The sequence below is a fragment of the Apodemus sylvaticus genome, chromosome 13 (assembly GCF_947179515.1).
Source record: "Apodemus sylvaticus chromosome 13, mApoSyl1.1, whole genome shotgun sequence".
Classification (NCBI taxonomy): Eukaryota; Metazoa; Chordata; class Mammalia; order Rodentia; family Muridae; genus Apodemus; species Apodemus sylvaticus.
In genome coordinates, this window is record NC_067484.1 from 54,835,194 (window position 1) to 54,979,372 (window position 144,179).

At 41.3% G+C, this 144,179-nt stretch overlaps 1 protein-coding gene across 2 annotated transcripts; it reads left to right on the forward strand.

Moving 5' to 3' along the window:
• The first annotated feature begins 1,709 nt into the window (after positions 1-1,709).
• Dpysl3 (dihydropyrimidinase like 3) lies at positions 1,710-109,242 on the forward strand. 2 transcript variants are annotated; one of them, XM_052155488.1, is made up of 14 exons: positions 1,710-2,239; positions 72,690-72,778; positions 75,151-75,335; positions 78,392-78,556; positions 81,903-81,964; positions 82,743-82,823; positions 90,936-91,004; positions 93,647-93,767; positions 97,505-97,661; positions 98,501-98,642; positions 100,652-100,822; positions 102,215-102,394; positions 104,254-104,416; positions 105,724-109,242. In XM_052155488.1, exons 1-14 carry the CDS (start codon positions 1,862-1,864, stop codon positions 105,810-105,812), a joined length of 2,052 nt encoding a protein of 683 aa, XP_052011448.1. In that variant the 5' UTR covers positions 1,710-1,861; the 3' UTR covers positions 105,813-109,242. The 2 variants fall into 2 exon arrangements, with proteins under 2 accessions (XP_052011448.1, XP_052011449.1); XM_052155489.1 differs by lacking the exon at positions 1,710-2,239 and adding an exon at positions 43,860-44,075.
• The last annotated feature ends 34,937 nt before the right edge of the window (positions 109,243-144,179 follow it).

Below are 144,179 nucleotides of genomic sequence, written 5' to 3' on the forward strand. Positions count from 1 at the left end.
ATAGACAGGTATGGCTTACATTAACATCTGTCTTTGCTTCTAATTCAAGCCAACTTGCATTCCGGATCCTGAGACTGCCATGATCTTGCTCGAGATGGAGACTCCTTGTTGTCATAGTTCCTAGAGCTGTGTTCCACTCTGAAATTGGCAATGCAGGTGGCTTTGAAGATCACTTGTGTCCACAAAGAAGCCTACTACATACCCACGAACACTGAGTTAGCCTATACGAAAGAGTCACAGGAGCCCATAAATGACCCTCGGTGCTGTTGTCCTCTTTTATAACGGGACTCATGGAGCATCTGTTGCATACGTATACATGTGTGACACAGAACATACGCAATGACAAGCTAAACAAACCAAACATCTGCCTTTGGGGGGCTTGGAGAAGTGGAAGGAGAGTTCAGAGAGTAAAGTTAGGTATGTAGCACTTTGCAGCTAATGTTGGGCCTAGAGGGAAGGTGTCTGGCAGAGTGAAGACAGGCCCCATCTGTGTGTAGAACAGTTCTTCTAGGATTCCTGGAAGAGTAGAAAGGCACTTGCTTAGTGTCAGTTGAGTAAGCAATGCACTTCTGAGAGGAACCCTATTAAATAGGGATACGTTCCTTCTGTGTGTACAGGTGCAAAGTGAACTCTATGGCTGGTGGTTTCTGTTTCACGTAGCAAGACCTAGGTCAGAGTCTATGTGGGTAGATGTGAAGGAAAGGCTATTAGCACACATTAGCACATATTCACACTTAGATAAAGCCTCTGGGTATAGGCAACATAGAATGCATGCAAAGTCTTTGCTTGGTTTTTTTTTTTTTTTTTTTTTTTTTTTTGAGGTAAATCTAGGCTTGTGTTTCACCTAAGTATGGGATTCTTAGAGGTGACTGTTGGGAGTCACTATATGAGGTATAAGCCTGTAGTTTGTTGAATGGGCAAGATATTATCGAAAACACTTTGCAAGCTAAAAATCTAGGAATGTATTCTTTTCTGTGATTCGATGTAATTATGTCCAAGGCAAATTGAAGTTGGGTAAAAAGCAAACTCCGGGACGGCACAGATGAGTTAAGTGTGGGTTTTGGTGAGATAATTACACAATTACTTTTGAAATTGCCAGCGGAGTGAGAGGATTTCCTCTCTTCCCCCAGTGTGTGCATGCATGCATGAATATTTGTACATGTGTGTGTGTTGAAGGTTTAAATGTTGAAGGTTTAAATGCAGGAACTTGTTATGTGAAGGTGAAGGTTCATGAAGCAGATTCTGGAATCGGGTGTAATTTTGAGATTGGAGGAGGCTGTGATTAGGGCCAGGAGTTTGTGGTAAGTTTGAGTAGCTAACTTCCAGATAACAACATCTTGGGCAATTTGCTTTGTGTCCACAGAGGATCAAAAAATAAAGTGTGTGTGTGTGTGTGTGTGTGTGTGTGTGTGTAAACCAGGAGTTCAAACAGACACACAAAGTTTGTGTCCCTCTGTGTGTCCACACTTTCAGGTTAATTATTTCTAAGACATCTGAATTGCATCTAAGTATGAATCAAGTGCCCAGAGCTGGCGTGACCAGTGAGCGTGGACATGAGCACGCCACAAGTTTGGATTTGGACCTGGGACAGGAGCTGGGGCTGCTGTAGTAAGGCTGGGGGTGACTGAGCTGTTGCGGCTGGAGCGGGAGGGCGGGCGGTCCCGGGGGCGACCGGAGCCGGGCTGCGGCTCACTCGCTTGGCTGGTGGGGGACAGGCAGGAACCGGAGCTGCACTGCCGCCTCTGGCGCGAAGGCTCTGGCGCCTCCTCCCGCCCCATCACTGTGGCTCTGTGCGCGCTGCCGGCTGCCGCTCTCTCCAGCCTCTGAAGAAGAAAGCCCCTGAGCCTCTGTCGCTTGAACCATGGCTTCGGGCCGAAGGGGTTGGGACAGCTCCCACGAGGACGACCTGCCTGTGTACTTGGCCCGGCCGGGCACCACAGATCAGGTCCCACGGCAGAAGTACGGTGGCATGTTCTGCAACGTGGAGGGCGCCTTCGAGAGCAAGACCTTGGATTTCGATGCCCTGAGTGTGGGACAGCGCGGCGCCAAGACTCCCCGGAGCAGCCAGGGCAGCGGCCGCGGCGCGGGGAACCGGCCCGGAGTGGAAGGGGACGCGCGTAGGGGCCCGGGCCGGGAGGAGAGCAGGGAGCCCGCACCCGACTCGCCCAAGCCCGCTGGGGTGGAGATCCGGAGCGCCACAGGCAAAGAGGTCTTGCAAAACCTAGGTCCCAAGGACAAGGTAAGGGAGCCCGGGGTCTTCTACCCGCTGGCCCTGGCCCTAGCCCTGGCCCCCTTCTCACCCTCATCCGCCATGGCCTGGGTACAACTTTTTTACTCTTACTTTACAAGGAAATGGGCAACTGGACTGAGAAAAAGGGCATCCTCAATGGGCCCAGATTCTCACGTGTTCCCCAATTGTAGCATCTTCCTGAGTGCACTGCAAGGGTCTCAGGTCTGGGTCTTTATCCCAGTCACCCACCTGCACCCTGGCTGGTTAGTTCTAGGTGGGTGTGTCAACCCTGGTCTGGGAAGGCTTAGGGATTCCCAGACTTCCTTTACTTCTGATGAAGGAACAGCACAATTGTCTTGGTTCCCCTTGGCTGCAGATTTAAACTTAATCCAGGTCACCAGGGCAGAGGGCACACTGATGCTAAGAAAATGGGGTGACTCTGACTCTTTTGAAACTTTTGGGTGTGGGGCCACTAAACATTTGAATCTCCGTGCCTCACTTCTGTCGTAGCATGACAATTCACATCTGTGTTTATTAAGAGTATATTTGTGTACATAGCTTGGCACGAGCCTGGGTCTCAAGGCATGCAGCTGTCTCTGTAGAAAAATATTACATATTTGAAAATAGACAGGGTTATTAAAAGTGCATATTAAACTAGCACGGGCTGCCAGCCCCCCGCTGTTCTTACATGTGTCAAAGCTAATTTCTTCTGTGTGTGCGTTTTTAGAGAAACTCATTCTGTACTGAACTGCTTGAGCTTTCTACGAAAATTTATGTGTTTATCTCATAAAAAGTCAGAGGCATGATTTAGAAAATTCAGCCTCGTTGCCGATATGGGGAAGTCAAAGTTCAAATCGTAGGGCTTGAGTTGGGGAATAGTAGTAACCAGATGACCTCACCCTGGTCAAGGGAATGGTGTACAGTCCATCCCCCACGTATTATTCCTCACTAATGCCATCATGAATAATATCCTGCAGTGGAAATGGCTGCTTCACCGTGATTACGGTTAATACTCATCCTGCTTTGAGCTGGTTTTCCATTAAAATGCAATGAGGTAGTGAAAGGACAGCTTATCTCTCCCTGGCTCGATTTTTTTATAGTTTTTTTTTTTTTTCCTTTTTAAACAAACTTTCAAGTATTGTTCCTAACCAGGGAATACAAGACCTGAAGCTAGTCCTGTGTAGAGCGATCCTTTGGAAGACAATGTCGGTATGCCTCGGAATTGCCCATCTCTTTCATGATGTTCACATCTTCCTTGGAGTATGAGTCTCCTCAGGCCCGGCCCACTAGCCCTTTTAGGAAATGCTTCTGGTATATAAGAAAGGTTTTGGCAGATTTCTCAACGGAAGAAAAGCCCTCTACAGAAAGCTAATTGCTCCTCTACATGTCTAACTTTGTGACTCTTAAAATGTTCCTTTCCTGGCATAAGGGGGAAAGGAGGGAGTGGAAAAGGCCAGACACAATTGCTGTGAGTCAGTGTATTCCCCATGCTGGAACACCCCTGATGTAAGGCAGATAATATGCTTGGTTTGCAAGATTGAGGCATGGTAACTAGAGAAAGGGAAAATGGTCTTCCTTTAAACCCAGCAATTCTCTCGTTTTTGTTCCCTTTCACAAACTCTATACTTTTTGGCTCTTAATTGAAATATAATAATACGACTTAGACATCAGTAGGGTTTCTAGAGCTACATGGGTTTTTAAGTTCAGGCTTGCTGTCTGCTTCTTGCAGGCCATGTTATTATCTCTAATTTTCTTTAATCACACTGCTTTTTTTTTAAACACACACACACACACACACACACACACACACACACACACAGGGGTTCTCTAGTTCCGTACTTATGGTTATTTCCTCCTGGCTAGGGATTGTGTGTTTGTGTTTATCTCTGGGCCTGGGATGCCTGGCACATTGAAGGTGTTTAAGACATGTTTGATATTAAAATTCCTAATGTAAAACATCTGTTTTGCAAGACTGGTGCAAAATGACATCTGTACTGGTCTAGATATCTGCTGCCTACTCCTGACTACCTTGTGAAGCAAGTTCTAGACATCTTAGATTGGAAAGCTAACAAATTTGCCTACCACTATAGTATCTACAGTTTATTCTTAGAAAAAATAAGCATTTCCTTATTCAGAAACATTTAAAAGATTTCAAGTATATGGGTTTGGCTCTCATGTCTGTCAATAAATGAAATTGGATAAGGACATGGTAAGAAGCCCTAAGCCTCCCATGGCTTAACAAAACAATAGCGACCACCTTTCAGCACCTGCTAGTTGTCTGCAAGGGTCACTGGAGAAGTTCTGTTCATCATTGTCCTTCAGAGACCATTTCCACACATCAGCAAGAGGGACAGTCTAACTATCAAGTTGCACATAGACACAGGAACTTTCTTGTAGAAGTTATGAGTCGGATAGAAGCTCACTTTTCATTGGTTAAAGCAAACATGTGACTTAAGGAGAACCAGAGAAATACATGCTTACCACTATCCTGTAAGGCTGGGGATAACTTCTAAACAACTCTGGTATCTTCCAAAAACTAGGGATAGACTACTGGGGGAAAGGTCGATGCCATCTCTTTACCAAATATACAATGGAAGCCTGTAACCAAAACTCCTTGGGCTCTAGGTTTCTCATCTACAAAATGGTAATAACATTGACTACTTTGTTTATAATTAGAACTTAGCATGTATTATTATACTACTGTTCAGTGTCATTTATCTTCATATGTTTGTAGGCACTCTCTCTGTGTGTGTGCACATGTGCTCTCTCTATTTGTCTGTTTCTGTTTCTTTCTCTGCCTCTGAAGGCTTTCTCTGGGGTCCTGTTGTATAGCTCAGAGTAGGTAGGAACTCATTTTGTAGTCCTTAAACTTGTGGTGATCTTCCTGCCTCTGCCTATGGAGTGCTTGACTAGTTTAACTTTATTAGTCTCCTTGTCCACAGCTTCCTCGCCTTCCTCCCATAGGTGCTTTCCAGTGTTGTGATGTTCTTCTCAGGCTATGTATACATTTTCTTCTGAAAACACAGTGCCTTGGCTTAAGAGCTGAGTCTGGAGCTCCAGATGGGATGCAGCACAGCAAAGCACATTAGGCTGCTTAATTTTCTGGATTTACATGCAACATATGCTTGTGTTGTACAAGATTACAGCCAGTGATTAATTATCTGTGTCTCATTGTCTCCATAGTAAGCTCCTTGTTACTCAAGCTTTCAGAAACTCTCATAAACTCCTCTGTTGCTGAAATGGCCCATTTCATGATGGTTCAGGTAGATTTAAAAAAAAAAAAAGAAACAACTATAGGATCTTATTTTTCTTCCTTGTGTATTTTCCATTATCTTAGCTCCCTCCTCTGATTGATCAGTACTTTTCAAGCTGTATTTATGACACAACACTATCAGCTTTGTGCCTTCTACAGGTATGGCAGCAAGTACCCACTTTTAGGAAAGTTCTTGTATAATGTTATGTGTTTATTTTTCCAAGAAATGATTGCATATATCAGGAAGTTGAAACAGACACCAAATAATCCTGATCACATAGATGATAAGTAGAGAGAAGCAGAGCCCAAACCCTTGACTTATCTGATCAGTGCTGTTGTAGATGGTGAGCAGCATTATTATTTTAATTTCACTTAAGCATCATGCTAGTCCTGACATCTCAAGATAATACCAAGCAAGGACAGATCTTCCTTCAACACCACCAAAAACCCTGCTATCCTGGCACTGGCCCATTACTCAGGAAAGCATTGAGATGAGTCACTCAACCCATGAGCACAGTTGGTGCAAGATTTTTATTTGTCCAAGTCCATCTAAACCTATTAAGAGATTACTGAAAAAGTATGCTGATAAAAAACAGATACATTTTATCTTTGCCATACTAATTACCACACCCTTCTTAAGGGAATGAGTATATTTAGCAAATTATGAATAGGTTCATTAGCAAGTGTTTGGCAGAATAAAAATTTAAAAATCTTTCTACATTATACTGGGAATATCCAATTCTTAGTTTCAGCCATCACTACAAGCCAATTTTGTGATTCTACAGCTAGGTCCAAATGTTTATCTTAATAAGGGGCCTCAATTTTTCTCATGATAGATAGACTGCCAACGTCTTCCAAAATTGACCAACACTTGTAAAATGACACTAACTGCATAGGAAAGCAATTTTACGTAAAAAGTGTGTGTTTTAATCATTTTTTAAGCTGTTTTTTTCACCCAAAGTGTAATGTTCAATGCAACAAGAAAATTACCAAGAGGAGTAGAGTTATGACACAGAGTCTACAAGAACTAACGATACCTCAAAGGCTTTGTCATCCAGGAAAACAAAGCCATGGTATTTTGACTGCATGGGTTTGCTAGTGACTCCGTTCCAGGGATCTTGGCTCATGGCTGCTTCCCTGGTTTCCCATTTGAGCCTCTTCTGTGCAAGATGTTTCCCCTATGAAGTCAGCCACAGCTCTGGAGGTAGAAGGGAGAATTTGAACAGGATGAGATGTGAACCCTTAACTTTGTCGTTCTGCGTTTTAAGTGTTCAAATTTGGTTGGTGTGCTCTCCCTGGCCCTGTAGAAAGAATGGCTGCTGGAAATAGAAACCCAGACTTACAAAGGCCGCTTGCTGTTGGAGCCCAAGCCCAGGAGTGAAAATGATTTATATAGGAGTGCTCTAACAATGGAGGGTGGGTGTTAGCTAGGGAAAAGTGATCCTGCTATCCCAACTGACAGGAGAGGCTTGAGTCCTGTGTTCCTGAACCCAATCCTGAAGCACTCTGGTTAAGTTTGACAGTGGGTTTTCAGGAACATGCAAAATATGTCTTCTAAGTAATGCTGCAATTGGCAGAGTTCCCTCAAACTAATGCTCCCTGGAAACCTGTTTTTGCTGACTGCTCTGATAATGTCTAAGATGGTTGGACTCCTGTCTGTTAGGATTTCCATCAGCAAATCCTGTAGCTGATACTGGTTATGATTTATTTCTGCTGGGCATCACTCTGTAGATGTAGACATGCCCCCCCCCCCCCCCCCCCCCCCCCCCCCCGCCCCGTGAGATGAGACAAAACTTATCAGGAGTAGGAAGCTGACTGAGAGGAGTATGGCCTGCATCTCTACTTCTGCTTGGCTGGATTAAACTTTCTAGATTAAACTAATAGGAAAATAATGTTAAGATACATCTCTGTTCTCTATGTGTTATCCTTGTATTTTGAAAGACACTTCATCTTCATCCGATAACAATAAAAAGAGGTAGGAAGAGCAAATAAAACCAGAAGCATTGTTAGCTGTCTCAGCTTCCAGCCCCAACCACTTACTAGCTGTAGCTTTGCCAACTCTCTGAGCCATAGTTTCCTCCCTCCTAAAGTGAGAGGGCAGGTCCAGATGGTTGCTATAGTAATGGTGCACAAACTTTTCTGATTCTGAACAAGGGTCTTATTAAAATTTTTTATATGATTGATATTCTGTAGATGTGTGTGCACATATATTTATATATGCAAACAGATATATATGTGCATAATAAACACATTATATGCAAAATTCCATATTTGTAGAGTATGAGAACCTAAAAATGCAAGCAACAATGTGAACTATAGGAGTGTCAAGTGCAGCAGAGAGGACTCAATGGGTAAAGTGCTTGCTGTGCATGTATGAGAACCTGAGTTTGAAATGCAGTACCCACATCAAATCCAGGAGTGGTGGCATGTGTCTGTAACTCCAGCACTGGGACACAGAGACAAGAACAATCTTGACTTCTGTATTCTTTATATAATCACTAGTCCTATAAAATAATTGAGCATCAATTATTTTTTTAGTTTCTACATAAATGATTATGTTATTTGTGGAAAGATACTATTTCTTTCTGTGGGAATTACTTTTTTGAATAGTTTTGCCTGTAGCTTGTCTTCACAAATTAGACTTTCATGTATCCTATAACAAAATCAACATTGTACTTTGAGATTATTTGTAACTATTTACTCATTCTGCTTACATATTTTATACCCAGCTGTTTAAGGTAAAAACCAGTTTTATCATCTAACTATACTTTGGATGCAATGTAACTTACTCCTACATGCTAAGCTGTGTGCATACCTGTGATTTTGCCATGTTCCCCATTTCTTCATGGCCCATTCATGACTTTGACTCATAAGGATGTATGTGCATGTAAGATGTGGTTCCTAGACCTGAGTTCTACTTTTGAAACAATACATTGACAGCTATATACCTTCAAATGTTGAAAAGCCACATGTGGGTATAAACTGATAATATGTAATTATGTGTGCTCTGTGCTGGGTCTATATAGTTATAAAATTTTCTCCTTTCATGAAACTCCTGTTAAAGATTAGGTTGAAAGTTCCTTACTCTTGGGTAAATGATACCAATGGTTAATTTCTTGTTTTATTGTGGCACCACCTCAGTTTCTTTCTTCTCAATATGCGTACTTGTATTTCGTTATCTAATTTCATTGCCTAGGGATTCCACTATATTGATTAATATGACTGGTGAGAGGGTATATTCTCCTATATAACAAGCCTTGTTCCTGAGCTTAATAGAAAGGTTTTGCTTTTCTTCCCATTAAGTGTGATATTAGCTGTAGTTTTTTGTTTTTGTTTTTGTTTTTTGTATACAAGTCTTTATCAAATCGAGGCTATTCTTCCCCTTTTGTGATTTTCCAGGGTTTTTTTTTTTAAATCATGAATGGTACTAGATTTAGCAAATTGCTTTTCATGCATGCATCCATATAATTATGAGATTTTTTTTCTTATATATCCTGATCTAATTATGTATTACATTGACTGGCTTTCAAATGTTAAAGAAGCCTTACATATTTGATGAAAATATCACTTGATTGTGGTACATAATTATTATTTATATTTATTATTAGATTTGATTTACTAATTTTTGTTGAGGATTTTTAATTATATCTACAAAATATTAGATATTAGTTTTCTTTTTCTTTCTTTTTTTTATATAGTCTAAGTCTCTGGCTTTAGTATTACAATAATGTTGATCATAATGAATGAGTTAGGAGATGTATGTTTTTATCTTTGGTTATGCACGATTGCTATAATTTCTTCTCTGAATATTTGGAAAATGAATCAGTGGACACATGTAGTCTTTGCATTTTGGGTCTGAGGTTATTAATTATTAACACAACTTGTTTAATAGATATAGGTCTACCTTCTTAGACTTTCTATTTCTTCTGGCATGAGTTTGAAGAATATGCTTTTCAGGGAACCACTCTTTTTTACTAAACTATCAAAGCTGTTGTTCATAGTGCCTGTTTATTAATCTTTCAATACTCATGAGTTCTCTAATGATGCCTTTTGCTCTCTCTATATCATTTTACTCCTCTAGTATGGGGTCAGCAAAGCATCAGAGTTGAATGGAAACCAATACATGACACTGGCATAGGTGAATATTGAAAAGGACACACCTAGCAGTTAGTACTGGGATCAATAGGGAAACAGAATTTCATCAAATCCAGAAGGACATCATAGTATCTAAAGCAGAAGGGAAAATTACAGAGTCTCTGAGATCCAGATAAGAAGCTGAAAGCTAGAGCAAAGTTAAAGAGAAGTGTAAAAAGAGCGCACAGGTGTCACTCTGTATCCCAGCTGCCTGGAGAGCATTGTCATTGGCCTTGGTGGCTTTCCGGTGTATTTTATTGATTGAAAGCATCCACTAAGGGTAGATATTATTCAAAGAATGGTGCCAGAGACGGGGCTTAATCCAAATCCACAGGACCCAGGGTCCCACACGCTGTTATTGTAAATGATCTCTAATGAAAGCAGACGCATTTGGTTTATTTCCAAGAAACTAAAGTATTCTAATGAGAAAACATGCCATACTTGTGCTGGGTTAGAAGTGGGCTTAGGAGGGGTTCTTTTCCTCTGGGTAATATTCCCACTTCCTAGCACTTAGATTGCAATAAATAAAAGCAGTGACTGGAAAGCTGTGTGATAAATGGATATGACTTGAGAAGAAAAATGTAGTTGATGAATGACAATATATCTTATGTTTGTTAGGGATGAAGTTTTCTTCTATACACTATCCAAGAGGGAGTTATTAAGTCAATTTGTGGTACACTATAAAATCTTTTTAGTGAGACTTCATGAGAAGGAGTGGGAGTGGAGAGTTTGAATTGGGTGTGAGGGGTTTTAAATGAAGATACTGCATCCAATATACATGCTATAAGCTAATATACATGCTATATATAAGCTAATATACATGCTATAAGCTAAGACTTGTTAAATGAAAGATGTCTCTCATTTGTGTGGAAGTCTATGAACTTTCCTTATTAAAACCAGATAGTAAGTATTCAAACCTTTTATAAGCTATAATATATTTTCTCAACTATTCAATTGTGTTTAGCAAAAATATTCATAAACTATAAGTACACACATACACATCAATGATACTTTATTCACAAAAAGTGATTTATAGGTAGTTTACCAATCTGCTATATTTCTCTTGAATATAAGAAACAAGTCATAGATCTCCCCCCATGTGTGTGTGTGTGTTTTGTACACATGCACAAAGCGCAAAGCAAACCCTAACAAATTTTCAAAGAAAAGATTAGACTTCTGAGATAAACACTGCAACTGAGCAAGAAAATCTAAAACGCACTTGTTCACCTTTCAGATGCCCGAGATTGGAGTATGAAATTAAAAAATCATCTGTACCTTGAATTGAAGAGGGAAATGCAAGACATTCAGAGAATGTAGATTTATGAAGTGAAACTATATTTGTTGAGAAACAAAGACAGGAGAATGGGGGCGTTGAGGAGGACAATCAGTAGCACAGAGGAAAAGAAACAAATGAAGGAAGCCCGAGAGATTAGAAGGACAAAGCTTTGCTAGAAAAGGGAGAGGTGAGACGGCTATACATATCTGTGGCTGCACGAGGAAGAGGATTATGGGAAGAAAGTCTCTTGGAGTTGTGAACACTACCTGATATCATGAAGTGGATGGAGACAAGGGTAGGCTCACTCACACCTAAGACACATCAACTGAGTAAGTAAGTGGAGTTTGGGGAGCTGAAATACCAGATTACTCTCTGTGTGCACATGGTTCAGGTTTTATAGGGAGGGTCTCCTTGGGAGAGTGAGATAGATGCTAAGCCATTAGAAGATGTGGGCCCAGTCTTCAGCAAACTTGTCCTAGGTCAGAAATTCAGCCAGAGATGGGACTGGCTCCTGGAGATACTCAGTCCCGAATAGATGGCTCTCACTTTTCCTTTGCCTGTTCGTCAGCCCATCAGATTTTACTGAGCACCTGTGTTTGCTCCTGCGTGGGTCATTCACCAGTCCAAGAGGTTCTTCAAGAGACTTTATAGTTGATGGCACCAAGGGTAAAGCCCTTGCTCTGGTAGGCTGAGAGGCTGAATTTCAAGGCTTGTCCCTGGGCATCTCCATAAAACTGGGTGTGTTCACACCTATGACCCCAGCACTGAGGAGGAAGGTGGAGGAAGGAGGGCCACAGAGGCTTACTGGCCACCAGCAAAGCTCTGGGTGCAGTGAGAGACGTCTCAAAGTAATGTGATGACATGTGTCCAACCACACACAAGTGTGTGCATGTGCCGCACACTTCCATGTACACATACACACAGAGACAGAGAGACACAGTGAGGGAGAGACAGAGAAAGACAGAGACAGACAGACACAGAGAGACAGAGATAGAGATAAAGAGAGACAGAGCAAAATAATCATTAAAATGATTATTAAATAATAATATCATTAAATTAATTTATCTTAGAAAGCAATAAATTTATTTTAGAATGAAAAAGAACCACAAGGACTGGAGAGATCACACAGTGGTTAAGAACACTGTTTGCTCTTCTAGAGGATCCAAGTTCAATTCCCAGCATTCACCCATAGGGCCTCACAACCATCTGTGACTCTAGTTCCAGAGGATATGATGCCTTCTTCTGGCATCTTAAGGCGAATGCATGTGGCACACAGACACACATTCAGGCAAACATTAATACACATAAAATAGGGGGGGAAATCTATATGGATACAAAGAAGGACATTAAAGCTATCACAGCTACAGCAAGATATAGGGATCTAAAAATCACACGCCAGGCAGAGACGTGAGGAAGCCCAAGAGACAGAGTCTGTACACAGAGATGCCGTCTGTGGTTTGTCTCCTTATCATAGCCACATTTGAGAGCTATGAATGGGTGCTGACCATTCTTCCTCCCTAAGTAAGCATTTCCACTTTGCAGTTTGTTCTGCTAATTTGAGAAGGTAGTTAACAAAACATGCCCAATCATGGGCAGTTATAAAAGTGAGACATTCATTCGGTTATTCAAATGATATAGCTCAATCCTCTTGACACATGCCCAGAAATTCTCAGCTGTTATTTCAGGTTATGGCAGTGAGCACTGGCCCGGGGCCTGCTTCTGTCTGTATTGTGGAGCCTTGACAAAAGCCTTGAGAAATAACCCTCCCCTGTAGTGTTTATACAAAAACAATATTAGCTTGCTATTGTTGCTGTGGATAGGAACAACTTCGTGAAAACTATTCATTGTCTCCAAGGGCTTGGTTGATGTTTGATTCCAAATTTATTTCCCCTTTCAAGTCCCATCTCCTTGTTTAATCAGCAGTGATGTGGCTCCACAATAGCTGTAATATTGTCATAATTTCCATAGAAACCGTCTGCAAAGCTCCAATCAGAGACTTCCACCCTCCCTGCAGGCTGAGGTAGGAAAGCCAGATGGGTTATAAGGAAAAAGGCTCTAAGTAAGCCATAAATCACTTGGTGGGGGAAGAGATGGTGGGAGAGGGAGAGGAAATCACTTTAGGAGAAGAATTGTGTTTGGTGCAGTTGTAGCCACAGGGTGAACTCCCCCCACCCCCACACCCAGTGAAGTGGCTAATGGTGTGGGCAGCTCTCCAAGGCTAATGTCTGGAGGAGGTTACTGCTGGGCCCCTGTATTAAGGAAACTGCAGACAAAGGATTCTTCCTCTGTGGGCTACTGATCTCACAGTCCTCCAGTCAGCTACAGGAGAGAGAGCCCTAATGTTCTGGTCAGCCTGGTATGCATAAAGATAGAGTCAGGTGTGAGATCTGGCATCTGGCTGGCTGGGCCGACCTTTCACACGATTGTCTCATCACACCTGCATAGTGTCCCTGAGGGCAAGGCGTTCTTATTCCTGTTTTACAGGTGAGGAGACTAGGCGGTTCTTCTCCCTCTTCTCTAGATCTCCCTGCCCTTTTGAGTGCTTTTAGGGCCTCTTTCCCACACCCAAAGCTGCATGAGGATCACCTGTGGCTGTGTTCTTAGATGCATCTGTTTAATAGTGACTAAACTGTAATATAAATATTTGCTAACTTTTCCACACTAGCCTGGGAGGGGAAACTTTGAATGTAACATCTTGAGCACCTGACTAGCACCAAGTTATGATTGACTTAATGGCCCTCAATGCATTCCTCTGTTAAAGGAATGAATAAGAAATTGCCAGTTAATTTATTAAATGGATTGTCTTTGTAGCTGTACCTGTGAGAGTTAACGCAGTGTCTAGTGTGCTCAAGCCTTCAAGGAATATTTGAATGGAAAAGTGAATGAATCAGCCAGCTTTTTATCTGCTGTTATCAGTTTGTGACACCAAGCTTTTCTAGTTATAGACATAATGTTACCTTGGCAGGTAGGAGTTGATTGTCATGTCTGGCGGGACAATTCTGAGCACACACCTTCCTTTCCTTAGCTTGATATTCTTTGCTTTTAGAGGGGCAACCCAGTATATAACACTCAACACTCATATCTGATGATCATCCCAGCCAGATGCAGAGAACACTTGTAGGTCTGACATCCAGGAGAACAGAGAGAAATGGGTACATCACTCCCTGTGTAAGCGTGACCAAATCCTTTTGTCTTCATCTCTCCCTGTGAAAGAAGAATTAGTTGAGTTCAGCATGGGATTACTATAGATGCACACCTCTCAGTTTTAGATGGGGTCTTAGGATATTATCACAGCTGATCTCAAATTCATGGGGTTGAACTGATCCTCCCGATTATCTGAGACTAGGTACACATTCTCTTGCCCAGGTCATTCCCTCCCTTTAGAGAAGTTATCAGAGGAAGTCTATGCAATAATCTCAATGAATGTAATGAAGACCCTTTCTGCCTCCTCTTTCACATAATCTACCACTGCCCTACTCCTTGCCTTTGAGGAAGCTCACTGGGAAACATAGGCCCATAGTTTTGTCTAGTTCAGTGTGTTCTCATTTTGTCTAGCAGAACAAATTATATTTAAGTCATTGGTTTAAGGTTCAAGAGTTCTGTAGAGACTGAAATTGAGCCCTACAGCCCATTGAGCAGCCTGAACGGATGATATACACAGCCTTTTCCAACAGACAGCATCCTAGAGGAAAGGAATGACTTAGAAGCCAAGGTCCTGATGTCTCACTATTGAAGCCACAACCAACAGGTCTCCATACCATACCTTTGAGTAAGTCGTTCACTGTTCCTGCCAGTTTCTGAATCTATATATTAGGGAAGATATTACTTTGTGATTAGATTTTGTAACATTTGTGATGGTAGCTACTATTTCCTGTAATTAGTAAGTCGTTGGTGAATTATGTGGAAATGTCCTTTCATGCTTTTGCTGGTTGCATTGAAGATGAAAAGATTTGACAGTCCTTATTTCTTATGCTTTTATTTTCCATGAAATGAATCATGAGGCCTGGGGTGACATTTTCCCAGATAAAGTATTCAGTCTTAGTTCCTCTTAGTGTAAAAGTAGTGAACTCCCACCTAGCGATCTTTTTCTGTAGCAGACCTATTATGTCTGTAGACATCTATGATGGGACCCCTGTGAGACCTGGGAGTCATGTACAATCAATGCAAACCAGGGGAAGTATTGGCTAATGTTCTTTTTTCTTGAATGAGAAAGTTCTGTGTCCTTAATCATGATTTCCTGTCTTGTCAGTATCTGTGAAATAATAATGGGATAACTTTTAAGTTGTAAGTAGTAAAACAGTTCTAAGTTCTACAAAGTTCTCAACATGTATATTAACTAAGTCATTGCAACACTCTGAGGAACCGTATTTTAGAGATAGAAAAATAAGTTTCGGCAGGATTCAGTAGCTTACTAAACTTTATATGGATATTACTAAGATCAACCTATATCCATACCTAGAATACATTTCCTCTCCAAATATTGAAATTCCTGTCAAAGTAGGATATACATGTTGCCATTTTAATAAAACTACAGACACTGATTCATTTCAGCAATTGTGTATTGACCATGGTCCTTGCTCCTTATAGCAAAAATGTCTGTCTCAATTTTCATGGGAAAATCCAGATTTAATAGTGACCTTGATGGCCGCTGGCTACACAACATTGAACAGGAAGTTTCATATATCTGTGTCAGTCTGTGTTCAGTCATAAATGAGACTCATGAGCTTCAGTCAAAGGGACTTCGATACAGACGGCTGATATCACATATCAACACAGGTACAATCAGAGGAAGCAGCAGCCACCACAGCTGAGTGAGCAAAGACATAAAGCTGCCTTGCGAGGGGAGTGCTCAGGTTTCTGAGGAGGCAGCGCCACCCAGCTGCCTCTGGTCCACCTGAGTGGGTCTGAGAAAAACTAGGAGAGAATCCAAAAGCCATTGTAGGTAGAGGCTACAGCATTTATACAAGACTGATGATACCAGGACAGAGAAACCAAAGATATAGACTTTTGGCCTTCTAGTATGGAAGCTAAAATGGAAGTGACTGGTTAATGATCCTGAGTTGTACAGTGGCAAATCTGACGCAAATACAAATGATGAAAGGAGTATGGACTAAGAGCTGAGTGACAGGCACAGATCATCCAGAGTCCCTAGCTATCACTGGTCCCATATCTGTTAACAAGGGATGATGATACCTACTCTATCAGAATCTCCTAGAATTGCCTATGAAATGACCACTCCATTTCTTGAGCTAAGTTTCAAGTGCTCACTAAAGGCAGGCCTTTGAGTCACTTGTTATGCTGTTTACTTTCTGTGTGATCCACTGCCTCTGTTCATTTCCCAGTGGGACTCGGGTGTCAGTATTGCTGAGGGATTATCGTACCATCTGGAAAGCTGTCCTTTCTAAGCCCCATGTGTTGAGCAGGCTTAGGCCTCAGCATTTGCCCCAAGTCAAGATGGGAACCTTCTCTCCAGAGAGATTTAATTAGTTGCTTGTCAGAACAGTGCCGATGGATGAAATGCCTGTCTTAGATGGGATCTCTGGTTGCTCTGATGTGGGATTCTCGGTTTATGTCATTTGTCTTTCTGTTTCCTCTTCTTCTCAAAATAAAGCCCCTCGCCTTTCTTTTCTCTCATCTCCTTCTGTCCTCCTACAAAATACCCCTTATGGAGTTAGCAAGATTCATTCTCTGAGGCAACTGCCTTGAGCTCTGGAGCCCCGTGGAACACCTCCCCAGGACAGGCAGCAATGTGGGCCAAGACTGGGTATCAGACCCAGCATGAAGTATATGGATGTAAATTGTAAAGTAGGCACAGCTATTGCAGGCTTTGAGTCTCAGCTCAATATTTAGTAGCTTTTATTTTATCTTCAGGATCCTCAGTTTTGTCTTCTGTAAAATGACCATACTAGTTATACAATATAGAAAAAGAAAAGAAATTCTTCGTAACCCTGTACAGTCAGTATGCCTGTTTAAGTTCTCTAGGAAGTGACTGGAATCGTTGCTCTCACGACACATAATTTCTTCTTTATGAATTATTGATAAGTTCAGAACAAAATTTATTCAGTTATGTATATCACAAATATTTACTGCTCTCCTGCATATGCTAGATACTAGAAACAATTGATGAAGAAAAACTAACACACTTCAAACCCAACTTCATAAGAATAACAATTTGAGGAACAGGTGAAGGAAAGGCTGTCCATAAACCCAATGTGATAGACATTGTCGTGGCACTGTGCCCAATGGTACCCAGAGGCCCACTGGCAGACAGATGGAGACCCAAACCAGAACTTTGGGGATAGAGGAGGAGGGCACTGGTAATCTCATTGCCGGTGTGAGATAGCCTTGCAAACTATGGGTGTGATCTATGGTGGTAAGAATGTATGCTATGGAGAAGATAGTATGCGAGGTCCCAAGAAGAGATCAGTAAAAGATAAAATATGGTATGTTCAGGAACATGAAGGCCAAGCTAATCAAAGGGCAAAGCCAGAAACCAGCCAGAGCCATATTTTCAGAACCTTATAGAACATGTGTAGGGCCTTTTAGATGCTCTTGGTATAGCCTTCCTTCCAAAGGTACCCCCTGCTTCCCACATCACACCTCATTTATTCAGTGGCATTTGTCTGAACAATAATCAAGTGTCTCCCCTCTTCCTAAGTCACACCTGGTTTTGCTGAGAGATACAATACACCCAGACTAAACACACACACACACACACACACACACACACACACACACACACACACACACACTTTCTAGTTCCCCCTATAGATACAACAATGTGTAACTCAATAGAAATCCCAGCCAGCATTAGTGTATACTGGCTGGAGAATAGGTGAAATTAAACTGTGGATTTATGTGAAGGTTCATGAATCCCTTCCAATAGGCCAGGGAATATAAAGAAAATTTGAAACTCTGAGAGATCTAGAGACATGCTACCTTCTGCAGTGAAGAGCCTACAATAAATCATTTATTGAAAAGCACTTTTTATATAAGAGTAGTAGTGAAAAGAAATAGCTCAGAATACTAGGAGGCAAGAGATACAAGTTCTGGTTCTAAAGGCCTGATTGCCATTCTGGATAGGATATTAACTATCAAACATGACAGTCCTGTGAAAAAATAAAAGCAAGGCCTCTTCCACAGAGACACTGCGATCATTCAATAAACTACAACAGTGATAGTAGATGACATGCATTGCTTCCTGTGTACCCAGCAGTTTTAGACATTTTATAAGTATCATTTCACTTATGATACAAAATTTCAGAGTAACCTAGTAGGGCTCCTATTTATAGATGAAGAAAATGAGATGGAAATCTTAACTAACTTTTTTCTGGGTCATAAAGCTTCTAGACAGTGCATTTTAATTAGGACTGAGCTCATCACATGAAAAACATCTTGTTATAATGTAAAGTACATGGATATGCATAGAAAACTTGAGAAACCATTTACATTTACATGTTACTGTTAAAGTAAATAATATATGCTAAGTGTTGACCTTGAATTCCATGTTTGGTATTTATCTAAGATGCCATTGATTATCTCTCAAAACCTCACATGATTTGAAAATCATTATTCCTTGTTCATAATTCTTCATTTCTCTGAGTACCTTTATATCTTGCTTTTCTTTAAAGTTCTACTATGATAGTAAAGGGTTAGGTGTTTTGCTCTTTCTTCTCTGAATCCAACATGTGAGGATATAGGAAATGTCATAGGCTTATGTGATCTCTGAACCCCTCTTCCTTCTTCTTGGGAATCCTTTGACTTTATGATGGTCAGACTCTCTAATGCACAGAACTTTCCACCACTCCTGTCTCTGCCATGGGGAGACTTAATTAGTCATATTTCCATTTTAGCTTACAGATCCTTTCTTCAGATGCATATAATCATCTCTTTAATCCTTTTAAAACAAGATGCCCTTGTTTGATGTGAGAAGGTTTTGATGTGGGAGGGTCTCTGTGGGCATTGTTGCCCCTGGGCTGGTGGTCCTGGGAGCTATAAGAAAGCAGGCTAAGTGAACTATGAGGAGCAAGCAAGTCAGTAGCACTCCTCCACAGCCTCTGCATCAGCTCCATTCTCGAGGTTCCTGTGGTGTTTGAGCTCCTGCTCTGAGTTCCCTCAGTAATAAACTGTAATGTGGAAGTGTGAACAAAATCAACTTGTCCCTCCCCAGGAAATCATGTTCATCACAACAACAGAAAACATAGCTAAGGCATTCTTTGATTCTTATATATGAGGGCTACACTGTAGATATATCATGTGGGGTTGAGCAACTCTCCTTTACATATTGACCGGTTGTGGCCTATAATTGTCTCACCTTTCTGAAAAAAACAAACAAAAAGAAAGCTTCTTTGATGGTGGGTGAGAGCTATACTTATCTGTGTGCTTGGGGATCCATATTTAGTATATACTTAAAAATTATACTGGCAGTTGTAGGTGATCCCCTGGCATCTATGAGTAGTTGGCTAGTTTAGAGTTCAAGGCATAATTCTTTCCTACTGAGTGAGCCTTAATCCAATTAGATACCATCGCCACTAAGTCGTAAGTTTCCATTACACCACTGGTGATAGCTTGTGGGACTGTTCACTGTTGCCTACAGGCTTTACAGCTAGGTGGGACTGTTGCTTGCCTTGCCAGCTTTCATAAAAATTCATATACAACTTACATGTGTGGAGAGAGGCAGGGTTAGTGACATTACCACATGGAGTGATAATGTTCCCCTCAAAAGCCATTGAGTAGCTAACAAAACTCCTGTGCCAAGCAGGAGAAACCTCCCTTGGAGTAGTTGGTCAATATACGCTATTGCCTTTGTCTTTGATTGCCTTAAGAACTTGAAGGTAGGGTTATTTGGTTTTCTGGGGTTTAACTTCTTGAGTTCTTTGTATATATTGGATATTAGCCCTCTATCTGAGGTAGGGTTGGTGAAGATATTTTCCCAATTTGTTGGTTGCCGATTTGTCCTTTTGATAGTGTCCTTTGCTTTACAGAAACTTTGTGATTTTATGAGGTCCCATTTGTCAATTCTTGATCTTAGAGCATATGTTATTGGTGTTCTGTTCAGGAACTTTTCCCCTGTCCTCAAGGGTCTTCCCCAGTTTCTTTTCTATTAGCTTCAGAGTATCTGGCTTTATGTGGAGGTCCTTGATCCATTTGGAGTTGAGCTTAGTACAAGGAGATAAGGATGGATCAATTCGCATTCTTTTGCATGCTGACTTCCAGTTGAACCAGCACCATTTGTTGAAAAGGCTATCTTTTTTCCATTGGATGCCTTCAGCTCCTTTGTCGAGGATAAAGTGGCCATAAATGTGTGGGTTCATTTCTGGATCTTCAATCCTGTTCCATTGATCTGCCTGCCTGTCACTGTACCAATACCATGCAGTTTTTAACACTATTGCTCTGTAGTATTGCTTGAGGTCAGGGATACTGATTCCCTCAGAATTTCTTTTGTTGTTGAGTATAGTTTTAGCTATCCTGGGTTTTTTGTTATTCCTGATGAATTTGAGAATTGCTCTTTCTAACTCTATGAAGAACTGAGTTGGGATTTTGATGGGTATTGCATTGAATCTGTATATTGCTTTTGGCAAAAAAGCTATTTTAACTATATTAATCCTGCCGGTCCATGAACATGGGAGATTTTTCCATTTTTTGAGGTCTTCTTCCATTTCCTTCTTCAGAGTCTTGAAGTTCTTGTCATACAGATCTTTTATATGTTTGGTAAGAGTCACCCCAAGGTACTTTATACTGTTTGTGGCTATTGTGAAGGGTGTCATTTCCCTAATTTCTTTCTCAGCCTGCTTATCCTTTGAGTATAGGAAAGCTACTGATTTGTTTGTGTTGATTTTATAACCTGCCACTTTGCTGAAGTTGTTTATGGGGTACAGAGTTAAACAAAGAATTCTCACCTGAAGAACTTCGGATGGCAGAGAAACATCTTAAAAAATGCTCAACTTCATTAGTCATCAGGGAAATGCAAATCAAAACAACCCTGAGATTTCACCTTACACCAGTCAGAATGGCTAAGAGTAAAAACTCAGGAGACAGCAGGTGTTGGTGAGTATGTGGAGAAAGAGGAACACTCCTCCACTGTTGGTGGGATTGCAAATTAGTACAACCACTCTCAAAATCAGTCTGGTGGTTCCTGAGAAAACTGGGCACCTCACTTCCGTAAGATCCTGCTATACGACTCCTGGGCATATACCCAGAGGATTCCCCAGCATGTAGTAAGGATATATGCTCCACTATGTTCATAGCAGCCTTATTTATAATAGCCAGAAGCTGGAAAGAACCCAGGTATCCCTCAACAGAAGAATGGATGCAAAAAATGTGGTATATATACACAATGGAGTACTACTCAGCTATTAGAAACAACGAATTCATGAAATTCTTAGACAAATGGATGGAGCTGGAGAACATCATACTAAGTGAGGTAACCCAGTCTCAAAAGATCAATCATGGTATGCGCTCACTAATAAGTGGATATTAGCCTTGAAAACTGGATACCCAAAACATAATCCACACATCAAATGAGGTACAAAAACGGAGAAATGGCCCCTGGTTCTGGAAAGACTCAGTGTAGCAGTATAAGGCAAAACCAGAACAGGGAAGTGGGAAGGGGTGGGTGGGAGGACAGGGGGAGGGAAGGCGGCTTGTGTGACTTTCAGGGAGTGGGGGGCCAGAAAAGGGGAAATCATTTGAAATATAAATAAAAAATATATCGAATAAAAAAAAAAAGAAAAAAAAAGAACTTGAAGGTAATGTTCTGTACCTGAAGACACCACACGCCACACACCACACACCACACACAATATATAGTTTATATGCTTGGGACATACCATATATGAGATACAAGAAGAAAGCAGGAATGGTCCCTGGTTCTGGAAAGACTCAGTGAAACAGTATTTCGCAAAACCAGAACGGGGAACTGGGAAGGGGTGGGAGGGAGGACAGGGGAAGAGAAGGGGGCTTACGGGACTTTCGGGGAGTGGGGGGGGCTAGAAAAGGGGAAATCATTTGAAATGTAAATAAATTATATCGAATAAAAAAAATAACAATAAAAAAAAAAACTAGGAACTCGCAAAAAAAAAAAAAAAAAAAAAAAAAAAAAAAAAAAGACTTAGAAAAATCAAGCTGAAACTGACCTGAAAGCCACCTCCCTGAGAACTAGCTTTCAGAACCTAAAGGCATATGGAGATCGCATCCCTTTAAGGACCTCGATTGTATCCATACATTTTTTTTGTCAAGTTTTAAGGGACTTCATGCATTAATATACCTGTTAAATCTTGCAAACTCATATTAAATGGAATTTTTCCTGAAAAATCCTGATGATCCCTGGTCTTTTGTTTTGCATTGTGACAGACTACCCAGTGGTACCAGCCATTGTCCTCTCCGTTGCTAATGTTAATGCTTTACTTCAGAAATTCCTAGAGATACAAATATTGTGCGAAGTTTGTCCCATGTTATCCATTATGAAGGGACTCCCCCACAACATTCCATCAAGACCAGAGGCCAAGTTCAAAAAAAAAAAAAACTTCATTTATGACATCTTCCTAGCTTAACTCTTTTCTCCTCCCAGGGACCAAGTTTACATGGAAGCCTCTGTTTCATCTCCCTGTTTTGGTATGAACAAAAGGACCTCATCTTTCTACTCAGCTCATGGGGATTAGCATCAATTATTTTATACTCATAATAACTTGTCCTCCAGTTGAACCCTGGATAACTGAAATTCTATGTAAATTCTAACAAAACAGGTTTGTTTCTTCTTTTATCACCAGAAGATTGAGGAAATAATTACCAAATTATACAAATTATAGGGTAATTTGTGCACTTTATTTAATTTTGAATTTAAAATGTAATTTATGACCACCTATTTCTTAATCATTTCTAAGTGCAACTCCACCACTAACCTACTGCATGCTAAATAAAGCAAATAAAATCAATGTGCCTCAATTTTCTCATTTGAGAAATGACTCTGATGATACTGTTAGCTGAAGCTTGTAGACAATTGAGTGAGTTGATACATGAAAAGCACTTAGACAAGCTCCTAGATTTATGTACCAAATTATTTTTCACTATTATTACTTTTGAATAGTAATAACTTTATTACTTATAAATAGTTATCTGTAGAATAGTCATGTCTCCATTTCTGAGGAAGTGTGCATTGCTATGACTTTGTGATCATTTTTAAAACAGAAAAAAATTAACTTCTTCAGTTTTTTTTTTAAACAATAATTCCCTCTGTAAAACATTTTGAAATGTTGTCAAGAATTTAAGCCACCTTTCTCAGTGTGACAGTATGTTCAGACTTGGGATTATTTTCTTCTTTTGTTATTTTAAGATTCTAATTCATTCTTTGAGACTAGCATAAGTGTATACATTTTGATCCGATTCACTCTTACAACCATCTCTCCAATTCCTCTTAGACCCTTTCCAATGAAGTCACCCCTTAATTTCATTTCCTGTTTTATTTTAAACCCACAAAGTCTAAGAAGAGTTATTGATATCACTGGGACATTCACCAGAAAATGGGCATCCAACCAAGGGCCACATTCCTGAGGTAAAATGACACTTCCTCTCCTAGTAACCACCAACAGCCAATAGCTCGCCAGTAAAAGTATGACCTGTGTCCTATATCCAAGATGACAATTGACTAATTTGATCTGCAGGTAACCACAAGTGCCAGAGTTTCTGAGTGCCCTTGTCATGCTAATAAGACACTAATTTTACCTAGTTCTTCCCTGAATTCTGGGTTTATGAGGACTTTCTACCACTTTTTTATGATGGTTCCTGAGCCTTGCAGTAGAAGGACATATATAGGTATTCCTTTAGGAATGAGCACAATCCATAGACAATTTTTCTCTGCATTTTGAATATTGATAGGTTTTCTTTATACTTTTACTAGCTTTGAGTCTCTTTATTAACATCACTTACTACAAGTTTCTCTGGTAAGGGCTGAGATCTATGCAAATCTATAGGTATTTAGAGGCATATTGATACTATATCCACTTTGTAAAATAATAATTTTAAGTTCTCCCTTATGGCCTATGGCCTTTCTACTCATGGGTTCCTGGTCAGGGTTACAAGAGAACTAGAGTAGGCCTTAAAGTCAATTAAATGATGGTCAGTTAACCACATAACTTTCATGATGCTAGGGAATAGGATTGCTTTTATAATTTTTAGTTATACTGTTTTTTCTGCCTATAATTGCACACTTTTTATGGTGTGTGTGTGTGTGTGTGCGCGCGCGTGCATATATATATATATATATATATATATATGGGTATAGTATAGATTTTGTGTATTATAGTTCACAATTTCATTTATTTTGCTTGTATTATATTGCCTTATATAACACAATTTCCATTCAAATATATAATGTGTTTGGAACCAGTCCCCTCACACCCATCTATCATCACCTTCCTCCCTTCCCTCTTCCATTAGTTCTCTTTGCTCCCCTTCTCTTTGCTCCTATTTTCAAGTCATTTTTAACACATGGTTTCATGCATCTTGAGAGTCTAGAAAGAACAAATGAGAGGAAAGTCATAATATTTGCCTTTCCGAGACTGACTTAATTCAGATAATATGAGCATCTCCAGTTGCATCCATTTTCTTATAAATACCACAATTTCATGCATATTCATGGCCGAAAAACTCCATTGTGAATGTAAAACTATTCTTTATCCATTGCCTGGTTGATGAACACACAAGTCGGTTCCATAGTTTAGCTAATGTGAACAGTGGTGCAATAAGAACTGATGTGTGGTGTCTCTGAGTATACTTGCATGGAGTTTGAGGAGGGGGAGGGGGAGAGGGAGGGGGAGAGGAGAGAGGGGGATAACCAGAAGTGGGGGGATCTGGGTTACATGATAGTTCTTTCAGTTTTGTGGGGGAGCTTCTGAATTCATTCTCATTTGTAGCAGTCTGATTATTTTAAGGATGTTTGTCTAAATCATACAGTAGCAAACAATGTGAAGTTGTTTTGACAAATGGATAATTTTCATTACTGTTTATTATTGCATTGTGTCTAATTTCCAGAATTTAATCATCCAACTGCTTATGAACATTTCTGGTGTTTCACGATCATGAATGGACTTACCAAGGACAATTTTTCCATGCACATTTTTTTCACAAATTAAAATTTTTGGTTTCCTTGTAACAAAATACCCAAGAGTATTGTTATAATTTCAATCCAACTACCATTATAAGAGAGATTGTAATTTTCATATATGTAAATATATATAATTTCCTTTTAATTACTTAATCTATGAAAATACAGAATCTTTTGATGTTGAGATATTTTACACTTTTGGTACAAAACTCATTGCAAAATTCTGATATATTAATACCCAGAAAACTAAGGAATTTAAATGGGTGGGTTATATGATCATGTAATTTTAGCTCAATAAAGATGTTATTTTAAAAGGTTATTATAAGAGAAGACTTAATTGTACTACAAAATATATCTCATTCCTTTAGAAAATTTGCAATGTAACAAGAAATTTACCATGTAACATGTATTCTTTACAAGGCTTTATATACATCAATATATGTATCTATACATCTGTTATATGTAGTTCAGTCATCATAAACACTGTCACACTGGGTCACAGCATTTATCATTAACCATGGTGATGTTTCAGTACCAAATTACTTGAATTCAAATCTCAACTTATCACTTACTAGCTTGTCACTTAATCAATGAAGACCCCCAAGATCTTTTTCTATAAATAAGAACATTGAGATTGCTGTTCTGTGTGAGGGTTCATGAAATAATGCATATGGAGCACATAGAACACTGTAATGCCATTATCATTATTAAATCTATGAAGGTATTTTCCCTTCAGCAGTTCTTAATTGAATGGTAATAGTGCTATGAGAGAGTGAGCCATGTGTATGAATAAAAGATGACAAGTTTGCACTGCATGCATGAAAAGCAAGAGAAGCAGCTGACCCTTAGAGATCCCCACTACACAGAGATACTGTACATAGATGTATACATTTCCTCCACACAAAGTCACATGATAAGTCTGTTATTTATTCTCATCTTATAAGAGAAGAAACAATCCCAGATGAGTGAGGAAAACTCATCTGAGGAGCAAGTATTTGATGTAACTAAGATAAAAAATTAGATCTTTATGCTCTCCAGAGTTCGTGGTTTTTTCGTCTTCCATACACAAAATGGATTGATATGAGACTCATTTTAAATATTGTAATTAACATGATATGAAATTTTTAAAACTTCCTTTTCCATTTTATTTGGGAAATAGACATTAACACTTCAACCATTTTGTTTAAAGTATAATATGTAATAAAAAGAAATGTCAGCCATACATCTGGCACACACATGTAGTGGCAGCAGCACATGGAAAGTGGAGGAAAGGATCGTGAGTTCAATATTATTCTTAGTTACAAAGCAAATCTATGACTGGCTGGCACACACACACACACAGAGAGAGAGAGAGAGAGAGAGAGAGAAGAAAGAGAGAATAAGAAGGAGAGAGAGAATAAGAGAGAGAGAGATAAGAGAGAGAATAAGAGAGAGAGAGAGAGAGAGAGAGAGAGAGAGAGAGAGAGAGAGAAAGAGAATGGGGGAGATCCTAATGCAGTCATTTCGAAAGGAGCCCAAGGATTTGCAACTGTTTAGAAGTTGAATCACAATTTACAAATAGGCAAGTCTAGAGTAGGAAATTTTGATTTGTCAGTGTCCAGAAAGAAACAAAGGCATATTTTTTAGACAGTAAAACAGTATTACATGCCAAACTCAACTCAAACACAAACAGAATAAAGAGACTTCCAAATTAAGAATCAGAAAAGAGAATTAATTGCAATGATATGGCACACAACCATTTCTGAAGTTTCATCATCCCTGAGTTCATCTTTGTGTTCTTTCTTTTTCTTCTTCAAACTCTCTCATTGGAAACTGTCAGGTGTTGTAGTGGAAACGAAAGGGGGATCTGAGCAGGCAATGAACTGAGAAACACAGCAAAGGAAAGTTGTTTCCTTTGTAGTGACCCTCAAGGTTAGGCATCCCACTCCTCAGATTTATGGAAAAACTTGGCTACAAGTCTCATCTGGAAAGAAAACTCAAGGATTTGGAAGCTTATTTGGAAAATTAGACCTTTCTGATCTGGACTCATGTGGGAGGCAGAATCGCAGCAGCGCTCAGTCTCACTGGTGACTGGCATTAGGAATAAAGAGCTCTGGATGACAGCCCACTAGATTATTCTCGGAGCTCTAAGTGCCCTGCTTCATGTGCTGGCATGCCATGATTTATCTTAGTTTACTTTATTGCGAGCAATAAAAACAGGGTCTGTTTCCCATTTGGTTAAAAGGGAAAAGTCTTGGGTTATTCCAGGGGCTTCTCTCAACCATGAGAAGTGACCTTAAAATTGGCTGAGATGCTCTGTGAGAAGGACAAACTGTAATCTGCAAGTTCCAGGAGGATGCTGCAGAGACCAGCTTCAGATGTGTCTCATTTTGCATTGCTAGTAATGGTTTGGAAAGAGGCCATAGACCTATTAGTGTAATTATATCCACAGATGAAGGTGAATAAGATGGTGTGCTAGACCCCAATAGGAAGGAGACAGTGCAGAGCAAGCTAAGGAAGTAAGAAATGTTGTCAGGAAATGAACAAATGAGACCAGCCTGGAAAGCTGCAAACACACAGCTGGAGAAAGACATTATTTGAAAACCAGAGATATCTTTGTCTCTCTGTCTCTTCTTTCTTTTTTTCTTTCTTCAATTCTTTCTTTTTATCTTTTTCTTTCTTTTACTTTTATTTCTTTCTATTTTTCTTTTATTGAAAATGTTTTCTTTTCCATACAATCTACTCTGATTATGTTTCCCTTCCCTTGACTCCTCTGAGTTCCTTTCCACCTCCCCTCCTATCTGGATCCATATACCCTTTCTGTCTCTAGTCAGAAAACAAGCAAGCATCCAAAGAATAATAATTTTTAAAACGAGATTTAAAAAAAACCAAACAAATCAGAACATGACAAAACAAACAAACCAGCAAAGAAAATCAATGTCATTCTTCTTAGTAGACTCCTGCGTGGAAAACAGTAGTAAACAATCATATGAGCAAGTATTAGCACCAGACATGCCTGTAACACAGTGGAGGAAAAGAACAGTACAAGTTGGTGTTCATGTTTTGCTTTTGTTGGTTTTTTTTCAAGATATAATTTTCTAAGCATGTCCATTTCAATTAATCTCATTTGGTCATAAGTCTTGAGAGGTCAAAGGAAAATAATGAATTCTTAGTTGAAGAAATAAAAAAAAAAGAGGCTAAGTAGGATTGCTTAAAATTAAAGGTTTTGTTACCAAAACCCAGGACTAAAATTTGAATTGCTCAACTCGCCATTCTTTTCATGCTCTCTTGCCACTGCACCCCGGATCTCCACACAATGATACAGCACTGAGCTCTGCCTGGTGTTTTGTACCATTTTATTTCCTGTTAAACTGAGTTTAGAATTTCTGTGCTCTGAGTGTGGCAGGGATGAACTCTCACCTTCATCCCACCCATTTCATTGGGGTGAAGCAAGGCAACATGTCCAAGTCGACAGCCTTTGAGTTCCTGCACAAAGCACTATGCATTTATACTCATTCAAAGCTATTATTTACCAAATATCACATTGGTGAAAACATTAATATATTAGATTCTATAGTGCACATAGTGATGAGACTGATGTATAAACAGACTATTAACTCCAAAGGAGTCCAAAGAAGATGCTTATAAAAGCATATAACAACAACATACCTTACAATTGCAGTCCTGGAGGTCAACAGCAGCTCTGGAAATCACGAGGGACACTTATAGATAGTATGAAAAGCTTTTCAGAAGACATATGCTGAACATTTGCTTAAGGTTTGCTTGGTATTTCCAATGTCAAAAATGGTGATAATCATTCCAGGGAGAGGCTGTGATTTGAGCAAGTACCTGAACAAGAACAGCAGGATGTGGAAGAGGAGTTTGGAGTTCCTGTGGTTACTGGAAAACAGCACATACTTCAAGAGTGAAGGTCTAAAGCTTCAGAAATGAGTGTAGGTCATACATAGAAACTCATATGTCATACTAAGAATCTTAGATTTACCTTGAGAGAGCTGTTGTTGGGTTGAGTTAGGATGAAGCATTTATGATGAGATCTTGTATAGTGATTTCCTCTGAGTCAATTCAGCCAGTTGAGGGGAGATGTCATCCGCTGAGTTTTCCAGGAAGGAGATGCAAGAGAAAGTTCTGGAATTTATCACAGATTTGTTGGGTGTTCCAAGTTCTTTTGGAAGCAACAGGCAGTACTTGAGAGTGCTTTAAAATTGACATCAATGTTAGGAAATGAAAGAAAAAGATGAAGGCAGAATTGTATAAGGGTAGCATGGAGCCTCAGCTGGTCCTGCAGGGGATTAAGAAAAGTGGAGAGACTTGTAGTCAAAAGCTAGCCCTACATTTTCCAAGGAAGATCTGAGCACTGGACCATGAGGCTCACCAGATTGGAATTAGGACCCATATATTCATTCCCGTGAACACACTTCATAGGTAGTTACATAAATCAACCTGCAGCTCAGGGCAAAGGGATGGTCTTAATATAATATATCAGTAATGAGAGACTGTGTGACCTTTTGAGATTCATGTATCCTTTGAGGATCTAAATAAAAAGCAGAGACCTCTCTGTTCCCTAACTGGGGCTGAAATATATGCCGGTGAAATTTCTGGCTATTTGTTTTTTTCAACTTAAGATCACTCACTAATACTATACCTTGAACAACATCATGCAATGCTTTAATTATTTAAACTAATTAGTTAATTTCTGGAAGCATCCACAAGATGTCAGGACCTATCCTTCAATTTACCTACATTTTACAGCACGTATGCATCGAACCACATTGTCATTATTTTACAGAAGAGAACATATCTGGGTTACAAACACAGTTACTACAAGGCAAGGGTAGAAATGAGATTAGCAGAGTTAAAGCTCATGTCTGAGCTCCATGGTGGGAACCATGTGTCCCCATCATGATGGCTCATAAAGGCAACAAATGGCTTCTTGCCAAGAAGGGTGAAACACAAAGAGGCTCTGTCCAGGGACTTTATTGAAACCATCCCCTGGTCTCTTTCAGTGATGTAGTATGTTGCTGGGAAAGATGATTTTGGTACGGGAAAGACAGATCCAGAGTCTGGACTGTAAGGCTGAACCACAGGCTGTTAGATTAAAAGTGGCCCAGCAGTTCCCAGTAGGAGCTTACTACCTGCTTCTGGTGGTAGGTCTTCGCATTGACTACCTCAGTCATGTTTTCAGTTTTGTAGGTGGTGTAATAGAAAAGAGAAAGATTCTACATTATGCTAATTGTCTGGCGGTTTTTTCTTTTTTAAAATAAATTTTATATTTTATGAGAATACTCTTGGCTCTGTCTATGAGGCTGCTCTCTCTCTCTCTCTCTCTCTCTCTCTCTCTCTCTCTCTCTCTTTCTATCTCTCTCTCCCTCTTTCTAGGGGATGCATTTGTGGGCTACATGCATGCTTATGTGCAAATGTGTATGATGCACATGTATATGTGTACATGGAGGACATCAGATATCTTTCTCCATCTCTCCACACTTTACTTATTAAGGTAGGGTCGCTCACTAAAGCCAGAACTTAGCAGTTCAGCTAGATTGCCTTGGCCAGTGAGGTCCAGGGATTTGCTTGTCTCCACCTCTCCATCCCTCAGGTTAGATTGCTACACCCAGCTTTCTTACTAGTTACAGAACTCAGTTAACAAGTCATGGTAAAGGAGTTAAGAAGTTGACTTTCTTAAAGCAGAGTTTCTGTCTTTATCTAAGGAGGATCTTTTTATAATAGTTATAAAGTGTCACAGTTAAAAAGTGTTTATGTAGCTTGGACTTACCTTAAAAAAATATTTTCAATGGTACAAAATGTTGTCCCAAATCAGAGATGTGTAATGAGAAATTCAGCTTTATAGTAGCAAAATAATAAGTATAGATTCAACCTAATTTTTATCATAAATGTACAATTATTGGCTTTCCAATTCTCTTTCTAAACAAAGAAAAGCTGCCATTCAGTCTAGAGTGCAGGCATCACGAAATTGTGTGATGGTGTTTCATTTTAAAAGAAATATCACATCTATGTCTGTGTCTGTTTACGTATCTCTATATGTGAGTGTGTGTTCCCAGACATGCTCCAGGGTCCCTGGAGCTGGAATTACTGGTAGCTGTGACCTTCTCAGTGTGGATACTGGAACCCAAACATAGGTTCTTTGCAAAAGCAGCAAATGCTTTTAACTGCTGAGCCATTGATATAGTCCCGAATTTATTCATTTATTTGTGTGTGTGTGTAGAAGGGGTGGAACGTGTAGGAATGCAACTTAGCAACTTGAAGGAATTTGTTCCCTCCCTCCACCCTGTGTATCCTGGGGCTGGAATTCAATTTGTCAGGTTTGGTGGTAAGCAACCTTTCCTTTCAAGCCATCTCACCAGCCCTAAGCAGTGCTTTTTCAAAACTATCACCCAAGTGATTTGCAAGGCTTTTGCTTAGGAAAAGAATATAAAGTCATGAAATGAACTTTAATTTTAGTGAACACCGAGTTAAAGTTACATGGCTGTTATAAAAAAATCAGAGATGCGTAAAGAGAAATTCAGCTTGATAGCAGCAAAATAGTAAAGATTCAACTTGAAATTTATCGTAAATGTATAGACACTCATTGGCTTCCCAATTCTCTTCCTAATCCAGCAGTGGCCCTGGTTAAAACCCTCAATATGGCAGAATCTTCATCCTACGGATAGGCATCTTTTTTGTATCACTTTCCTTTATGCTGAGAGCCACCCTGGCTGCTGTGTGACTAATAGTGTCCCTCCAAAATTTATTTGTGTAATCCCTGCACTCCATGTGACAGTAGTCAAAGATGGGGCCTTAGAGGAAATTATTAAACTACGAGGGTTCTACCATAAGGCATGTGGTTAGTGCCCTGTTAAAAGAGGATGAGGGGAGCTAGTGGCCCTGCCTTTTCCACCCTTGAAGGATTATATTTATTTTGGGCATCTGGCCTTAAGAAACATGAGAAAATTCTGTTGTTCATAAATTACCCAATATAAGATATTTTGTAACAGCAGCTGTAATAAACCAAGATAATCCTCATGAAAGTCTGAAGCAAATCGATTGTTCCTACTGTCAAACAATTGCTTCTATTGTTGCCAGGCCCTGGGGGTGGTTTAGAGATCATTGTAAAGTTTCTGCAGCCATCAGATAGCAGAAATCCAGCCTAGTTACTTTTTAAAATATGTAGTAATGCTCTGTATTCCAGACACAGAGCATCCTTATCTAAGTGTGTATGTGGCTGTGAAGACAGACTCAGATTTGCCTGGCCCTAGGAAGGGCAGGGATCTATTTTCTATTCATTCACTATTATTGAGGCTTTCAAGTCTATTCTCTTAGTTATCGCTTCAGTGTCGGTTACTCTTCTGTTGTGGAAAAAAAAAAAACAAGGCAATTTATAGAACTTAAAGGTTTATTTGGCTTACTCCTTCAAGGGACAAGAGCCTGTCTTTGTGTGGAGGCACAGCAACAAGCAGGCATGGCAGGAGCAGGAGGTCTAGAGATCACATTTCAACCCCAAACACAAAGCAGAACAGCAAACTGAAACCAGGGCAAGGTTATGAGTTCTCAAAGCCCCCCATACCCTCTCCAGCAATATGGTTTTACAGCAAAGATATACCTCCTAAGCCTTCCCAAACAGCACTACCTAGGGGACCAAGAATTCAAATATCTAAGCCTAGAGGGAAATCTCTCATTCAAAGCACCATACCTCTCTGATATAACTAACATTATACATCGTCTGCTCTGTTCAGATGACGCAACAGCATATTTTTCTGGTTTTCAGCACCTGGTGTCTCATGCTTACATCAGCAATACCTACTCAGCTATTCCACCCATTTTACAGATGAGACAAGTAGGCTTATAAGACTTTTCGGGTTGTTGATCCCAATGGCAAAATGTTGAGAACAATTTAGAAATATGTCTTGGGTTTTGCCTCTTGCATCCATTTCATTAAGGAAAATGTAGTGAGTAGATCTTTAAAATTGCCAAAGTGCTCTGTTTGGGAGCCTGTGATTATTTGGTACTGGGTACCCTGAATACAGAAAAGTCTTTATGGGAATCAGAAGGTGGAGGTAGCTAACTCAGTAATGAAGTGATTGTTTATTAATATAACATGTATGCACAAGGGAGGTCTGAGTTTTCAGTCCATGTTCCCTAGAAATTTTCTCAGCATCATCTGTCTCTGGAGTAACTGTTTCCTCCCTTCTTCTCTGAAGATAGGGAGTCAGAGGCTGAGAGGGCTTTTAGTGCTAGAGCGTTTACTGTAGCTGAGTACAGGAAATGAGAGAAAAAAAAACAGAGCCTAAGTTCCTTCCTGGAGACACTGAGACACGTAAGAAATCTGGAGAGTAGAACTGGCTTGTGCTTTGCCTGGCCTGCTATTCTAAGTCTCCATTCAGGAGTGACACTCGTGGCCTTCATCTGGGAGTGCACTGTTGTGTGTGCTGAGGGTGGGGGCATCTGAATCCATTCAAGGGATTTCCATTCACTCTTTTGAATTCATTCAGTGGGAGCATGCAGCAGCTCCTGCATGTCTTATGAAATAGGCTGATAACACAAACAGCCTCTTTTGGAGATTCAGCCTTGTGATTTAGGGATCTACTCCCATGTGTAGAGTGTGGTGTCCTGGGGAGGAGGCAGCTCCATGCAGACAGCTTGCTTCTCCCCTGAGTTTAAAGGAGCATTTTGCAATAGAACAATGTGGGGCCTACAAATGGTCTGATGCCAGAAATTTAAATGACTGCACGCCAGGCAGGTGGTGTAAAGAAATGGAAGCCAGAGCTTTGTAAAAGAACCTAGCATCAGACATTCCAGCTAATTGAAGATATGCTATACCAGATGGCAGGGAGGATTGGCACATAGCGTATGGGTGCTAATTTATCAGTGAGATCAAAGTTTCCAGGTTCCTGCAATTTTTACATCCTTAAATACTACAGGAGTGGTACAAGAGAGATCTTGTCCAAGTACTTAGGAGGCTGAAACAGGAGGGTTGTTAAGTTTGGGACTCGCCTGGACTGCATAGAGAGGTCTTACACCAAAGAAAACAAAAATTTAAAATCAATAAGAAATATGCATCTGAATATGAAATGTATAAATTTTAAAATAATGTGTCATTCCTCTTAAACATCTGATGTCAATCTGCTGTGGAGCTGGTTATATTTTTCTAGGAAGCAGATTCTGAAGGCCGTATTCAAGAAGTTGATTAGGGGTCTTCCTGGAGTCACTCTCTGTTGAAGGGCAGAGGAAGGAAGGGAAGAGCGACTGGGCAGAGGGACAAGTTGAGCCTCATTGCATCTTAACTAAGAGCTTCCTCTGAAGAGACAGGCAGGCTTAAAACTGGAACAGAGTGGAGAAGCTGCCATCCCCGGCTGTGTTTCCATTAGTCAGCCTGTGGAATAGGCTGTCCTTGGTGGGTGATTCTTAAATCACTTACACATGCCACTTTTCAGAAAGGGTTAACAGCTGAGTGTGGAGAGCTGTCTCTGGTAGGATGTTTCAGTCTGAAGGATCCAGTAGGAGTGTCAGTGCCTATTATAGATAACAGGAAAGGCAAGTGCTTTATTGCATGAGCCCCTCCCCCAGCTGCCAACACTCACTTCTTCGTGTAAATTCTGAAAAAACAAAAACAAAAACAAACAAAACTACTTCAGGTTCTAGATGTCTCCTCTCTGGTGGATCTCATGGCCTCCCCTCCACAGCTGGGCTCAGACTACAATGATGCCCAGTGTTGTCTTCTACCAACCATTCCAGATCCTCCTCTCTCTTAGCTGGATCAAGTGTTTCACCTGATGTCAGGAATCGGATGCTTTGAGAAGTTAGAGCCCTGCTTGTCCTGAGTGCCATTAAAGTTGGGCAACTTCTCATCATCGTCATCACCCTGCCCCAGGGATATAGCAGAAGTCAGAAATTTCACTTCTTCCTGAAAGGGTCCTATTATGATGTTGGCTTTTTTTTTTTTTTTTTTTTTTTTTTTTTTTTTTTTTTTTACACAAAACACAGGTAGAGGTTTCAACCTATAGTTTAGTAGTACCCTTTCTCTCCCCTGTGGTAGAAATATCCTTTGGTTAAAAGACCCTAGTAAACTAGAATTGCAAAAGTAGGAAGTATCCATCTCTCACTTGGGTTCTGGGAGTGAAGGTAACCAAAACTTTCCTTCTGCTTTGGCTCTTAAAACCATTTTTGGACATCCTTACAGATCCAGTATCACTTAAGGACATTAATATCAAATGTGCATTGTTTCCAAGAAGTTGCTGCCCTATCTTTCCTATATATTATTTCAGAATAATGTAGCCCTGTGGTCCTGGACACAAACATGGCCATGTGGCCTTTCTTGCAAATCATTTGCTGTCATCCATATGCTTTGTTTTGATGTGATATTATGTGGGATTTCATGCCAGTACACAAGTCATGCCTGAGATCCTCATGTAGTGGCATCTGTGACACCCTACGAATAGGAAAGCCAAGCCCATACTAAAACCAGTTTATTTCCATAGAGATGAATCACTGTATCTTCAGTTGTATTCGACTTGCAACCAAGTGGCTCTTTGTGTGTTTGCCAGATGGTAACATACTTGGGACCCAACCAGTATTGTTTTCTGCTGCTGGCAAGGTGACCTTTGATTGCAACAGTAACTGGGTTTGTATTGATGACTGGGTGCTGGTTACATGCAGATTCTCCAGTCCTGTCACTGTGCCTACTGCAGGGATGTTACTATTCTAGCACTGATGCGACTAATGACCGTCCAGCTAATGTCAAGTGACAATCACTTTGTCTACTTTACTGTTTAGGCCCTCTTTTGAATGGATGTTCTCTGGAAGATAACAACATACAATATGTAATAGTCTTTCACTCCTGATACCCATCCAAATGGGCTTACTCATATGCTTATGTCAAAGACTGTGTCTTACATTTTGATTTTTCTCTTTCTAGGTCCCAGTCAACATATATATATACATGTGTGTATGTATACACACACACACACACACACACACACACACACACGTATATATGTATTCCCTCTATTCAGAGTAGCTGATGAGCTGCTGCACAGTCTGAATATGAGAAGGTATCTCTTCATTGTTGCCTTTTAGGCAACCCTAAATGGAGCCATTATTTGTCCATTTTCATTTTGCTCTACATGCTAAGATGACCTATATATAAAACAAACTTCACTTTCTCATTGTGAGGGCCACTAGAGCGTCCAGACAGGAAGGTGCTTAAGAACAGTAATGGATGGCATAAGAAAGTATGTCCTTTTCATTTGGCTGACTAGTGCCTTTCAGCTCTCCTAATATTACCAGTGGATATCCTACCATTGGTAACGAATTGTTGATGGGGTTAAATGGTTGTTTGATGTCTATGTTCTAATAGAACTAGTTCATGATGGGTTTCTGGCTGCATGGTCTGTTGTCTTTGCTAAAGCTTCTGTCTCTACCACTGTCTAATACCATCCAAAGATCTAAGTTTCAATTGAGGAATATTTCTCATGTACCAGGGTCAAAAGAATTTAAATTATCAGTCTCCTACTAGAATGTATATACCCTCCAAGTGGCATCTTCTACCATCCTGATACTATAGGACTCATTAGGTCTGATTCCGCAGTAGCAGGCCATGTTTGAATTGCAGGCTAGATCATGTGATGGACCCTTTTCTTATTCTAGACACACCATTCAAAGGAAAAGTGCTTTCAAATGAGTTGGTTTTAATAATTTTTAGGAATGAAATATGTGGTTTCTAAGAACCTGTGGAGGTTTACCAGGCTTTAAAAAAAAAAAAAACAAAAAACAAAAACCAAAACAAAACCTAAAAAGACAATGTTGCTCAGTGCTATCTATGATCCATCCTCTACTATGGAGGCACTGGGTGGAGAAGCTTTAAAAGCTACCATTTGCTAGAGCAATGGCTCTGAGCATGGCAATCTGCTGTAGACAAACTCCATCTTGCTGCACCCCTCCTCCCTCGTCCCTTTTCCACTCTCCTTTTACCTCCATTACTGTCTCTAGTAGAGTGCGTGGATGGCAGAGCAAGTTCACACAACAAGACAATTTCCATAAACAACCTCCTCAGATTTACCTAGCTGCCTGTCTCTGTGACTGTGTACTCCAGTGACTGTGGACGAGCTATCTGCTTCCTAGCCTAGGACGAGCCTTCCACATGAACACTAGGTGTCACCTGTGCGGTCTGTTCAACAACTTTATGAAGCTATTTTTTGTTTCTTTAGTGTCTCCTTATTGATTCTACCACTTGGATTATAAATACATTCTTTTTTGCTGAATTATCATCTGCTTGATGTGCTAGCTACTCCCATTTCCTTCTCTGCTTACCGTAAATCCTTTGAAATACTTGCATGTATTAGAGTCCTGAAAAGACTCTAGGGAGATTTTATCCAACACGACAAAAATCCTGCTCTGGAACATATAGGTATGCAGTAAATATTGCATCAACAGCTTTTTAAGGAACTCTGGTAATTAAACCTAGAGTTATGGACATTTTAGGCTGATTCTTCACAAGTAAATTAACCAAAGCAATCCTTCCATAACTTAATACCTCAGTACCTATAATGCACATACCCCTCATGTGTGCATACTCACACACGCTTACATAACACTGTAAGGTGACTAGTAAAATGCTGGAGTAATAATGTTGGAGTTGCTGTGGTCAAAGTAGGTCCTCTGGTGAAAGTCAGTGTAATCTTAAAAGTGTTTTTTCCCAGTGAGAAGATCATTTTCTATTTACCATGACTTAGCTTTCCTTTAAAAGGGAACGCATCTGTTTTCTGTGACATGCACAGTATCACACCTTCACAATGGCTTTACTCCCTCACACACACTTATTGGTTCACCTCTTTGAGCACTGTTGCTTTAAAAGACGCCTAAGGTTTTTTTTGTTTTGTTTTGTTTTGTTTTTTTAAGATTTGCTTATTTTATTTTATGTATGAATGTTCTATCTACATGTACACCTGCATACCAGAAGAGGGCAACAGATCCCATTATAGATGGTCTTTAGCCACCATGTGGTTGCTGGGGATTGAACTCAGGACCTCTGAAAGAACAGACAGTGCTCTTAACCACTGAGCCATCTCCATTACCCACTTTCTCAGCCTTTTACATGGACATTTACTGGCAATGCTCACGGACACATTTCTCACTTTCCCCTCCATTCTCATTCTTTCCACCAATTTCCAGTGCTAATTTCATCCGCTTGACTGGATGAGACATGAAGGAAAGTTTGCTTTGCTTTGCCTCACTTTGCCCACTAAGGTTCACAGGACTAAACTGACAGGATAATTGGAAAACAGACATGCACATTTATGTTTTGCACAGAGGCAATTGTGACACAATTATGCACCAGCTCTATGTGATTCAGGAACTTGTGTACCCCGATTCTACAGGAGAGGTAGAGGATAGGAACTGTAGACAATTTTTAGAGGACTCATGAATAATTTCAGTCAAACCAAATGGGTTTGGACAGAACATAATGTCTAAGGACAAAGTCTGTATGGTGCACAGAGTAGATGGTGGAAGAATATTGGGACTGAAATAGACATGTGTGTGGCAAGAACATCCAGGCATAATGACAGACTTCGGCGTTTCTTCCTAGCATAAGAGTGTCATCTTTAATTAATAAAATTTCAGTCAGGAGAATGAGGCACAATTCTCTCTCCCTTGGTAAAACCAGCTGGCCAGGCAGACAGGGAATTTTGCAAAGTTTTCCAAGTCTTCCATTAGGAAAGAAGCAAACAAAGGCCTGTGTTTGGGGATAGGATCTGAAATAGCTTGACCCATCAAAGCATTCATCATTGGGAACCAGTTTTATGAACCCCAACAGCATCCTCACCTTCACAGAATTGCTCAAGTAGAACAAAAAATTAAGTGTGATCCTAACTTATAACCCAGTCACATCTACCAGCAAGTATTGATGGTTTTAATTTAAAATGCACCCAGTATGAGACCATGTTTCTCTGCTCCTCTGTTATCTAGGTGCAAGCTAGCAGCAGCATCTCATAGTGAGTGCCTCAGCTCTGGTGACCCCCATATGTAAACTTCTCTCCAAGCTATCAAAGAACTTAAATGACTTCCTCTTCCATTCCCTGATGTCACCCATCTCCAATGTACCAGCAACCATTTTAAATACTATATAACTGTTATATTCTTATATTCTTAAATACTATATAACTGTTAAATTCTTGACCCACCTCCTTAGACTGCAAGATTCATGAAAGAAGAATTTTTTTTTTATCTGATTTGTCTCAATATTTTTATTCCTCTTACCTTGGAATCATGATTGAAATTCATTAAATTAAATATTGGTTGAATTATATGAAAAGTCATCACAATACCACTTATCATTGAGCTAGGTAACACAATCTTCAATTTAAGGAAAAGGAACTTGTCTTAGGTACGGCTCTATTGCTGTGAAAAATGCACCATGATTAAAGGCAACTATTACAAAAGACTTACAGTTTCAGAAGGTTAGCCATTGTGTTATGGTGGGGAGCATGGGGGCATGGTGCTGGAAAAATACCTAAGAGCTTTATACCTTTTCCACAGTCAGCAGGCAGAGAGAGTATCTGCAGCAGACATGGGATTTTGAAACCTCAGAGCTCATTATCAATAACACACCTCCTCCAACATGGCTGTACCTCCTAATCCTTCCCAAACAGTTCCACCAACTGTGCACCAAGCATTCAAATATATGAGTTGATGGGAGGCATTTTTATTGAAACCACCATGGAAATCAAGGTTCAAAAGGTAGAAGTGAACTGGTAAAGATCATAGAAACAAGAAATCAGCACACTGTCTTGTGGCTCAATCTCCTTGTGCTTCCAAGTCCAGGTCTTAAGCAACACAGCCTTCTGGACCACAGCCCATGCTTTTTCCTTGGAATCCAATATCAAAACTTTTAAAAATTCCTAATGAAAGCAATGTTTAATTTTTCTATTGCTGTGACAAAATGCAACAGCCAAAGCAATTTTTATAGGAAAAATGTATTTGCCCACCTCCAGTGACAGACTTCTTCCAAGAAAGCCATTCATCCCAAGCTGCTGTGAATATCACCATGAGCTGTGGATTAAGCATTTAAATGCAGGATTCTATGGGAGACATCTCATTTCAAACCATACAGCCAAACCCTTGATCTTCTCCATAAGCCTTGATATGGAACTTTTTTTTAAAGCTATAACCTCTTAATCAGTGTTCAAGGACAAGATGTATTCTATTCCGTTATTCTTCAGACTATACATCGCCTTGAATTTTGGGGTTTTACCATGTTTGTAAAATGATTCCCCACCATCTTGAATTGAATCTTGAATCAGAAAACCCTCATATAAGCCACAGATAATCAAAACTAATGCTTTAAAATCTAGATCCAAATTATTGGGACAGTTGCAGGAAAAGTTAGTCCACATGTGTAGCCCTTCTTAACGTGCATGTGTTTTAAGCTTCTTACTTTCCCAATTGTTTAGAAATTTCAGTGATCAGGGACCTGTTTGAGCCATTTAATGAGCAATGTTGGTACATTTCCTGTTCTCTGTGAGTCTCCATTCTCTTGAGGGGAAGAGAGCTATTTGTCTGCAACAGTGGCAAGGGTAACATTATTATGTCACATGCTGAACAGTACTAGGAGGGAGGATAAATCAGAGACGGGCCAGCAATGACAAGGTAGTATTATTCTGAACGAAAGTGGAAAGCAAACTCTATACATGCCAGTATTGTCATTCACCATTCTAACTGTATCATCTGGAAAAATGGCAGTCTATAGTAAGCACAAGGTAAACATTGTGTGAATTTTGGGGGTGTGTTAATGAGAGATGCCGGGAGCTCTGCCAAGAGTTGTTCCTGTAAGCTGATAGAGAGGATGATGACTTGGCAAGGAGAGAAGAATCATAGTCTGCATGGATTCAAATGCAAAAACTGACCATATTTGTTGAAAGGTGGCCATGAAGGGTTGAGGCATGACTGATGGATGAAGGCAAGGATGAAGACAAACCTTCAGTCTGAGCAAGAAGACTAGAGTAGCCATTGACTAAAGTTGGGGTGTGGCAGGTTTGGAGGCCAAAATCCAGTTTCTTTGGAACTTACACCAAGACTCTATTTCTATGTGTCCAAGTGTCTCTGTCTCACAGTTTCCTGTGATACTTAAAGCCAAATCCTGCTGTGTGTCCAAGGAAAAGCATTCTGAATCCTTCTGTGGAAAACATCACGCTAATTCCACTGCTTTCTTGGCCAGACACAGAGGCAGCCTGAATTGATGGTTGTCTTGCTTTTCATATTCTTGGAATAGCCAAGGAAGCCTTTTTTCTTCAATTCATCCCGAAGGCTTTATTTTAAGCAAAAAAGAAGATGATTGAAGGGGTAGTGTAGCAGAAGAATTGTTTGTTGTATGGTTCTGTTGAGGGCAACAGCTTGAGTCAATTAGTTGGTTATTATACATTCCTGGGCCTGGGCTGTCAAGGCAGTCTCACCCCAGGAACACACCACAGTTCCTACTGAGTTTGACTTCATACATATCATCTTGACCTCAACAGGTTTAGTCAACTCTTGTGATTAGCAAGAGTTAAAACAGCACACATACATAACACATGATCACCAAGTGGCTAAAAAAATGTGGCAGGAATCTAGTGAAAAACGTTCTGAATCTTGATACCAATATCCAAGGCAATAATTCAGATGCAAGGAAGGGAAAGAAACTCAAGAAGTGAACAAAAAGGCGAGAATGAAATAGGAAGAATAGAGAAGAAGAGGAGAAGGGAAAAGAGGGGGAGAAGAAGGAGAAGGAAGGAGGCAAGGAATAAGAATAGTAGTAGTAGTATTTGTTTAAGATTGCAAACATTCCTACCCACCTTTGCTTTCCCTATGCAAGCTTATCAAGATCTCTTACAGTAAGAGTTAAGTTTGGAATAGTAAAATCCAGAAGAGACAGAGAAAGAAACAGAGACAGAGAGACACAGCTGCATGTGTGCGTGTGCGCGTGCATGCATGCATGCATGCATGTATTCGTGCACACATACACAGACACACACACAGACACAGAAGGGGGAACAGTTTTAGAGCATGTAGTTAATTCTTTCTTCACTCTAAATATAATCCTTCTCATTTGCATGTCAGTCCCAGAATGCTTTGTGATCTCACAACTTCTGTCTAGTAGTTTTAACATCTATGTAAGAGCAAACCAAAATGTTTTGGGTGCTTCTTTGACCTAGTCTTTTCTTTCCCTATCTTTTTTTCATTTTTTTTTCTTGTGTCTTGCAAAAGAATTCAAGGTGGTGACCTTTGCTTGGCATTCCTCCTCCTGGCCAGAAATAAACTGGAAATTGTTGCAACTTTTCCTTTGAAAACTTCACTGGGTCCAATTGCCATGACTAACCGGAAGCCTTTGGATTAATTTACTAGAGAGGGAGTGTTTTAGGCGGTTAGTGTGCCCTTTGATTATGTGTCCAGGCTACCTCTTTTCTGGAGGGTGGAAACAGGGGCTATGCCGTTTAGAACCCTCTTTCTGTAGGTGCCTTTTATAACTGTTCTGTTGCAAGAAAATGTTCAATTTAATTACAAGATATTAAGAAGTGTAGTTAGAAGGCCTGCCTATAGCAATGTCAATGTCAGACCCCTAATAGATTGAATCATGCACAATGATATGCACAGAATTCCTGTTTAGTGGAGCATTTGGGCTGAGAATAGGAGAGTGGGGGTGGCAATAGGAGACTTGAGATTTTCTATTTTTTTTTGCACAGCAAGGAAAAATTTGAATATTATTTAAATTCTTTGGGATTACGTTTTTAGAAAAGTCTGTCCCACCCCATTGCTGTTTAGAACACCCCCACCCACAGTGGCCTCTCCAGTTTCTCTTGGCCTTTTCAAGTAGCTAAAGGACATTATGTGTCCCAATGCTTTAAAAGCCACCTTTCGCCCTTGTAAATTGTGTCTTTCAACAATAAACTCGGGATTTCTCGCTGCACACCTGGCTGGTTGCTCAAAGACAGCAACACTGGCAAAAGAGGTTCCACTTGCAAATCCTTGACTGTACAGCAGAATGTGCAGGCTTTCTACCTTCCCACTACTGGGGTTTTCTCTGCTTCATGCCTACAGAGCAGCATAAAGCCTTGACCTCCAAGAGTTAGACTGAGAACATTTTTAAAATACAGGCAAGGAAGCCATGACCCTCACACACACCATTTCCGGAGTGAATTTACTTTGCATTGTTAAATGCATGTTCATGGACTAGGAGCACCAGACACCGAGTCAGAATGCATACAGTCAGGTCAGATCTCCGCTCTCCAAGGAGCTGTATCTGCTGTTTACAAATATCCTAAGAGCAGCAGAGGCGCCGCCCAGTCTTTAGTTCTAACAAAGGCGGCAGCGCCACGCTCGGTCTGCTAGTGGCGGCGGACTGCCGAGCCCCAGAGGGAAGTCTGCTGCCATTTCCTTTAAAAAGCATAGTTCGGGTGATAGGAAATTGGTGTAGGGGTTGGTGGGAGGCGTAGGTGTTCAGAGGGGCTTGGCCCTAGAGGCTAGGGAACCACTGCCTTGCTTCACTGCTGGCTGCAACATCCTTGTCCGGAAAAGTCCCTCGCGCCCTCTGGTGGTCGAAGAACCGGCTGACTCCGTGGAGCTAGCAAGTAGAGGGAGGGGTGGAGTGGGGGGGGGTTTAAAAAAAAGAAAAGAAAAAGTGGGTGAGGCGGATGCAAAGAAGAAAATCAATAGGGATAAGGGAGAAGAGGGAGGAGTCTCAGATCAGCCATTCCTGCCCTACGGGGTCCCAGCTGGCACCACAAAAGAAAAAAAAATTAACAAAAAAGAAACCCCAGGCCCGGCGTGAACGCCAGTGGAGGAGGGTGCGAGTGGCAGGGGGCGGGTCGGGGCGAAGGGGGACCAGGGAGATTTACTATTGTCTCTGGCAGCAGCCGCGGGAGCCCGGGAGGGGGGCGGAGGCGAGAGGAGGCGGCGGTACCGGCCAGCGCACCATTCGCTCCACCTGATCTGGGGCGCTGTGCGCTGAGCAAGGCGCGCGCGAGCAGCAGCAGTAGCAGCAGCAGCGAGGCAGGCATCCCCTGCAGTCAGAATCGCCACCATGTCGTACCAGGGCAAGAAGAACATTCCGCGGATCACGGTGAGTCCGCCGGTGGTTCCTTGCCAGCCGCGGGCCGGGTGGCTTGGATGCCATTGGCATGCCCGGTCGGGTCCCCCGGGAAATAGGGACCCGACGCGGTCCGGGTGCTGGAGTGCGGCGGTCAGTCCAGACGGCGCAGAAGGCGCCACGCTGATGCAGCGACCCTGGGGTTTGAGGAAATCAAAACAAAGAGGAAAACCTTAAACACTGACGCGGAGAACTTCGGGTTGTTTGTCCTTTTTCACCGCCAAGCGCATGGCTCACGGGGGCTCCGCGGAACCCAGCCTCGCCGGGGGAGTGGGGTGGGTGCGGGGGTTTCTCCTGCAGTTTGAGGTGTGCTTTTTATTGGTGTATCTTTTAGGTCTGGTAGGGTATGAGAGATGACACCTTTCTCCACTAGTAGTTGGCACCGGGACCGCGCCCCTCTCCCTGCTCTGGCCTTAAGGTTTGATCCCAGTGCCTCAGAGAAGGCACTATAAGTGCCTAGACTATGAGTCCTGAGGGGATACCCTCCTTCCCCACACATAGGTTTGGGTGTGTCAGGTTCGAGGCTCAATAGCTAACGTGCAATGAAAATGATTGACTTTATTTCCACCTTAATGGTATACCTTTCTCATGCCATTCCTATTCCTCCTCCCAGAGAAAACAGTTTGCAGAGAACATTTTAGTTTGCATATGCACACGGACGCATGCGGTGTCCAACTGCCATTGTGTGCTAGGGTGAACCCTGGCCGGCTGGCTGGTGTCATGCTCTAAGTGTGCAACTAGGGTGGGGACGTGCCTCTATCGGCTTCGGAAGTGATCTCTTCAGCAGTTCCCAGCTAGGTGTTATACTGAACGAAATGTCTCCCAGCCTGAGATTCTTCCCTGATGAGTTGATTTAATGCCCGGAATAGTGGGGACATATGGCAGTCTGGGATAGCATTAAAACAAAAAAGCAACGCCAATGGCATTTGGTAGTTTAGCAGGAAGCAGTATAGTAGTATTAAGTGTGTGTGTGTGTGTGTGTGTGTGTGTGTGTTAGAGGAATGGGTGGCTACTCCATCTTTGCAAGGGGAACAAAGGAAGTGATAGCTGGCCTCTGGGAAGCTCTGCAGCTGCCCCAGGGCTGACTTCTACCTGCCACCTACTTAACTCTTAGGGGTTCTGCCTAGATTTTGTCAGGAGTCTGAGTCCCCCACTTGCCCCTCCTCCGTTTTGGAATGCCCCGTGCAACTGCAGTGAAGAACCGTCTCCATGCCCCTATGGCACTGCATTGTTAAAGGGACTTATTCCTTTTGCAGCATCTCACCTTCAGCTGGCACCTGAGCCTCACTTCACTCTGTGACAACTGCACCCCACCCCTACCAGCTGTCCACCTGATCCCAGGGAAGAAACACGCCCCAGGGAGAATAGTTGAGCTGGCTAGGGATCCTTTTGCCTAAGAGGCTTTGGGCTTAAAGGATGTACTCCTGTGTCACTACCTGAGAACATTCTCTATCCATCCTTGAGAAAACAGTAAGCGGCTTCAGCAGTGTCAGTATTTGCCTGGTGCCAGTTGTCTTTGCAGAGAGATACAGAAGGTATCACCAGAAAGAACCTAATTGGGATCTCAGCTTCGTTTTTCTATTGGTTTCTTTAATGAAATGGTTAGAACCACATCTCTCCTGCTACTGCAGCAGGAGGTCTATTGCAGGCCACTTATTTATACCTAACGTTCAATCTTACCAAATCTTCTTTTGGGGACAGGCAGAGAACCATCCCCCTCCCAATTTTTAAAGGCTTCAGTCATTCTTCTTACAGACCCAGTCTGTGACATGGCATTGAGGACCACACCCATTTTTTCCGAGGTATCATTTAAGCCACCTTTAAGGAATGATAAAGACATTTAGGTAGCATAGTCTGCCTTAAGGTACACAGACACTGTGGCTGTGCCCTGCCCTGTTCTCAGGACTGGGCTTATAAGGAGTTCTCTTTTGTCTCTGCTTGGATGCTCTCCCTCCCGTGGGGAACTTCGTTCGTTTTCAGTGTGCCTCCCATTCTTTCTCTGTGCATGGGCGTGGTGCTACACACAGCCTGTGCTGGAAGCTGGAGCCGCATCTCCCGCAGCTGGAACAGAACTGGACAGTGGGTGTGAATTTCTTCCAGCCAGGCTGTCAGGCAGTCATTGTTAGAACCAGGCAGACAACTGGGCATGGAGGGCATGCACGGCAGGAGGTGGGGCTGGTCTGAGGGGATAAGGGATCCATTTCTAGATTTTTCTCAGGCTTTGTGCTTGCATTTCTGTGAACAGGGGTTCTTTCTTAGAATAAAACATCTCTGTGTGTTTGTATGGCTATAAAAGATGATCATTTTCATACTACAAGTATTAAAATACCTTTCCCAGACACAGGTAAAAATTATAAAAATATAGACACAGCCCTACATAGATTGAAAATATGATTAAAGATAGAAATCTAACATGTGTTTCCTACTCTTGATACTGGTTCATTTTTAAAAATGCAAACCTTCTAAAACCCTAATTAAATATCCCAGTCCTTGTCCTCTTCAGTTAAGGCAGCCCCACCCAGTAGCTCAAGTGTAACTACAGGCTGCAGACTGAAGGAGGCAGTCTTCTCTGGGCCTGACCCACATGCCTGTCTAGACACTGCCTTTTGCAACCATTTTTGGTTGGGAATAGGGTTTTTGTCTTGCTTTTTGTTTTTTATTGCTTTTCTTCTCCCAACTGCTCTTGCTGTTCTTTTGAGGTGAGGACACTTCTACTTGAAAGTGTGCCTTTGTTTCCTGGGGGCAGGAGGGTCTGCTGCCTGTGGTGGATCTGGGAAGGGGCTCTCCTTGTGAGTTGTTCAGGCTTGGATCTTGTTTTACCTTGTCAGGGCAGCAAGCGAACCCTCTTTTCCACCTGCAAGCCAGCCATTGATTCTCAATGTCAGACACTAGGCATTCTGGGGTACTCAACAGATTGGGTACAACCTTCTAGCTCCACTGTCTCACACAGTGTTGGGCACATAATACCTAAGGAGTTTCTGTTGAGTATTATTTTGTCCCAAGATTGTGTACGCTGCATGCTTTTCCCATCCTGGAATCAATATAGCCTGACAGTATACTTATCCATATTAAAAAAAATAAAAAAATCTCTTCTTATCTTTTATGTTTAAATAAATATATAACATTTGGAGTGGTATCTACTGTATCAATTTTAGAGATACTTTTTTATGTTAACAGTCAGTCTTTTTCTTTCTCTGATATAAGTAAGCTCTACTTGAAACTGACTACAGGATTGGGAAAACTCCTGAAGTATGGGTACCAGTACTTCCTGTGCATTTTCTTATCTGAGCATTGACAGAAAACCACGTCATAGTTTAACAACTGGAAACCTAGGTAGACCAAGTCAGTCATTCAGAGGTATACAGTGAGAGTTAGGAAATGCTGGAAATCTGCTGAGGGCTTATCTAACTTCAAAGTCACTTGTATGCAGGTGCTGCATCCCAGAGACACATAAAAAGCCCCAGAATCCATCCTCTCCTCTCCACCTCCTCCTCCTCCTTCCTCCCTCTCCTTCCTCCCACCTCCCTCCCTCTCTCTCCTCTCTCTCCCTCTCTCTCTCTCTCTCTCTCTCTCTGACCACAAAGAAGTGGCTTTTTCTAATGACTAATGGACTTCTGTAAATAGTGTCTTGTAGCTACATCTCTGTTTTCTAGAAGTTGCATTGTTGCCTGTGTGATCTTTGGACAGTGCCGGGATACATCTCTAAGAATACCTGCTGCCAGTTTTAATATGCAGCATGGAGCCTGAGCTCTGAGCTCTTGTTAGAAAGGGCACTATTGTCGGGTTGTAAGTTCCATGGTAATTACTTTAAAAGGGTGGTGGGTGCAGTGAACTGGTGGAGTGCCTGTGGTCTTTGGGATGGGGGGGACTAAACTTGACTCTGAGTAAGGAGTCAGTTCATTCTGCCCCCCCCCCACACACACACAAATGCATGCACCTGTGCTTCAGTAGGTGTCACTTCATGGGAAGAAAGTATTAGGAGATAAAGGACTAGAGTTTCGAGACCACAGGAGGGATCCAGCCTATCCAAGTAAGGCACCTTGGAGGGAAATTCCAGAGTGAAAGACAGACCAAAACTCTTAAACACTTAGGAATGGGAAGCATTTGAGCTATCTGATTGTGGAAATGTTGATGCAGGTCATGCCTGGGGTCTCTGTTTTGTTCCTTTATGCTCTGAGCAGGTATGCCAGAGTCCTAGCCAGGCTATTCTAAATGCCTCAGGTTTAAGAAAGGCTTTGAATACAAGCTGCTATGATCAAACCAGCAAAATACTTTGGGGAATTCCGGAGAGATTTCTTAACAGAATTTGAAACTTACCTGGTTTCAACCACCAGCTTGAAACAAACAAATGGAAAAGCAAAAATAAAACCTTTCCTTTTCATTCCTCTGAGTGGTTGGAAGGTTCAGTGAACTTTGACCCCTGAATGTGGTCTATGAACACCCAGATGTGTTCAAGATAGTAAATATTTGTTTATAAGATCTCAGTTACTTTTGAGGGTGGACATTAATAAAGGAACATTTGGCAACTGTCTGGTAAAGAGATTTTTTTCCTGGGAAACTTTTTTGTTTATTTGTTTTGATTTTTCAAGTCAGGGTTTCTCTGTGTGGCCCTGGCTGTCCTGGAACTCACTCTGTAGACCCAGCTGGCCTCGAACTCAGAAATTCACCTGCCTCTGTCTCCCAAGTGCTGGGATTATAGGCATAAGCCACCAGGTCCGGCCTCCTGGGAAACTTTTAAAATATATTTTCAAACAGAAAAAAATGAAAATGGTCTTCTACAATGTTTATGGTTAAAGCCAGTTAGGTGACAGCAGTCTATAGAATTGTGCCTGTCATTCCTTTCTGACAACCAGACAAGACCCAACCCTTTTGTCAGACCCAGAAACCTCTTAAATAGATTTACAGTCTGTTTTTCAGTCCCAATCAGCTCTAATCTAGAGCCGCATGGGATCAATACCCTTTCCAGCAGGTTGTTCACAACTCAGCTTCTAGTGGATTTTTCTGTATCTTTTCTTCCAAAGTTATAGAAATCAAATTAAAGTTTAAAAAGAACAAAACCTTCTTTGTATCCTACATAACCCTTTGTTCGTTAGCTATTGACAAGTTTTATAGAACCATTTATATCTGCTTGTTACAGTTAAAGGCTGCAAAAATGTTAAGGAAAGCAGGGATGTGTCCCCAGGGTACAAGTGTGCATGTTTGATCCAGCCACTGCTCTTAACCAGAAGGGAACAAGAAGATGGGAAGCATCTTCAGCTGCTCAATGATGTTAATAGATGAGCAGAAACTGCCACCCCTACATCCAGTGATGCCCCCATTTAGTCCATGCCCAGCTTCACCTGTCCTCAATCTTCTCTCCAGTCAATGAGGAACAAGTGTCGTCAAAGACTTTGAAAAACAGAGTCTTCTGGGAAATCCCTGTTTAATGGAACCAAATTGGCACATGTCAGTGTCAACCTATGAAATAGAGTTAATGCCAAAATAAAAGCTCATCTGGTGAAATAGGATGAGTCCTTCCACCTTATTTTGAGACCCAGTCCTTTCATATATGACCTCTCTTGAGGAATGTATTTTTTGAACTAAGCAAGATGAAACTAAGCATGGTGGTGCTGTTAAAATAGTTCATTAAGTGAGTGGCCAAGCACTAACTCCTAGAATCACCAAATGCACCCTACTGGAAGCCGCACGGTTTAGTGTAGTTTTACTACAACTCTCATGCATACATTTACAAGTCACTATTGTTCATCCTAGGGAAGGGATCACAAAGATTACCTCATTTACCTGAAGTCACGTGGGTAAAAAGAAAGGTCCTGGGATTATTCTATCAAGAGGCAAGGTACCTAGGCAAGAAAGCAGTAACTCCATGGACACACAGGACTACTTCCTTCCTCCTCCTCTCTAACTCTATAGACCTGGTAGCTCACACAACAAATCTTTACTGCAGGGGTGCAAGGGGGGTTGGAGATGAGCTGGCCAAGTGCAAGAAGAACATAACTTCAGGAAGAACAGCTGAGAACCTTCTAGCATGGTTCCTTCAGCTGTCTGAGTTTCCTTCTGACTTTTGTCCAGGAGCATGGATCAGTACCGAGTGGGAAAGCCGATGCTGTTTTTTTCCTGCCTTGCTTAGCTGAGGGTCTGGGTGTCCAGGCCCATTCTCATTCTCTGCCCCTGTCCTTTTCCCAGACAGAAGAAATCAAGCTCCAATTCCCATTCAGCCAAACAGAGACACACCCAGAACTCTAAGCCAGAGGGAAGCTCTGTAATAAAAGCTACTAGGGATATCTGGAATTCAAAGGCACATTTCTCATGGTGTGTGTGTGTCATAGAAATACCAAATAATACGATCAGAAGGACAAGTGAGAATTTTGTCCCATAATGATAATACATCTTATACATCCTATGAAAGTACTTCAACTCTACACTGAGCTACTATAGCCAGAGCCTGGACTTTATTTGAACCGAGACATCCCTTAGAGAAAGGAAGAACCTCAGTTGTGGCCACAGTGCAAGAGGACCCTGGAAGGCAGTACTCTCGGGTCTGCCCTTGCTTCTCATTTACCTGAGACTTTAGGCAACCTTCGAATCTGCACTGACAAACAGATCTTTGCATTCTCTGATCTTCAAGGTCCCTGCTAATGCAAATAACCCCTGGAGCAAGCCTTTTCCTCTTCTGTTCCACATCCACATACAAGAGTTATAAGCTCTTCACTCCCATGAGGAAAGCGTGAGCAGGGGGAATTCATGAGAGATGGCATCAGCTCAGCAGGACCAGCCAACATCTGTGTTGGATAAAATGGACTCTGGTTGCTTTTCACCCTTAAGATCTTTGACTTTTTCATATTTTGGGAGGAGACGTAGATAATAGATTATAGGAGAAGGCAGGGAGTAATAATGAGGGATAGGCCCCTTTCATTAAGCAGAGCTTTAGGTCAATGAAAACAAGTATTATTAAAGTGATGTCATGATTTATTTGCGGCCACTGTAGCTTTTCCTGAAGTGAAGGCTGCTATTGATAAAGGCACAAAGGCGACAATTGCCCCCAAATCTAGACTAGGCAAACAAACAAGCAAACAGAAAACAGCTCTGAGACTGTGCTCGCGGGAGCATTTTTGGCTTCCTGTGCTGATATTTTAAATATGATGGCTGCTGTCCAATGGAGATAGCTCTCTTCTCAAAAGCCCAGTAATACCATGGACTCTGTGTGAGATTATCAGGGAGCCTCCTGCACCTTAATCTTTGATCAGCACATATAAGGTCCTCTGTTTAAGGAAAAGAAAAATCCATAAGCAATGCTAAATGAATAGATACATTTAACATTGACCCGCAGCATTAACTTTAATGGGAAGATGGCCTGAAAGAATTGCTTTTGTTCCTGAACACCAGCCTCTCTTTCACTGACAACTTTTGAGAATATTAATTCTTAACACTTCAAGATAAGGTCCCATTGTAAGAAACTGGCATCAAGTCACTGAGCCAAGAGAAATGGCCCATATTAACAGAACAAACAGGTTACTGTGGGACAGAGCCTGCTCTGGGCAAATGTGTCAGAAAACCCTCTAGCGTTTACACTTCTTTCTTCCCTGTCCATGCTCTTCAAAATCTGTGTACCCTTTCTGAGCATATTTTAGGGGTTAACTTGGATACTTGTGGTTGTAAACAGAGCCATCATTTATCTTACTGTAAACGACTTAAAGAATTCATTCAGATTGTTAACTTTTCTTTCAAATAAAGAAAATTGTCATCATGAATCTTGGAACCTGAATACAATATAAATCTTAATGGATGTCTCTGTCTGCCTTTGTACATAAACCATGAAGTCCTTAGGATTATTGGCAGCAATTAGGCCCATTGGTACATGCACACCTAATTTTGTCCTTTAGAAATACTGGCTAGGAAGCAGCTCATTTATTTTCCCACCCTTTATTAGAGTTGGACATTCAGATATAAAGTTTTTATGCTTGCTCATATGTTTTCAAAGATTTTGAGACTCTTGCCCTCCAACAATTTACATCTTTCTTTGAGCTTATACTTGGAGTTATTCTTTGCATTAGATGATTTAGTCAGTTCAAATACTACTTAACTTGGTTCACCACTATAAGCGAATGCCTAAGAAAAAGCAACTTGTTGGAAAAGAAAGGGTTTATTTTGGTTCGGAGTTGGGTTCATGGTCTCTGTTTTCAGGGGAAGGATGGTGGCAGACAGTTCTAGGGCGGGAAGAGCCTGAAACTAGGATGCCACACCTCCTTACATCCTGGCAGGACAGCAGGACAGAAAGTAGAGAGGGAGCCATGACACCCTGGAGCAGGATTTTTCATTTCCCCTGATTTATTCATTTTGGACCCTAGTCCACATGTGGTGCTGGACAGATCCAGCCTGGGCCTTCCCACCCCAGGTACACCTCTCTGAAAGCACAAGCTGAGATGAGCCTGTAGATAATTTTAAACCCAGGGAAGTTGGTAATTCAGATTAACCATCACACTTCCTTCTTTTGTTTTCAGAGTACAGTTAGTTAAAGCACATTTTAAGGAACTCATGTCAGCATGAACTATGCAGTTGCAATACATCTCTGTCTTTGTTATGACAAAATTTTCTTTAAAAGGCACCCTAAAAAGCGGTGTTTATTTTGGCTCACAGCTTGAGGGTATCCAGTCGGTCATGAAGGGGCAGCATTGCAGCAGGTGCCTCCCTGGTGGTGGGAGCAATTCCTCCCCTTCTCACATCCTAGAGAAGAGGAAGCTGAGGATGGGAGGAGACAGGACCACTTTTTAATCCCCCAAAGCTACCCAGTGACCCCACACATGAGCCTATGAAGGACATTTCAAAGCAGAATATTTTCATTATAATAGTAGTCGTTGGACCACTTTGCTCTACACAAGAAGGAAAAGCATGGGCAGTCACTGTATCCATGGGCCCAGGACACCGAAAACATTTGTATTAAGCACTACATGAATTATGATGATGTCTTCGTAATATAACCACATGCAATGGAAACATTTTGATATTTTTCTGTTGTTGAATTAGTTGTATTTCTTGACCAATAGATATGTGAAGATTATCACAGGATCACCTAATGCAGATAATATATAACAAGCACTAGTTTTCCAAGAAGATTTGGTATTTACTATGTCTTACATTAAGCTATTTCATTTAGTATCTCACTTAATCCTGAAAAGTCCTTGATTAGGTGGAGTTTCAGCAGAGATCTTTTTATTTTATTGCTGGGAAAAAAAATGTAAAGATTAACCCTTTAGTGCACATAAGTCTTAAGCAACCAAGGTCAAATTTGAGTTATATGACTCAGAACTCATTCTTAACTCTACTGTACGGCGTCACCTTACTTGCATACTGTCTTAGGCAGGGCTTGTATTCCTACACAAAACATGACCAAGAAGCAAGTTTAGGAGGAAAGGATTTATTCATCTTATTGCTTATTTTCACATTGCTGATCATCACCGAAGGAAGTCAGGACTGAAACTCAAGCAGGGCGGGAAGCAGGAGCTGATGCAGAGGCCATGGAAGGATGTTACTTACTGGCTTGCTTCCCTTGGCTTGCTCAGTTTGCTTTCTTATAAAACCCAAGATTATTATATCCCAGAGATAGCACCACCCACAATGGGCCCTTCCACCCTTGATCACTAATTGAGAAAATGCCTTACAGCTGGATCTCATGAAGGCATTTCCTCAAGGGAGGCTCCTTTCTCTGTGATAACTCCAGCTTGTGTCAAGTTGACACACAAAACCAGTCAGTACACATACTGCAGTTAGGAAAATCTCACATTTCTGGAGACACAAAATGTTGTCTCTTTTCAAGTCCATGCTATATCTTCTCTTGTTTTCCAGGAGGCATAATTGGTACCAGAAATATGAAGAGTAGATAATTGGTAACCATCCCAAGCACTGGGGCTGTTCCAGTAGTCACTGCTTTGTATCCAGAAGATTTTTGCCCTTCACACACAGAGAGCACAGTCCCAACCTGTCTTCTGTGAACAACTTGGCAGGGAGGTGGACCTTTGTCTCATCCCCAAGGCTACTTTGCAATAAAATAGAAAAAATACCAGCGAGAAGTTTTCTCCAACAATGGGAAGTTCACTTTCTCACTGAGGTTTTATAGTACACACCATTGTAGCCAAGGTTCTGGAGGTGTTTGGTTTTCTGTGACTCTGAAAGCTTCATGTAGTCAAAATATCATTGAGAGTTCAGTGTTTCTTTACAGGTGAGGAAACAAAGACTCAATTGAATCATGTTTTGTTCCCATTGTAGGTTATTGAGCATTTCAACTTAAATCTTTTTCCATTAAAAAGTAGTTGTAGAAGAATTTATGAAAAAAAAGAATTTATGAAAGGTATAAATAAAATAAAGGCAACAAGCAGAAGTGCCAATGAAATTAGCAAGAAAGAGCCACTGGGGACCTTATTAGCATGTCCCATAAGGATTTTTTAATGTGTCATTCATTAAAACAGCACCACATGTGGGTTCATGTCTCCTTTGTCTTTTCTACAATAGGTTATTAAAATTTTTCTTATTTTAAATACTTTTCCATAAAGTTATTTTTAACTTATTCAATATAGTATCCCAGTGCTTAAAGAATCCAGGTAAGAGCTGGGCAGTGCTGGCACACACCTTTAGTTCCAGCACTTGGGAGGCAGAGGCAGATTTCTGAGTTCAAGGCCAGCCTTGCTTGGTCTACAGAATGAGTTCCAGGACAACCAGGGCCACACAGAGAAACCCTGTCATGAAAAACCAAAAAAAAAAAAAAAAAAAAAAAAAAAAAAACCAAACCAAGAACAACAACAACAACAACAACAACAACAACAACAAAAAGCAGTTAAATTATTCATGTTGGGTTGTTTTTTAAGTTTTAATTGTCTTTAAGATATTTTTAGTAACTAAAACGGAAATGGCATTCATTTTAAACTCCAGGTTTATGTTTGAGATCAAATGAGAACCTACCATGTGGGGTGAAGAATAATTTGTCTACTCACTTGTCTCAAAGGTCTCAGGAAACTAGATCGGAATCTTAGTCTTGCCTGGAATCTCACTATTGCGATCTTCACAACATTGTGACTTTTTTTTTTTTTCATTAAAAAACAAAAACCCAAAACTCCTTTCTGTTTTCTTCACCCCTCCAACAAGCACATTTGTTTTCCCATCAAGTCCCTCTGCTTGCCTTTCTGTTTTCTTAAAGTGCTGATGTCTGTGGAAGTATGCAGAGTCTAGAAGCTGAGGTCACACAGCTGGAGGAAGAATTTGGCTGGCTCTGCCTTGCCCCTCTCCTCACTGCCTTAACCCAGAAGCTTGGAAGCTGGTCTTCATTTTCCATGTTCTCTAGGTTTGCATTTCTTTCCTTGATTCTTTCCAGGAAATCTACATTTGAAATTATCCCCTCTTTTCCCTCCAAGCTTATCTGAGCTCCAGATCTTCAGAAGATCACTTTTTGTTGGGGATGTTGATAATTCAGAAATGGGTTTCTGCTTTATCCAACAAGGCAGGCTTACATTATGGACTGATAGAGAGGGGAAACATCTGGCCATTTTAAAGCAATTGGATATAATGTTCTGCTTCTAGAGACTTCGTTCAGGGTTATTCCCGATGAAGATACAGTTTGTGTTTCAGTCCTTCCCTGATCCTATCATAGACCCTTTTTGCTACCAGAACTCACAGGACAGTGTGCTGTGCTTGGGTAAGGGCTAGAGGACAAACATCCTGTGATTCCAGCCCATTTGTTTATATGCTTAAAACACTTCGGGTACGAGGTAATGCTATTTGCCAGAGGTCATATAAGAAATATTTTACTTTTTTCCTTTAAGTGGCATTTCCCCTTGCTGGATTTGGGAACTTTTCTCACACTTTTTTAGGTAGGGGAGAGGAGAATGTTAGGAACTAAATGTTTCCTAACCCACATAGATCCATACATTGGCTTCCTAAGAACCAGTCCTTAATGTGTGTTTTTGTTTGGAGACAGGATCATTAAAATGAGAATCAAGTCAAAAGAAGCCATTACTAGCCAATCTCCATCCAATATGAATAAAATAATTTATACATGCACACCCCACCACCACAACCCCCCCCAACTTATGTACACAGGCAAGAGGGAGGGACATTTAAAGACCCTTGGAAGAAGGTGGTGCAGGAACCCAGCAGCCATACCTGCTGGCCCATAGACTCAGACCTGCAGGCCCTCATGAGGCCACACAGGGTGAAAGTAAAAGTCAGAGAATGAGAGAACACTTGAACTCTTATCTTGTGACAGGAATCATTATTTATAAGAAATTATATTCAGAGATGGAATGATATTCAATCCTTGTAGCATACCTGGGTATTGGAGAACTATCAGCCTTACTTCAAAGACATCAAAGACAGGGATCAGAGGCCTGTGGCTGTTGATGGAAGGAGGCCCAGATTTACCTTCTTGTCTGACCTTAAGTCTTCACTTAATACATTGTGCCCCTTTCCCGTGAAGATGCTCACCAGGATGGGAAGAACCCTGGGAGCTTTAATGTTGGGTGGAAGAAGCAAACCACCCCAGAGTCTCAGGGAACATGACGCCAATTCTGAGATTAGACAAGTTTGGCTTCTAATTTTAGAGTAAAAAAAAAAAGTGAAGTAAGGCAATATAAGTAGACAATGTGGTTGGGTTTCCCAAGAGTTTAGACTTCCAAAAAATGAGGGGATACATATCTACATGTAATAAAGAATTAGCATTCATAGTGACAGATCGGTGACCCTCAAGAAATCTGACCCTCCAAAAGAGAATGAATTACCTTTGCTAAAGCAGCAGGCCAAATCCATACAGACAAATCATGAGGAGAAACCCTAGTTTTCCATAACATAGTTTGAAATTATTTCAATTAACCTAAAGATTAATTTTACTTGTATTGAAATAATGAGATGATGAACATTGCAATTAATGAAAAGCACAAAGAAAGTAGAAAATTTGAAGTGCTCCCTCTTGTCTGTGGCTGTGGAGTCTGCAGACAGAGGCTTGCTTAGATGTGTTAAATTTACTTGATCTGCCCGTTGGCTTGAACTTAGCAAGCTTCAGCTCTTCAAGAAGATCTTTACACCAGACACTGGCTCCATCCCAGTTCAGGGCTCTCATCTTACTGAACCCCAGCCCCCCACCCCAGTGTTCTATTGTGTTCATCCCTAAATGTATCCTTCACAGCTAATCATGATGCCCCTTTAACAAATAGACAAGGCCAAGTGATGGTCTTGGTGAAATGTCTTCTGTAGGACCACAAATAAAACCCAGACCCTGGCTCTGGAGGCCACATGTGCCCCCTGCTGCCACTGGCTTCCAGCAGCTTGGCCTCCCAATCTTCTTGTCCTTGGTCATGTGTTTGCCTCTAGTTTATAGTGTCTGTATTTCCTCTTGTCTCAAAGTGAGCATAGGATTTTTTTTCTAAGACCACACTGTTCAGATCGTTCTTTACTGACAACTTCGTTTATGTTCCTTCTTGGAAAGTAATCAAAAGTAGTTCTACACTCTCACCTCCTCTGTCTCCTGTCTTCTCAATGTCCCTGGTCTCTGCTGAGATTATAACATCTGTCTGGACCCTTGTTTGCTCCTTCCCTTTTCAATCATAATAGTGGCAGACTGGTTTTTGTTTGCTATCATATCACTAGATACATTTGCAAACATCAAACAAAGGAACAGGTACATGCATGAATAAAACATCACACTGAACCTTGGCTTTAAATTAATATGCTCTCTCGGGTTAATTGGTTCAGGAGCTTCAAAGAAAAAAGATGATATATGAAGACAGATTGTGGGGCCATTTAGAGAAGAGAAACAGCCAGAGGCAGCCAAGGAGCCCAGGAAGAGCAGTGTGTGTGGGTGGGGGGAGAAACAAATTAGGATAAAGCATTCTGAAGCATCTGTATGAAAATATCATAAGGAAACACATTAGTAACGTAAAAAAAGTTAATTGTAATAAGAAAAGGCAAAAAGACTATCTTTTCAGTGATAACAGGACCATATCTACTGTATGTTTTGTGTTGTGTAAGCAAGGTCTCTTGGTCTACCCTTAGAAGTGAGATTAAGAAGGAAAGAGGAAGACTTGTTGTGGGAGGAACAGGGGAGTGCTAACAGATGTGTGTCTGAGACCATACTTGGCTATTTTTTTAGACACAATTTAATACACCGCACAGTGTTTATCTGCTGGGTATCGAGGATAGGCAGCTATAAACATAAGTCTGAAGCATTTCTGGCCAGATGTGCATCACAAGGACTTACTGCAGGGCAATTCCAAAAGGTTGCTCTCCCACATGCTAGGAAAATAGAATATTAAGTAATGACCTAGAAGACAGAGCGTAACTTCATGGCTTTGTGGGTAAGGATGAAGTCAGCTTGTCTTAAAGTGTGGAGGGCATATTCCTGTAATGTTAGCATGTACTTGGCCAATAGAAAACAATCTTGAATGCCCTGGGTTTTTACCACTTGTTCCTAGAGCCCAAGGAGTTCGTTGAAGATGAAGGAAGCTTTGTCACAAGTTTGGATTATTTTTAAGTGGGGCCTCCTTTGTATTTATTTCCAGAGTTCATTCCAGTCCAGGCCTTCTTTGTTCTCAAAGCATTTGTAATTTTCCCTGTCAATATAACTTTGGGAAGTCTGGGGCCAGTGAGTCAAAATAGCTGTTGCTTTAATAGGCCCCTTTCTAGTGAAAGCAAGACTGTGGGTGCATATAGGGTTTTGAGCTAGATAGAAGACAGTGGCTGAAAATTACTCACGACTGTAATACGCTTTGTGTGTCAAGAAAGGACCACAGAAAATATGGCCTGACCTCCCACCCTAACTTTCTTTATAAGATTTGTGATGTTTGCTCTTTGGTTGGTGGATCAGTATCTGTGAACCTTCATAGACAGACCCAGGTTAGTTGATTTTGTTGCTCTTCTTGACCCCTCCAGCTCCCCGAACTCTTCCACAAGGTTTCCCAAGCTACTCCTAATGTTTGTCTCTCCATCTGTTTCCGTTAGTGGCTTGGTGGACTCTCAGAGGAGAGTTATTCTAGATTTCTGTCTGCAAGCATAACAGCACATCACTAATAGTGTCAGAGGTTGTCTCTCTCCCAAGGGACAGGTCTCAAGTTGGGCCAGTCATTGGTTGACCCTTCCCTTAATCTCTGTTCCATCTTTATCTTGTGGGCAAATTTTGGGTTTCTGTTAGCATATCTCTAACACAAGGGATTGGACTATCTGTCAAGAAGAAAAAGCAAATATCTGCTGTTATATTCCTTACCACAAGTCATTCTACCAATAAAAGTAGAACACACACACACACACACACACACACACACACACACAAAGAATTACCCTGAGGTCTTTACTAAAAAGTAGTTATGGCATATCTCTTTACTCAGCTGATCCAAACAAAACAAAAGTGAAAAGTCAAACTGTTATTTGAGAACAGAAGAAAGGGAGGCAGGTGGACAACAAGATTGATGTGGGTTCTTGCTTTTAAAGGAACTGACATTTGTTGAAGTCTTCTGAACCCAGAATTTAAAATCTTGGTGGTCTTTTGAGGGCAGCAATCATTATCTTGAAGGTCTTTCTTCCTTTCTTTGTCAGGCTACCCTGGCACAGACCCATGGCTTGGGTTCTTAGACTGCAAAGAGGATGAGGAGCCCTTTTTTGTACTTCTGTTCGGAAGAATCATGTCTGGACTTGCAAGTTACAGCAAGTTTGAGCCCATCTCTGGTCTTTGAAACTGTGCCTTTCTCCAAGGCTGTTACTTCCAGGCCCTCTCCCTGGTGGGAGCTGGAACTCTGGGAGCTGTGCCTTCTATAAACGTGTCCACCATGGGACAGATTTAGGGAGTTGCATAAGTCAGTGGTTGCATGCTTTTAACCACAATTCCTAGGACGTCCCCACCAACTTTTAAAGTATAATCTCAGACTTGGAAAAGGATCCCTGTGGCCTCTACAAATTACTGGGCGCAATCGCCTGTCATTTGAAGGTGCCGCTCACATAGTCTAAGGCTGAAGCCTGCATTTTACTTCTGAGAATTATAGTTTGGCTGGCATTCAGATTTAGTGAAAAGGTTTCTTGTTTTTGAAAAGCACTGGGGTGAGAATTCACTAGGCTTCCTTGACACTGTAAGATCCAGTCAAAGCTAGCTGTCTGTCAGAAATGATTAAAGAGGAGAATTGCCTCTTAATGGAGTAGCAGAGACTATTCATCCACACAGCAACAGAGACAAGATATCGCCTGCTGGAGTCCCAAATCTATGGTCCCTTATTCTGAATGATCTGTCACCATTTGCTATTTTTCTATAGACTTAGGACTTTCCAGTGTGGTATTGACTTGAACCCATCCATTAATATCATCTTCCTAAATCTCAGGACCTCATTTCTGCTTCAGGTCTCTTTGTTTGACCAGTGCCTCAAAATTACTACTCAATCTTGGATCTCACTTTTGTTACCCTTTTGCCCCTCTGCATTTGTTGATGAGAATCTTGTGCTGAAAAGTGGTGAATTTTCATATATCATTCCCTCCCTCTCCTTCAGCCCTTTAGGAATCTAACTTTTCTCCATAATATGCTAGGCGTTTTTAAAATCTATGTTCTTGTGTCATCTTGAATCGACTCGCTCTTAATCCATTTCATAATTTTTCCATATAAAATTTTTTTCAGAAAATTAGAGTGCCTTATATATTTTGAAACTAAATAATGCAAGTAGTTAGAGAGCTTTTGCTATTCTTCATACTGCCTCTGCAATCCATTCTGTTACAAACATGATAGCAATCTCCCTATTCCTTCCAGATCTTCCTCCTGTCCACACAAAAACATGATATGCCAATTGTGATCTCTAATCCTGGCTGTTAACTTGATTACATCTGGAACTAATTAAATCCCAAGCATCTGGCGCACCTGTAAGGGACTTTTTCTTGATTGACTTATTCGAGGAAGGAAGACCTACTGTAAATCTGGGTCATTTGAGGTCTGAAAACCCACCCTAAATCTGGACTAATATACATGTATAGATTTAATTTTTCTGTGCATTTTGACAAGAATTGCAACCTATTTTGCTCATCCAACTGTAGTATGGTTATTTTGGATATTTTGTTTAGCTCAAAATATAGATTTAACTTGCTTTGGCATACAAAATAAATAAATGTAAAAACTAATTTGGAGCCAGAGAAATGGCTGAGGGGATAAAAGTTCTTGCTGGCATGCAAGATGACCTGAGTTTGATCTCTTAGATATATGGTGGAAGGAGAGAACCAACTCCCCAAAACTGCACACTGACCTTCACTCCATCATCATGCTGTGGAGTGTATGTCACACACTCACACTCACACTCACACACACACACACACTCTCACACACACATACACACTAAATGTAAAACAACCTTGAAGATAATGTATTGCCCAGTAATCAGTCACTTAGCATGCTAAAGGCTCTTGAGATGTTCCCAGTATTGGAAAAATAAAGCAAACAAAATCTCTCAAATTAATAAAATTGTGTTGTATTACTAGCAACTCATGCCATGGCTTTATCATAGTTATTAAGTCATGGCTCATTGTTGGATGCTCCCTGTTCTCTTGCTTCTTCCTCTGCTCCTCTTCTGCCCTGCTCCATGCCCTGCTCTATGCCCTGCTCTATGCCCTGGGCTCTCTACCCTTCATTAATCATCTTGCCTGCTTCCTCCGTCATGGTGTCAGTAGGAGACTGGAGGGAAAAGGATAGGGAAGTCAGGGTAGTTTTTCCTCCTTGATTCCTTCCTACGTGGCCTGACATGGCTGAATGTATCCAGAGAAGGAGTACAGCTCTCTACCACGCAGCCCTCAACACCCATCAGCACTTTCCAGTTCTAGGAACCTCTTCCTCCTCTGTCACCTTCAAGACTGAGTGTGAACTAGTTCTGAGTTCATACTTTTGGCAGGCCCTGGATGTGCGTGTCCAGTGTCTGACAGGTCCACACCATGTCAGACAATCCCATTATTAAGCTTTGCTTAATAACTCAAGCTCAACATTATGTTGCATTTCCTGCTCCTTCCCCGAGTACTAAGGCGACTTTTAGACTGTCCTTTTCTCCTCCTGCTGGATGCTATTTTCCCAGTTGTTTATCTCCAGCATAATCACTCTGTCAACCTAATTCTTTGTACATTTTTTTAAAGTCTGGGATTAAATTTCATATATCTTTCTAAAAAATGGTTTCTAAGAGTTTTCTATTATTCACCGACTAAACCTTGAACTCGCTGTGTTTGCCTCCCATCTCTTGCTGCTGTTTGAATATTCTTGGTATCAGGCATCCACAGCAGGTTCTCAGTTTCCTACTGGAGTATATTTCTTACACTGGATTCTCCACTGACTGCCTATGTGGCATCTGACTGTGAATTCACCTCCATCAGTTCATGGGGATGATGAAGGCACGTAAGTCAGCATTTGATTGAGGAGTCCATGAACAAAAACATACAAAATTATGACCATTTCAACATCCAACAACTTTCCAGTAGAAGTTGTAAGTCACAGTAATCAATACTGTTATAAATTAGTACTTCCTTACTCTGATCAGAATTTGTTCTGACCACACCTGTGTGTTCAAATCAGCAATTCAGGCTCATGTCAGACAAGGCCTGTGTGAGTTTATTGATCTCTGCAAAACAGAAGAAGAGATCTGTCTCTCCTCTCTCTCTCCCTCCCTCCTTTCCTCCCTCCCTCTTTTTCTCTCTCTCCCTCCCTCCCTCCCTTTTCCTCTTTCCCTTCTCCCTTTCTCTCCCCACCTCTCTCCTTCCATCCTTCTCCATTGTTGATACCATTGTTGTTAGTTGATAGCAGTCCAGTTTCTGTCTGCAGTCTTTCCCCCTGCAGAATGCACTACATTGCTCATCACTATCACAGCATCATCCCAAAGCATTTTACTACCACACAAAGCCTCAGTGTGCCACTTTTACCCACTCGTCCCCCTGCACTCCTGTCTTCCAGCACTCACTTTTACTCTTTCTAGTCTTACCCCCCCCTTTTTTTTTGGTTTTTATGCAGTATTTTTATTTGTGCTCCTGAGTTACTTTAATTATTGTCTCATTTCTCCCTATACCTGACACCTGGCTAGTGGTCATGAAAGCCTGTGTCTCAGTACTGACTTATTAAGCTTGTTTGTCCTTAGAATCAAAGCCAAGGGTATATTTTTGTGTTCCTTTTCCGGTGACATAAGCACAATGCTGACAGGACATGGATTCTGCTCTATAGCATCTCAGTCTCACTTCTTTAGAACACACACACACACATACAAACACACACATACACACACACACACACACACAGAAGGGGGAGGGAGACCATTCATCTATGGGTGGGCTTGAAATTCTCTAGAAGAACAGAAGCAGTAGAATGTGCGTATGTTATAGAAGGGGTGGTACTAGAATGCTTTTACACAATAATGGCCATCTCTACTTGGTAATGGCTCAAACCCCCAAAGCTGCTCAGTCCATAAAGCCGGATCCCTCAGCTGTTTAATCTCATGCTGAAGACCTAGAAGATTCCAAAAAAGTCTCTGCTCCTCAGTCTGCATTGGAAGAATGAAGACTCTGGGCCTCATTGCAGCTTAAGATGTATTCACCAGCAAGAAACAAAGTCCGGCAGGCAAGCAAGGCTGATTCATTTCTTGGCCATCCTCTATCTGGTTGTCCACGAAAATGGGCTTCCCTCTCTTCCCAATGAAAGAGGCCCTTTTCCTTTCAGTTAAACTTTCAGTTGATCTTTTCTGGTGATTCTCAAAGACACACTGAGATGTATCTTTCAGTTGACTCCAGACCTTGTGAAGTTGACACTCAAAATTAATCATCATAAAATCAAAGAGACTACAAAATCTAGAGCAGATGATGTGAAGTCGGTTGTCAAAGTTCTGGGTTTTCTTGGGTCCTTCCTGGAGTTCCCAGTATGCTCTGAGAGCAATGTGTTTTAGATGGTTTAGTATAGTGAAAACAGCTACTTTATTGTTGTGCTAACTCTCTGAGTTTGGCTTTTGTCCTAGTTTACATTCTCTGGCTATGGTAAACACTGTGACTCAAAGCATCTTGGGGTGGAAAGGGTTTATTTGGCTTATGCTTTCACATTACAGCCTATCATTGAGGTAAGTCGGGGGCAGGAACTGAAGCAGAAGCCTTGGAGGAAAGCTGTTTTTTGACTTGCTCTCCTGTGAAATTCAAGTTCAGCAATTTTTCTTATACCTCTCAGCACTGCCAGCCCAAGCAGGGTACCGCACACCATGAAGTGGGCCCTCCTGCATCAATCATCAATCAATCAATTAAAAAAAAATGTCCCACAGGCTTGCCTATAGGCCAACCTGATGGTGGCATTTTCTCATTTAAGGTTCCCCCCTTCCCAGATGATAGGGTGTGTCAAGTGGACAGTAAACTGACCAGCACAGCTTTCGTCAACATCTACATAATAAAAATGATAAAGTGGAAGTCATAGAAGGCTATCTGTGATCCTACTTAGAAAGCTTCCACTTACAGACCATCAGTGTGCCCAACCCTCCATTACACCATTAGTTCTTATGCCCATGACATCAGCATTATCTCTGCTCTAGAGATTATGAATGTGCTTTTAAAGAGATATGTACTTCTCCAAGACATCAGTCAGAGGCAAGGGAAAGGTTAAATCCTGTCTAAAATCACACACCAACATAGTGGTCAGGATACAAACGCAGCCCTTGCCTCCCAGCTCCCTGAGTCCTGTGCAGCTCTGTAAAGTGCATTAGTGTATGTGTCTGTCCAGAGAGCAATTTTTTTCCAGTTTCCACCAATCAAACACCCACTGAAGGCTATACAGTGTTTTTCCTTTCTGGCTTGAAATACCTTATTTTTTGAAAAACTATACTTATTCCTTATTCTGGTCCTTACCCTTGTCCCCTCAAGCAGACTGTAAGGTGATTCCCCATAATTTTTTCTCTCTTAGGAGCTGCCTAATATCTGAGAGATCTCTTTCATTCTACTTTGGGTCCTGCTCTTGCTGGCTCATGTTAACATATATCTTATTGGTACATCTCAGTTCATATAACCTGTGTCAAACTGGCCTGTGTTTTTTAGTGTAGCAATGGTATATAAATATATGGTATTTATGAATTTATAAATTATAAATATATTGCCAGGCAGTTGTGGTGCATTTCTTAAGTCCAGCATTTGGGAGTTAAGAGGCAGGTAGATCTTTGTGAGTCTGAGATCAGCCTGGTTTATGTAGTGAGTTCTAGGACAGCCAGGGATATGTAGAGAGACCATGTCTCAAAAAATTAAATTAAATTAATTAATTGATTAAAACACATTTATCTATTCACGTATTTATATGTGTATATGGGGGCATATTTGTGAGGAAGGAGCACATGCCATGATGTGCATCTGAAAATCAGAGGATAATTTTAGAAAGCCCATCCTCCATCTGTCATGTGGATTAAATGCAGGACTTCAGGTTTGGTGACAATGTTTTTTCTACAGACCATTGTGCCAACTCCAGGCTTGGAATTCTTGTTGTTACATCATTTCCCTTTTAGATCAAGGGGATGGTTTCAGTCTGGTACTTGTACACTTTCCGTATGTACACTTAGCAACCTTTGAAGTGAAATAGTCAACTGAGGTCATCTTTTTGAACACTCTTCAAGGCAGCTGATTATAGATGGAATTGGAGTGTTTTAATTGCATCTATCCCTCGGTTTACTCTTTGGGGCTTAAAGGCCTTATATAAGGATAACATTAAGTAGATAAAAAGCAGAGTTTCAATGAGGATATGTCAAGCATCATGAAGAAGGGGTACAAATGACCATTGTAGATCCAGCTGAGCTACAAGGAAGGGAATGTCTCCTGGCTCTTCCTGTCCTGTGCGAGCATCATTGCCTCCAGGCTCCTTCGTCCTTCCTGACCATCCACTTGAGCTTATCCATGTCTAGACTCCCATTGAAGATTGGCCATTATCAAGGAGCTGGGATTAAAGGGCCACCTAGAGTTCATTCCCCTGCCCACTGTGACCTGGGGCAGGCCCCATCACTCATCAAGCTCTTTGATAACTACGTCTTTAAAATGGTTGACGTGAAGTTCTGGCAAGAGAAGAATGCATGTGGCTGGCTTTGATGTTCTAGTCCCCTGGACAGCCACCACGCCTTGGTTCATACCCCTCTTAGCTACTGCCTTCTTCATCCATTTTCTTCTCTTCCCACTTTTATCCTTTCAGGGCCAAACCCAAGATGATAAATGAAAGCAGTGCTTTCCATGTATTGTGTACTGTGCATGCTGGCCTACATTTTGAAAGGAGTCTCTCAAGTTGGTGTGCATCCAGCAAGCTTCTGTGGTCCTTTGTGTGTTTAAATGACAAGAGGAAGAAAGAGGGTTTGAGACCTTTATCCCTACCAGTTTAGGAGTTTGGAATAGGTTACTCTGTCACACTGTGCTCTATCTCAGGGAAGACTCAGAGCTAAGAGCTTACATTGCTCCTGATTGTCTATCTTCATGTAGAGCTTTTTCTCTGTGTCTCGAAGTCATGTTTATAACTCTGGGCCCTGGAAATAGATCCGTGTGCTGGGTGAAGAGCATGAGCGTGGGTCACTTTCAGGACCTCACCACCCACTCTCAGCTCCTGTTGAAAGGAGTAGATTCCTATCCTTCATGAGGGCTTTTGTGCAGAGGAAGAATGACCTGGAAGGACAATAGGAACTTGCTCTGTGGGGGTGGGTTTAGAACGAGAAGCCTTGGCTGCCCTTGCTAAGAACACAGAACAGCTGCTGAGGGCAGGCCAGGGTCTAGAGACTCTGAAATCCCCTACATGGAAAGGTCTGCTATATTTTGATTTAAAAAAAAGTTTGTTCAACTCTTCTTTATGACAGGAGCTTTGCAGTGTGAATGATAGTGTGAAGGATAATTGCTCACATGCACTGGGAATTTAGTGTTCAAGCAGATGTGATTGTCCTTATACAGACAAAGTGCCAGAAACCCAGAGAGGTAAAATTCAAACCCAGGCAGTGTTAAGCATCTTGAAAGGAATTGTATTCAGAGGTAGGCTCAATGCTTAGAGCCTCACTGGTACCTTTTTCTAAATCCACCCCCACCCACCGTCCATTAACTAATAGGACTAACTTAGAGAACCAGGTTCTCTCTCTCTCTCTCTCTCTCTCTCTCTCTCTCTTGAATGGTGCTGCTTAGGAGAAGAACATCAATAAGATTTCATCCATCTACTTTACCTAGCCTCATCTATTCTTAGGGGTGAACATGTTTTTAGGAAGTGAGATCTAATTGCCCAAATGGGGATTTATTTAAAATAACCACCTGTGCCTTCATCTACATCATAGAAGGATCATGAGTATCCACAAAGGGTCAGAATCTGTTTGTGATTTGAGTCCAGGTCACAAGAGACTTGATTTTTGGAAAACTCATTTTTCTTCCTAAGTTTTCTTTTTCTTTTCCTGGAACTGTAGCTTTTTATTCTGAGCAGCTGGGATGCCAGTAGAGTATAGAACACACAGAGTTAAGTACTGTTCCCTGGCTGACCTAATAACTGGAAAAAAACTATGAGAAAGTCTCTGGCTTCAACTGGATATGTCTTCATTGCCTTAGACAGAGGCAGCACATGACATTCTGTATATAAAAGACTAGAGGAGAAAGCTGTCAAACAATAGGTCCATTAGGACTTATTAGGCTTGAGTTCCAGATGTAGCCCTTTCTTTTTCTATCCTTATTTGAATTATATATCACTCCATTCATTCCTGTTCTTAGCAACTTTAAAGGTTTTCTTTTATATTACTTTTCCTTCCTTCCCCTCTCTCATTGTTTTCTCTCACTTGCAATTCCTTTCACAAACTTAGAATTTTTAGTTTCTCTAATCATTACTAAACCCTAGTAAAAGAAAAACTTAAGACTTTTACCACACTTTAAAAGCCCTTACTACCCTGGATCATAAATCAATTTACCCTGATAAACTGCATTCGCACTTTTGGGCCATAAGGGGCAGGTCTAATGCACTGGTTTATAAGCAGAGGCTGAATGTTAATGGATTCCTAAAGTTACCTACCGCAGAGAACTGGTCAGCAGTTTAAAAACCACAAGACTCAGACTCAGTATCAAAGAAGATAGTCCTGCCACAAAGAGCCTTTGACATCGATGTGAATACTTTTGGTACAGAAGCCTGGGGTGAGGATCAATGTTGTGCCAAACCCGGACCACTCCATTTGCTTGCACCTATAAGTGCCTTACTCTGTTGCTTAGTGTAAATCACCCCTGTGTGTGTAGCTCCCTATCTGGAAAACAGGAATTTTAATCTGTCTCTAACATATGGTACTTAAAGAGGCTTTTAGTGGAATTAACACAAATATACTAGTAAAAAGATAAATAGGACTGATATTAAATGTATTACAGTATGTACTGGGATGCCCTGTCCTTCCTCATTCCTGACACCAACCCTACGAGGTATAATAGATATTATTTATATACTTAATGCTAATGAAAGAAAACAAACAATAAACTAACAAACAACTGAAAAACTGAGATTCTGAGAGGGTAAATTCTAACTCAAGGTCACACACCTGTGGGAGTGTTTTTTGGAATTCTCATAGTAGTAGTAGGAACAACTGGATCCAAGATGACCAGCAGGCTGCCTGAACTCCTGCTAGGCTGCAAGGCACTGAGGAGCTTGGCCCATGGTGGCTAAGCAGGCTCCAAGGTAATATGTTCAGCTGCTGATGTCAGAACAAGAAGAACACATATGCAAAGGCAGACACAAAGCAGAGAGAGCAAAGTAGGAGTGGATCAAGACTATAAATTCTGAAATCCCACCCGTGATATACTTCCTCCAACAAGGCTGGGACACATCCTCAATAGCACCATCAGAGGGGAAACACGTGTTCAAATTCCAGCATCTCCAGTGGATATTTTTCAATCCACCACCATGAGTACTGTTCAAATTATCTCAGAAAGCTCTGAAAATATCCCAATTCTTTATCATTATCATTATATGACAAAGATAGGGCATTCTGAACTAGACTATAGTTGCTCAGTTGATTCAGTGCCAGGAATAGAAAATAACCCGCAGCCCACATATTCCTTGTTGACTATAACAATCACAGATGCTGGGTTTGTTCTTATTGTTGGGTTTTGATTCTATCATATGTGGGTCTATGAGGCTAGTGTATGAATTCATTAAAAAATTGTTTTGAGTATGCAAAGATAGTCTTACCTGGTTTAGCGGTGACCAGTAGTTCCATTCTTTACAGTCTTCTGATACAGTCCCTTGGTAGCAATCTCAATAGTTGCCTTTCCATTCTCAGTGTCTAATAGCTTGCCTAGGCATCTCGTCATAATGGAGTCCTTGTATATGGGAATAAAGTGAGCCAAGTAGGGTGCTGTGAGGGAGATGGAGAGCAAGTTGAAGAGCCTCAGGGAACATGTATTTTTGTAAACTGTTAGTTCAACTTTTCATATTTCTGCTCTGCATAATGGAAACAAGTAATAGTATCAATAGCAACACTTATAACCATGGATCAGGAACTCCCTTCTTCCCCTCCAGAAAAACCAAAAACCTATACCAGGTTTATCACTTGTCTTTGGACTCTGTTTAGATTCTTCCTCATTAAGCCAGAAAGGGTTTTATCTAATTACCATTTGAAGAGCACCCAATGATGTGATCCCAATAGTGTTGATTCCTCTTGGGTCCACTACTGCTCTCCTTGTATGGAACATCAAGGCTACACTGGGAGCAATTACCCCTTTGCTGGTTGTCACTGTTTGTCCAAAAAAGTGGTTCAGGGCTTAGGATCATAATTTAGTTTCATAATTTAGTTTAGGTAATCCCAAAACCTGGTTCAGCACATAAGTAAACCATGATGATTTGTTCTTCAGACAGCTGCTACAGGAAACATTGTCCTCAGTAACACACATAATTGGCCTTTATTTTTGGCCCCACTGGTATTGCTCTGTGTCTTGGCTACAGGCTAGCTGGTGGCATGGACTGGACATGGATAATTTGCTCATGCGTACAATAGTTTAGAAGCATAAACTTAGAACCTTCTCATGAATTTGTAGTATTATTAAAATCTGAAATTATAAAATTTTAAAAATTTATTTTGAGACGATCTTACTATATCTCTCTGGCTCGCCTAGAAGCTGCTATTTCAATTGGGATGGTCTTGAGTTCCCAGATATCTACCTGCCTCTTGTTCCCTGGCACTAGTAAAAGCACCACCACCCCTGGCTCAGGTTTCCTCTTTAAAGTCAAACAGTACAGTCAAATCATATAATTTGTGGGGAAGATGCCTTTCTATCTCATTCTGTCTACATTGACAAAAAGGAATCCTTGTCCATGTCTCAGCCTTCTTTCATTCATTTGATGAACATATAACAGCTCTGGAGAATAAAGGCTTAAAGATCAAAGGGCATGTGCTCCCAACATGGACAGAGTTGCCTGCCTGATCAGGAGATAATCAATTGGCCTCATGAGAACATGAGAATTGTGAAGAATTAATTGAAGTAGAAGGTGGTAAAATTTGCTCTAGAGTCAGGCAAGTGCATTATTTAGGCTATTGATGTGACAAAGAAAATGGTTTTTAGATGCCAGCTGAACTTGGAAAAGGCAGTGAGGACATATTTGCAAGGGCCTTGGATTCGGATATATAATGCAAATCCCATGTTTATAATCTTAGCTCTAAGCTAAATACTGGGCAATGCAGCATTAGAACAAGGGCAGACATGTTGACAGAACTCAGAACAACAGAAGAGTATAGATTGTGTGTGGCGGGGCTTCCTTTTTGACCTCCATGTTGCTTCTTGACTGCACATGTAGAGTTTTTCTAAATAATTAATCTGTGTGTTTGAAAAATCTGATCCCCTGGTGATATGACATGATGAAACTTCTTATTCTCATGCAACACCTGGAAGCAGAAGTTAAGAGGTAATTTTCTATATCCCACATGGGACCCTAGTATCATCTCCCATTTTCTAGTCTTGATCATAACTTGCATTACTGAATCCAGAAATCATCTGTCAAATTGAACTTTCTTCTCTGAAAATCTTTCCCATCTGAAAGCTGTATTCTCCAACAGGGGACAGGGAAGGAACATTAAAATAAGGGTAGAGTTAAATGGTTCTGACCTTGACCCTGGTCTATTTATACCCCAAGCTCCAGGCAGTGGAGGAGAGTATCATCTTTGAACTCTGAGATGGAAATCTGCATTTTACACACTATCCTCAAATTCCTTTGCGTATAACAGTCCCATGTGTCTCAGTGTATTTTCATTCAAACTTGAACACTACAATTCTAGGGTAGGTAGCCACCCTGGCTCCATAACCTTATCTTGTTCCACTCACCTCCTCAGACACAAAGCTTTTGCAGATTAACTTTCTTCAACTTTTCAAAGAAACACGTATTCTGTCTACCTTGAGGCCTCAATATATGTTGTCCCTTCTGCAAAAATTCTCTATTGCCACCTCATGTGGGTTTCTTTCCCTTTACTAGACCCTTCATAGTTTGTATCTAAACTAATCCCCACTTCCTGTGTCCTATGACACTGAATCCAATTCAACAATGTTTTATATCTGCTCTTTATTACTAAACTCCCCCTTTATGCTCCAAGAAGGCAGTGACCTGAGTCTTTTATACAACTCCATGTTTCCCATATATACAATAGTAAATAATGATTTGCTGAATCAGGGAAGGGCCAGTGGCCAGATGGCTGGATGGACAGAGAGATTGATGGATGGATGGATTGACAGATGGATGAATGAATGGATGAAGCGAAGGACTGTAAGTTGAACTCTTCACCAAATCCAATCAAATATCAGTCTTTATTCATGCCATAGCTCTGTTCAGCCAGTCTTCTGGGAATATTTTTCTAGTCCACGGCTCAACAAAGGCATAGCTCACAACCTTGTACTTATCTCCACTCATTCAGTGCAATCTGTGATCTCCAGTCCTGACATCAGCTTACATTACTCTTACATATAGAAAATATATATGTAATTTGTGACCAACTATAGAGCATATTTTCATTGTTCTACATTGGAACATGCTTAAATTTCATCTAAGGTGCAGTTTTTCTTTTTTAAATAAAGGTTTTCTTTCATAATTAAAGCAATAAGAAAGTGTATCCATTCATAGTCAAAGTGCATTATAAAATCATATGAAAATGTTCTCATGAAACTCAATACTACATATCGTAGATATTAAAAAAGGAAAAAAAAAGAAAATTCATTAATGGGATTGAGAGATACTGAGTATAATGAAGCAAATAAATCATACTTTCTCCTCCCTCCCAAGTTAAATACCTACAATAATTTTTTTGTCTTTTTTCCAACAATGGTACTCTTACACTTTACAACTTCATAAGCTAGCAAAATTGTGATGTAACTAGCGTGAGCTGAGTGTTTTATTAAGACAATATAGGTAAATACAAATATTCCTAAAGGCCTATGACAATGGAAACTTGCAGATACAGGAAGAGAAACACTGGATTAGTTTGAATTAGAACTACATCCCCAACAAACACAAAACCTTCAAATGTGCAATGCACTGGGCACACAGAGGTCATTTACCAAGACAAGGTGATAAGACCCTGGCAGCATACTCTTCCCTGAGGTACTGCGATAGTAACTCATGTCTTCCTTCTTTTCCAGAGTGACCGTCTTCTAATCAAGGGAGGGAGAATCGTCAATGATGATCAGTCCTTTTATGCTGATATTTACATGGAGGATGGCTTAATAAAGTATGTACATGAAACCTTCTACTTCTTTTCTACTTCCATTCTGCTAAGGAAGAGGCTTTAGTTTCATAAAGTAAAAACTCTGAATTTGTCCAAAAGCATAAATTCTGAAGACCACTTTGTGCAAATTGTACTAAAGGGGATGCCACGGGTCACAGAGGATTGGATGATGTGATCCCTATCCTTGAGGATGTTGAGAAGCATACATGAGTGATAGCATCCTGAAAATATCAACACATATATAATAGATTCTAAGGTGAAATCAGGGTATTCACAGACTTTTTTATCTGTAAGGCTTTACATTAGAGAAAATACTTAAAAGTAAACTTGATAAAATGGTAAGGCTTAAAAGAACAGTTACAAATAGGGCATACATTTCAGGCCTGTTTTCCAAGTACATTCATAGGGAATCTACAATTTCTTGATGGAATAACTTGCTACTGAAGGTTTTTAAATAGTGAATTTCAAAACAGGATTTGATCAACATGGTATTAAGTGGTAAACAGCAAGCTACACCATCATATTAATAAGATGTCATATATGTCTAGAGTACCCAATTCATCCTGTTGGCAGAGCTACTTGCTAATGGCAAAGCATTTGTGTAAGGTGGTGGACCCTTGTATGTCACATTATTTTACAGTGGGCACTGCAGACTCAAGTCAACATTCCTTGGTCCTTGGGATCTTATAGTCTTTTAAAAGACCAGAGGATCCAGTATTATCAGGTAATATCAATACCAAGAACCCGCGTAGCAGACTAGATGGAATTTAGAGGGAGCAATGGTTAATTACAACAGCTGATGTTTATTTCACCCTAATATGCTTAATAGTATTTTGTGGGCTTATAAGGGATTAACTTTTAATCTACACAGCTCTACTGAGGAATTATTCAATTTAACAACCAAAAGAGTTAGGGCATGGTGAGATTAAATAATAAGTTGGCCATGGTTGGTAACTGGCAGAGCCAAGATGGTAAAGCCTGGTAGCCTCTATCTGTAGTACACTTACACAGGTCATGGCTGCCAGCAGAAAAATGATTACACTAGGAGACAGAAGCTGAGATGTTAGAGATTGCTGTAGTCTTACTTAGTCTGTTGGAGAAAAGTTGATGAGGCATGTCTGCTTCAGATAGGATATTACACCAGTTATTAAAATGAGTGGAAATGTATATAAATGTATATAAACACATACCATATGGGTCTATCAGTTCTTCATCCTCTTGGTTCTCAATTTCTCCTGGAGGAAAACCTAAGAAAAACAGGAACAGGACTGGGCAGTATCTGGACTAAAGTAGAATTACAGTTAGAGGCTGCATTTTTTCTCCCTCACAGTGTGTTTTGAATTGTGGTAGCCCTGGAATGGCCCCGTGGTGTTGTGGTGAAGTTGAACTCTTAGACATGTCAGGAACACATTAGCTGTGAACTTCCAGTTTGCTGGTCAGCGGTGGACTTTTTACTACCCCCAAGAGAATTTTAGGGCTATGGACAGAAGGGAAAGTATGCACACTACAAATAGTGGAGCACATATGTGCCCAAGGTAGGAGATATTCAGTATTAGCATAAACTGTGAAGCCTAGGTATACTGTTGGGACAGACTTGGCCAGATGCCTAAATAAAAGCTAAAAAAAAAAAAAAAATAAAATAAAATAAAAAAAATTAGGCAATGTTGCAACCAGTGACCTGAAAAAGCCTTGTGGGGAACAGTTATTACATTCCTGTGAGATGAACCTTCAAAACTCTCATTTATTTGCTCAACTAGCTGCTTCTTCCCCAACTCTGAAGCTTTCTGGGTCACTATATCATCCTTCTTTGTCTAAAGCCTCTATTGAAATACTGACCATACAAAAGCAGTGCGTATGGGAGAGAGCTGCACATTTGACTCTGTTCTAGTGCATCTACAGCAAGGCATTATTAGCTGATCAGGGAACAGTGGGGTAAAAAAAAAAAGATGTGGGCAGTGACAGAGAACCTGCTTAGAAGATGACTAAGTCCCCATACCTGTTGTTGTACTGAGTCATTATCTTCTGTTGCACCTAACAGTCATTTATTTCACACTCCTTGTTGTTTTCCCCGGTGTCATTCCACACTATTAGGGAAAAACAGTTAAAGAAATAATAAAAGTAGTTATCTAAAAATATTAGTCACCTGCTATGTTCTAGACATTGGCAGTCTTTAGATTTCAATACAAAACCATAACACACTGTCCCATGAAGATCACTTTGTGCCATTAGTTTTGTATACACAACTATCTAAACCTCTTTGTTTAGAAGCTGAAGGGCTTGTGACTTGGAAGCCCCCAACATCTGAAATCCTTACATCCTATGCTTGTCTTAAGGGTTGCTCCATTTCATTGCCAGATGTTCCACTCTCTCACCAGGCAAATTGGGGACAATCTGATTGTCCCTGGAGGTGTGAAGACCATCGAGGCCAATGGGAAGATGGTAATCCCTGGAGGCATTGACGTCCATACCCACTTCCAGATGCCTTACAAGGGAATGACCACAGTGGATGATTTCTTCCAAGGGACAAAGGCTGCCTTAGCGGGAGGCACCACCATGATCAGTAAGTCCTCACCTCCTGTCTAGCCCTGTGTGTTTGACAAAGGTGTCAAACGCCTGCCCTCTGAAAAATACTGAAACCAGACACTCTTCTCTCAATTTGGTTCATGGAATCTGTCCTGGGGTGTGGGAAAAACAGGAAAACTGCCAACGTCCTGTAATTACACAAAGAAAGTCCATGAGCTTGATGACACTAAAAATAACCAGAGAAAGATACATCCCAAAGAATGATCATTGAGAATGACAGTTCTTGGGAGATTAGTGGGTCTCTGTGGATTTAGTGTTATTGGGTCTTTGCTTTATTTTGACCACTTTGGATCTTTAAGATTAGGAAAGCTGTGAGTGGTTTCCTTTATTTTTCTTTTGTTTTGCTTCTGGTATCTACTAATTCCAGAAAAACTTGAGAAATTGCATGTTATTGGAGTACAGATCTGATAGTATTTCAGGCTGTCCTTCCTGTTCCAAGGCTCTCAATGAATTGGGTACTGGCCCAGAGCTAGCCTCAAACTCAGAGATGGAGCACTATTTACTTAACAGCCTATTCCTCTACCCACAGGCACAGAGCAGCCTGAGCCAGAATTACAGTCTGTCTTGACCTTCCTTTGGACTGAACCACTAGCACGGTTAAGCTTTAGCAAAGCCATAAAAGGTGCAGCTCAGGGAAGACTAGGCACTCTCCCCCATTGATAGAAGGAAGCCAGCTGACTTCTCAGAAGTTTCCTGCCCAGAAAAGCCCTAGTGTCCTTGAAGACATTAGTAATGCAGCTAGATGCATTGTATTTTCCAATCAGTGCACTTGGGCTCTGTTGACAGAGGAAAGGCATTGTCTTGCTTTGGTTTGGCTGGCTGCCATCTGGACCAGGAATTGGGCCTGTTCTGTGTGCTTGTAAAGTCTCCTCTCCTTGGTCTTCTACATTAGAAAAGGAGCAAAGAGCAGATGAGATGTTTAAGTGAAGAATTAAGCTTACAAGGAGTCACAGATGCTTTCTTGCCCTTCATTGATAACTTAGAAACTCTAGATGTATGCAAAGCAAACCCTCCCACAGAACCCTACTTTACTGTTAGATTTTGTTATTACTCAGTTTCCAGTTTCAGGGTAGGATCCTAATATCTGTGCCATATTTAAAGCTGTGATAGTTTTTTTCACTAAGTGGAGGATCACGAATGTTGCTCCAGTCAGTCCTTTGCTCACATTCTACCACAGCTTTTAAAGTGGGTGTCTCTTGTCACTATATGAAAAGGGTCTCTATGTTTTTAACTAAACTTCTCAATTTTTTTCAACTTCTGGTCACTTCCAGTTTTTTATTTTCATAAATGCACCAACATAGAGACTAGATACTAAATGCTACTGTTAGCTATAACTTATTTTCCTGGGTATGAGTCTTAGGCATGAAAATAAATAGAGTCTGGTCTAGAAAATGTCTAGATTTTTGATACATATTTCAATGTCATTCTCCTGAAAGTTGAACCAATTTCACACTTTAACTCAGATACCCATTGGGACATGGATGAGACTAGAGCTTTTGACTAATCCCTACTATAACAACCACACTTATTATTTTTTAAATAAACAAATATAATTTTACTTAGTATCATGTGTCTTAATTTAGGTGTGGTGCGTTTTGTTTGTTTTGCTTTGTTTTGTTTTTGTTTGTTTGTTTGTTTTGAGATAGGATTTTTCTATGAAGGCTAAGCTGTTTAAGAGCTCTCAATGAGTTTCCCTGGTATTGGGATTACTACCATGCCTCCTGTCTCAGTCAGGGTTTGTATTCCTGCACAAACATCATGACCAAGAAGCAAGTTGGAGAGGAAAAGTTTTATTCATCTTTTTTGTTTGTTTTTCTTTTTGTTTTTGTTTTTAGACAGGGTTTCTTTTATAATCCTGGCTGTCCTGGAACTCACTCTGTAGACCAGGCTAGCCTCAAACTCAGAAATCTGCCTGCCTCTGCCTCCCAAGTGCTGGGATTAAACGCGTGAACACGAGCAGGTTGCTTTCTTATAGAGCCCAATACTACCAGCCCAGGGATAGCACCACCAACAATGGGCCCTCCCACCATTGATCACTAATTGAGAAAATGCCTTACAGCTGATGAGCAGCCATACTAAGCTGATCTCATGGAGACATTTCCTCAACTGAGACTCCTTTCTCTGTGATAACTCCAGGCTCTATCAAGTTGACATACAAAACTGACAGTACACCTCCATTATTTAGCTTTTTTTAAAAACTTATTTACTTTACACCCTGCTCACTCTCCCCATCCTGGTCACACCCTCTCACAATAGTTCCAATGGAGTGATAGGGACACCAATCCACCCACCAAACCCTAGACACAAAATTTATCCTGTCTACAGAAATGTAGGGATGGAGGATGGAGCAGAGACTGAGGGAAAGGCCAACCAATAACCAGCCCAACTTAAGACCCATCCCACGGGCAAGCACCAATCTCCAACACTATTAAGGGTACCCCCACCCCCAACCCCCACCCCCATATGCTTAAGACAGAAGACTAGCATGGCTGTCCTCTGAGGTGCTCCACCCAGCAGCTGACACAAATAGATGCAGATACACCCACAATTACATAAAAATATGTATCAGGAGGTTGCAGAGAATAGTGGGTTTGAATTCAGAGAAACAGATTCTTGTTAGCAAGTTCATGGGCTTTGGTTACTCATGCCTGCTATACATCAAGAACTTCTTCTATCCATGGAAGAGAACACAACGTTGGCCATTAACAGTGACTCAGAGCCAGTAGTGACAACATAAAAATAGCAGGTAGTCATGAGGTGTTAAAACTTACAGAACACTTAGCATGCAACAGGTATCGGTGAAGCACCCTTATATATGCATTATTCACTTTGCCATATGGCAAACTCAGATGGAAAATACTATCATAACATGTTCCCTATCTACTTAACACTCATTTTTAAGACACGAAAACCTAGGTTTCAGAAAGCTAGCAATTTGTTCCAAGTCCTGGAGTTAACTAAGCAGGAAGGTCCGGGAATGAGGCAGGGAGACCAAGTTGTGTCTGAGTCACTCATTTTGCCCTCTGTCTTCAGTTGACCATGTGGTACCTGAACCTGAGTCTAGCCTGACAGAGGCCTATGAAAAGTGGCGTGAGTGGGCCGATGCGAAGAGCTGCTGTGACTATGCTTTGCATGTGGACATCACCCACTGGAATGACAGCGTCAAGCAGGAAGTGCAGAACCTCAGCAAGGAAAAAGGTGAGCCAAAGCAAGTTCTCCAGCCTTGTCTCTCTGCTGCCTTGTCTGCATCTCCCACAGCATCCCATGCATGTGAGTCATTACTCTAGTTTGGAGTCTGCTACCTTAAACATGAGGGATGCCTGAGGGGCTTTTACCTTGTTCTAAGCACTTTGCATTTATGCATTTATGCAACTTTACTTTTTTGTAGGATCTTCATGGGATAAATACTGTTAGTCACTTTGCAGCTGAAAAAAAGCAGGGAGTCAGGATAACTGCCTGGGGTAACATTTAATAGGCAACAGATCTACACAAAGATGATGATTTTAGCCTTCATGGCTATCTGAGGTTTTTATTGCTATGATTAAACACCATGACAAAGAGCAACTCAAGGAGGAAAGGGTTTCTTTCACCTTACAGCTGGTAGTCTGTCACTGAAGGGAGGCAGGGCATGAACTCAAGCAGGACAGGAACCTGGAGGTCAGAGTTCAAGTACAGAGCTTGAAGAAGCACCTCTCACTAGCTTGCTGAGTCTGCCTCTTCTGGCACCTAGGACTACCATCCCAAGGATAGCTCTGTCCACAGTGAGCTAGATCTTCCCACATCAGCCATCAATCAGTTAAACGTAGGACAAGTTTTCCCACAGAAAGAATCATTTTCTCCTTTGCGGTTCCATCTTCCAAAATGACTATAGCATGAATCAAGTTGACATGAAACTAACCAGCACGATACATCAATACCAGTTCTACAAAGAAAGAAACGGAGGCAAGGTGACTAATCTTTTCTGAGGTCACATTCCTAACGAATCTGAGAGGAAAGGTTTCTAACCTCTATCAGTTTTATAAGACCAAATTGTTAATATTTTATAATAATGACACATCCTTAAGAAAGTCTTAGACATGCCAGGAACAAGGATATATTGATAGTAATAATGTATGCACTCTGTGTGTGTGTGTGTGTGTGTGTGTGTGTGTGTGTGTGTGTGCTATCATTGCAATGATTATTTTGGTTCCATTTTTCATCTTAGATTCTTCTGGTCTCTTCTTATGTTCTTGTCATTAGACACTGTACACCCACAGGAACACACATACTTATGCAAATGTGTGCCAAGTGCTCAGCTTTGTAAGGTGATCCAGGATATCAGAGATGGATAAGCAACAGCCTCTGCTGATCATCTGGTGCAAGGGAAAGCAGTTGAAGGAATGGCAGAAGATAGGATGCTTCAAAGTACCAGACCTGTTTGGCCACTGTGCAAAAACTTGAAAACTTCATGTGTCTGTATTGGAGGAGAAAGGATGTCTCTTCCTTTCTATCCCTTCCTGCACCCTATAAATATTACCCAATCCTTGAGAACACAAAACAAGCAATTATCCCCATCCTCCTTCTCTGTTGCCTGACACACAGAGAATCTTAACTACAGTAGAAAATTCAGTGGCTTTAAGGAAAACACAGAACTTGGGTCATTCCAAGGATGACTTGGAGGCTTTTGGAAATGGGAATATTGTGGAAAACTGTCCTGAGCTGACCCACGCTGAGTGGGGACATTCTTGAACTATAATCTCTTTTTTGGTTGGAGAGATTGTGGGCTATGCTGACCTTAATGGTTAAACCAAAATTATTTTCCTTTCCTCAAAATGATTTTCTGTTCCACCATCCCACCTACTTATTCATTTTGGTTGAAAATTAAATAGATCTTTTCCTATAATGCTGATGACTTAGGTATGGAAGTACAAGGCACAGATTCAAGTCACAAATTGCTATCTGTACACTCTGTTAATTGACTGAAGCCAAGTTTTATATCATTTTTTGTTTCTACAAAATTTGAAATTTAGAAACTACATTCGAAGTTTAGAAAGTTCACACATGAAAGAGTTATTCTTCAAACTGAGTGTCTTCGTCAATGTTCTTTTGCTGTGAAGACACCATGACTACAGCAACTCTTATAAAAATGAAACATGTCATTGAGGCCAGCTTACAGCTTCAGAGGTTTACTCCTTTATCCCCATGCTGGGAAGCATGGCACCACACAGACAGACATGGTGATGGAGAAGTAGCTGAGAGTTAGACATTTAGATCCGTAGGTAGCAAGAAGAGAGAAAGACACTGAATTTTCAATTTGAAAGTCCAAAACCCACCCCCAGTGACAAGTTTCCTTCAATAGACCATACCAAACCCAACAAGGTTACACTTTAATCACTGTCAAGCATTGTCACTCCCTAATGACAATTCAAATAACTCCTCAGCCTTAACGTAGTCTTGTGCCACCACCACCTGGTTTATTCTTCAAACAAATTGTAGAGAATGGAGGGAAAATAGTATATTTAGAAAAAACTGTGCATGTGTGCTATGTATGTGTAAATGCATGTGTACAGTGTGCTGTGTATATGTGTATTCAAAAGTATACGTTCCATGACAGAAAATATTACATCATGTAAATATATACCTTCTACAACTTAGAAATAGGTTTTTAGGGAGGATATAAGACTTTCGGAGATTTGGCTTTAATTTTATTTTGATGCAAAGCATTACTGGGTGGCCAGATACATTTTATGTGGCCCTGCCTACTGGCAATACTCATGGGGTCACCAAGGAATAGAAAGGAAACTTCATAGCAATCCTCCTGCCTCAGACTCTCAATAATAGGATTAGAAGCTTGTCCCATTACCAGGTCTAGCCCAGAAATAGTTTTTAAGGTTAGTTTTATTGTCTTCTTTCTCCTCTTTGGCACATCAGCCTGCAGCTTAGTATATAACAATCATTCACCAAATAGTGAAATAAACCCACTCCATGGAGACCATATGTTTGCCTCACAGGGACTAAAAGACCATTGGCTCCTTTAATGGTGAACTACTTCCTTATGAGGTGGGAGTTATTTTCCAATTTACATGGGGGACAAAAACGGGTAATAATTCCCAGGTGATTGTGGTGTGGCTGTACATTCAGGTTCTAAAACCCCTAGGGTCTGTGCACAACTGGTGTGTTAATGCAACTTCTTGGTATCTGCTTCCTCAAACAATATCAATTATTGCTCTTCTAAACTCTTGCAATGCTGAGAATTGGGGCTAGCAAAAGATACAGAAGGGAGACACCATTCTGCCAGGACACAGGGCACTACTTGCAAACTATGGATTTTACAGGACAAGAAAAGGCATAATAGGATAAAAGCATTCCAAATATCCTTACCTCTATTGGACAGGCACCTGAGCCATGTGCTCAGGGTCTCTCTCTCTCTCTCTCTCTCTCTCTCTCTCTCTCTCTCTCTCTTTCTTGTGTGTGTGTGTGTGTGTGTGTGTGTGTGATAGACATGAGAAGGCTGTGGTGATAGTTAAAACTTTTTCCTGACTTTTTCCCTTTTCTTGTCTGGCAGGCATTAATTCCTTCATGGTTTACATGGCCTACAAGGATTTATATCAAGTTTCCAACACTGAGGTAACAATGCATTTGGCTGTGTGGTTTGGATGGTCTGCATGAGTTTTCTATTATTGCTGATGACCCTGGCCTTTGGGACATGAGTCACTGTGGTTGCTTGTGGGACGCCACTGTGCCAGGTTGTTTATTGAAGACCTTGTACATACTACATTTTAAAGAAGGTTATGGGTTGGGTGCCTAAAGCAAAGGAGAGAGGTGCTTGAATAAGGGAAAGCTGGTGTCTCCAAACCTCTTATAAACCTGGTGAAAGTGTGCATTTCTCTGCCATATAGAATCAGGTGGGCTTCCTGCCAGTTGCACTGGCTTGGCTGTCATATATTTATCAGTTTGCCTTTTCCTAGGAAATATCATATATGTGCATGTGTTTGGATAGACCTGAATCAACCATGAGAAATGCAAGAAATTAGTACTCTTAACTTGGTGGAGAGTAAGGGTAATTTTGTCTTGAAAGGCTCAGAGTAATAGTTTGAATATGTGTGTTAGCTTTGACCAGGCTGTTGGGGCTGTTGAAACACTTGTTGAAAAGAATTCTGGTATACCATGTGTATGCTCAATGAAAACTTTCTCCATTCAATCTGGATGCCTGAGAGAAGGCTTCTCAGATATTGGTCCAAACTGTATGTAAGTCCTGACAAATCTTTTATAGAGACAAAGCCTCCTAAAATCTCTTTGGACTATATTCCTCTCCGTTTTAAGACAGGTTCAGTCTTAGTTTTTGTAACTGGCCTTTATGTGATGATGCTAAAGGAGGCTGTGATGCTGTTCTTTTCTGCTTTAGCTCTATGAGATCTTCACCTGCCTGGGAGAGCTGGGGGCCATTGCTCAAGTTCATGCCGAGAATGGAGATATCATTGCCCAGGTAACTGCATAGAGTGAGCATTCTGTGTGAGCTTGGTTCTGCATCCCATCCATTTCCTCTCTTCAGCATGACTTGAAAGCCCCGAAGTGTTAATGACTGTGGCATAAACACATTGCTAAAGACAAAATCCATCCTCAAAAAGCTTACAGCTATGGGCTCACATTTTAATTCCAACATGAGGTCTGCAGAGTAAGGAGGGTCATCAAAAATTCGAGGCAATTAGATGTGATAGCAAGCTTTTTAATTCCTGGCTGGAAGCACTGTGTCTTAGTTCTTGAAGAATTGGTATTCAGCCAGGCAATGGTGGCAAATGCCTTTAATCCCAGCACTTTGGAGGCAGAGGCATTACGGTCTCTGAGTTTCAGGCCAGACTGGTCTACAGACCCAGTTTAAGAACATCCAGGACTACACAGAAACAGGCTGTCTCAAAATCAAAACAAAACACAAAAACAAGTCTTAATTTTCAAGGTCAGGTAGTGGTGTTTACCTTTAATGCCAGCACTAAGGAGGCAGAAGAAAGGTAGGTATCATAAGTTCCAGGACAACCAAAACTATATAGTAATCCCTGTTTCAGAAAACCAAAGCCCAAACAAACAAAAAAACCAACCAAACAAAGAATCTTCAGATTGTTACCATAAATCTTGTTACTAAATGTATAGCTTTTGTTTATAGTTTGACTGATGTCTTCTCCACTTGTTTTTAATTTTGAGGCAGCAACTTCAACTTAGATATTTATTTAGTTAGGAAGTCAAGACAGGAATATCTAAAAGTGACCTGCTAAGTAAGCCTTCTGTCCCTTAAAGAGTTTACATCTAGAAGTTTTTGATTGGAGTAGAAAGAAGAGAGTGCCTGTGGTCTTGGCTGTCCTTTTAATTGCATCTGGAATCAAAAACAAATTCCTGAGCAAGTCCATGCATAGCTTTTCTCTCTGTCTCTCTGTCTCTCCCCCCTCTCTGTGTGTCTCTCTCTCCTCTTTCTTCTTCCCTCCCTCCATCTAGAACTCTTTATATACCCTGTTAGTCCCCATGGAACTCAAAGAAATCCCCTTGCCTCTATTTCTGGAATGCCTGGATTAAAGGTGTGCACTGCTATGCCCAGATAGCAAGGACTGTTCTGTAATTGACCATTTAATGTGAGCCCCCCCCCCCCAAATGTGGGCAGTGCCTTTTTGCAGCAAAGCATATAAAAGGACAAGGTGGAAGGAAACTGCTTTTCTGCTACTTATCCTCTTTCTTGCTGGCAAGTTACCTTGTCCTGCTGGTCGGTGGTCCGTCTCTGAAAGTAGGACCATGTTCTTTGTTATTTCAAAAAAGACTGAAGATATCAGAACATCACAACAGGATTCCTTTCAGCCTTCTGCACCAGATTGAGACTGGAGAAGTCCAGCTTCGTGCACTGAGCAACTCTGGATTGTCTCTTCAGATAAGCCTCTTCAGAGTAAGGACGACACTGACTGTTGGACTACAATGACCATGTCCTTATTTATGAAGGAAGGCTACTTCTACAGAGTTCCAAGACATGGAATTCATGAGCCATAACTCTAAGTCCAATTTCTATAGCATGGCAGAACCTGAGATTGAAGTGGAAATGGAGGATGAGCAACAGGTAATCGCTCCCGAAGTGAACAGCGTTTTCCTTGAACATGCTCTAGGCTTCATGGACAACCCTGAGTACCAGGGTATCCTGAACCAACAGGGTGATAAGAACCTGGAAGTCAGCTTCAATGACCTTGGTGGTGGTGATGTCACCTTCTTGAGCCAAGAGAGCCATCAAAGCCCCAGACATCTACAGTTAGAGGGATTGGAGATCTTAGGTTCCAGAGTTCCACAACCCCAGCCCAGGCACACTTGACCACGAATCCACAGATGTCTTACCCCCTGGTAGCAGAGCACACTGGAGCAAGCTTTTCAACAAGTTCTGCACCCTAATGTGGTCACAAAGAGGATCCTTGCAAGATAGCTTGCAATATGGGACAATCTGAAGTACACCATTGGTTTAAGATGAGAAGAGCCAAGTACAGGGAAAAGCAGAGCCTGCAAATGCTCAAAAGTACCCCTGATGGTACCCAAAATTCCTTTAACTCACATTTTTGCAGAAGTCCTGGAGTGCCATCCTGGTCCAGGAGCAACCTAACCCCTTTCATCAGTTACGGTCTGAGTATTAAGAAAGAGAAACAAGTTCTCAGTTCAAGGCCAGCCATAGCTACTTAGGGAGATGCTGACTTAGCAGAAAACATCTGTGAAATAAACACTTGAGCCTCCTGGTCTCTGGGAGAAGAACAACAAACAAACACCAGAAACAACAACTATAAAAAAGGATAGAGCAAGTCATGAAAAGTAAAACAAGCAAGGAGAGGACTGGACAGTCTAGGAAACCAGGCTATAATAGAAAGAAGAGTTTGAGAGTGAGCCCAAGCTACGTGATGTTATGCCTGTGCTAAGGCAGCATTTCTTCAGAAATTTGACCCAGGACAGCAGATCTCAGAGCCTTCCATAATAATGAATTTAGGTCATGTTGGGATCCACTGGCTTCTCAGGAACCATATTAACTTTCTAAAGAAATGATGAAAGCAAGAGCTACAAGGTCCACAATGATCATCTGTAGGAAGCGAAGCCATTCACTACCCGTTTCCTGGACTGCCTAATCGGATGGATGCACAGTCCCGACATTCTTTGAGAAATGCACTCAGCCCTGAACTCTGCTAGGAGGAACCAGGAAGAAAAGGAGATGGAGATCTCCATTCATCTGATGACATTCACAGCGAGGAAAACAGTTCCTTCCTGCAGCATCTCTTGAACACCTGGTGCCAGGCACTTGACTGTAGAGGCCAGCACAAACAGGCTTTGCATAGCCTTCGATGCCAAAGAGAATTCAAACTAATCTCCTTCAGAACATAAGCAGAGGTCAGTGACTGTGGCAGTCAGGCCTACAGGAGTGGTATATAGGCTCTCATATTGTTCTGTGACCCCTTCCATTCTCACCATGTAGCTTAGGCTGTCCTTGAACTTACAGAGATAGATCTGCCTGCCTCTGTCTCCTATGTGCTGGGATTAAAAGTATGTGCCACTAGACCATTTTCAATAAAATAAAGAAATAAATAAAGCTTGACTTCTCAGTGCAGTTACTTGGGGACTAATATAAGTTTAAAACTGTAGGAGGGGGTAACTGAGAGAGGGACAGCATTTGGGATGTAAATAAAATGATTAATTTAAAAAGTAAAAGAGCCACTCAGTTTCAGGCTCAACAGGATGTTACCACTGGCTTATGGATCATAATGAATAACCAGTAGAAGCAAATTTAATCTCTCAAATTGATATCCCCCAGCAGGCATCTTTAATCACAGATACTGTATCTGGGGCTCCTTTCCTCTTCATGTCCCGTAATACAGGACTCTAGCTGTTGTGATTTCAGAGGCTCAGCAATATCTTGAGATAGGAGGAGGTGAGCGAAGTATCCAGTTCTCTCTGATTTTTTTTTTTTAGTGCAGTGATATGCTTTCTTTCCATGTCTCCCCCACACGCAAACTTAATGAAATCTATTTACCCAGAGTTCCCGGTTTGCACTGCTTTCAGGGGATGGACCCATGGGTGCTAGAACTGTTACCCCTTCCCCCTTCCCATGTGTTCAGCCCGGCAACCAGAGGCCCTAGCTCTTCCTTGGCAGCCATGGAATCCAGTCTCCTTCTTGTATTTTGGACCTGTAGTGCCATTGCTTGGTTGGAAAGTTTCCCCCCTGTGGCTCCTCAGTGCAGATGCTCTCTCTCCCGTCTTCATCCCACCTCTTACTGATCTTGGAAAGATCTGTTCTCCATAAGGAAGAAGAATTGGGGCATTTTTCCATTTGGATAAGTTTCTAGTGTGTATTTATTAGATTCAGCTACAGCTGAACATTGTATCACGTCACCTAAATGAAGGCAGCTGCTATCCTCAAGAGTTTTCCTGCTATGCTTCCACATGAGTAAGAGCAAAATAAAATCTCCATGGGGTAGAAACAAGGAGAATTTTCAAATCTCCCAAATTGTCAAGCTAGGGCTGAGTGTTCTTAAATGACACACTGAGCAATGTCCTTAAACCCACAGAGAAATGTATCTCCCCTCCTCATTAAAAAAACTTCCCTTTGCAGTAGGCAGAGACAATCAGAAAACCACACCAGGTCAAACACAGAGAAGTACTGTCTCAGTGGTTACAGCTACAACAGAGCTGCTCTCATACTGACGGGCCTTAGAGGAGTCAGAAATGTTGTAAGATCCTCTAGGAAGTCAGCCATGAGATTGTGTCTCCAGGAAACAACTGGGAAACCTCACCCCTGTTAACACCATCTTAGAGCTTCCAAAACAAGACCCAGGCAAGAACATTAATAGATATGATGACCCAGAAGAACAAAATCTCATAGGACCTCAACACTAGGCAAAGAATTGCAGGCAAAAGGAGAATTAGCCTCCCCAGGATGAGTGCGGAGATAGTTATCTAATACAAATTAGTTAATCCTGAAATTATGTGCATATGAGTGCCTCCAAAAAGACTCAACAGGTTGATTAGATGTCTCTGCTATTACATATATGTAACAATTATAATTTTTAAAAAAACAGGTCAACAGACCATGCTTTTGAGGGGGAGTGAGCGGTGCATATTTGGGAGGGGTTGGAAGGAAGAAAGGGAAGGGGGGAAGTAATATAATCATATTTGAATTAAAACAAACACAAAATTTAAAAAGCCTATTTAGTCTGTATCAACTATGTTCCAAGCAAAAACAAAACAAGGGTCATTTCCTCATTGGAGCAAGCAATCCACAGCTGTGCTGTGTTCAGAATAGTGAAGTCTTTATTGTTGTGATATACTCATGGAAGCAATGTTTTAAGAGTTTGACCTTGATAAACTGGCTTCATTCTGGGTTAACACGTTACCGGAACAGAGTTGATATAAGGCAGAAGATATTTAATTGTGAGCCTTAACCTTTATGTGCCTTATCAGGGAGGAAGGCTCTTACTTGAGCCTGAAAGAAAATGTCTAGAATTGAATCAGTGAAAGTGGCCAGAAGACAAAATGAGGATAATTTGCTAGAAAAATCAGCTTCTGAGGTGTTAAGAAAAATTTTCATACTGTGTGATGTAAGTTCTGCAGGCTTTCTCCTGTGTATTCTCCCAGCCACCCCAATCCCACCATCCCCACTCCGAATTTTTTTGTTTTGTTTGTTTTTCTGAGATAGGGTTTCTCTGTATAGCCCTGGCTGTCCTGGAACTTGATCTGCACACTAGGACAGCCTTGAACTCAGATATCTGCTTGCCTCTGCTTCCCAAGTGCTGGGCTCTTGGCTTTCTTTTTTTGTTTCATTTTGTTTTTTGTTTTGTTTTGTTTTTTGAGACAGGTTTTCTCTATATAGCCCTGACTGTCCTCAAACTCACTCTGTAGACCAGGCTGGCCTCGAATTTAGAAAACTGCCTGCCTCTGTCTCCCAAGTGCTTGGATTAAAAGGCGTGCACCACTACTGCCCGTCCCTTGGCTTTCTGTTGGTTGATTGAATTGTCTGGAAGAATTAGGCCCACCCTCAGTTAATCTGTAGACACACCCACAAGTATGCCTCACCAATGTAGGTGATCACAAATTCAATCAAGTTGCAGTTAGAATGTTAGGCTGAGATAACTATTTTCTGTCTAGTCTGCCATTTTGTGATATCATTAGTGCCAGAAGAAAACCTTCTCAAATGCTTTTAGTACTCTTACTAGGATGTTCTGCACTTTGGTGTTCTTAGAAGCCAATCACCACAGAGGTCAGTTAGAACTGCTTTCTGTAGTTAGCTACAGTAAGCTTGGATCTGCACCAACCACTCAGCAATACATGCTGAACCTGTGTGTGAGCTTTTATGATATTGTCTTTATAAGCTGCACCTGGGATAGACCCCAAGATAAGAGACACCTGGACCTTTGTAGAATAAGACTTCTATTTTGAGTAGGGGATGAATAAACTTTAAGTTCCCAAGACCTCCCTGGGAACTGATACCTCACTCGGCAGAAAGAGACGTGTATATGGCTAACTGACAACCTGGTTGGCAAGCTAAAACATGAACAATGTTAACCAAGTCCCATCCTCTTGGACAAGTCAAGTCCCCAGATTCAGTTGAATACCTCATCCAGTGTGAGTTGGATAAATGTACAACAAAGACTTGTTCCTAAGGAAATCTATGTCTAAATCCTGATTGATGGAATAACTTGGCACAGATCTTTGTAGATGTCAGGCATAAAAACAGCCCTATAGGATTTTGACTCAAGGTCACAGTTGCTCAGTCTAACCTGAGGCCATTATCCATCAGTTCTGGGACAAATGTTCAATAAACTAAACCTGTCTGACTGAGATCAGTGTCCTGTGGTTTGTGAGGTCCCTCCTGTTTCCCAACAGCCTGACCATCAAGGTTAATTTAACATCCCTTTTAATTTTAATTACTAACAACAACATAACAAAAGGGGTTTAAGAATCTTTTTATACTAACCCTCTACCTTGTAGTTCCCAGGTGAGACAGGCTTGTTTCCACTGCCAACTCTCTTGCTTTTCTAGGATCTCCCAGGCCACAAAGCTGGGGTCACTGGAACAGAGGTTCTTAGGAGCTAGCCTTAACAAATTCAGGGTACAACTGCAGACAACAGCAGCCCAGGGGTTCTACCACACCTTACTGTGTTCAGCAGCCATATGCTTCTCCATAATCCTTGTTCATAGATATGAAAATAGTAAGAGTCAGCCTTGAGAAGAAGCAGGCCTTTCTGTCATATCTATAATGTAAATCAAATGTTATCAAAACAGTATCTCAGGTAATACTTTCAAGAGGCATGATTTTTTTTTCTGCTTGAATTCTGAATTCATTCATCTAATTCATATATTTAAAATACACAAACCTAGAGGTGAGGCTGATATTAAAACACAAGTTGTCGGAACTTGAAACTGTAGCTTCTCATTAGGCCAGAATAGAGTTGGGAATATGCACTTGGACTAGAAGAACCCAGATGAATCTGATAGAGAAGGCAGGTGAGCAAATGCTTGGGGATCTGGCCCTAAACCGTAAGCTATGTGGCATTAATGATGGTACTAAAATCAGAGTACAGCATGGAGCAGATGTTCAACACCTTTCTTTTTTTTTTTGGTTTTGGTGTTTTTGGTTGTTTAGAGATAGGGTTTCTCTGTGTATCCCTGTCTAACCTGGAACTCACTCTGTAGACCAGACTGGCCTTGAACTCAGTAATCTGCCTTTCTCGGCCTCCCAAGTGCTGGGATTAAAGGAGTGCACCACCACTACCCAGCTACACCATTCTTTTCTTTTCTTTTTTTTTTTTATTTGGTTTTTATATTCTTTGTTTACATTCCAAATGATTTTCCCTTTCCCGGTTCCCCCCTCCCCATAAGTCCCATAAGCCCTCTTCCCTCAGCCCATTCTCCAATCAACCCCCTCCTTCACTGTCCTGGTATTCCCCTACAATGCTGCATCAAGACTTTCCAGAACTAGGGTCCTCTCCTTCCTTCCTTCTTGCGAAGCATTTGATATGCAAATTGTGTCTTGGGTATTCAGAGCTGGGCTAATATCCACTCATCAGTGACTGCATTCCATTTGTGTTCCTTTGTGATTGGGTTACCTCTCTTAGGATGATATGTTCCAGTTCCAACCATTTGCCTAAGAATTTCATTAATTCATTGTTTTTAATTGCTGAGTAGTATTCCATTGTGTAAATATGCCACATTTTCTGTATCCATTCCTCCCTTTCATGAATAGAAATAAAGGAAAGATTGAACTAGCCAGGAAGTAGGCAAGGAGATGTTCCCAGGGAGTTTGGTCTAAAAGTTGTGAAGAATAAGTGACATTTTACTGGTAATGTAGATAAAACCTGGACACTCTTATCAAAAGATCTTAATAATAATAATAATAATAAATAAGTAAAACCAGTTAACTTTTTAAAGATTTGACTCTATTGCTCCAAATGCAGAAATACATATTTGTCCAACATAATAAATTTTATTCTTTTCCTCCTTGAATGCATTTTAGCACAGAGCATACAGATATAATTTTCTCAAATGCTCGCTGCAGTCATCTAAGAATGTTTTCCGTTTTTTTTTTTTTTTTCTCTTATTTTAGGAGCAGGCGAGGATGCTGGAAATGGGGATAACCGGCCCAGAAGGCCACGTTCTGAGCAGACCAGAAGAGGTGAGTTTCATGGGGGGTTGGGGGAGGGGCACAGAGTGAAAAGCCAAGATGGGGGTGAGGCTTGTTTTCACCAGTTTTTTCTGGGAGACTGGTTGTCACAGTCCTAGCATGCCACTTACTTTATGTCTTCTGGGATGTTTCTGTTTGGCCTTGCTTGAGCCACATCCACACACAGTTTAGGCACAAGTGCAACTGGAAGAATGTGATTATCATTGTTGGGAGACTTCTCTCAGAGACATCTGCTGGCTAGAAAGTGTAATGGAGATGCTCCCTAGGCCTTGAGTAGGAGAGTTGGATGTCTAAGCCTGTCTAATCATCCCAAATTCTAGAGAAATTCTATGCACATTTTTAATATTGCAGTGAGTCTTGAAAAACACTGACAATGTGGGAAGTTGAATAGACTTTTCAGTCAATATGCCTAGTTGTTCTTGTCTCTTTTGTCAGCACCTGCTGCTGGCACAGGGGACAGAACTTGAAATTAGTTGCCCACCAATCTGAGAGCAGTGTTGTTCTGACCTTCCACCTTATGGGATCACAAGGCTCCCATGTCAATGAAGCTAATCCTCTTATGGCAAACTCCACTGAAGAAAGAGAACCTAAACATGTATATCCTCCCTCATTTCTTCTATAGCCAGCAAGAAATTTACATGTAACACAGATATAGGGAAAGATTCCTATTACAATGGTGCTATACATTTTTGCAAGCTGAATAATACATTTGTGTCAGGTGCATCCAGAAGGAGATGTAGAACATGGTGAGCTTTCTAGACATTGCCAGTTGATATTATCTGTAAATTAAGGATGGGCATTCCATTCACACACAACATTCCTGAAAAAGTATCTGCCTTAATGATTCCAGGGTCTTTGTAAGAGACATTTATTCCTAACTGTGTTAACTTCATGCATTATCTCAGGTATTATTGGTTCCATTCTATGTACTGGCCTTTCGTGGGTAAAGTTAGAGGTCAACCATGAGCTAATCATGCTTGAAGGACTGAAAATTCATTTATGTGGTGTTAGCCGGCCATAGTGGTCAACACTGTTTATGAAACTGGAAATGCTGGTCTCTGGAGAGATAGGCTGGCAAGACAGATTTCTTTAGACACAGCCAGGGGATTTCACAGCAAAGTCTATTTTTGTTCCCTGGTTTGTTTTCTTAAACTTGTTCCACCCCCACCACCTCAACCTTTCCCAGTCCCTTCTCCTTTTTAGTAGGAAGGCCACTTAGCTGTAAATATCTCCAGCTTTAGAAACTCTTTTGAGTAAAGTTGAAAAGTGATGTAACCTTCTAAAGATAGTCATGTCATCAAAGTGCAGAAAACCCTTAGGAGCTGGGAGGGAACAGGATCAAAGGAGCCAGGGCTGAGGTCATAGAGGCTGCTGAAGTGGTCAGCAAAGGTATGAAGGGGAGGGAGGCTGAGCATAGGAAAAGCCAAAGCCCTTCAGCTCAAAGCTCACCAAGACATAATCTCAAGTGATGCTGTTCAGAAAGCAGAGCAATGGGCACTGAGCATATTCTCCGGGGTGCTGTGTCTGAGTGCTTGAGGTTACCTGCACCCCAAAGCCATCTGGAACATGCCAGCTCAGCCAGCCCAGTTCCTCAAGCTGACTGAACCATATTTACAATGGAGTGGCTGGTGTGCATTATGCAGCCACTAGACATCTGTAAGCCATTTGAAGCATTTTTTAAAAGTATTGGTCTGTGCAAGCTAACCCAGAAAGTTATATCCATATGAAAAGAAATGTCCACTGTTTCGCTGCTCCAGGATGAGCTGGACTTGCTCAGGGTTTGGGCAATGGCAGAGTTCTCATTGGTTAGAAATTGACCAACAATCACACCAACAGCCACTGTTCCGGGCACTGATTTCTCAAAGGGATTAATCATTTCATCCTTACAACGGCTCCAGAGGTCAGGACTCTTTGGTGCTCCCACTTAGTCAGGAGAACAGCAGCAGCACTGAGAGATTCTGAGGTCTACCAGAGGTTTCCTGCCTGGTACATAACAGAACCAGGTTTTACTCTCAGTCACCTAAGGGAGCCGGAGCTCCCATATCTTACTTGGTTAATCAAGTGTGGGGAAACTAATCAGTATTCCCCACATGGATTAAGTGCAGCTGCCTTAGTTGGAAGCAGGAACTCTACATAGGCTAGAAGAGATCAGTAATAAAAACAGTGGCTGTGCTTCAAGGCTTGGCAATTATTCTAATAAGAAATCCTATGCAGAACTAACCCTTTGCTGACACCATAGCTGCAGGAAATGTCTTGATGAATGCCGTGCTCCTGATCATCTTCATCTGGGGATGAGGGGATTTTGCTTTCCCAGAAACTCTGCTCTGAGATTGGCGAATACCTTTCTCCTCTCCTATGCTAAGTATAGGAGAGGAGAAAGGTACAATGACAGGCAGTGCCCTAGGCACAACCCTATGCTAGTCTCCTCCTTTGTTAAGAGACAGAGACACAGCAAAGCCCAGGAATGTAAGAGGGAAGATGAATCCAGAAGCAGATCCAAGCCATGTAATTTCAAATCCTCCTGGGTGGTTTTTAGCCTCATCAAAGCACTTTATCAGCACCTGTTATAGAGGTGGTACCTGTCAATGGTGAGGGGGCTCTGTTTTACTGATTGCTGGGTCTTGGTTTTGTAGCTGGAAGCTGAGGCTGTGTTCCGTGCCATCACTGTCGCCAGCCAGACCAACTGCCCCCTCTATGTCACCAAGGTCATGAGCAAGAGCGCGGCTGATCTCATCTCACAAGCCAGGAAGAAAGGTGATTTGTGCTCCCAGGATGGTGAACTTCCTATAACACCACATGGCTCTTCCCCTCCCTCTCAGGCTGGCCACTATAATAGAAATGGCGTCTCTTCTGTTCCTTGCCATGATCTCTAGGAGGCCCTTTCTACAACTAGAATTCTGAGGTTTCTTCCATCTCTCATATAACTAAACTGAGGCTCAGAAGGTTTAAGTAATTTGCCCAAAATAACAGCACAAAATAATTAATCCAAGATTTAGTACATCTTCCACTCACTTTCCATCTGTCTTCTGTCAGTCCATATTATCTAAGATTCATAAATAGACACCCTAGTCAATATTATGCTAAATATAAAAATCCAAGATCCAGGTCGAAACTGGGTTAAACAAACTATTAATAAGTAAAGTTTTGGATGTAATTGGGGCACAGTTAGCTTGGCAGGTTTCAGCAAAGACATTAGGACACTAACACTCTCATCCACTGTTTTTTAGTTCTTTTATCCCCCTGGTGGTTCCACAATCAGTATTAGCTGTGAAAGGTATAGATAATATGGGGAAGGGTGCATCTCTTGTCCTCAATTCCCAGTGAAGGAAACAACGAAGAAGTGGCTCAAGCAAGCATCTAAGAATTTGATTATTTTGCCTGGGATCTTTGTGCATCTCTGAATCAGAGGCTGCCCCAGAGCCAGCATCATCAGACCAGTCCTGAGAACTCATCACAGGTGTGGTCACTCTACCTGGTCATTCAGGTCAGAACAAGCTAGTTTAGAAAGGAGTAGAATGGCTTTTGTGCTGTGGTCTTCAGGACCCAGGGCTCTGTCCTTCTTGCCTTTCTGCCTTCTGCTGTGCTGTCCACTGCTGTTAATTTAACCAGGACATGCAGTGTCTAGAACTCCCTGTTCAAAGTTTTTATTTTATTTTTTTAATTTTGTGCCTGTCCTTTGTGATAGGCTCTTGGGCTTAGTGTATTTGAGAAACTAGAGATGTGGGCTGTGCTTGGTTGTGAAAGAAGATTCCCCAGGTAGTCATGCATTGTTGTTGCTGTGTGCTGATGACCATCTGCTAGCAGAGACCTAAGATGACTGATTCATCAACTAAGTGGACTCGAGGAACAGCCCTGTCAGAGTAACTATGGTTAGGGGCAGTCCAGCTGACTTCTGGCAATGTTTTTCAGTTCTCTGGCTTTCTGGACCCTTTTCCAATGGGACAGGAATCTTTCTAAGTGTCCAAATGTCTTCCTAGTGGTGAGGTTCTGGGGTCTTTCCTACTTTTTCATGTTTATGGAAAACCTGCTGGTTTATGACTTAGCAGTTAATGGTCCTACTGCCCTGGATAAGAGGCATTTGGGAGAACTAGAAAAGCAGCTAAATTCTCCTTACTAGAAGTGAGGTTTGGATAGGAAGAGGTGAAAAGGAGGGAGAAAGGAAGAGCAGGAGAGACCATTACACTCACCCTATCCACCCAGTACATTATCCTCTCCTGCCCTCTGCTGGTGTATCCCACATGAGCTCTGTGCTTGGAATAACCCTCAGACAGTGTGTTTTCAAGTGTAAGCTACCCTTGCTTCATATTTCACGATAGAAACTCCATTGCATTAGCCTTCTGACTTGTGATTGTCTGGTAAGGAGGACTCACACAACTCTTCTTCCAAGGTTAAGGAGAAGTGTAATTGTGGGACAAAATAAGGGCCTTCAGATATTGAAGCTATAAACATTTTTTGGACAACCATTCTCAGGGAGAATTGAGAGTACTTCCAACAGAGGAGATGGAATATGGCTTCCTCCTGGATTTATTAAAGTTCAATTTCCAAAGGATCTCATCATCCAACATCAGTTCTGTTTAAGACCTCTGGTGCTCATAATTACTATTAAAATCTTAACTTTGGGCTGGCGGGTAGGTGAGGTACCCTAAGCACCTGTGTAAAAGCACTTGTGACAAAGAACAAGGGCCTGGGCCAGGCTCTTTCTCCACACACACACATATTCACACACACACACACACACACACACACACACACACACACACACACACTGTGTAATACAGCGAAGCACTGACATGAATATTATAAATACAGAATTCTCAAACAATGCTAAGTCATGTGATATGGGCATTGTTATCACCCTGTTTTGAATGAAGAATTTAGTGCAATCAGCTGGATGGACCAGTATCCTTATTCCAATACAATTGAGAATGCTACTTTCTCCAAATTCTATTCTAAATATAGTCCTAAGGAACAGATGGTCCTCTCAAGGATGTGTTTCTTATCATTGCTGAGTGTTTTCCTTGAATCTCACTTCTTAATTTCTTTCTGCACCTATATTTTTTCAATCCTTTTCGATACTACACCATAAGACATGGATGTATATGTTAATCACTGCTATTCTTGTATTGTTTTCTGTAGTAGAAGCCACTAACCAATCATGGATATCTTTTAGTGAAACCAGATACACAAATAGAATTCCCCCCTACCTACTATTCCAGGGAATTGTTAACAGTTGAAATTGATACAAAGCAAAACCTCTTTATAATGCTGGCTACAAAACCTCATAGAACATGATTGTGCAAACTCTGGAGGCAGAACGTAGAAAAAGATGAAAGTCAAAAAATGTGTAAGGATTGTGGACATATGGTTGTCCCAAGATGCTGAAGTAAAGAAATGAGGGGCCAACCAAATCTAAGGAAAAGCATTTCCTTCTGAATCTCTATCTCCTTTTAAAAAAGTTTAACATAGGCCTCATACAGCATCCAAAGGCCAGTTCCATCTTAATGCATTTCAGATTGCTGGGTCTCCAGTTCCAAGTCACTGTTTGTCAAAGTGAAAAATGCATAGTCAAGGAAAACCGTGATTAAAATATAAACAGCAGCAATGAATCCTTCAGAATGGGTTTTATCCTATAGGGTCAAATCTTGTCTTTGGACCAGGAGGAGCTGGCATCCCCAGCAGTGTGATACACACTTGTGACTTTGGGCTTCCACAGTGGAACAGGGTAGATGGGAAAGGAATTAGTACTGGAAAGAAGGCTCGATTGGTTAAGTGTCTACCAAGCAAGCATGAGCAAGCTGGGCATGGAGGCCTGCTCTGATAGTCATAGCTCAAGGGTGGTGGAGACAATAGAAGCCCTGGACCCTAGTAACCAGCTCACCTTGTCTAATCCGTGAGCTGACAGTTCAGTGAGATGCTGCCCCAAAACGTGAAACAGAGGTCATAGAAGGCATCCACTATTGGCCTCTGACCTCTACACCCATGTATACACATGCATAAATACATTCAGAAATAATTTGTACACACACACACACACACACACACACACACAATTAGTGTTTATTGAGTATCTATCATGGGCCAGACCTTTCATGCATGCTAAGTCCTTTTGGAAGTCTGGGAGTGTAAACAGTGCCATCAGTTCTAGGACTTAAGGCTTTGACCTTTTAATGACTCCTGTAATCTGCATAATCAGTAGAGTTCTATTTTCTTGGTGTCAAACATAAAATTGCCTCAAAGTGTGAGGTTTACAGCCAGAGCTAACAATTAGTGGGTTGTTATTATTATTATTGTGAACATTTATTCATTCAATAATTCAAAACATTGTTCACATTTAATAGAGAAACAGACCTAAAATAAAAGTGGGAATAGAAACATAAGCCCCAGGGTTGCTTTACTCCAGAGACACAGTCCAGCAAAGTTATAGTTCTGATTAGATATGCTGGACCAGAGCACTACATATCTCTTACAAACCTGATATCTACTCCTTCCAGGAAATGTGGTCTTTGGAGAGCCCATCACTGCCAGCCTGGGAATAGATGGAACTCATTACTGGAGTAAGAACTGGGCCAAAGCAGCTGCATTTGTGACATCGCCACCTCTGAGCCCTGACCCAACCACACCTGACTACATCAATTCCTTGCTGGCCAGGTTGGTGTACGAATGCCATGTGTTCTGTGGGATCATCTTGGGGCCACCTGTGATGGGGGCTGTAGTAGTTAGTGGTCTAAGTGTTAGATGAGTCTACAGCATCAAACTGTCCAACAGTCATGAGTATAGAAAACTGGTTCTTCTACATCATAATGTGAAATCACATTATTCATAGTGTGAATAATGGTCCTAGCAATTGATGTCTAACTGTTCCAGGCTTGAGCTCTCCTTGCCCTCATGAGTGAAGCATCGTTTTATAGATAAGAAACTGATGGCCAACTTAAAGCTATTTGTCAGGACTCAAAGCATTTGTCATGATGACACTTAGTCTGCAATTATAGGGAGATTCAAAGATCAGGTCATCGGTCAATTGAGTCCTTACATGATTAGAACTTAGTTTCTATTTGTGAGTGTGTATGTTTATAGGAGTGTGCATAAATAAGAGTCCGTGCTTGCCTGCTGCACTTCTTTATGTGCACCTTGTGTGTAGGTGCCAGCAGAGGCTAGAAGAAGTGATAAGATAGCATGGAACTGGACTTAGAACCAGTTGTGAGCCACCTGAGAAGGTTGCTGAGAACCAAATCTGGATCCTCTGCAGCAACAGCAATTGATCATAACCCCTGAGTCAGCTCTCCAGCCTTCAGCTGATTCCTTGTAATTTGCCACGCTTCCGTGGCATCCATTTTACAGATGGGTAACAGCCAAAAGAGGAGAGGAAACTTACCCAAGCTCACGCAGCTTAGTAGGGGATAGAGAGATTACAAGCAAAGACATGGATTTGATCTCCCTGTATTTTCCAGCCATCTGTCCTAAACATGTGAAACTTTACCCTTTTCCAGTGGGGATCTGCAGCTCTCTGGAAGTGCCCACTGTACATTTAGCACTGCCCAGAAAGCCATTGGGAAGGACAACTTCACAGCCATCCCTGAAGGCACCAATGGAGTGGAGGAGCGTATGTCTGTCATCTGGGACAAGGCCGTGGTAAGGAACTGAGGGAGGGTGGCCCAGGTAGTACTCTTTTAACCAAATCAAAGCCTCAGGCACAAATCAAACTAAAACTTGGACCTCAGGGATGCCCTGAAGAGTATGTTCTGGGTGAATGTGAGGTCTACAACCTAATGAGATGTCCATGGATGTTGCAGGATGTTTGATCCCACTGTGTACACTAAGATTGTGTTATTTACTGGAACAACCTGTTTCTCCTTGTATGACTCAGCCCTAGTATACAGCTTAAATCCAAGAGCATTCTATTTATTGTAAACAGGGTTAAATAAAGACAAGCATTGGTCAAGAGGAGGAGCAAGCAACTAGAAAGGGAGTGAACATAGTAAAAACAAAAAGAGAGAGAGTAAGTGAAAGTCGGGAGGATGAATACATAGACATAGGAAGTAGAAAGGAGAGACTTTTGCTTTAAAGGATTATTGAGAAGACATGGAGGAGAACTTAGTTTTGGGACATCAGCTGTGGATGAAGGTCAGCAAAGGTCATCTGGGTGTTTTCTCTGCCTCCCTGAGCTAACAAGCTTTCCCCCAGCATTTAGCTCCTGCATCTTTATTAGCAAAATCAAATGTTTGAAATTTTGTTAAAAAATAGCACACAGAGCCAGATGGCTCATGTGACTTGGGAATTCACCTCCTACGCTTCTAAGGTTTGGAAACTCTAAGACAGCTTCTATACCCAGCGTTCTGTCATCTGATCTCATGATCTGTGCTTAAAAGAACAGTGAGCCCATTCTTTGTGTTACAAGTGCTTCATAATTTCTTTTGAAAATTTTGGATGGGACACTTTGAAATGGCAAGCGATTCATCTGTCCCTAAAGCCAAAAAGTCATAGCAGGAGCCTCCCACACTGAAGGCTGGTGAACACCCCAGCCTATAAAAGAGAGTGATTCTCAGTGTCTCTTGGCCCAGTAGCAACTTATTATTTTCCCTGATTGAGTCATAAACATTGATGAAAGAAATAGCCATATCAATAAAGACACTCCTGAAAATTTTAGTAAAATCATAATAAATTCGTTGTTCAGTCACCTCTCTATGTGCAGTGCCATTACAGTGTCTCTGAACCAACTAATGCCTCCTTCATCTACATGGGCCATCCAGTAAGACCCTTGTTTTTAGAAATTTAAAGGCTGGGTTTGAAAGTTAATTGTTTCCATACTCAGGCTGTTTGTTTTAAGAAAAGAGAAATTACAACCTTTTTGTCTCTTCTCTCATGTGGTTGGCTTTTGTCTATTTCTGTGAGCATTCTAACTTTATGAATACTTCATCTTACAAATCCTATCATAATTTATTATAAATGAATATAAAACATGTAAGCTGGATATGTTACTCATGTTAATATGGAGCTTGTAACTAGTCCCCTAAGATTAAGTCACTGGTGATAATCATAATAGACTTACTATATAAGAAAATTCTTTTATGGTCATAGGGCAATAAGACCACAACACACTTCTCAAAACATATCCTTATCATTTAGCAATAATAACTTTAGTCTTTTAATTGCTAACACAATGCATTCTCAATAAAGGAACCTCAAGACAAATAAATACATTAAAAATAACTTAAAATTATTTTAAGGGATGTCCACTGTCACTATCTAAGCAAGGCTTTTTGCATATGTATCCTTTGAGCATACAAATATACATATATACCTTAAGGAGGAGCTCACACATTGGTTTTTACTCTAAACTCTCTTTGATCCTTTTTTGGAATTAGTAGAAGTAAGTGCTTACATCAACATCATGAAGAGAGCTAGAAAAAGTGCATTCTTTAGGGAGAGTAACTATGGTCTTAAGCCACACATTTCCACATTGCCCCTGTGAAGTTCATACTGCCCAGCTGACCTTCCTAGATAGATGGGATCTGTACTCCCTACCTTTACTCCTGGTCCTTGGGGCTCATTTTGTTCTGGGCTCAGAAGCCTTGCATCCAATAGATAGAGCTTCCATAGACCTGGAGACAGGCACAGTTATGCAATCTTTGTTTCACTAGTCCACAGGGAAGATGGATGAAAACCAGTTTGTGGCCGTGACAAGCACCAATGCTGCCAAGATATTCAACCTGTACCCTCGCAAGGGGAGAATCGCTGTGGGCTCTGACAGCGACCTGGTCATCTGGGATCCAGATGCCCTAAAGATTGTCTCTGCCAAAAACCACCAGTCGGTGAGTCCCAGGCTAGGGGGATGGAAAATCTGTGTGTAGAGCTGCCTCAGGAATAAGCCTCTAGGATGGGCCAATCTCAGACACTCAGATGGTCAACAGTAAAAATCTTGCCCTGAAGAGCTTTTGGTTTTGTCTTTGACTCATTTAACTTTTCAAAGCAAGGTCTCATGCTCAGGCAGGTCTCAAATTTGAATTGCAAATAACCCTATTTTTACCTCCCAGGTTCTGGTGTGACAGTAAGCTCTCCCATGTCCAGTTTAGCCTAACAATTTTTTTTTTGTCTTTTGTTTTGTTTTTTCGATACAGGGTTTCTCTGTGTAGCCATGGCTGTCCTGGAACTCTCTCTGTAGATCAGGCTGGCCTTGAACTCAGAAATCCAGAAATCCAACTGCCTCCAAAGTGCTGGGATTAAAGTCTTGTGCCATTCCCCCACCCCCTGGCCATTAACCTAACTTTTATTGGCATAAAAAACCTTAAACTATTTATTTCTTTGCCCTGCTTTCCTGAGTGAGGGAGTAGGCATAGGAGCTCTGCCACCTTCCTAGTCATTCAGGGATGGAGGCACAGAGGCAATGCCTCTCTGAATGTGTCAGGATTACAGAGGCTGAAACAGACTTAGTTCTGAACAAAAACTAAATGTTCTCACTATGCACTCCAATTCTCCTAAAAGATTGAAACTTAAGCTCAGTACTGTAAAAAGGTTCTAATTACTTGGTCATAAAAATATCTGAAGTGGTTGTGTGCTAAGAAACTTCTTTCCAATTCACTGAATCTCATGACCAGTGGATACTGTTTGGGTGGGCACTGTTATCTTCTCTTTTGTAGTTTTGCCTAATTTTTAGAAGTGCAGCTAAAGTAAAGGATTGATGTAGCTGGCAGTGGGTATTCAAATCCTAGCACCAGCCACTATCCCCAACCATGCAGTGTTGTCTTCCTGAGGAACAAGAGAGGAAGGAAGGCAGGAATCCTATTCTGGGCAATAATGGCCTTTGCTTCTAAATCACAAGGTTTCATGGAATTATGCACCTGCAGGGGCCTGAGAGTCATGTGTCACTGAACTCACCACTAAGCCACTAAGTGCAGGTATCATGTGCAACCTCCCTGGGGGTCTTGTAGCTGAGTTTGTGATATGACCAGTAATAGAAATAGAATTACAATTAGAGATCTTAATAGAAGCAAGGTGTTTTGCTTTGCTTGAGGCATCCTTTTCCAGGATATGCAAGTCTCCTGTTTTTAATCAAGGGCAGGCAGGTGTGTCCTAAGCTTTGCTTGGCTTTACTAAGTGACTGTTTCTAGTAACACTAAAGGAGGTTCCAAAACACAGAAGATAACCCCATTCCTCTTTGTTCTCTTCCTATACCCATTCCCTTCGTTCCCATTCTCTGAATCTAGGTTGCGGAATATAACATCTTTGAAGGGATGGAGCTGCGTGGTGTACCCCTGGTGGTTATCTGCCAGGGCAAAATCATGCTGGAAGACGGCAACCTGCATGTGACCCAGGGGGCTGGCCGCTTCATCCCCTGCAGCCCGTTCTCTGACTATGTCTATAAGCGTATTAAAGCAAGGAGGAGGGTGAGTACCGGCCGCCAGGTGTGGGGGTGAGAAGGGGTGTGGAGTCTCATGCAGCTCCTGGGACTCTGAGGACTAGGCTTCCTCAGACCCTCCCAGGCACAGCCATAGCAACAGGTTGTTGCGGAAGCAATGGTGGGCAGAATTCAAAGTATGAAAATAGGACTTCTAAACATGTTTGGCCAAAGAAAACTTTCATTTCCCCCAATACTTTTTACACATTATTATAATACTTTAGTCTAAAATTGTAAGGATTTGACATAATGATAGTATTTTTTATAGAAAATTTGTTCCCTAAAGGCTTAAAACAAGAACAACTTGACACCCAACCATCTCTCTTCTAGCCTGCCCAGAGTTGCTCCATTGGGAAAATGCTTACAGCTTTTAATTACTGTAGTTCATATGAAATCTCTCTCTCTCTCTCTCTCTCTCTCTCTCTCTCTCTCTCTCTCACACACACACACACACACACACACACACACACACACACACACACACACAGACAAGGGCACACAACTGGAGTAGTTTGGGTGATTTAAAGATGGGGTCTCGGTCCTCGTTTCTCAGAGTCCTTCTCCCCTCTCCAGCTTCCAGTATTCTTTGAACTCTCTTCAAATGAGTTATCCCAGACCCTGAAAATGGGATAGCAGTGGAAGATTTGAGCTCTCTACTTTAGTTTTCGCCTTACTGGAAAAGAGAATAAAAGTCAAACTTCCCCAGTATAGACATTTTCTTACTGTAATTTATATTCTGGGACTGAAGAAATAGCATTGCTATAGTGTTGCTGGATGAGCAGTACTGATTACTGCCCCATCACTCATACTATGTGGACAGGGTCACTGTGCCTGGTCAATGCACAGAAGGCAGGGGTAGGGCTCCACATGCTTCATCCTTCCCTGACTGGTTCATAGGGATACACATGCTCCCTGCCTCAGTATGGCCCATGATGTGACAGGGATTGAATTGGATTGCTGCTGCCTGGGTGGTCTAATCATGCTCGTCTCATAGGCCATAAATGCCGCTGTGGGACATGGCATATTTCACAAGGCTATAAACCCCAGCCCTTGGCATAATCTCTGCACAAAACACAAAGGTGATTGATATTGCTGACTGACTACACAGTCCCCAGGCAAGTTAATAGCCGAAGGTCAATGGGTGGGACCACAGACACTCAGCTTTGGGCTTTGAAGCCCCAACTTGAGAAAAGCCCTGAAAAGCCCTGAGCGGGCCTCCCTTGGGATCTTATTCTGCCACTGTATGTGACCGCATCTTAAGACTCCTGTCCTTCCTACTAGCTCCACTCCAACTGTCCTAATAGCTCTTCCATTCCATCATGTTCCTACTTCTAGCAAGCTATACTTGCTGATCCTTTTGCTGCCTCTGCTGACATCCACAGCAATGCTTAGCATTCTCTCAGCCATTTCCCTCTCTGGAGGCCAAGATGGTCATTTGATCCTTTAGACCAGTTGTTCTTAACCTGTGGATCTCAACTGCTTTGAGGGGGGAACAGGAGGATGGGATGGGGGATGGTAAATGACACTTTCACAGAGGTTGCCTAAGACCATTAGAAAACACAGATATTTACATTATGATCTGTAACAGTAGCAAAATTACAGTTATGAGGTAGCAACAGGAACTGTACTAAAGTGTCACAGCATTAGGAAGCTTGAGCACCACTGCTCTAGATGGAATCTAAAGAGGCCTTACGGGGTGACCTCTATCCTCAGTTTCTTGTGTTTTCGCCTCAATTCCTCTCCACACACAACTTTTCACTGACAAGATTAAACCTCACAAGAGCACAGTCTATACTGTTGGATCATTTGCATGGAAGAATGAATGGTGACCTGTCTCTCTGTCTACAGATGGCAGACCTGCACGCAGTCCCAAGAGGCATGTATGATGGACCAGTGTTTGACTTAACCACCACCCCCAAGGGGGGCACCCCAGCTGGCTCCACTCGGGGCTCTCCCACTCGGCCAACCCCACCAGTGAGGAACCTACATCAGTCAGGATTTAGCCTGTCAGGTGAGTGCAATGAGCGGGTGAAGGAAGGGACGAGGGAGAGAGGGGGAAAGACCAGAAACCCTAGGCTACAACATTATCCTGCAAACTCAAGGGAAATGCACTTCCTAAGCCAGTGCTTGTGTCCCCTTCAAGGAAGTAAGGAGAACTGAGGGCATACATACATGTTCCTAATCAGCAAGTGGCCCTAGTAAGAAAGTCAAAGAAAGCGCCTTCAAGTTAGAGGTCAGGTTCAAATGATAGCAAATTCTACTTAGAGATCAAACCTAACTGGGGTTGGGCCAATAGAGCTATGAATTGTTACCTGTCTCCTCCGTTAGCATGTGAGAAGTGCGGTGTGTATGTATTAAAATCTCAGTGCCTAAAGCTCAGAGAGTTTTCATGTTCTTGGAGGCCAGTTTCCCCTTCACAGTAAACAGGATGCCAGAGATAGCATCTGTTGATTGAACATTTACCATGTGTTTGCCATGTTATGGAATTAATCTGTTTCCAAAGAATTCTTCAGTATGGAGAATGATTGTGTAATTGTTCCACACTTGTCTTAAAATGGGGCAAGATAAATGCAGGTGTACTTCCCTACCATGGAAAACATTCATGTGAGAGAAGCAAGGAAACGAGACAGAAAAGACATTAGAGGTGAGACTGCATCACATAGAGAAAGAAGGGGAGGAGTAGAAGGAGCAGAGATCATGGGAAAGGCTGTGAGAGATCTAGGGAGCATCAGAGGAAGAGAGGCTCAAGGTTTTGAGGTAACTTTGCCAAGAAATTGAGATGATTCCTGTTCCCTAACAATTGGCAGTGTGTTTAGTTTACCTTTGTCTGTGGTTGTCTGGCCACATTAGTCCTAATGCAGTTAGAGCTTCTTTGTCAATGGAACCAAGTACACATTAGCTCTTCTACCTGAAAACACATGGGACCACACCCCTCTAGCTTCCTGGCCTTGGGCAGGTGACCTGGAAAGAATCTCTGTCATGAACCAATGAAATATTTTTCTCCCAAACCACAGTAGTTGGACTTTATAACATAGAACAGTCCATATAAACAGCCCTCTCGGTGTTCTTACTGATAGTATTGATGAGACTGACTCAAGGGGGGAATTTGGCTTTTCTGAACAAGAAAGTATATTTTCAGGACTGGGATGGGGATAAGGGGAGCGTCATGAATATGCAAAGTTCAAGATTTGCTGTTAAGTTTCTTGTGCACCAGGAAAGTACTGACTACTTATCTTAAAATGACTTAAAATTACTCATTTTCTCTTTCCTCCATACATCTGTCTCCCCATGTTTCTGGGAAATTGTCTCCATCTGCAGGCACCCAAGTGGATGAGGGTGTCCGCTCAGCCAGCAAACGCATTGTGGCACCCCCTGGAGGCCGTTCTAACATCACATCCCTGAGTTAAGCAAGCCCTCCCAAAGAGGGAGGCAGAAGCAAGAAGAAATTAAATTTGAAGCCAAAATGGTACACCGATATTTAAGAAGGAACATGAATCCAAACAGTTGAGATCTAAAGAATCACTAAGCCTCAAGCCTTATGTTTCCCAATGTTATGCTCGCTTGCCTAGCTTTATGAATTGCTTTGATTTCTGTTCATGCATACTCTCGATTTCTTCCACACGCCCTGCCCCCACCCCACTTACATGCATGCGATCAGACAGGCCACTAAGGTAGATTCTTCATATTATAGTGTTGACAGCGTTTGTAGTGCTGCATCTTACGACAAGGGGACAGACATAGCTGGGATGTCGAGAAAATGAATGGGGCTCCAAGGGTCTTTGGGTGATTGGGTGGTGGGAGCCCAGGGCAAGATGGAGGGTACCATGGGGCTGGGGTGGGACGTGTACTAGGGAGGTGGGTGGGTGGGGTGAGCAGAAGGGTGTTGTGTGTTGTATTATGATGTGTGTTAATTTCCATGGGAGATGGCCACATGTGTCAGCAGGTGTTCCATCACAGCCCTCTGGGATCTGCAGAGAAGGCAGGTGGTCTTTGGGTTCTGGACTTTGTCATGTCCTTTCCTAGTAGATCTTGTTTCTTTAATCATGTATTGAATGATAGACTCCAGCCATTTCTTCTACCTGTTGAATAATGCTGGTGTTTGCTCGGGCCTCTTTTTCCTGTTGTTTTCTTGTCTTCTATTCCGGGCTGTGAAGACTACACACAGAGCACAAATGGACAGGTCTCCTCCTCTTCAGCTTCTCTGGGGCTCCTCAAGGGCATCCATGAAGAATGCAGCCACAGCTCTATCTAGGGGATGACAGAAAAAATTAGACACCTTTCCTCTCAGCCCTGGGGAAGTACTTTCTCTCTCTCTCTCTCTCTCTCTCTCTCTCTCTCTCTCTCTCTCTCTCTCTCTCTCTCTCTCTCATGTCTGCAAGGTAAGAGGAGGTATGTGCTCCTACCTGCTGAATTAGAACCGTGGCAGAAACAGAAATAGAGTCAACGCTTCCTTTGCTCATGGTGAATGGCTAATCTCTTCATCCCTGATGTAAGCACATTGGTGATGCTATTTCTTTTTGAATAACTGACTTTCTCCTTTTTTCTAAACTTTACTCCCAAAAATATTCTCTGCTTCTGTGGTAGTACAGCAGAGATTGAGGGAAGCCAGCCTTGTGTAGCAGGAGTATGCTGTATACTGTATGATCACGTTTTCAATTCTAAGCCAAGTGTTTCCTCCTCTGTTAGTAGAACCTGGGAGTGCTATTTAATTGGTACTACATTTCCAGGGTGATATGTATGAAACAACATGATGCAACTTTCTAGGCAGGTGGCACACAAGAGTAGTGGGCAGTATCCCCCTTTGTGTGTCAGAGGTGGAAGCTCATGTTCCTATCAGACCATTTCCAGAATCAATCATGACCCAAATTCTGTGAGCAAGGCAGGGTTCTGTAGGAGACAGATACTCTCCTGCAGAAAGCATGGCAGCCACCTTGCTCAGACTTCTGTACTCCGGGGACCCACTTGGTGAGAACTGTCACAGTGCACATTAAGTACTCTGAAGAACAGAGCAGGCCTCAGACACCTTCTAAGTACTTAGGAGAAACCACCATCTCTGCCTGCAGTTTTTGTTTTTTGTTTTTGTTTAGCTGGCTTTTTTTGAGGTGGGGAATTTTTATTTCATTTTGTGGTGCTGGACAACTGAGTCCAGGGCCTCTCGAATGCTAGGCAAAACTCTGCCACTGTGCCCTTGCCCCCAGCCCTGATTGTAGGCTGTAAGAAAACTGAGAACTAGAGAAATATGAACAGTTTAGATACATAAGGACTTGGAAGTAGCAGAGGAAGGGAATTTCCTTAAGGAAGCTCCCTTCTGTTCTAATCACGGAAAAGACTCTGTCACCTCATAATAGGAATCTTGCTACTTTAAAGGTCTCATGGTGCTTTCATTCTAAAGGAGACTTTAGCAGAAAAAGGGGGGAATGAAGTTTTGAGCAACAATTCAAATTTGGGGATATATCCAGGAAAACAAAAGGACTTTTAGATGCAAAGGGGGTTTATCAGTTCTGCAGAATGTATACTAAATACCTCAATAACCAAGCTTGGCAGCAGCACAGGTAGTAGTACCACGGCTGGCCACCAGATGGGGGAAGAGACATGTGAATGAACTGTAATTCTGGGCCTCCACAACTGTGTTGTTTCCCTTGCCTGAGACCCTCCAGGGTCTCACTGGTCATGAAAAATCAACTCCTCTGGGTCATCTGCACTGCACTTGGCATGTCCAAAGCATGCCGAAAACCTTATGTTCCACTCAAGGGTTCATTTCTTGTGCAAGGAGCAGCTAGCATCTCGAAGTCCTCAAGGTGCCATCTCAGGATGCGCCCCTTCATTCACTATTAGTAGTGCCCAAGGATAGCAAATCTTGAGCATTCCTGGGCAGCTCCACAACTGTTTTCTTAACATGAGAAATTTTCTAAGCAATGGTGTTACTTGAATTACAAGTTTAAATGTAAATTGGTTCTGCTTCACAGACAGACAGCCCCAATCATTGGGTTTTAGGAAGGAAAATGACAGTGAGCTGGGGTTTGCTCCAGGGTCGCTCTCCACGATCCCTGGCATGCAATCCAAGGGTGGCATAGCATGCTATCTCAAGGAACTTTGTCTTCTGGACTTTCCACCATGCCCCCTCTAAGAATACCCTGCATTCTCAAAAGGCCAAGTTACTTCTGAGCCCGCAGTGGCGATCTATCTATCAACATTCTTTCTGAAAGGGCCACAGATTCAAGAGGTTGATATGGTCTCTCCAGAGCAATTAAAGCAGCTTCCCCAGTGGAGAAATCTGTGACTTCTAAGTTTTTTGGGTTTTGTTTTTTTTTAAACTAATAGGATTATAGTCATCCTCCAAAATGGCCTTTCTCCATTTTCAAAGTCCAGTAGTTCTTTGGCTTTTCTTTGTTGTGATATACAGAGGTCTATCTCCCAAGGACTGAGTCCTAACCCTGGACTCCATTCTGCTCCTTCTACTAAGTCCCTTCCAAGAGGCAAGTGATTCCCACATCGCTTCTTGCCCCAAGCCTCCCAGATCTTCTCCCCTAGACAGCCCAGCTTGAGTTGTGATGCAATCACATGCTGGCCCAGGTAGCCAGCATTCCTTGTAATTCCCCTTTGAGACATGGTGTGTGGGTGTTCAGTTCTGTGTCTGGTGGCTTCAGACAGACAGTGAGTCTCCCTGTGACCTGTGCTAACTGTGAGGCAGCTCGGAGATTGAAGAGCTGTTTGGTTTGAACCGTGAAGAAAACTGTGTATTGAGTTAGCTGAGATTAAAGAAACAAATAAAAGAGCTCATCAAGTGACTGTTAATGTAAACCTGGTTATTAAAATAATTATAAAATTACCACCATCGCTCTCCAGTTGTTTGTGTGTGGAAAACCATTTCACCTGATATATTGAAATGCTGGGAGACTAGGAAATGGGTCAGTGGGTAAGAGAGCTCATAGTGTAAGAAAGGGGACCTGAGTACCAATCTCAGTACCCACCTAAAAACCTAGGTATGCCTAACATGTGTACCCATAACCCTGGTGCTGGGGATGGGGTAGAGACAGGAGGACAGCTGGCTTTGCTAGCTTCAAGTTCAGGGACAGACTTTAGTTCAGTGGTGAGAAGTGTTACAGAGGAACATGTGATGTCCGTGCCTGGTCCCCAGGATCATGCATCATGCACATGGATGCACTGCCACATGTAGATGTATGTTTCACACACAGACACACACACACACACACACACAGACACCATACAAGACAAAAGAAGAGACCTTTATTGTCCATCACTTAGATTGAACTGTGGGCCACTGATCTGACAATGGAAGTTGAAACCTTGGAGATCACTTAAGATATTCTAATAAATAATCACATTTACTATTAGTGTAAAAAACATTTATTAGGGATAAGTCTAGCTGATTCTGAAACAGAACTTTAAAAACGTTTTTTTTTGTTGTGATTTATTTGTGTGTGTGTGTGTGTGTGTGTTTTCTGCCAACCCTTGTTATTATGCCCTTCTGCAAACACCATCTACTTATTGCCAAAAGTCTGGGCATGGGGGAAAAGACCCATGTAAATCTACACCAGAAGTTTCCTTCAGCAAGCTGATCTCTAAGAGTTCATTGAATGTCTGACAAAAACTGCTCGCATGCCCACTCTTCTGGGAGCTTCACCGTGCATATTAGAAAATTGGAAGTTGTAACTGGTGCAATGGGTTTTTATATGGCGTCCAGCCTTGGGGATGAAACCTGTGGTAGAGCATCTGTTTACCTGGCAGGCAGAAGGCCCCAGGTTCAGTCCCCAGCACTGCAAAAACAGAAACATAAAAATACCCACAAACAAGGAGATAAAAGCTCAAGTAAGGATTTTGAGATCGTTTTGGCTATGAACCTCTATCGTGTCTCTCCCTGTGCTGGGAAACACCCCTGAATCTGGTTCTCATTTGCATAGGGCAGTCAATAGCAAGGTATAGATGGGTACATGGGCAGGTCTGGAAGTGGGGTTTTAGGATGCCTAAAGAGCTCAGATAAAATAGGGCAAACTTGAGCTTGCTGAATGGAAATAATGAACCCAGGCAGTTTCCATCGCAGTCCAGCATTGCCAACTAAGTGCTTCTGCCCCAATAAAGCTCATTCCTTGTCAAGGCTAAACCGGTCATTGGCATCTCTCTAGATTTTCATTTTATCTGCCTAGGAAACACAGGCCCAGAGAGATTCCCTCAATATTCTCAGCCAAAGAGATTAAGTTTTGCCACCCTCAGGATTGGTAAAATATATCTCCCTTCTCATGACCCAGGAACAGCTAGTTAATCCTGCTAATGAATTTCACTGTGAATAGAACATATGGGAAAGCAGAAACAGCCATTTGAAGGATTGATGCATTGGCTAACTTTCATACCAATGAAGCCTCAAGTAAGTGATGGTCACACATGGACAGGTCAGGAGTGAGGACACTGAACAAGGTTAAGAGTAACAAAAGCAGTCTGGTCCCAAAGAACTTTTGAGAAGTCGCTCATCTCACACCAACCCATCATGGAAGAAGCTTACATCTGAGGTGAAGATAGAGGAGAAAGGGACCAGTGCAGCCTGAAAAATGAGAGCATACACCTAAGGCTGGTGCTCTCCAGAACCTAGGGTGCTGAACCCCAACCTTTGGCTAATGGCAACAGCATACAGGAAACTCAGTGTGGCCGGGTCTACAGGGAAGTTGGTGAGCAGGGATTCCGAGCCCACTAACTTCAGGACAGGCCCAGGAGCTTGTAGTTTGCTGACTGTGGAGCTGTTGTGAGCCTACGAGTTAGTTGAAAGTTCCCAAGGCCACTGTTGTCCTTCTAGCTCAGATCATGGGCCTTAGAACATCCACCTATGGCTATGGAAAAGAAGCAGGACCCAGCGGGCATGGAGGACAACACAAAGGGGTCATATATGGATTGTTTATAAACCTGAAGTCACAGTGAAAGGCAGAAGCCAGGATGCACGCTGTAATCCTTAAGTGAGATGCAGATGCAGAGCTCCAGCACCATCCATGCTAAAGAAAGAGCAGATGACATGGGATGGGCCGAGACACACACAGTTGCCAAAGAATGTCTGAGGGAATATTGTTAAGGAAGACATTTTAATCCATGCAGACACATTTAAATCACATACACTATGGCTCAACAGAAGCACATATATATACATATTTATACATATAATTTTTTTTTTTGGTCTGGGGACATTTAAATCGGCCACCAGTTGAGAACAGCACATAGAATGAAATGCAGAGACTCAGGGTGTCACATTGAGCAGGCACACTGAAATCACAATGACTAGCAATCACAGGTGGACAGGAGTAGAAGACAAATATCATGTAGACAGAACACAGAAACATGGAGGGCCTGAGCCAAGCACTTGCCACAGCCCAGCATCTCTGTCAACATTGAGCAGCAACATGGCTATCAATAGTCACAACAAGAGCAGCAACAACCTTCCTAGTTACTAATTCAGGAGTCACCAAGAAAACCATAAAGATAGGAAATCCAGCCATTTCTCAACTTACACTAATTAATTGGATCATTGGGATTAATTTAGAAATGCTTTATGCTGCTTGAGATTCATGCATGTCCTAAAGAAGCCCTCAGCCAACACCAGGGTTGCAATAGGATCATTGGCTCTTAGGAGGACATGTCCTTCTAGGGAGTCAGGATCTTACCAGGATTGCCCCATAGGTAGCTAGTTGTTCAACCCCTCCACGATGAGTCACTGGGAATGCCCTGGAGATTTCTGACTGCAGTGCACAGAGTGATGTTACATCTGGGACATTTTAGTGTTCAAACCCTGCTCAGGCCTTTCAGATGCTCTGTAGAGTAAGGGAGGGAGAATGATTCTTGGAAAGATTGCACAGGGAACAGAAGAAAGGATAAAATAGCCCCACTATTTTCTGAAGTTCTCAGCATTAATCCTTCTCAGAAATAAGGTTATATCATCTGGTGGGCACTAGCTTTTAGCCCAAATTAAAAAGTAAAACCAAGAAGCAATTACCAGGAGTTCTTGGGAAAATTGTTGTTTGTTTGCTTGCTTGCTTGGCATGTTTTGTTGATGATGCTTTTCCTCTTCTTTAAAAGGCAAAGCAGTGGATGTTGCTCAGAACCAGCTATTCTGCAAAGCCAGATTCAGTGATTCTGTCTCTGGAGTTGCTTGGAATCTACTGAGGTCTTCACACATGCTAAGCATATATTCTACTACTGAGTCACAGCCCTCGCCCAGTGAATTTGTTTTTGTTTTTTTTTCTTTCTAACTGGCAACAAACTGTGTGCCAGTCATTTATGCAACTCCCAAGCTGCACTATGGCCAGCATATACCCAGTTCTGAATGCAACAGAGCTCAGAAAGAACCAAAATGGGAATACAAACTAGAGATTTGAATTTTAGAGGTTGCCTGAGCTCCTACCCCCATCTCAATGTTTAAAGACACAGAACAGAACAGTCCACATCACCCTGTGGAGACCTGTTGGCCCTGCTGGCCTTTAGGCTCCTGTTTTGGAGGATGTTGACAAGGTCCAGGAGAAGGAAGGGCCAGATGAGGGAAGGTAAATGCATAACACATCTAACACATGGGGTCATCAATACAGAAGAACAAAAGGTGGAATCTGGAGCATGCACTTGGTCCCTGACACTTGCAGGGGTGCCATGCTGGAGCAGAGTCCACTCAACTCTGGGTTGCTATGTTTCACCCATTCACCCCTCTGAAGGTCAGGGAAATGCTCTGAGTTAAACAGTGATGGAGTACAAGCAAATTGCCACAAATAACATTTAGAACTTCAGAGAAAGTGGCTGAATGAAAGAGGTAGGCTTTGATTCTTTATATGTTTGTACATATGTGTGTGTGTGTGTGTGTGTGTGTGTGTGTGTGCTCTTAGTAGAGAGGCACCATGTCCCAGTCACACTAGAATATGGAGATTTATAAATGCTAGTCTCACCTTCATGTCTTGTGTGTCTACACAAGCTTTCTTGACTCAGTGTCAACCATCTACTTCCACCTGCCTGCCTTTCCCAACTGACATCAGACAATCAAGATGGCCCTTTGGACCAGAGTGCTGTCACCATGGTTAAGCCTGTACTATCCATAGGGAACCCCATTAGATGTCCTCAGTTTCCCAAGAGTTGAAAACAGTGCTCTGTAAAACTATCTACATCTTGGTTTTACCCAGTGTCAACAGTGGGGCACCCAAAGAAGTTCTTCAAAGACCTCATATTCATGAGCACAGTGGAGTTACAACACATGAAAAGTTAGGTGAATTACACTTTGCACATGACTCTAATACACAGACAAGAAAGTATCATACCTCAACTATATTTTAAGTAGCAAGGCAATTCTGCCAGCCTTCTCACAGTGATTATATACTGTGGGGGCATCCGTATCCCTGATACCTGGGATCTATAAGCCATCTGCTGCTTTAAATGTAACTCAGGAGGAAGACACATAGGCATGTGTAAAATTGTTCCATATTTTAGTTAATCTCTATGAAAAATAAAAGGCCAAGGAATACAAAATCATGTTTATGTTTCTTGACAAAAAAGCTATTAACTTTCCCCCCTTCACTTTGGAGAGCTAGGAGTTTCTCAAGGAAAAGCTTGCTGGCTTCCAAATGTAACATGCAAAACTCTACTGTAAGGTGTAACATAACTTAACAGTTGCAAGTAACCCTTTAGTTCAGCCATACTTTCTGATCCTCTGTAGAAACTGGTCTCTGATAATCTTGAGTAACATTTGCCCTCAAGGGGGAAACATACTAGCATCTGATATTTTACACCTGCCATGCTGAAAAAAGAAGTGTGTCACAACCCTCTGCATTTGCTCAACTACTGTGTGTGACTCCTCTCATAGGAATTTTGTTCAATTGATCAAGGTCACCTCCCAGGCAGAAGAGAAGGGGAGAGGCCACATGCACAGGAGGCACTTGCAAACAGATTCCTTGCAGATGCAGTCCCCCACTGCAAGGTCCTACTTCTAATCTGACCTATGTATTTATTCCTGATGGAATATCTTTATTCCTACCCAACCAAGCTTTGGAATTCTGGCCCCTGTGTGATCTTCTCTAGTCCTGAAGAGGCTCACTGTGTACAGAGTGTTCATGTTTCACAGTGTCATCAAAAGGAATAAAGAATAAATCTACATTCAAATATTCATTTAAAAATAAGAAAAAAAGCTGTTTATAACAACTATAGCATTAACAGAGCAAAGACCAGTTCTTCTGAAATAACCCTCTGCCTTTCAGTGGGGAACTAAAACAGAGGAAGTAGTTAAATAATTCCCTTAAAGTCACAGTCTCAGTGTGTGCAGAAGCCAGAACTGAAGTGCTCAGAACCAGGAACTCTCTTCCTCTCCTGTTGCTGCAGAGTGGCACCACTTGAAGACTTTTCATTCACATTCTCTAAGTCATGAGGTGCAGGAGTGGCAAGAACTGCTGTCAGCTCTTCTGTTGTGGTGATCAGGAGTTTCTAGCCAGGTGCCAAACACTGTCCCCAAAGACTGGAAAGCATTTTATAGGTTGTTATTCTTCCAATCCTCCTTTTCTGTGTTGTTTCTGGTTTGTTCCAAGGCTACATTTCCTTGTCTTTCATTAGATTCTCTTTTTACTCTTAATAGAAGAAAGGATGGAGAGAGAGAAGGAGGGTGGGAGAGAGTATCATCCATTAAAGGAGAAAGGAATTTAAACTTTTGAAATGATAGCATATAATCCAAAATTTTTCATTCTTTTAAAATGTAATTAAAAGATAATTAAAACATTTCTATTTTCTCACTTCCACCCATCTCTTGTCTGACCCAGCACCTCCCAAATCCACAGCCTTTTTGTCTTTAATCATGGTAGTTACAAAAGTAAATGAATAAATATATGAATGTAAGCTCTATATGAATAAACAAATGAATAACTATATGAATGTAAAACTAAAGTTCATTCAGTGTTTCCTCAATTTATAAGGAAGTCTGAGCTAAGAAAGCTTTTACAAGTCATGATGTTGGCCTCAGTGGTTAGAGCCATTGACGAATAAGCCTGACACCTTGAGTTTAATTCCAAGGGCCCACAAATGGAAGAAAGGAGAGAACTGGCTCCTGCAGCTTGTCCAGTGTCTACCTCTCATTCATCTTATGCCCGAAAATGTTAAGACAAAAACTTTATAAATAGTCACCATGTTTACCTTCCAGTTCACAAATATACTAAACAGGGGTAATTTAACAATTAAAAAACAGGGACCAAAAAAAAAAAAAAAACAAACAAAAAAAACCAAAAGCTCCTGCTATTTCAAAATCTCCATCCTGGAATTGCATCCCTTTTCATCGTCAGAAAAATAAAAACGTAAAAATATATTGCCATGGTGACCCAGTGAAACCTGGAAAATCATATTTTACAGATAGAGGTGAAAAAAGTCTCCTGGGAAAAAGTGGAACTCCCTGTATATTCATAAGCTGAAAATCTCACTTGGCAATTTACTATACTTCTGAAAACTCTCCTTCTTCATAGTGGCAGGGAAATACTATAACCAAACAAATATAGATATGAAAGAATCCATTTTGTAGCCAAAAATTTCTACTATGCTTTTCTCTAATCATTTATGTAATCACTCTTAAAAAAACATTCCAGGAACTCTAAATCACAGGTTCTTTCTTTCTTTCTTTCTTTCTTTCTTTCTTTCTTTCTTTCTTTCTTTCTTTCTTTCTTTCTTTCTTTCTTTCTTTCTTTCCTTCCTTCCTTCCTTCCTTCCTTCCTTCCTTCCTTCCTTCCTTCCTTCCTTCCTTCTTTCTTTCTTTCTTTCTTTCTTTCTTTCTTTCTTTCTTTCTTTCTTTCTTTCTTTTCTTTCTTTCTTTCTTTCTTTCTTTCTTTCTTTCTTTCTTTCTTGTTGAGTCATTTGCTGTAAGGGCAGGTAGATTCCAAACAATAGGTCCAGACTAAGGATATTTACATCAGAAGAATCTTACAAGGTTCTTGCCATATGAATGGGTATTGGACAAAATAGAAAGAATATATGTAATCATGCATAACTTCCATGAGTAGGTGCAGATAAATTGCAATTTCACTGCTAATACTGTAGAGGTTATTCCACCCATTGTGTCTCTGAGAGGAATCCTTATACCTTCAGCAACCTGTACCACACCTTCCAGAAGGTAAGATGGGAAATTGTGACAATATCTTTTAAATCCTGGGAAACTGTCTTCTGCTAGCTGCTTGTTGCTGCATCACAGGGGTGAAGCCAAATAACCTAATGGCCTCTGTTGCTGTGCCTCCCTTATTATTATAAGCCCCCAGCATCATGCAGGAGCAAGCTTCTAAGATGTCCTGCCTTAGCTGCTCTGAAATGAACTGCCCTTCCCTTAGCTTGGTTGGGAGCCTACCTACCTGAGAGGAGTCACTTTTCCTCATTTCCTACTCCTTTTATGCCAGGCGCCTCTTTTTTGTGTGAAGAGGTTTGGACTCCAAAATCACTTCTTCCAGTTAACAGTGGGATCACAATTGAGCCTGCCTTTCTGTAAGAAGGAGAGCAGGGCTCAGTCCTCAGATCCCTGTATCATTCCTAAGACATAGAAGCCTAACACAGAGAGTAATGACTCTCTCTCTCTCTCTCTCTCTCTCTCTCTCTCTCTCTCTCTCTCTCTCTCTCTCTCTCTCAGAATTTATAACATTTAATGGCAGCATTTATTGTTACATTCTTTGATAGTATAGTTTAGTTAATTTTACAAATATCTAACTATACCTAGGTGAGCAATGAAGCAGACCATATTAAAATAATATTGCTAAGATTGAAATTCTGGGTTTCTCAGTAGACCAGAATCATGGCCCTTGCTTGGTCACTATCCAAGGTTCACAACCAGGTTTCAATATCAGGATATCTGAAAGTGAAGGCCAAGAATTTGAAACTTGATAATTTCTGCAAAGAGTCAGATTTACAGAAAGGGCCAAGATCTATAAGGTGGATATTCTCTTAGGGTGTGAGGAGCAGCTAAAAGAAGGAAGGTGTTGTCTGTACCAGGTGGCACCCAGGGTCCCCCATAGTCACCTCACTTTCCTATTACTCACTAGAATAGACACTTACATACTTGAATGCCACCACACTGTTCCAACTTCCACAAGGCTTTCATCTGGCACATTAACAATGGACCTTTTCCAGCTGTTCATTGAAACAGCCAGTTGCCCATGTCTCCAGGACAAATGCCTCACTTGGACGTGAAGAGAAATCCCAGATTTCTCTCTATTCGCCTCTGCAGAGCACATTGCTCTTGCCAATATTCCTATATCCTGCAGTATAATTTAAATACCAAGGAAAGAAAAAGAGGGAGGAGCTTCAGTAGGGCTCCAACCTAACACTTACCCAGCAATATTCCATGAGACACAATATCCCTTGATTGGGTACTGAACCAATGAAAATTATTTCTCTGTCATTATTAGTTTTTTTAAAACTTTTATTAATTGTTTATATTATTATTAATTTGAGTATTAGTTCTGAAAACTATGGATCAGTACAATAAAACTAACAAACCAGGAGGAATGACCCTGGAGTTTTACCACTAACCAAATCATAGATCTCAATGGACATCAAAGAGTACTTCTTTGCAATAAGAAAACGCCTTTTCAATGAGCATATTTCTGAAAATGACTATTAGGAACACTAGAACCACTTATAGAAAAATGTGTGGCTAAAGCCTAGAAGTTCATATGTTGACATCCTGCTTAGTGACTTGCCAATCATGTGACTTAGGATGTTCAACTTACCCCACATATGCCTCCATTTTTTTCTCTGTAAAGCTAGCATCAGGGTGTTATATTACTGGTGTGCTCATCAAGTGTGACCCTGGGTGAACGTGTACACAGAGTAATGGGAAAAGAGTGTGGGAACGTTTTGGGACTTGCTAGGCTTGACTCACAGTTGAACAAACCCTAGAATAAGCCTCTTCTGTAGGACTCTGTCCCAGTTCATTTCACTCATGTAAGGGAAATTCTGAATGTCGGTCAAGTGAAAAAAGCTTTGGTCTGGATTAGGTTCAAGCAGCTGCCAAGGATATACAAGCATTTTTATTCCTAGGAAGGCCAGACAGGTGGCCCAAGTAAGCAGATACCCACTAAGTGTTCTAAACCGAGTGTCCAATGGGAGTCTAACGCTCTGATCCAAATAAAGTATGAAGTGGAGAATTATATGCTAGAATAAATGCTTAAATAACAACCACAAAATTTTCTAAAATAATTAGTATCATCTATAACTGCCAAGGACCAACCTTGGCTTAAAGAGGGGTTCTGAGAGAAGGGGTATGTGTCAAGGGTTGAAAACAAACTCAAATCAGCAGTCCAAGCTGATGACCTGTTTGGTTCAAGACAGCTGGTATACTGCTTTTTTTTTTTTAATTGCTCCATTTGGAGATTACCAAGCAGCTTTCTCTCTCTAGATAGCTGTTGTTGTTTTTGTTGTTGTTATTGTTTTGGTTTTTTGAGGCAGGGTTTCCTGAATAGAACACCAATAGCTTATGCTCTAAGATCGAGAATTGACAAATGGGACCTCATAAAACTACAAAGTTTCTGTAAGGCAAAGGACACCGTCAAAAGGACAAAACGTCAACCAACAGACTGGGAAAGGATCTTCACCAACCCTAAATCCGACAGAGGGTTAATATCTAATATGTACAAAGAACTCAAGAAAGTAGAACCCAAAGAAACAAATAACCCCATTAAAAGGTGGGGTATGGAGCTAAACAAAGATTTTTTCACATGAAGAACTTCGGAGAGCTGAGAAACACCTTAAGAAATGTTCAACATCATTAATCATTAGGGAAATGCAAATTAAAACAACACTGAGATTTCACCTCACACCAGTCAGAATGGCTAAGGTCAAAAACTCAGGAGACAGCAGGTGTTTGCAAGGATGTGGAGAAAGAGGAACACTCCTCCACTGCTGGTAATATTGCAAGATGGTGCAACCACTATGGAAATCAGTCTGGCGGTTCCTCAGAAAACTGGGCATGTCACTTCCTGAGGACACTGTTATACCACTACTGGGCATATATCCAGAGGATTCTTTAGCATGCAATAAGGACACATGCTCCACTATGTTCATAGCAGCCCTAATTGTAGTAGCCAGAAGCTGGAAAGAACCTAGGTGTCCTTCAATGGAGGAATGGAATAAAAAAATGTGGTATATTTACACAATGGAGTACTATTCAGCCATTAGAAACAATGAATTCATGAAATTCTTAGACAAATTGATGGAGTTGGAGAACATCATACTAAGTGAGGTAACCCAGTCTCAAAAGATCAATCATGGTATGCACTCACTGATAAGTGGATTATTAGCCTAGAAACTTTGAATACCCAGGACATAATCCACAAATTAAATGATGTCCAAAAAGAATGGAGGAGTCGCCCCTGGTTCTGGAAAGACTCAGTGCAAGAGTATAGGGGAATTTCAGAACAGGGAAGTGGGAAGGGGTGGATGGAAGTATAGGGGGACAGAAGAGGGCTTATGGGACTTGTGGGGAGGGGGGACCCAGAAAAGGGGAAATCATTTGCAATGTAAATAAAAATAAATATAAATAAATAAATAAATAAAATAAAAAAATAAAAAAAAAGAAAGAAGACCTGAGTTCCAATCTCAGTGCCCACCTAAAAACCTAGGTATGACTAACATGTGTACCCATAACCATGGTGCTGGTGATGGGGTAGAGACAGAAGGACAGCTGGGTTTGCTAGATTCAAGTTCAGGGAGAGATTTTGATTCAGTGGTGAAAATTGTTACAAAGGAACATATGATGTCCTTTCCTGGTTCCCAGGATCATGCATCATGCACATAGATGCACAGCCACATCTAGATGTATATGTTTCACACACTCACACATACACACACATAAACACATACACACACACACAGAGACACACACTCACATACCATACAAGACAAAAGAAGAAACTTCTATTTTCCTGCATTGATATTGAACTGTGAGCTACTGACCTGACAATGAAAGTTGAAATCTTGGAAATCACTTAAGATTTCTAATAATCACATTTACTATAAGTGTAAAAAAATGTTTATTGGGAATAAGTCTAGCTGATTTTGAAACAGAACTTTAAAAAGAGTTTTTTTTTTTATGTTGTGCTTTTATGTATTTTTTGGGTTTGTGTGTGTGTGTGTGTGTGTGTGTGTGTGTGTGTGTGTGTGTATGTATGCATGTATGTGTCTTCTCCCAACAGAGGTTATTATGCCCTTCTGTACACACCATCATCTTATTTCCTAAAGTCTAGGCATGGAGCAAACCCCCCCATCTAAATGCACACCAGATGTATCCTTCAGCAAGCTGATCTCTAGAGGCTGAAAAATGTCTGAAAAACACTCCTGGCCATGCCCTCACTTCTGGGAGCTTCACTGTGCATATTAGAAAGTTGGAAGTTTTGACTTGTTTAATGAATGTTTATAGGTCGTCCATCCTTGGGGATGAAGCTTGTGGGTAGAGCATTTGTTTACCTAGCAGGCAAAAGGCCCTAGGTTTGATCCCCAGAACTGTAAAAACAGAGACATAAAACCCCCCCCAACGAACAAAGAGATAAAAGCTTAAGTCAGGACTCTTAGATCCTTTTGGCTATGAACCTCCATCATTTCTCTCCCTGTGTTGGGAAACATTCCTGAATCCAGTTCTCATTTGCATATGGCAAGGTATAGATGGGTACATGGGCAGGTCTGGAAGTGGGGTTTTAGGATGTCTAAAGAGCTCAGATAAAATAGGGCAAACTTGAGCTTGCTGAATGGAAATAATGAACCCAGGCAGTTTCCATATCAGCCCAGCATTGCCAACTAAGTGCTTCTGCCTCAGTAAAGCTCATTCCTTGTCAAGGCTAAACCAGTCATTGGCATCTCTCTAGATTTTCATTTTATCTGCCTAGGAAACACAGGCCCAGAGAGATTCCCTCAATATTCTCAGCCAAAGAGATTAAGTTTCGCCAACCTCAGGAGTGGTCAAAGATATCTCCCTTCTCATGACTCAGGAACAGCTAGTTAAGCCTGCTAAATGTTTGATTGGCTTGTAAAGGGGTGGTGGGCACTTACAATGATCTTCACTGGGATGGAGCATAGAGGAAGTTGGAAACAGCTATTTGAAGTATTGATGCATTGGCTGACTTTCATACCAATGAAGCCTCAAGTACGTGATGCTCACACTTGGACAGGTCAGGAGTGAGGACAATGAACAGGGTTAAGAGTAACAAAAGCAGTCTGGTCCCAAAGAACTTTTGAGAAGTCGCTCTTCTCACACCAACCCATCACGGAGGAAACTTATATCTGAGGAGAAGATAGAGGAGAAAGGGACCAGTGCAGCCTGAAAAATGAGAGCATACACCTAAGGCTGGTGCTCTTCAGAACCTAGGGTGCTAAACCCCAACCTTTGGCTAATGGCAACAGCATACAGGAAACTTAGTGTGGCAAGTGCTACAGGGCAGTTGGTGAGCAGGGATTCCGAGCCCACTAACTCCAGGACAGGCCCAGGAGCTCCCAGTTTTCTAACTGTGGAGCTGTGATGAGCCTATGAGTTAGTTGGAAGTTCACAAGAATTCTGTTGTCTGTCTAGTTCAGATTACGGGCCTTGGAACATCCACCTATGGCTGTGGAAAAGAAGCAGGACCCAGAGGGGTGGCGGAGAGTCCCAGCCTGGAGGATTCTAATCTGAGGGCAGACTTTGGATTTCAGGAGAGATATAGGTTCAGTGGTGGCAAACAGAAAGAACAACAGAGGAGGTTTTAATCTGAATGTATTTAGGTGCTCTAAATAAGGATTTTTATACAAGAAGAGTTGGCATTACCATTTCAAAAGACGTAGCCAGTAAGGCAGGCCCAATTATTATAAGCATTTGGCACAAGGAAATGCAAAATCAATCAGGTACAATGTTTCTCATGTAACAGATTTAGAGGATCAATATACAGATACTTGATAGTATCTGTAGATACTTGATAGTATCTTCCTGATTAGAATACAGAGCTATTTGTAGTTAACAGCAAACCTTTAAAAAGAGTTTCAAGTTTCTTATACACCCTGGGGCTTAATGAGCTCCCAGGTGAAATCCTTATCTAACATTTACCTTTTAACTTGTAAAAACTTATAGACTTAATCAATGCTTTCCTTAGTACAGTGTCAGAGGCACCCTCATCTACATACGCATAGCCATACAAACCTGCATGATGTTGGGGGTTGTAATTATGTAAATGACTATGAGGCAAATGATTTTTAATAAGAGTCCAATTATGTTGTTTATCATAGGCTAATGGCATTATGCATATGTATCGAAAGCTGGCATGGCACCTGTTAGAAAGCTGAATCTTAATATTTTCTACCTCTTGTCCTAATCCTAAAACTACATCCTCTGAAGCATCAAACTTTGCTTCTACTTTCTTATCTATAATTTGTTGCTTTAGTAGCATCAAAGAAATATTTTTATTTAAATCATTAACGAGGTGTGCAGGCTTCATTTCCGAGACTAGAGCCACTGATAAAGCTTTAAATGAAGTTATAATTGTAATCAAAGCACTAATATTTAATATCAAGGCTGTCATAAAATGCTTTGGTCTAATAAGCCCCTTCAATCTTTTAAATAGCTGTAAATCTTCCTTGTCGAACCAAATATCTTTGAAATCTATAGGAAGCATAACATATTTAGGACATTTAACCAGAATCATGACTGTTGTATATTTATCTATGTCAGAATCCACACAATTGGTAAGGCTACATGCATAACAATTAATCATACAATGCAAGGAAAATAAATTGAAGAGTCTGTGGCTACTGCTGAACAGTCACCAACTCTATAGCTTCTCTTGTCAGATTCTTTAGCTGCATCCATGTCAGCAGTCAGCAGTCTCTTTGGAGCCAGTGAAAGCTTTTGTAGCTTCCCTTTTGTCTTCTGTCTCTCTTGCTTTTCTTTTCTCTGCTGTCTCTCTGGACAGCTGTAGATTACACAAGCTGCTCAGGGATCTCAAGTGAGGAGTTAGTATCCTGTGGAGACATATATGAATATCCCCTCTTTTAGGAGATTAAAGCATTTGGTCCTTTTTCGGCTCCCTGCCTAAAGGACAGGATTTCAAGGCCCATACTTAAACATAGTAAAAGCAAAATACAGCAAACTGGTAACCAGCATCAAACTAAATGGAGAGAAACTTGAAGCAATCCCACTAAAATCAGGGACTAGACAGGTCTGCCCCCTTTCTCCTTATCTTTTCAATATTGTACTTGAGGTAATAGCTTGGGCAATTAGACAACATAAGGAGGTCAAAGGGATACAAATTGGAAAAGAAGAAGTCAAACTATCATTATTTGCAGATGACATGATAGTCTACTTAAGTGACCCAAAAAACTCCACTAGAGAACTCCTACAGCTGATAAACAACTTCAGCCAAGTGGCAGGTTATAAAATCAACACAAGCAAATCAGTAGCTTTCCTATTCCCAAAGGATAAGCAGGCTGCGAAAGAAATTAGGGAAATAACACCCTTCACAATAGCCACAAACATTATAAAGTACCTTGGGGTGACTCTTACCAAACATGTGAAAGATCTGTATGACAAGAACTTCAAGACTCTGAAAATTGAAACAGAAGAAGACCTCAAAAAATGGTAAAACCTCCCAAGCTCATGGATTGGCAGGATTAATATAGTTAAAATTTTCATTTTGCCAAAAGCAATATACAGATTCTACGCAATACCCATCAAAATCCCAACTCAATTCTTCATAGAGTTATAAAGAGCAATTCTCAAATTCATCCGGAATAACAAAAAACCCAGGATAGCTAAAACTATTCTCAACAACAAAAGAAACTCTGGGGGAATCAGTATCCCTGACCTCAAACAATACTACAGAAAAATAGTGTTAAAAACTGCATGGTATTGGTACAGTGACAGGCAGGCAGATCAGTGGGACAGGATTGAAGATCCAGAAATGAACCCACACACCTATGGCCACTTGATTCTGAAAACATCCAATGGAAAAAAGATAGCCTTTTCAACAAATGGTGCTGGTTCAACTGGAGGCTTGCATGCAGAATGTGAATTGATCCATCCTTGTCTCCTTGTACTTAGCTCAACTCCAAATGGTTGAAGGACCTCTACATAAAGCCAGACACTCTGAAGCTAATAGAAAAGAAACTGGGGAAGACCCTTAAGGACATCGGTACAGGGGGAAAGTTCCTGAACAGAACACCAATAGAACTTGCTCTTAAAACTTGCGCTAAGATCAAGAATTAACAAATGGGACCTCATAAAATTACAAAGTTTCTGTAAAGCAAAGGACACCATCAAAAGGACAAATCAGCAACCACCAAATTGGGAGAAGATCTTCACCAACCCTACATCAGATCGAGGGCTAATATCCAATATATACAACGAACTCAAGAAATTAGACCCCAGAAAACCAAATAAACCTATTAAAAATGAGGTACAGGGTTGACTTTCTTTATTACAAATATGTGAGTATTTTAAGGACAGTTATTTTTCTTAATGTTTCTTTTCCAATTGTTTTTGTACAAGTTTATTTACAGCCTGTATTTTTTTTTTCCGTTAGGGGCCATAATTGAGCCATATAGGCTTTTTTCATTTTTATTTCCCCTTATCTATATTAAAAGAGACTTTATTGGCCCTTATGAAAAATGCTGTTTATTTCAGTTGTCTGAGGTTACTAGTTCTAGGTCCATATTAACAGCAGTTTCCTCTCTTTCAGGTTTGAAGGCTGAGGGGCTGCCTCTGACTTTAAAAATCTAAGTTGAGTTTTCCTCTTCTTTTCCCCTGTAAGGGGTGGTCGATCCTTGTGGAGCTTTGATTTCAATTTATCATTCCAATGCTTGCCTTTTTGGCAATGAGCACTAACTCCTGGAGGAGCACTCCTTTTATTGGAGTTGCTCTTATTATTTCCTGGACATTGCCTTTGCATATGTCCTGACTCTCTACATTTAAAACAAGTAGGCTTGGAGGTTCCTTTTCGTCCTCTACCATAGGATTGTTTAACATAGGTGCTGAATTTCTGTCCATTCATAGCTGCAGCAGAAGCCATTCCTTGCACTATGGCTGGTGAGGCATCTATGCAGGCCTTTATATGCTCCTGCACTGTTCCTGTTTTCACTGTTCCTGTTCCAGCTACAGAGCTCCAGCACCATCCATGCTAAAGAGACTTTCTGCTTAATGGAAATGGAAGTAAGAGCAGATAACCTGGGAGGACCAGAGACACACACAGTTGACAAAGGAAGACCAAGGGAATACTGTTACAGAAGACATTTTAATCCATGAATGCAAGTTCTTATCACATACACTATAGCTCAACAGAAGCACACATATATATTTATACATATAACTTTTCTTTTGGTGTGGGAGCTTTTTAATCGGCCACCAGTTGAGAACAGCACACAGAATGAAATGCAGAGACTCAGGGTGTCATATTGAGCAGGCACACTGAAATCACAGTGACTAGCAATCACAGGTAGACAGGAGTAGAAGACAGATATCTTGAGGACAGAACACAGGAACACAGAGGGGCTGAGCCAAGCACTTGCCATGCCTGGCAACTGAGCATATGAAACACTGCAGCCCAGAATACCTGTCAACAATGAGTAGCAACATGTGTATCAATAGCTGCAACAATAGCAACAGCTGCCTTCCTAGTTACTGATTCATGAGTCACCAAGACAGCCATAAAGATAGGAAATCCAGCCATTTCTGGACTTCCACTAATTAATTAGATCACTGGGGTTAATTTAGAAATGCTGGGCCAGGCTGTGGTGGCACACACTTTCAATCCCAGCACTTGGGAGGCAAATGCAGGCAGATTTCTGAATTCTAGGCCAGCCTGGTCTACAAATTGAGTTCCAGGACAGCTAGGGCTACACAGAGAAACCCTGTCTCAAAAAATGCTCTATTCTGCTTGAGATTCATGCCTGTCACCAGGGTTGCAATAGGATCATTGACTCTTAGGAGGATGCATCATTCTAGGGAGTCAGGATCTTACCAGAGTTGCCCATAGGTAGCTACCTGCCCCACCCCTCCAGGAAGAGTCAGTGGGAATGCCCTGGAGATTTCTGACTGCAGTACACAGAGTGATTTACATCAGGGACATTTTGGTTTTCAAACACTGCTCAGGCCTTTCAGATGCTCTGTAGAGTAAGGGGGTTAGGAATCTGCTTCGATAGATTGCACTGGGAACAGAAGAAAGGATAAAGCAGTCCCACTCGTTTCTGAAGTTCTCAGAACTAATCCTTCTTGGAAATAAGTATATTTCATCTGGTGGGTGCTCTAACTTTTAGCCCAAATTAGGAAGTAAAACAAAGAAGCAATTACCAGTTCTTGGGAAAGTTGTTGTTTGCTTGCTTGCTTGATTGATTTGTTTTCTTCTTGATGTTTTTCCTCTTCTTAAAATGCACAGCAGTAAGTGGTGCTCAGAACCAGCTATTCTACACAGCCAAATTCAGTGATTCTATCTCTGTGTGTGTGCTGGGAATCTACCCAGGTCTTCGCTCATGCTGAGCACATATTCTACTACTGAGTCACAGCCCAAACCAGTGCATTTGTTTTTGTTTGTTTTTCTTTCTAACTAGCCACACACTGTGTGCCAGTCATTTACCCAACTCCTACCCTGTACGGTAACCAGCATGTCCCCACTTCTGGAAGCAACAGTGCTCAGAAAGATGCCAAATGGCAATATAATCTAGAGATTTAAATTTTAGAGGTCACCTGAGTTCCTACCCCCATCTCAATGTTTAAAGACACAGAACAGAACAGTCCAAATCACCCTGTGGAGACCTATTGGCCCTGTAGGCCTTTAGGCTCCTGTTTTGGAGGATGTTGACAAGGTCCAGGAGAAGGAGGGGCCAGATGAGGGAAGGTAAATGCATAACACATCCAACACATGGGGTCATCAATACAGAAGAACAAAAGGTGGAATCTGGAGCATGCACTTGGACACTGACCCTTGCAGGGGTGCCATGCTGGAGCAGAGTCCAGTCATCTCTGGGTTGCTATGTTTCACCCATTCACCCCTCTGAAGATCAGGGAAATGCTCTGAGTTAAACAGTGATGGAGTACAAGCAAAATGTCACAAATAACATTTGAGAACTTCAGAGACAGGGGCTGAATGAAAGAGGTGGGCTTTGAGTATTTATATGTTTGTACATATGTGTGTGTGTGTGTGTGTATGTGTGTTCTCTTAGTAGAGAAGCACCATGTTCCAGTCACACCAGAATATGGAGATTTATAAATGCTAGTCTCACCTTTAGGTCTTGTTTTTCTACACAAGCTTACTTGCCTCGGTGTCGACCATCTACTTCCACCTGTCTGACTTTTCCAAATGACATCTGTTAATCAAGCTGGCCCTTTGGACCAGAGTGCTGTCACCATGGTTATGCCTGTACTATCCATAGGAAACACCATTAGATGTCCTCAGTTTCCCAAGAGTTGAAAACAGTGCTCTGTAAAACTATCTACATCTTGGTTTTACCCAGTGTCACCAGTGGGGCACCTGAAGAAGTTCTTCAAACATCTCATATTCATGAGCTCAGTAGAGTTACAACATATGAACAGTTAGGTGAATTACACTTTGCACATGACTGAAATACACAGACAAGAAAGATCAGACCTCAACAATATTTTAAGTAGCAAGGCAATTCTGCCTGCCTTCTCACAGTGATTATATACTGTGGGGGCATCAGTACCCTGAATTTGACCTCTGAGATCTATAAGCCATCCTGCTGCTTTAAATGTAACTCAGGAGGGGAGACATGTAGGCATATGTAAAATTGTTCCATATTTTAGTTAAGCTCTATGAAAAATAAAGAGCCAAGGAATACAAAATCATGTTTATGTTTCTTGACAAAAAAAAAAAAAGCTATTAACTTTTTCCCTTTCACTGTGGAGAGCTAGGAGTTTCTCAAGGAAAAGTTTGCTGGCTTCCAAATGTAACATGCAAAACTCTCCTGTATGGTGTAACATCACTGAGCAGGTGCAAGTAACCTTTAGTTCAGCAGTACTGTCTGATCCTCTGCAGAAGCTGGTCTCTGATAATCTTGAGGAACATTTGCGCTCAAGGTAGAAACATACTGGCATCTGATATTTTGCAACTGCCGAGCTGAAAAACAAAAGTTGTGTCCCAACCCGCAGCATTTGCTCAACTTCTGTGTGTGTGACTCCTCTCAGTGGAATTTTGTTCAAATGATCAAAGCCACCTCGCAGGCAGAAGAGAAGGGGAGAGGCCACATGTACAGGAGGCACTTGCAAACAGATTCCTTGCAGATGCAGTCTCCCACTGCAAGGTCCTACTTCTAATCTGACCTATGTATTTATTCCTGATGGAACATCTTTATTCCTACACAATCAAGCTTTGGAATTCTGGCCCCTGTTTGATATTCTCTAGTCCTGAAGTGGCTCGCTGTGTACAGAGTGTTCATGTTTCACAGTGTCATCAAAAGGAATAAAGAATAAATCTACATTCAAATATCCATTTAAAAATAAGAATAACGGCTGTTTAGAACAACTGTAGCATTAAAAGAGCAAAGACCAGTTCTTCTGAAATAACCCTCTACCTTTTCAGTGGGGAACTAAAACAGAGGAAGTAGTTAAATGATTCCCTTAAGGTCACAGTCTCAGTGTGTACAGAAGCCAGAACTGAAGTTCTCAGAACCAGGAACTCTCTTCCTCTCCTGTTGCTGCAGAGTGGCACCACTTTTGAGGACTTTTCATTCACATTCTCTAAGTCATGAGGTGCAGGAGTGGCAAGAACTGCTGTCAGCTCTTCTGTTGTGGTAATCAGGAGTTTCCAGCCAGGTGCCAAACACTGTCCCCGAAGACTGGAAAGCATTTTATAGGTTGTTATTCTGCCAAACCTCTTCTTCTGTGTTGTTTCTGGTTTGTTCCAAGGCTACATTTCCTTTTCTTTGATTAGATTCTTTTTTTACTCTTAATGGAAGAAAGGATGGAGAGAGAGAAGGAGGGTGGGAGAGAGTATCATTCATTAAAGGAGAAAGGAATTTAAACTTTTGAAATGATAGCATATAATTCAAAATTTTTCATTCTTTTAAAATGTAATTAAAAGATAATTAAAACATTTCTATGTCCATTTTCTCACTTCCACCCATCTCTTGTCTGACCCAGCACCTCCCAAATCCACAATCTTCTTGTCTTTAATCATTGTTGTTACAAAAGTAAATGAATAAATATATGAATGTAAGCTCTATATGAATAAACAAATGAATAACTATATGAATGTAACACTAAAGTTCATTCACTGTTGCCTCAATTTACAATGAAGTCTGAGCTAAGAAAGCTTTTACAAGTCATCATGTTGGCCTCAGTAGTTAGAGCCATTGACAAATAAGCCTGACACCCTGACTTTAATTCCAAGGGCCCACAAATGGTAGAAAGGAGAGAACTAGCTCCTGCAGCTTGTCCAGTGTCTACCTCTCATTCATCTTACACATGAAAATGTTAAGACTTTATAAATAGTCACCATGTTTACCTTCCAGTTCACAAATATACTACACAGGGGTAATTTAACAATTAAAAAACAGGGACCAAAAAAAAAAAAAAAAAGCTCCTGCTATTTTAAAATCTCGATCCTGGAATTAAATCCTTTTTTTTTTTTTTGTTTGTTTTTTTTGTTGTTGTTGTTTTGTTTTAAATTCTCCACTTTTTTTTCTTTTCCTTTTTCTTTTTTAATTAATTGATATATTTATTTACATTTCAAATGATTTCCCGTTTTCTGGACCCCCACTCCCCTAAAGTCCCATCCTTTTTTATCACCAGAAAAATAAAAACTTAAAAATATATTGCCATGGTGACCCAGTGAAACCTGGAAAATCGTATTTTCCAGACAGAGGTGAGAAAAGTCTCCTGGGAAAAAGTAGAACTCCTTGTATATTCATAAGCTGAAAATCTTACTTGGCAATTTACTATACTTATGAAAACTCTCCTCCTTCCTAGTGGCAGGGAAATAGTATAACCAAACAAATATAGACATGAAAGAAACCATCATGTAGCCAGAAATTCTGCTACGCTTTGCTCAAATCATTTATGTAATCACTGTAAAAAAAATTCCAGGAACTCTAAATCACAGGTTCTTTCTTTTTTTTCTTTCTTTCTTTCTTTCTTTCTTTCTTTCTTTCTTTCTTTCTTTCTTTCTTTCTTTCTTTCTTTCTTTCTTTCTTTCTTTCTTTTTGAGTCATTTGCTTTAAGGGCAGGTAGATTCCAAACAATAGGTCCAGACTAAGGATATTTACATCAGAAAAACTTTACAAGGTTCTTGCCATGTGAATGGGTATTGGACAAAATAGAAAGAATTTACATTTGAGTTGGTAGCTAGCTCATAGCTACCTTCCCCCATTTCAGAGGCCAGGCTTTCTGTCTTGCAACTGAATTTGGATATCCCAGGGAAATCCACTGACAAGTTAAGCCTGTTCTGCCTTTAACTCTTGAGCTTGCTTGTTATGCAGACAGGCTATGTCTACCCAGGCCCACCTGGATGGCAAGGGAAGTTTGTGAGGAACTGCTTTTGTGTTGCAGACTCCACCTAGGGAGTTTTTGACCAAAACAACATTTTTACCTTATCCATGTGTGATTCAGGAGACACTAGGTACTTTTAACTCAGAGAGACACTTGGAGTAGTAGTGAGTTAGTTAGCACACCGAGCTGGGCCTAAGGGTTGCAGCTGGTTATTTCACCATGCTGGGCCTTGGGGCTGCAGCTGGTGAGTTCATCAGGCTGGGGGCTAGAGGCTGCTACCAGAGATGATCACCAGGGGCCTCAGAGCCTATGGTGGCATCGGGCATGGCACAGAGAAGAATACAATGGGCAGACTAAGCAGAAGTTCTCTTTGAAGACAGCTTGAGTCAGGCAGCTTGCCAAATTTTACAGTGCCACCATCTTTGTCTGGAAGAGCAGACATGGGAACCGTCCTTCTTCAGCTCCCAGGATAGCATGACAGTGGAGCCACGATGAGGAAACCCTTTAACCGCATGTGCCCTGGACTTTGGGTAAACATCCTATATTGCCCTAGAAAACCTTGCCTTTTACAGAGGAATGTGATGATTAATTTGAGATGTTAACTTGACTGGACTAGGAGACATCCAGAAATATACATTCAGATTTCACACCGCTTCTGTGGTCCTGTCAGTTTGTCATCACCCTGGACCTGTGCCTTCCTGGACCAAAGAATCCTGGTTATCTTGTGGCAGACTTTGGTCTGTAACATATATGAAATCCCTGCAAACAAAATCTGCCTATATGATATCATTTTAAGTCACTGGTCTACAGCCAATACTTACTTACTTTTCTCTATTGAAAATTATAAATTCTTTCAGAACAGCATCAAGATGCACTTGAAGAAGGCATATCTTCAAGGGGAACATGACAAAGAAGCAGAGGCACACTTACTTGACACCTGGGGACCTCAAATGTCCCATACACCATAGAGGATTCAGTGAGCACCATGTATAGAGGAAGACCTGCTTCCAGATGCACAAAGTGTCCGACATATATATATATAAAACCTTGGCCAAATTAATTGGCAAAGGGAGTGGCACGACTAGAAATTGTGGCCCTGTTGTAGTACGTGTGTCACTGTGGGGGTGTGCTGTAAGACCCTCATCCTAGCTGCCCAGAAGTGAGAATTCTGATAGCAGCCTTCAAAAGAAGATATAGAACTTTCAGCTCCTCCAGCCCCATGCCTGCCTGGGTGCTGCCATGTTCCTGCCTTGATGATAATGGACTGAACCTCTGAACCTGTAAGCAAGCCCCAATAAAATGTTGTCCTTATATGCATTGCCTTGGTCATGGTGTCTGTTCACAGCAGTAAAAACCTAACTAAGATAGTTCTCAACCCTGGATCATTGCTCTATCAGAATTAGGTACAATGTTTTTGGAACTCTAGAATATAGACATACATATTGTGTGTGTGTGTGTATGTATGTATATATATATGTAATCATGCATAACTTCCATGAGTAGGTGCAGATAAATTGCAATTTCACTGCTAATACTCCAGAGGTTATTCTACCCATTGTGTCTCTGAGAGGAATCCTGCACATGTACCTATGGAAACCTGTACCATACCTTGCAGAAGATGAGATGGGAAATTATGACAATATCTTTTAAATCCTGGGAAACTGACTTCTGCTTGCTGCTTGTTGCTGCATCACAGGGGTGAAGCCAAATAACCTAATGGCCTCTGTTGCTGTGCCTCCTTTATTATTATAAGCCCCCAGCATCATGTAGGGGCAAGCTTCTAAGATGTTCTGCCTTAGCAGCTCTGAAATGAACTGCCCTTCCCTTAGCTTGGTGGGGAGCCTACCTACCTGAGAGGAGTCACTTTTCCTCATTTCCTACTTCTTTTTTGCCAGGCGCCTCTTTCTGTGTGTGTGTGTGTGTGTGTGTGTGTGTGTGTGTGTGTGTGTGTGTGTATGTGAAGAGGTTTGTACTCCAAAATCACTTCTTCCAGTTCACAATTGAGCCTGCCTTTCTGTAAGAAGGAGAACAGGGCTCAGTCCTCAGATCCCTGTATCATTCCTAAGACATAGAAGCCTAACACAGAGAGTAATGAATAGTCTTGATGGGGTAGCCCATGGTCTCTCTCTCTCTCTCTCTCTCTCTCTCTCTCTCTCTCTCTCTCTCGCTCTCTCTCTCTCTCTCTCTCAGAATTTATAGCATTTAATGGCAGCATTTATTGTTACATTCTTTGATAGTATAGTTTAGTTAATTTTACAAATATCTAACTATACCTAGGTGAGCGATGAAGCAGACCATATTAAAACAATATTGCTAAGGTTTGAAATTCTGGGTTTCTCAGTAGACCAGAATCATGGCCATTGCTTGATCACCATCCAACGTCCACAACCAGGTTTCAATATCGGGATTTCTGAATGTGAGTCCAAGAATTTGAAACTTGATAATTTCTGCAAAGAGTCAGATTTACAGAAAGGGCCAAGATCTATAAGGTGGATATTCTCTTAGGGTGTGAGGAGCTGCTAAAAGAAGGAAGGTGGTGTCTGTACCAGGTGGCACCCAGGGTCCCCCATAGTCACCTCACTTTCCTCTTACTCACTAGAGTAGACACTGACATACTTGAATGCCACCACACTGTTCCAACTTCCACAAGGCTTTCATCTGGCACATTAACAATGCACCTTTTCCAGCTGTTCATTGAAACAGCCAGTTGCCCATGTCTCCAGGAGAAGTGCCTCACTTGGACATGAAGAGAAATCCCAGATCTCTCTCTATACGCCTCTGCAGAGCACATTGCTCGTGCCAATATTCCTATATCCTGCAGTATAATTTAAATAACAAGGAAAGAAAAAGAGAGAGGAGCTTCAGTAGGGCTCCAACCTAACACTTACCCAGCAATATTCCATGAGACACAATATCCCTTGATTGGGTACTGAACCAATGGAAATTATTTCTCTGTCACTATTAGTTTTTTTAACTTTTATTAATTTATTTATATTATTATTAATTTTATTATTAGTCCTGAAAACTATGGATCAGTACAATAAAACTAACAAACCAGGAGGAATGACCCTGGAGTTTTACCACTAACCAAATCATAGATCTCAGTGGACATAAAAGAGTACCTCTTTGCAATAAGAAAATGTCTTTTTCAATGAGCATATTCATGAAAATGACTATTAGGAACACTAGAACCACTTATAAAAAAATGTGTGGCTAAAGCCTAGAAGTCCATATGTTGACATCCTGCTTAGTGACTTGCCAATCATGTGACTTAGGGTTTTCAACTTACCCCACATATGCCTCCATTTTTTAATCTGTAAAGCTAGCATCAGGGTGTTATTTTTACTGGTGTGCTCATCAAGTGCGACCCAGGGTGGACTTGTACACAGAGTAATGGGAAAAGAGTGTGGGAACGTTTTGGACTTGGAAGTCTTGACTCACCGTTGAACAAAGCCTAGAATGAGCCTCTTCTGCAGGACTGTGTCCCAGTTCATTTCACTCATGTAAGGGAAATTCTGAATGTCAGTCAAGTGAAAAAAGCTTTGGTCTGGATTAGGTTCAAGCAGCTGCCAATGATATACAAGCATTTTTATTCCTAGGAAGGCCAGACAGGTGGCCCAAGTAAGCAGATACCCACTAAGTGTTCTAAACCGAGTGTCCAATGAGAGTCTAATGCTCTGATCCAAATAAAGTATGTAGTGGAGAATTCTATGCTAGAATAAATGCTTAAACAACCACAAAATTTTCTAAAATAATTAGTGTCATCTATAACTGCCAAGGACCAACCTTGGCTTAAAGAGGGGTTCTCAGAGAAGGGGTGTGTGTCAAGGGTTGAAAACAAACTCAAAACAGCAGTCCAATCTGATGACCTGTTTGGCACAAGGCAGCTGGGAGACTGCTTGTTTTTAAAAAAAGAAAATTTGCTCAGTTGGAGATTGCCAAGCAGCTTTCTCTCTCTAGATAGTTGTTGTTGTTGTTTTTGTTGTTGTTGTTGTTGTTATTTTGGTTTTTTGAAATAGGGTTTGCCTTATAACCCTAGTTATCCTGGAACCGACTGTAGAGCAGGCTGGCCTCAAACTCAGAAATCCACCTGCCTGTGCCTCCCAAGTGCTGGGATTAAAGATTTGTGCCAGGACTGCCTGGCTAGCATTATTCATCTAACAATTCACACTGTTTTTCATCACCAAAGCAAGTCAGGAATGGAACTCAAGCTGATCAGGAAGCAAGAGCTAATGTAGAGTTCTTGGAGGGATGTGACTTACTGGATTGTTCTCCTGACTTGCTCAGCTTGCTTTCTTATAGAGCCGAAGACTACCATCCCAGGGATAGTACCACCAACAATGGGCCCTACCACCATTGATCACTAATTGAGAAAGTGCCTTACAGCTGATGAGCAACCTTACTAAGCTTATCTCATGGAGACATTTTCTCAACTGAGACTAATTTCTCTGTGATAACTCCAGCCTCTATCAAGTTGACAAACAAAACTGACAATACAAATCCATTATTGTTTTAGTTTTTTGTTAACTTATTCACTTTATACACTGGTCACTGCCCGCCTGCTGGTAACAGCCTCTCACAATAGTTCCAATAGAGTGATAGCGACACAAACCCACCCACCAAACTCTAGACACAAAATTTATCCTGTCCACAGAAATGTAGGGATGGAGAATGGAGCAGAGACTGAGGGAAAGGCCAACCAATAACCAGCCCAACTTAAGACCCATCCCATGGGCAAGCACCAATCTCCAACACTATTAATGATACCAAGGTATGCTTAAGACAGAAGACTAACATGGCTGTCCTCTGAGGCGCTCCACCCAGCAGCTGACACAAATAGATGCAGATACACCCACAATTATATAAAAATATGTATCAGCAGGTTGCAGAGAATAGTGGGTTTGAATTCAGAGAAACAGATTCTTGTTAGCAAGTTCATGGGCTTTGTCTACTGAGGCATGCTATATATTGAGAACTTCTTCTATCCAGGGAGGAGAACACAACTTTTGGACATTAACAGTGACTCAGAGCCAGTAGTGGCAACATAAAAATAGCAGGTAGTCATCAGGTGTTAACACTTACAGAACACTTAGCAAGCAACAGGTATAGGTGAAGCGCCTTATATATGCATTATTCACCTTGTCAAATGGCAAACTTAGATGGTAAATACTATCAGAATAGTTTCAATAGGCCATACTAAACCCAACAAGGCTACACCTTAATCCCTGTCAAGCACTGTCACTCCCTAATGACCATTGAAATAACTCAGCCTATGGGAGTCACTCCTATCCAAACATCCACACTAAGTAGATAGTGTGCACCCTTTTCTAATAAAAGTCATGATATTTTTAGATGGAAAACTAGATTTTTTTTTCTTTCTGAGATAGGGTTTCTCTGTAGCCTTGGTTGTCCTGGATCTTGCTCTGTAGACCGGGTTGACCTTGGACTCACAGATTGCTGCCTGTCTCTGCCTTCTTAGTGCTGGGATAAAAGTAGTCTTGGGCTACCACCACCTGGTATTCTTCAAATAAATTGTAGAGAATGATGGGAAAATAATATAGTTAGAAAAAACTGTGCAGGTGTGCTGTGTATGTGTGAATGCATGTGTACATGTGCTGTGTATGTGTGTATTCAAAAGTACAAGTTCCATGGCAGAAAATATTACATTATGTAAGTATATACATTCTACAAATTAGAAAATAGTTTTTATGGAGGATACAAGGCTTTCAGAGATTTGGCTTCAATTTTATTTTCATGCAAAGCCATTCTGGGTGGCTAGATAAGTTTTATGTAGCCCAGGCTACTGGCAAAACTCTTGGGATACACCAAGTAATAGAAAGAAAATTCATAGTAATCATCTTGCCTCAGCCAACCCAATTATAAGATGAGAAGCTTGTCCCATCGCCAGGTCTAGCCCATAAGTAGTTTTTTAGGCTAGTTTTATTGTGTTCTTTCTCCTCTTTGGCACATCAGCCTGCAACATAATATATAACAGTCTTTCACCAAATAGTGAAATAAACCCAACCCATGGAAACCATATGCTTGCCTCATAGGGAGTAAAAGACCATTGGCTCCTTTAATGGTGAACTACTTCCTTATGAGGTGGGTGTTATTTTCCAATTTACAAGGGTGGAGGAACAGAAGCCCAAAAGGGAAGCATTCCCAGGTGATCGTGGTGTGGTGGTACATTCAGGTTCTACAACCCCTAGTGTCTGTGCACAGCTGGTATGTTAATGTAACTTCTTGGTATCTGCTTCCTCAAACAATACCAATTTTACTCTTCTAAATTCTGGCAATGCTGGGAATTGGGATTAGCTAAAACTGCAGAAGGGAGACACCATTCTGCCAAGACACTACTAACAAACTATGGATTTTACAGGACAAGAAAGGACATGATATGATAAAAGCATTACAAATTTCTTCACCTCTATTGGACAGGCATCTGAGCCATGTGCTCAGGGTCTTTCTATCTCTCAGTCTCTGTCTCTGTCTCTATCTATGTCTCTGTCTCTGTCTCTGTCTCTCTCTCTCTCTCTCTCTCTCTCTCTCTCTCTGTGTGTGTGTGTGTGTGTGGGTGTGTGTGGGTTTGTGTGTTTTTGTATGTATATATAATAGACATGAGACGGCTGTGTTGATAGCTAATAATGACTTTTTTCTGAATTTTTCCTTTTCTTGCCTGGCAGGTGTAAATTCCTTCATGGTTTACATGGCCTACAAGGATTTATATCAACTGTCCAACACTGAGGTAACAACCCATTAGGCTGTCTGGTTTGGATGGTCTGCATGGGTTTCCTATTGTTGCTGTTGACCCTGGCTTTTGAGACATGAGCCACTATGGTTGCTTGTGGGTGGCCACTATGCCAGGTCGTTTATTGAAGACCTTGCAGTACATATTACATTTTAAAGAAGGTTATGGGTTGAGTGCCCAAGGCAAAGCAGAGAGATGCTTGAATAAGGGAAAGCTGGTCTCTGAACCTCTTATAAACCTGGTGAAAGTGTGCATTTGTCTGCCTTATAGAATCAGGTAGGCTTCCTGCCAGTTGCACTGGCTTGGCTGTCATATTTGTATAAGTTTGCCTTTTCCTAGGAAATATCATGGATGTGCATGAGTTTTGATAAACCTTAATCAATCATGGGAAATGCAAGAAATAGTACTCTTAACTTGGTGGAGAGTAAGGGTAATTTTGTTTTGAAAGACTCAGAGTAATAGTTTGAATATGTGTGTTAGCTTTGACCAGGCCCTTGGGGGCTGTTGGAGCACTTGTTGAAAAGAATTCTAGTGTACCATGTCTAAGCTCAATGAAAAATTCCTCCATTCAATCTGGATGCCTGAGAGAAGGTTCCTCAGATACTGGTCCAAACTGTATGTAAGTCCTGACAAATCTTTTATAGAGACAAAGCCTCTTAAATTTCTTTGGACTATATTCCTATCCATTTTAAGACAGGTTAAGTCCTGGTTTTAATAACTGGCCTTTTTGTCACGATGCTAAAAGATGCTGTGATGCTGTTCATTTCTGTTTTAACTCAATGAGATCTTCGCCTGCCTGGGAAAGCTGGGGGCCATTGCTCAAGTTCATGGCGATAGTACAGATATCATTGCCCAGGTAACTGCATGGAGTGAGTATACTGTGTGAACTTGGTTCTGCATCCCATCCATTTCTTCTCTTAAGCATAGCTTGAACACCCCAAGTGTTCATGACTCTGGCATAAACACATTGCTAAAGACAAAAATCCATGCTCAAAAAGCTTATAGCTCCGGGCTTAACTTTTACTACCAATATTAGGTCTGCAGAGGTAGGAGGGTCCTCAAATTTTCAAGGCAATTAGATGTGATTACAAGTTTTTCATTCCTGGTTGGAAGTACTGTGTCTTTGTTCTTTAAAAATCAAAATGATCATCCACCAGGATCAAGTAGGCTTCATCCCAGGGATGCAGGGATGGTTCAATATAAGGAAATCCATCAATGCAATCTACTACAGAAAAAAAAAACTCAAAGAAAAAAACCACATGATCATTTCATTAGATGCTGAAAGAGCATTTGACAAAATTCAGCATCCTTTCATGCACAAAGTCTTGGAAAGGACAGGAATTCAAGGCCCGTATCTAAACATAGTAAAAGCAATATACAGCAAACCGGTAGCCAACATCAAACTAAATGGAGAGAAACTTGAAGCAATCCCACTAAAATCAGAGACTAGACAAGTCTACCCCCTCTCTCCATATCTTTTCAATATAGTTCTTGAAGTCCTAGCTAGAGCAATTAGACAACATAAGGAGATCAAAGGGATACAAAATGGAAAGGAAGAAATCAAACTATCACTATTTGCAGATGATATGGCAGATGATATGATAGTATGCTTAAGTGACCCAAAAAACTCTACTAGAGAACTCCTACAGCTGATAAACAACTTCAGCAAAGTGGCTGGCTACAAAATGAATGCAAGCAAATCAGTAGCCTTTATATACTCAAGGAATAAGCAGACTGAGAAAGAAATTAGGGAAATGACACCCTTCACAATAGCCACAAACAGCATAAAGTATCTTGGGGTGACTCTAACCAAAGAAGGGAAAGAACTATATGACAAAAACTTCAGATCTCTGAAGAAGGAAATTGAAGAAGATCTCAGAAAATGGAAAAATCTTCCATGCTCATGGATTGGCAGGATTAATATAGTTAAAATGGCCATATTGCTAAAGGCAATCTACAGTTTCAATGCAATCCCCATCAAGATCCAACCCAGTTCTTCATAGAACTAGAAAGAGCAATGCTCAAATTCATCTGGAATAACAAAAAACCCAGGATAGCTAAAGCTATTCTCAACAGTAAAAGAACTTCAGGGGGATTTAGTATCCCAGACCTCAAACTTTACTACAGAGCAATAGTGATAAAAACTGCATGGTATTGGTACAATGTCAGGGAAGCAGATCAATGGAATAGGATTGAAGACCCAGAAATGGACGCACACATCTATGGTCACTTGATCTTCGACAAAGGAGCTGAAAGCATCCCGTGGAAAAAAGATAATCTTTTCAACAAATGGTGCTGGTTCAATTGGAAGTCAGCATGCAGAAGAATGCAAATCGATCCATTCTTATCTCCTTGTATGAAGCTCAATTCCAAATGGATCAAACCTGATACACTGAAACTAATAGAAAAGAAACTGGGGAAGACCCTTGAGGACATGGACACAGGGGAAAAGTTCCTGAATAGAACACCAATAGCTTATGCTCTAAGATCAAGAATTGACAAATGGGACCTGATAAAACTACAAAGTTTCTGTAATGCAAAGGACACTGTCAAAAGGACAAAACATCAACCAACAGATTGGCAAAGGATCTTCACTAACCCTAATAATGACAGAGGGCTAATATCTAATATATACAGAGAACTCAAGAAGGTAGAACCTAGAGAACTAAATAATACCATTAAAAAGTGGGGCACTGAGCTAAACAAAGATTTTTCACATGAAGAACTTCGGAGGGCTGAGAAACATCTTAAGAAATGTTCAACATCATTAATCATTAGGGAAATGCAAATCAAAACAACCCTGAGATTTCACCTCACACCAGTCAGAATGGCTAAGATCAAAAACTCAGGAGACAGCAGGTGCTGTCAAGGATGTGGAGAAAGAGGAACACTGCTCCATTGCTGGTGGGATTGTAAGATGGTGCAACCACTTTGGAAATCAATCTGGCGGTTCCTCAGTGCATGGCACTTCCGGAGGACCCTGCTATACCACTCCTGGGCATATACCCAGAGGATTCCCCAGCATCTAATAAGGACACATGCTCCACTATGTTCATAGCAGACTTATTTGTAGTAGCCGGAAGCTGGAAACAACCCAGGTGTCCCTCAACAGAGGAATGGATACAAAAAATGTGGTATATTTACATAATGGAGTACTATTCAGCCATTAGAAACAATGAATTCACGAAATTCGTAGACAAATGGGTGAAGCTGAGGAACATCATACCAAATGAGGTAACCCAGTCTCAAAAAGTCAGTCATGGTATGCACTCATTGATAAGTGGATAATATCCTAGAAACTTTGAATACCCAAGAAATAATACACATATTAAATGATGTCTAAAACCAACAGAGGAGTGACTCCTGGTTCTGGAAAGCCTCAATGAAACAGTATAGGGGAATACCAGAACAGGGAATTGGGAAGGAGTTGATGGAGGAACAGGGGTATGGAAGAGGGCTTATGGGACTTGCTGGGATTGGGAACCCAGAAAAGGGGAAATCATTTGATATGTAAATAAAGAATACATCGAATAAAAAAAAAAAAGAATTGGTCATCAGCCAGGCAGTGGTAGCAAATGCTTTTAATCCCAGCACTCTGGAGTCAGAGGTTGTAGGGTCTCTGAGTTTGTGGCCAGAATGGTCTACAAATCCAGTTTAAGAACAACCAGGACTACACAAAATAGGCTATCTCAATATTAAAACAAAACACAAAAACACGTCTTAATTTTCAAGGTCAGTTAATGATGTGTACCTTTAATCCCAGCACTAAGGAGTCAGAAGAAAGGTAGATACGGTGAGTTCCAGAAAACCAAAACTGTATAGTAAAACCCTGTTTTTACTATACAGTATAAAACAAACAAAAAAACCCCAAACAAACAAAAAAGAATCTTTGAATTTTCACCATAAATCTGGTTACTGCACCAAAACTGTATAGTAAAACTCTGTTTCATAAAACCAAAGCCCATACAAACAAACAAACAAACAAACAAACAAAAACAGAAACAAACAAAAAAGAATCTTCGCATTTTCACCATAAATCTGGTTACTAAATTTTGTTTCTAGTTTGACTGATATCTTCTCGAATTGTTTTTAATTTTGAGGGAGCAATTTCAACTTATATATTTAGTTAGATAGGAAGTGAAGAAGGAAATATCTAAAAGTTACCTGCTAAGTAAGTCTTCTGTCACTAAAAGAGTTTACATCTAGAAACTTTTGATTGGATTATTGGCCGTTCTTTTAATTGCATCTGGAATCAAAAACAAATTCCTGAACAAGGTCATGCACAGCTTCTCTCTCTCTCTCTCTCTCTCTCTCTCTCACTCTCTCTCTCTGTCTCTCTCTCTCTCTCTCTCTCTTTCTCTCTCTGTTGCATCTCTCTCTCACTACCTCCCTCCTTCCATCTAGAACTTTCTATATATGATATACAAGTCCCCATGTAGCTCAAAGAAATCCCCTTGCTTCTACTTCTGGAATGCCTGGATTAAAGCTGTGTGCTACTATGCCCAGATACCAAGGAATTTTCTGTAATTGACCATTTCATGTGAGGCCCTCCCTAAATGTGGGCGGCTCCTTTGACTGGGGCATCTATAAAAGAACTTGATGGAAGGAAACTTTGCTTTTCTGCCACTTTCCCGCCTTCTTGCTGGCAAGTTACCTTGTCCTACTGTTTGGTGCTGCATCACTGAAAGTAGGACCAAGTTCCTTGCGATTTCACCAAAGACCAAAGAGTGCAGAACAGTTCAAGAAATGAAACTCCCCAGAAATAACTCTACATTCAATTTCTACAACATGGCAGAACCTGAGCTTGAGGTGGAAATCAAGGATGACCAAGAGGTAATTGCTGCTGAAGAGAATAGCATTTTCCATGATCATGCACTAGGCCTTGTGGACAACCCCGAGTACCAGGGTATCCTGAACCAACAGGGTGATAAGAACCTGGAAGTCAGCTTCAATGACCTTGGTGTTGATGTTGCCTTCTGGAATCACGAGAGTCATCAAAACCTCAGACATCTACAGTTGGAGGAATTAGACACCTTAGATGCCAGAGTTCAACAACCACAAGTACGTGCTGCTGAAGAGAACAGCGTTCTCCTAGAACATGCACTAAGATTTCTGGACAACCCCGAGCACCATGGTATCCTGAATCAACAGGGTGAATAAGAACCTAGAAGTCAGCTTGAACGACCTTGGTGGTGATGTCACCTTCTCAAACCAAGAGAGCCATCAAAGCCCCAGACATCTACAGTTGGAAGGATTGGAGACCATAGTTGCCAGAGATCCACAACCTCAGCCCCAGCGCACTCGACCATGAATACGTAGAGGTCTTACACCCTGGCAGCAAGGCACACTTGAGCAAGCTTTTCAAGAAGTTCAGTACCCTAATGAGATCACAAAGAAGATCCTTGCAAGACAGCTGTATATGGGACAATCCGAAGTGCACCGGTGGTTTAAGATGAGAAGAGCTAAGTACAGGAAAATTCAGAGACTGCAAAAGCTCAAAAGTGCCCCTAACGGTACCCAAATTTCCATTGACTAACATTTCTGGAGAAATGCTATCTTAGTCCAGGATCAACCTAACCCATTTCTTCAGTCACAGTCTGAGTATTAAGAAAGAGAAACAAGTTTTCAGTTCAAGGCCAGCCATAGCTACTTAGGGAGATGCTGACTTAGCAGAAAACATCTGTGAAATAAACTCTTGAGCCTCCTGGTCTCTGGGAGAAGAACAAAATCACCAGAAACAACAACTACAATAAAAGATAGAGCAAGTCATGAAAAGTAAAACAAGCAAGGAGAGGACTGGACAGTCTAGGGAACCAGGCTATAATAGAAAGAAGAGTTTGAGAGTGAGCCAAAGCTACGTGATGTTATGCCTGTGCTAAGACAGCATTTCTTCAGATATCTGACCCAGGACAGCAGATCTCAGAGCCTTCCATAATAATGAATTTAGGTCATGTTGGGATCCACTGGCTTCTCAGGAACCATATTAACTTGCTGAAGGAATGATGAACACAAGAGCTACAAGGTCCACACTGATCATCTGTAGGATGAGAACCCATTCCCTACCCTTTTCCTGGACTGCCTAATCTGATGGATGCACAGTCCAGACATGCTTTGAGAAATGAACTCAGCCCTGGCCTCTCCAAGGAGAAACCAGCAAGAAAAGGAGATGGAGATCACCAATTGTCTGATGACATTCACAGCGAGGAACACAATTCCTTCCTGCAGCATCTCTTGAACACCTGGTGCCAGGCACTTGACTGTAGAGGCCAGCACAAACAGGCTTTGCATAGCTTTTGATGCCAAAGAGAAAAAGGAGATTCAAACTAATCTCCTTCCGAAGATTAGCAGAAGTCATTGACTGTGGTAGTCAGGCCTACAGGAGTGGTATATAGACTAGCTCTCATGTTGTTCTGTGACCCCTTCCATGCTCACCATGTATCTTAGGCTGTCCTTGAACTTACAGAGATAGATATGCTTGCCTCTGTTTCCTATGTGCTGGGATTAAATGTATGTGCCACTAGACCGTTTTCAATAAAATAAAGAAATAAATAAAGCCTGACCTCTCAGTGCAGTTATTTGGGGACTAAT

Coding starts and splice junctions, on each gene's coding strand:
- Dpysl3 (XM_052155488.1), top strand. CDS start 1,862: ATGGCTTCGGGCCGAAGGGGTTGGGACAGCTCCCACGAGGACGACCTG. Junction 72,779..75,150: donor ATGGAGGATGGCTTAATAAA/GTATGTACATGA, acceptor CTCTCTCACCAG/GCAAATTGGGGACAATCTGA. Junction 81,965..82,742: donor ATCAAGTTTCCAACACTGAG/GTAACAATGCAT, acceptor TTTCTGCTTTAG/CTCTATGAGATCTTCACCTG.